General features: G+C 41.2%; 1 protein-coding gene across 3 annotated transcripts; it reads left to right on the forward strand.

The window, feature by feature from the left end:
- Window positions 1–1,046: 1,046 nt before the first annotated feature.
- RHBDD1 (rhomboid domain containing 1) lies at window positions 1,047–120,421 on the forward strand. 3 transcript variants are annotated; one of them, XM_089672582.1, is made up of 9 exons: window positions 1,047–1,248; window positions 38,372–38,436; window positions 40,314–40,855; window positions 41,258–41,748; window positions 45,778–45,910; window positions 86,635–86,720; window positions 90,391–90,444; window positions 92,125–92,253; window positions 116,409–120,421. In XM_089672582.1, the coding sequence occupies exons 4-9, from the start codon at window positions 41,316–41,318 to the stop codon at window positions 116,486–116,488; spliced, it is 915 nt and encodes a 304-aa protein (XP_089528708.1). In that variant the 5' UTR covers window positions 1,047–1,248; window positions 38,372–38,436; window positions 40,314–40,855; window positions 41,258–41,315; the 3' UTR covers window positions 116,489–120,421. The 3 variants fall into 3 exon arrangements, with proteins under 3 accessions (XP_089528708.1, XP_089528709.1, XP_089528710.1); XM_089672583.1 differs by having other exon boundaries at window positions 40,314–40,443; XM_089672584.1 differs by lacking the exon at window positions 40,314–40,855.
- Window positions 120,422–136,471: the final 16,050 nt, after the last annotated feature.

Raw genomic sequence — 136,471 nt, forward strand, 5'->3', positions numbered from 1 at the left:
AAGCAACCCAGGAGCTTTTGAAGGAAATGAAGTCTAATATTCTGCAATGGCCAAGTCAATCACCTAATCTCAACCTAATTGAGCATGCATTTCACTTGCTGAAGGCAAAACTAAAGGCAGAAAGACCCACAAATAAAGAACAACTGAAGACAGCTGCAGTTAGAGCCTGGCAAAGCATCAGAAAAGAGGAAACCCAGTCTTTGGTAATGTCCATGGGTTCCAGACTTCAGGCAGTCATTGCCAGTAAAGGATTCTCAACAAAATATCAAAAATGAACATTTTATTTATGATTAGATTCATTTGTCCAATTACATTTGAGCCCCTGAAAATGTAAGGACTGTGTATAAAAATGGTTGCAGTTTCTAAAATTTGTACTTGATATTTATGTTCAACCCCTTGAATTAATGCTGAAAGTCTCAACTTCAAATTCATTTGGATTGTTTCATTTTAATTTATTCTTGTAGCATACAGAGCCAAAGTATGAAAATTGTGCCTGTGTCCAAATATATATGGACCTAACTGTATATGAAGTTATATAGGATCTGAACACTCATATCTCCATTTCTACTGCATGATGCAGGTTAGGAACTAAAACGGGTAGGGATGCCTGAAGCTGTTATATTACTGGCTAGAAGTTCATGCTTACTGTGCTGTAGAATATTTTACATGTATATATAAACTCATTTATTCAGGGAAGCTTACCACACCTCCACTAAGAACTGTACTTGAGTCACCTCCATCACATCATGCCCTGCAGCTATTACCTTTTGCACCACCTCCCCCTTCCTTTAGATTGTAAGCTCTAGGAGCAAGGCCCTCCTATTCCTTCTGTACTGAAATTAATTGTACTCGTACTGTCTCCTTTTAGATTGTAGAGCACTGTGCAAACTGTTGGTGCTATATAAATCCTGTATAATAATAATAATATATTCTCCATGATAAACATGGCACAATAAACTGTAACCAAAAGCATGAGGACTCGTACACAGAAGACTTCCGGGTACTCTGACAGCCCTGTGTCATGTGACCTCTCCTCCTCCAATGCTGCAGCGCTGAATCAACAGAAAGAAAACACAGCACGTCTCCTCTCCACTATTTGTGTTGACATTTCTAAAAAAACTTTATTGAAAACGATCAGGAAGTGAGGAGAGGAGACCGAAAGATCACTAACACATGGGGAGAGGATGAAACACTAGTGCATTTCTGGATGTTAAAGAATGAGGAAAGCTGGGTAGCTGACGTATGAAGGTAGTGTGATCTGTTTCTTATGAACTATCATGTTGTTTTTCTGTACAGAGAATGAATAAAATAGAACTTGGGAATCAGCAGTGGTGTGAGATTGAAAAGTGAAAAGGTTTGAGCACATAAACTGCCAGGTAAATAATCCAAAAAGATAATGTTCTAACAGGAATAAAAAGAACACAAACCCATTGATGTACAAGGCTATCTCTCCTCTCTGTAAAGTGCATAGACTTGGCAGCTACCTAATATGCTATGTTACTGAACGCCAATCACATGCTCCCTAGTTTACATAGCATTGAATGTGACATCAAATGCTCATTGGTGGTGAATCAATCCACTGTCATGTAATACACACACACCAGGAAGATTCACCTGCAGTAAGGTCCACATTCGCACTGGAACACTTTTGCTGAGCTTTTCCAGGGTAATAAAAAAAAATGCATGAAAACTGCAAAAATTGTAATTGTTCACAACACTGCAGTGCAGGTGCACAGCGTTTTGTTGCAAAAGTTCTGCATCTTTTTTCAAAAGCACACAAAAAAGCACCTTTAATTGTAAGTCAATGCAAATGTATAAAAAGCGCACTGCCTTTGCGTTTTTGGTGCATTTTTTGAGTCACGTGTCCATGTTTTACAGGTGAATTTAGGGAGTTGGGAAATAAGAAAGCGCACCAAAAACACATTGAAGGCATGTTAAAACCATATGTGTTTTTTTAAAAATAAAAAAAACGCATACCAGCTTTTTAACCACTTGCATACTGGGCACTTATACCCCCTTCTTGCCAGGGCCAATTTTCAGCTTTCAGCACTGTCACACTTTGGCAATTGTGCGGTCATGCAACACTGCACCCATATGACATTTTTATAATTCTTTTTCACATAAATAGAGCTTTCTTTTGGTGGCATGTACTCACCGCTGGATGTTTTATTTTTTTTCACTATAAACAAAAAAATAGCAAAACGTTTTTAAAAAATGTTCTGTTTCTATTATAAAATTTTGCAAACAGGTAATTTTTCTCCTTCACTGATGTGTGTTGATAAGGCTGCACTGATCGGCAGCACTGATGAGGTGGCACGGATAGGCAGCACTCATGGGCACGAATTGGTGGCACTGATATGCAACAATGATGGACACTTGTGGGTGGCGCTGCTGGGCACTTGTGGGCAGCACAGGTGGGCGGTACTGCTGGGCACTGATCATCAGGGCACTGATCATCAGTTCCCTGATTGATGCCGATCCATTCTCTGAGAATTGCTGGTTATCGGCAGTACTTTCCTCACACCATGGCAGCGTGAGGAAAGTGCAGCCGATAACTGGCAACTGCATTTACTGGCGATCGGTTGTATCATTGTACACGGCTGATCACGTGGTAAAAGGCCACTGTGATTGGCGGTTTACCACATCACGTGATCGGCTGTGTCCGTAGGACACAGCGATCACGGAGATCACAGGGCGCGTTCTGGTAGGACGTCATATGGCGCAATCTCTGAACTGGCCGGGGACAGTGAAGCCGTCATTCAGCTATCTGCGGTCAGCAAGTGGTTAAGCACACAAGGGTGAAAGGGCCCTTAATGTCATAATTGCAATGCCGTGCTCATTAGACCTTACTGTCAGCGTGACAGCTCGAGAGGAGAGAAATGCCGATAACCGGCATTTCCGTGTTTACATGTGATCAGCTGTGATTGGACACAGCTGATCACATGACCGAGCCGACATCTTCGGCTCTTTCCATGATCCGCTGTGTCCGAGGGAAACAGCAGATCGGCGATCGCCGCGCGCTCCCTGAGCCGCACATGCGCAGTGAGAATGGTGGGACGTCATATGACGTCCTATCAGAACAAGAGAACCATCTTGCGCCCGTCGTACTATAGGGCGGGGGGAAGGTGGTTAAAGCATATACAGACTGATTTTACTGTTGTGGGTTTAGTAGCACTTTAAGTGAGCATATTCAGTGCAGCTCGAGAGGTTCAACTCCTCTCGAGTTCCAGGTGGATCTGGAGCTGGCGGCAGGTAGCTGAAGACCCAGGAGATCTGGATGCAGGCTAGGTGCAGCAGCAGGCAGGTATGGCGGCAATCAGGATGCAGACTGGGACTGGACACCGGAACATGGATGCGGCAGCAGGCAGGTATGGCAGTGACCAGGATACAGGCCAGGTAGGATCATGGGTGCAGCGGCAGGTAAGTATGGCAACCGTCAGGATGCAAGCCAGATGCAGGACCGTGGGTGCAGCGATAGGTAAGTATGACAGCCATCAGGATGCAAGCCAGGTGCAAGTACAGGTAAGTAGATGCAGCAGAGTCTGACAAGCCGGGTCAGTATTAAGCGAGCAGATCAAGTACAAGGGAGTAGGCAAGCGGATGGTCAGGGATAGCCGAGGTCGGTGCAGGCGGAGTTCTTTCTTAGTCAGGTCAGATCAGAATACAGGCAACAGGATCAGGTAATAAGTGCAGGGGCGTTGTAGACCAGAAGGCATTGATTGTACTGTATTGCAGGTTTAAATAGCCCACCTAGCGGTGACGCGGACTCTACTGCGCATGCACGCGCTTCTGTGCATGCGCACTCGCACCGCCACAACCCGGAGGGATCTGTCGCCATCACACGGCTGCACGGTGACAGGGTCTCTGACAGGGTCATTGTCATGTTGGAAGGTAAACTTTCTTCTCATTGACAACTTTCTGGCAGAGAACAGCAGATTTTTCTCAAGAATTTTACATTATTTTTCCACGTTCATTTTTCCTTCTATCCTGACAAGTGCTCCAGTTCCTCCACTGCAGAGAAACACCCCCATACAGGATATTACCACCGCCATGCTTTACTGTAGGAATGGTGTTATTAGGATGGTGAGCTGTATTGGATTTGCTCCAAATATATTGTTTGGTGTTGAGGCTAAATAATTGAAATTCAGTCTTATCTGACCATAACACATTTTTCCATATGGCCTCAGAATATTGTGGCCTTTCTTGAGGAGTGGCTTTTTCCTTGCAACCATGCAAGCCACATTTGTGGAGAATTTGTGATATTGTTGTCACATGTACACAATGACCACTCTTTGTCATAAATTCCTGCAACTGCTTCAGAGTTGCTGTAGGCCTCTTGGTAGTCCTGATCCAGGGAGGGTCTGTACAGTACCACATACCTTCCACTTCTCAACAACTTGCTTAAATATATATATATATATATATATATATATATATATATATATGTGTATGTATATGTGTAATATTTATGTTTTTTAAGCAGAGGCCCTAGAGAAGAAAATGGTGGCCATTGCAATTTTTTATGTCACACGGTATTTGCACAGCTATTTTTTTTTCTTTTTTATGCAGGTTTTTGGGAAAAATACACTTTAAAGGGTAAGTTCATCTTTTTGACAAAAAATAATAAATGCACATATATTTGTAGGTAAAAAAATGTGCATTTATTATTTTTGTCTGCAGGAGCCTGGAAAGGATTGCACCAGCGTTCAGTAGATTGCTGATGCCATGCAGGTCTCCTGCAAACCTGTCAGAATAACTGATAGCTGTACGGGATATACGAGCAAACAGATATTCTGACAGGAAGCTTGAATGAACTACCACAGCGCCTTGGTAGTTCATTGAAAACTACAAGACGACAGCTGCAAAGGCTGCTGGGATTTGTAGGCACTGTTTTCAAATCTGACAGATGGGAAGGGGGAGGTGGCAGGCGCAGCCTACAAATGGGTGGAACATGTAACTTATTCTTTTAATGATTTTTAAAAAACACAGTATATAACAGTTTTTTGTAAAAGATGATGTTACACCGAGTAAATAAATACCCACACCGAGTAAATAGATACCCTAACATGTCATGGTTTAAAATTGCGCACGCTTGCGGAATGGCGCTTCCATAGGCGACAATTAAAAAAAAATTCTACAAATTACCATTTTTGAGTTAGAGGAGATTTAGTGCTAGAATTATTGCTCTCGCTCTGATGTTCACGGCGATACCTCACATTTGTGATTTGAACACAGTTTACATATGTGGGTATTACCTACGTATGCGTTCACCACTGTGCATGGGGGGGCACATAATTATTTTTTATTTAATTATTTATTTTATTACGGTTTCATTTTTACAGTCACTTTAAAAGTACCCACTGTATCTTATATAAAAAATTAATTTTGAAGTGTGGAGAGCACTTTAAATGTATTGTAGCTATACCAGCACAGCAGATTGAATATATTTCTCGGTGACAAAACACCTCCTGTCATCTAGGGCATGTACACTTTATTGTCAAAAGTATTGGGATGCCTGCCTATATACACACATGAACTTTAATGGAATCCCAGTCTGTAGGGTTCAATATTGAGTTGGCCCACCCTTCACAGCGATAACAACTTCAACTCTTCTTTGAAGGATGTCCACAAGGTTTAGGAGTGTGTCTATGGGAATGTTTGACCATTCTTCCAGAAGCGCATCTGTGAGGTCAGGCCCTCATATTGGATGAGAAGGCCTGGCTTGCAGTCTCTGCTCTAGTTCATCCCAAAGGTGTTCTTTTGGGTTGAGATTAGGACTCTGTGCAGGCCAGTCAAGTTCCTTCACCCCAAACTCGCTCATCCATGTCTTTATGGACCTTGCTTTGTGTACTGGTGTGCAGTCGTGCTGGAATAGGAAGGGGCAATCCCCAATTTGTTCCCACAACAGCATAAAGCATAAAATTGTCTAAAATGTCTTGGTATGCTGACAACTTAAGAGTTCCCTTCCTTGGAACTATAGGGCCAAGCATATCCTCTGAAAAACAACCCCACACTATAATCCCTCCTCCACCAAACTTTACACTTGGCAGAATGCAGTCAGGCAAGTACCGTTCTACTGGCAAACGCCAAACCCAGACACGTCCATCGGATTGCCTGATAGAGCAGTGTAATTCGTCACTCCAGAGAACACGTCTCCACTGCTCTAGAGTCCTTTACACCACTGCCTCCAATGCTTTGCATTGCACTCGGTGATGTAAGGCTTGGATGCAGCTGCTCGGCCATGGAAACCCATTCCATGAAGCTCTCAACACACTGTTGTGCTAATCTGAAGGCCACACAAAGTTTGGAAGTCTTTAGCTATTGACTCTGCAGACAGTTGGTGACTTCTGCACACTATGCACTTCAGCATGCGCTGACTCCGCTCTGTCATTTTACATGGCCTACCACTTCGTGGCTGAGTTGCTGTCGTTCCCAGTTGCTTTTACTTTGTTATAATACCACTAACAGTTGACCATGGAATATTTAGTAGCAAGGAAATTTCATGGATGGACTTATTGCACAGGTGACAACCTATCACTTGAATTCACTGAGCTCCTGAGAGCAACCCATTCTTTCACAAATATTTGTAGAAGCAGTCTGCATGCCTAGGTGCTTGATTTTGTACACCTGTGGCCATGGAGGTGATTGGAACACCTGAATCCAATGATTTGGAGCGGCAATATAGCGTATTGGTCTACTCTACTTTATTCACAGAAGCTGTATTAATATTATTATTATTCAGAATGTATTATTACTATTATTCACCAATAGTTTGCTTTACAACATGAAGGCAGATATTACAGTTAACATACAATTCAATACGGAATGAAACGAGGGCCCTGCTCATTAGAGCTTAGAATCTACAGTCTTACTACATACATAGTACACCCTCTATGAATAGCGGATCTGGTCACAAAGGGCGGGCATTTTCAGGGTCTTGATGAGTCTGTGACAGCCTCTTAGTGGTATTAACCCCCTCTGCATCGGAAGATTATCGGGGTGTTGGGATAGGATGGTTGGAGATACACCAGAAGATTATTGCTTTAGGGGGACAAAACGGTTTAAGATGGAAGAGGAATCGGCACAAGGGACACATACTACTGCCTGTAAGTTATGTCTCATGTGCTGATTTTTCTGTTTGTGATTATGGCTGCATTTAGGCTTTAATGTAAGAACAAAAAATTGTGAAAGTCAATTGTTGCACCCTCCTAGTTTGCTGGTTATTAGGTAAATTTAGTTTGGTTCCACTGTAATCTGTGGAACAGGGGTTGATTGGTTAGGACTGTTCAGGGTTCCACATGCTTCTGCACTGCTACTTCCTTCTGTGTTCTGGAACCATCTGGGGTTATTCACCACTCCCTGGGGAGGCGGACCCAGAAAGTGGGGGAAGAGGCCTTAATGTGTCACTAAACCTACAACAGTAAAATCAGTCTGTATGTAAAGCATGCTTGTTATAGTCACTGTGGAACCTAAGGGGTTAATCATCTGCATTGTGTAAAGACTGTTTGATCCTGACTTCTCTGCCCGTCCTCTTGTTCAAATGTCCATGCTAATAAAGACAGACTGAACCCGTAGCCCTTCTGCACATGCTCAGTTTAATGTGTATTGCTAGAGAGGTTTTTTTTTTCTTTTCTTGGGAGAGTGAATGTGATTAGCACAGGGCCAATCAGCACTGTCCAGAGATCAGGGTTTTTGCTTCCTCCTAGAGCAGAAAGAAAACTCCTCCCAGATGCTTTAACCAGTGCTCAAGTGAAGTTACAAGACTGCTCTAACTGCTGATTAGATAAAGTATTTAGCAGTTTATATTGATTAAAATAATTGCATTTCCATGTTGTGTGTACTGTGGGAGACCAGATATAGTGAATGCAGGGTCCTGGGTTTAGTTACACTTTAAGTAGCCTGAGCAGCAAGGAGAATTGGCAGCATGCTGGTGTAAGGAAGCATTCCAGGGTACAGACTGGAGTGTGCCAGTACAGCTAAGCAGGGGTGCAATACCATGTGGGTGTTGTACAGGTACAGTTAAAGGAGTACAAGTTCTTTTTGTTGTTTTTTGTAAGAAGTGGAAAAGCACAGCCAGAAAGTTAGCAGTCCTCAACCTGTTCAAATTCACGTGGATATCCCATGCTCCCATCCTTATCCAAGTCCATCTTTCCCCAATAAAACACCAAAAACAAAACCCCTAGACTGATCATTAAGCCTGTGGAAGTGTGTGTAAAATACTGTGTGCCTGGCTGTGGCTGCTGTAAAGGGGGAAATAGGCCAATTTGCCAGCGGCTCCTGTGGGGGTAGCGCCACAAAATGTTAGGATAAAAACTGGAAATATTGCAAGCATTGTGTCTGCTCACTTAAAATATGCTATACTTTTCCCTTTATAGTACATATATCTTTTATAAAAAATAATTTTGGTGTTTAGAGAGCACTTTAAATGTACTGTAGCTATACCAGCACAGCAGATTGAATATCTTTCTCAGTGACAAATAAAACACCTCCTGTCATCTGGGGCATTTATTGGCCTCCTTTGCTTTTTAGACGAGAAATTTCAGGAATGTTGGAAAATGCGTCATTCATCTACACTCCTTTTTAAAAGCAGCAGTTGAGCCTTTTAGAATCGACTATTGCTCAGATATATTATGATAAAAGACAATAGAGCTTGGGTAAAAAAACAAATGCTTTGAGAAACACATTTCTTTCATATTTATAATATACTTTAAACTGCATTTAAGAAATGTATTTCTCATCTAACTCCCTATTGTATTGCTTTGTGCACAGCCAATTATTTCTGTAGTGACACATGTTGGGCACGTGCAGTGCTGTGAACAGGATGCTCCGTATTTAACAGCCAGCTATTCACCATTACATCCCCATTTGTAATGAAACTTGCATTAAAGTATATTGCTTGTACAAATGATACAATAATAATAACAAATTTATTAGGAATTGGATGTCTGACTATATGTGATTTATAGAAAAATCCTATCCAACACTAAATGCAGAGGAACATATGACCAAACACAAAGTGATATTGCAGTGTGCTGTCAATTGAAACAAATACTACTTGCATGCAGCCTCATTTGTAAAGTTTTGTGGTGTAATATATTCCCTAGACTAGTAATACGAAGTTACTTGCATGGACTGAAAAGATATAACAGGTATAATGGTACATTTGCTCCAGATACAGTATATGTATACAGGGCAGCACAGTGGCTAAATGGTTAGCACTTCCGCCTGGCAGTACTAGGGTTATTGGTTCGAATCCCAGCCACAGCACCACCTGCCTGGAGTTTGCATGTTCTCCCTGTGCCTGCATGGGTTTCCTCTGGGTACACCGGTTTCCTCCCACACTCCAAAAGACCTGCTGGTAGGTTAATTGGCTCCTGTCTAAATTGGCCCTAGTATGTGTATGTATGAATGTGAGTTAGGGACCTTAGATTGTACGCCCCTTGAGGGTTAGGGACTGATGTGAATGTACAATATATATATGTGTAAAGCGCTGCGTAAATTGACGGCGCTATATAAGTACCTGAAATAAATAATAAATAAAATGTAAAAATGTTGCTTACACCCATCCAGAAATTCAGATTGTGTAATTAAACAGGGATGCAAATCCCAAAGAAAACACTTGCAAAGCTGTTGATAAATAAGGTGCAGTTGGTTTTGCTCTCTTGTACTCTCCCTTGATAAATAAATCACAGTGTAAATTAGCACTGGATAGGAAACCTGTTGACTATGAGTAGTCTCTGTTATGTATTCAGCTAAAGCACACCTTTTTTTTTTTTCCAATAATCCTTTTGGTGACTCCTCTATGGATGATTCCATCATCAAAACCACTTATACACATGTAGCGCTACTCCTACTGGAGCCACGGAATTGTTTTGTGAATTCTCTGCACACCTGAAGATGACTCGCCCAGCAGTATTTGAAAGAATTTTTTAGGCTAGGCATACCATAAAAGAAGAGAGGATTAGTAAGTATACCTTTTACAAACAATCAACAAGACAACTAGAAAAGCTACAATTTCTGGGGAAATTGTGTAAAGTGTTCTTGCCTCCACCAGTAGTCTACAACTGGAGTGGGCAGAGTAACTGGGTGGAGTGGCTTGAGTAACTATAGTGTGGCTGGAGTAACTGTGAAAAGGTTGGACTGGGCAGAGTAACTTTATGGAGTGGGCAGAGTAACTGTGTGGAGTGTTTGGAGTGAGTAAAGATAGTAAACATTACACTAACCAATTGATCAAATTTAAAAAGTGCACACGGCAAGCTTGATAGAGTGAGAAATGCATTTCCACTTTTATTTTTCAGCTAACACTCTAACTTTTGTCACTCTGCTGCCTGCTCACACACCTGGGTTCCCATGGCAACTCACTCTACAGCAAGGGCGAGAAGAGCGGTTAAAAACAAACTGCTCCAACTTGCTCACTTTACTGGCGGTTGCCATCTTCAAACGGTTGTAGTTTAAGAATTATAAATCATACACCGAAGAGCTTTATATTGTGAGAATCACAAGACCCAGGCCTACATTGTGATGCATAGTATGTCTCTGAAATATTAAAAATGAAGGCACAGTCGCAGTTTAGAAATTGCCCTTCAAATTCGAGGTGGCTAGAGTGGAGTTTCAATGAATGTCAATGGGTGGCTTGAGTTGCAAACAAATGGTCATATTATGAAAACTATCAGGACTATGGCTTAGCCATGGACATTTTTAGTGGCAGCAGGGATAGCTGAATGTTTTGATATAAGATTTGTGTAGGTGGGCTTGAAAATGAAGGAGTGATGGCAGTTTAGAAATCATATCCTGATTTTTCAGCTCACACTCTAGCTTTTGTCAGCTCCCACTCTAGTTTTGAACATTCCGCCATTCATTCCTATGGGACCAAATTCACCACAAAAACGCAGATATTCCATGAACCATTCGGCGAAACGTTCCACAAAGTAATAGCACACCAATCGGGAACAATCTGCACGTTTCCGTATATTACTGTCTATGTAGTGTAAAAACTGTGGGAGGAGTTAGGGTGGTAAATTTGGCTATAATAATAAGAATATATATATGTGAGATAACAGTAAGTGGTCTTGCCATGCAGGAACACTTAATAATGTTACTCTGAGAGAGATGGTGAAACACCTGCAGTATTCTGAATAACTGTAAATAACCTAATTGATTTGTATTTACCTAGCTATAGTATATAAAGACAATCCTATCTTGCTATAACAGTTCCTATTTTGTCACACTGGGCAGTGAGCGATGGAAAAAAAAAAACACTGGCCGGCAAAGTTGGGACCCTTGAAAAAAGCCCAATAGTTCCGATCAGACAATATTAGTCTCTTACCAGACGCAAAGCGCCCTCTTCTGCGTCTCTGGACACGTTATCTGTTTCAGTTCAAGTCTTCAGACAGGAATAGGAATTGCTGTGATGTCTCCTGCTGACAGTCCCTCCTTTCCTTCCTCAAAAATAGTGGGAGTGATTTTTCGTACAATCTGATCTCACAGGCATCCAAATCACACCCCAAGCCCTCCCGGGGGGAAAGGTTCCCGGTCTCTTTGGTTCTTTGAGTTCTCATCTAATCATGGTCAAGCCGGAGGTGGAACTTCAGCGTGTGATGTCACCACGTTCTGGAGGGACGCCGGCCATTTTGTAGGTTTGAAACTTTTCTGTTTTCAATGCTGATTATCTTACACTTTGATATACGTGGATCTTTCATAAATCTGCCAAAGTTTAATTTAACTACTGCACTATGAGTTGCCTTTTCTTTTTACCTATTTTCTGACTGTCGGATGGGAGTTTCTTCAAAATTGGAGATCTTTAAAGCGGAGAAGTTATCCTTTATCTGGGAGAGGATTTCTACTGATGATCGTTTGCTGCATTGACGTTAACCTTCCAGATGGCGACCAGAGCAGCCGCACAGCCCTGAGCTTCGGTCGCCTACATTGCCACCCACCGGTACCAGCCACCGCCACCAGCCGCCAGGGATCCCCCCCGACCCTCCGTGCTCCTGGAGGGGGAGGGAGACCCCACCCGCTGCAGCCCGGTGCTCAGCCGCAGCATCCGACCAGGCGGGGCAGGGCCTCCCGCACGGCCTACAATACTGCAATCCGCCAGGCCAGCGGGCAGACGGCAGCCACCGGGATCCCCCTGACCCTCCGTGCTCCTGGAGGGGAAGCAGTGCCGCCGTAGCCCCCACCGCGCAGCCCGGAGCTCTGTCACTACAGTGCCCGGCCAGGCGGGGCCTCCCGCGCAGCCTAGGACACCTTAAGCCACCGGGGTCTGGTCACCTCTGGCCTAGCACAAAACCACCACCACCCACACAGCAGAAGGGAGGAGGCCACTATAAGGCCCCACAAGCCTCCCTGGGCCTCCAACAGCCCGCCGCAGCACCAGACCCATCAGGGCGTGCCGGCCTACACTGCTCAAGCACGCAGACTACAGCGCACAATCCTGCTGCCCCAATCAACAGAGGGGCCAGAAGCAAGCCTACTTCCACGCCGCCGAACCCAGCAGACGACCCCAGCCTGGCGAGGCCTACCATCACCCTCCACGTCGCAACCCTGCCCTTACCCCAAGCCCATCCGATGACCCCCGGAAACACCTCCACTGCTGATGTCCACCCCACATCTCCTCAAGCCCAAGGAATGATCTCGACCTGGTGAGGCCTACCATCGCCTACCCCGGCACAACCCAGCAATGACCCGCAGCCCATCCGACATCCACCCCGCATCTCCTCAAGCCCAACGGATGATCTCAACCTGGCGAGGCCTACCATCGCCTACCCCTGCGCAACCCTGCCTTGACCCGAAGCCCATCCGACGACCCCCCGGAAATACATCCACTGCTGACATCCACTCCGCATCTCCTCAAGCCAAACCTCACCCCTCCACCTGGGTCTGACACAAACTGGAACTTGCAACTTGACTACCCTTGACCACAACTGGCTGAACTGAACTCTACCCATCCTGATCCTAAGCACGAGAACTCTTGTCACAGAAAAAGGTACAACTATGAGATACGCCACTGCACGCCGACTATCTACAACCAAGCGCCCTGAGAGACTTTCCACCTCACTTGTTCGCCACTTCGTTTACCTCCCTAAAATGCCACCTGTACTCCTCCTCCTCATACTCTTCTCCCCCGTCCACAAAATCTCTTCTCTCTATCCCCCCGCTCCTCCCAAACAACTATACATCGCGCCCTCACTGCTTCCATCTCCCCTCTACGGCTCTCACCACCTCCTCCTGTTACTCCACTCTCCCACTGACCCAAACGCCACCAATGGTAGGATCACACGCTCTTGCACATCCCGCTCCCATGCCACCTTTCTTACCCTTCTTCTCCTCACCGCGGGGGGACATCTCCCCAAACCCTAGGCCTCCTCCACCTCACTCACCCACAAGGCACCTACCTACTTCCACGAACTGCCTCAACCCCCTCAACCTAATACCAGTCCCCCTGCTACCTAAAACCACCCCTCCATTTTCGTGTGCACTCCTGAACGCCCGTTCGGTTTGCAACAAACTTACTGCCATCCACGACCTCTTTGTCTCCCGCTCCCTCAACCTCCTGGCGATCACCGAAACGTGGATCCAAACCACCGACTCTACCTCCCCTGCAGAATTCTTCTATGGAGGTCTCACCTGGACCCACTCACCCAGACCCAGCGGTCGAAAAGGTGGTGGGGTTGGTATGCTCCTTCCAAGTCCTCCCAAACCCTCCCTCTCTATCCTTCTCCTCCTTTGAGGCCCACTGCATGCGACTATTCTCTCCAATCCCCCTGAGGATCGCAGTAATCTATCGGCCCCCTGGACCCGTATCCCACTTCCTTGACGACTTCTCCACCTGGTTACCCTTCTTTCTCTCCTCCGAGCTGCCCACCATCATCCTTGGAGATTTCAACATCCCTACCAACATCAATAGCCCAGCCACATCCCAACTCCTCCACCTAACCTCTTCTTTTGCACTCGCACAGTGCATACAGCCCTCCACCCACTCTAACGGGAACACCCTGGACTTTATTTTCTCTCATCTCTGCACCCCCCACAACCTCACACCCCTTTTCCCCTCTCTGATCACAACCTCTGTGTTCTGGAACAATCTGGGGTTATTCACCAATCCCTGGGAAGGCGGACCCAGAAAGTGGGGGAAGAGGCCTTAATGTGTCACTAAACCCCTCTACCACCCAAAACGCACTCTCCGCTCCTCACAAGACCTCCTACTCTCCAGTTCCCTGGTCTCCCCCTCCCATGCCTGTCTCCAGGATTTCTCTAGGGCTTCCCCCATCCTCTGGAACTCACTACCCCATACCATCAGACTGTCACCTACCCTCCTCACCTTTAGGTGCACCCTGAAAAAACCCACCTATTCAGAGAAGCCTACCCCGTCCTCACCTAATTGCTGATCTCCTCTGCTCTTCCCACCACTCCATCCCCCACAGCTATTTCCTCCTGTACCACTCTCCCCTCCCTCCTAGATTGTAAGCTCCAAGGAGCAGAGCCCTCGAACCCCTTGTGTATTGTATTGTTACTGTACTGTCTCCCATTATAATGTACAGCGCTGAGCAAACTGTTGGCGCTATATAAATACTGTATAATAATAATATCACACTGCGCTTGCTGACCGGTTTTGTACGGTCAAATTGTCTGGTAAGAGGCCATCTTTTTCAGGTGTATGATGACTGTTTTTGGATCGTAATCTACCCTTGCATCTGGCTTCACTTATCTGAGGGCTTATATGGAGATTATTTTGATGTTTAGAAGAATTCATAACTAGCGCTGCATTTTTTATTTTATTTTTGTAACATGACCTATTTATGTGCAAGCTGCTTTTATTTTGTTTTAGTATATTCTATTATATTTTCTGAGTGGTTCAATATCTGAGTGCAAGTGCTGTGTTATATATTTGTATGCATACCTGACAACATTGAGGCATGCTCCTTAACCACTTGCCTACTAGGCACTTATACCCCCTTCCTTACCAGGCCAATTTTCAGCTTTCAGCGGTGCCGCACTTTGATTGACAATTGCGCGGTCATGCAACATTGTACCCATATGAAATTTTGATCATTTTTTTCTCACAAATAGAGCTTTCTTTTGGTGGTATTTAATCGCCACTGGGCGCTTTACTTTTTGCGCTATAAATTAAAAAAAGTGCAAAAAATTAAAAAAAAAAAAAAAGTTTATTTGTTTTTTTTATAAAATTTTTCAAACAGGTATTTTTTCTCCTTCACTGATTTGCGTTGATGAGGCGGCACTGATGGGCACTGATAGGCGGCACTGATGGGCACTGATAGGCAGCACTAAAGGGCACTGATAGGCAGTACTAATGAGGTGGCACGGATAGGCGGCACTGATAGACAGCACTAATTAGGGGTCACGGATAGGCGGCACTGATATGCAGCACTGATAGGCGGCACTGATAGGTGACACTGATGATGGGTACTGATAGACGGCACTGACTGGCATCACTTCTGGGCACTGACTGGCGGCACTGACTGGCACAACCCCTGGGCACTGACTGGTGGCACTGACTGGCAGCACTGCTGGGCTGCACTGGTGGGTGGCACTGGTGGGCAGCACTGGTGGGTGGGCACAGGTGGGTGGCACTGGTGGGCACAGGTGGGTGGCACTGGTGGGTGGGCACAGGTGGGTGGCACTTCTGGGCACAGGTAGGTGGCACTGCAGAGTGGCACAGGTGGGGGCACTGCTGGGCACAGGTGGGGGCACTGCTGGGCACAGGTGGGGGCACTGCTGGGCACAGGTGGGGGCACTGCTGGGCACGGGTGGGCGGGGCTAGTGGGCGCACTGCTGGGCGGAACTTGCGGGTGTCACTGCTGGGCACCGATCATCAGGGCACTGATCATCAGTGCCCTGATGATCGGTGCCGATTCCCGCTCTGACAACTGCCGGTTCTCGGCAGTACTTTCCTCACGATCTGACAGCGTGAGGAAAGTGCAGCCGAGAACCGGCACTTGCATTTCCCTGTGATCAGCGTGTCATTGGACACCGCTGATCACGTGGTAAAAGGCCGGTGGGATCGGCCTTTCACCACATCACGTGATCAGCTGTGTCCGCAGGACACAGCGATCACGGAGATCGCCGGGTGCGCGCCCCCTGGGGCGCGCAGGAGAGCGCGTTCTGGGAGGACGTCATATGACGTCCACTCAGAACTGGCCGGCCGCGGTGAAGCCGTCATTCGGCTATGCGCGGTCGGCAAGAAGTTAAAGGACGACGGATGGATGGTATCCTGGGGTATTTCCTCCCAGATCTGAACTAGGGCATCACTGAGCTCCTGGACAGTCTGAAGTGCAACCTGGCGGCGTCAGATGGACTGAAACATTATATCCCAGAGGTGTTCTATTGGATTTAGGTCAGGCAAGCGTGGAGGCCATTCAGTGGTATCAATTCCTTCATCTTCCAGGAACTGCCTGCATACTGTCACCCACATGAGGCCTGGCATTGTTGTGCATCAGGAGGAACCCAGGACCCACTGCACCAGCGTAGGATCTGACAATGGGTCCAAGGATTTCATACCGATGCCTAATGGTAGTCAGGGTGCCATTGTCTGTCTGGCCTGTAGAGGCCTGTGGGCAGCACATTAGCTTAATGGTTAGCACTTCCACCTGGCAGTACTAGGGTCGTCGGTTCGAATCCCAGCCACGGCATCACCTGCCTGGAGTTTGCATGTTCTCCCTGTGCCTGTGTGGGTTTCCTCCGGGTACTCCAATTTCCTCCCACACTCCAAAAGACATGCTGGTAGGTTAATTGGCTCCTGTCTAAATTGGCCCTAGTATGTGTATGTATGAATGTGAATTAGGGACCTTAGAATGTACGCCCCTTGAGGGTTAGGGACTGATGTGAATTTAATATATATATATATATATATATATATATATATATATATATATATATATATATATAATGTGTAAAGCGCTGCGTAAATGGATGGCGTTATATAAGTACCTGAAATAAATGAAAATAAACAGAGGTCTGTATGTCCCTCCATGGATCTGCCTCCCCAGACCATCACTGACCCACCACCAAAATGGTCATGCTGAACTATGTTACAGGCAGCATAACGTTCTCCATGGCCTTTCCAGACCCTTTCACCTCTGTTCAATGGCAAATGCCAATCGAGCTCTATGGTGCTTAGCAGTGAGCACAGGGCCCACTAGAGGACCTCAGGCCACCCTCATAAAGTCTGTTTCTGATTGTTTGGTCAGAGACATTCACACCAGTGGCCTGCTGGAGGTCATTTTGTAGGGCTCTGGCAGTGCTCATCCTGTCACGAATTCTTCTGCGCTCTAGGACCCAGGCGAGTGGCACATAGATGGAACCAGAACTGGAAAAACAGCGACCAACACTACAGAGCGAAATAAAAACGAGAAGCGCACAAACCTTGTGCATTACCTCAGTAAACACAAATTTATTAATAAGAAAGGTACTCACAAACAGCGAATAAAATCAGGCATGTAAGTCCTCACAGGGACTTCAGAGATAGAGAGCCAGCGCGAGTCCCATCGTGGGGGTAAGCACTCAGTTCAGCTGACGCGTTTCGAAGGCCAAACGTTCTTCATCAGAGCTGACTGAACTGAGAGTGATCGCTCCCTTTTATGTCCCAGGACTGAAATATTGACCCTCCCCTCTGGGTTGGGCAGTCACAGGCAGGGGGGGGGGGCCCCAGGTGTCAACAACATGTAATGTCTAATTGTCAGACTATCGATACAACATGATAAAAATAAATATATGTATATATAAAGAACACACATAAAATTATATATATATATATATATATATACAGTCAGGTCCATAAATATTGGGACATCAACACAATTCTAACATTTTTGGCTCTTTACACCACCATAATGGATTTAAAATGAAAAGAACAAGATGTGCTTTAACTGCAGACTGCCAGCTTTAATTTGAGGGTATTTACATCCAAATCAGGTGAACGGTGTAGGAATTACAACAGTTTGCATATGTGCCTCCCACTTCTTAGGGGACCAAAAGTAATGGGACAGAATAATAATCATAAATCAAACTTTCACTTTTTAATACTTGGTTGCAAATCCTTTGCAGTCAATTACAGCCTGAAGTCTGGAACACATAGACATCACCAGACGCTGGGTTTCATCCCTGGTGATGCTCTGCCAGGCCTCTACTGCAACTATCTTCAGTTCCTGCTTGTTCTTGGGGCATTTTCCCTTCAGTTTTGTCTTCAGCAAGTGAAATGCATGCTCAATCGGATTCAGGTCAGGTGATTGACTTGGCCATTGCATAACATTCCACTTTTTTCCCTTAAAAAACTCTTTGGTTGCTTTTGCAGTATGCTTTGGGTCATTGTCCATCTGCACTGTGAAGCGGCGTCCAATGAGTTCTCAAGCATTTGGCTGAATATGAGCAGATAATATTGCCCGAAACACTTCAGAATTCATCCTGCTGCTTTTGTCAGCAGTCACATCATCAATAAATACAAGAGAACCAGTTCCATTGGCAGCCATACATGCCCACGCCATGACACTACCACCACCATGCTTCACTGATGAGGTGGTATGCTTAGGATCATGAGCAGTTCCTTTCCTTCTCCATACTCTTCTCTTCCCATCACTCTGGTACAAGTTGATCTCGGTCTCATCTGTCCATAAGATGCTGTTCCAGAACTGTGAAGGCTTTTTTACATGTCGTTTGGCAAACTCTAATCTGGCCTTCCTGTTTTTGAGGCTCACCAATTGTTTACATCTTGTGGTGAACCCTCTGTATTCACTCTGGTGGAGTCTTCTCTTGATTGTTGACTTTGACACACATACACCTACCTCCTGGAGAGTGTTCTTGATCTGGCCAACTGTTGTGAAGGGTGTTTTCTTCACCAGGGAAAGAATACTTCAGTCATCCACCACAGTTGTTTTCCGTCGTCTTCCGGGTCTTTTGGTGTTACTGAGCTCACCGGTGCATTCCTTCTTTTTAAGAATTTTCCAAACAGTTGTTTTGGCCACGCCTAATGTTTTTGCTATCTCTCTGATGGGTTTGTTTTGTTTTTTCAGCCTAATGATGGCTTGCTTCACTGATAGTGACAGCTCTTTGGATCTCATCTTGAGAGTTGACAGCAACAGATTCCAAATGCAAATAGCACACTTGAAATGAACTCTGGACCTTTTATCTGCTCATTGTAAATGGGATAATGAGGGAATAACACACACCTGGCCATGGAACAGCTGGGAAGACAATTGTCCCATTACTTTTGGTCCCTTAAGACGTAATTCCTACACCGTTCACCTGATTTGGATGTAAATACCCTCAAATTAAAGCTGACAGTCTGCAGTTAAAGCACATCTTGTTCGTTTCATTTCAAATCCATTGTGGTGGTGTATAGAGCCAAAAATTTTAGAATTGTGTCGATGTCCCAATATTTATGGACCTGACTGTATATATATATATATATATATATATATATATATATATATATATATATATATATATATACACTCACATATACACATATAAATAAATGGATAAATATAATTTAAAACAATGATAATAATTGTGATAAACCCACACTAATTTTTAGAAAACCTAGAGACCTTAGGAACTTAATAGCGCCAAGTAGGATACGTAAAACCGTGACACCCAACCCGGGTCAGTGGTTAGCGCCATTTGATCAAAAAGGAAGCTATAGGTGTGGTGTCTCTAAATGTGGTACCTGTGGAGTCATATGCCATCGGAAAACGAGACTTTACTAGCACCAACGGGAAATGTTATCCCATCAAACAGTTTATAAACTGCGGGACCTCCTTTGTCATTTATGGCATACTCTGTCCACGCGGATTACTATATGTAGGTCGCACTTCGCGTTGTCTAAGGACATGCATCAGTGAGCACAAAAGTAACATTAAACTAGGGAAAGACAAATATTCAGTCCCCCGCCATTTCAAAGAAAAACATCTAAGTAATCATTGCGGGATGAAAGTCTTTGGAATTGAGGCCATCTCCAAGGACTTGGACGGTGGGAGGAGATACCAGGAGCTATGCAGAAGGGAAAGCTTCTGGATCTTCACATTGGGCACTCTATGCCCTAGAGGCCTAAATGATGACCTTGAAATTCATACTCTCATTTAGCCACCAGTCACTGCTGATCAATCTTCAACTAGTTATTATACATCATTTTGTATTTTTTATTATTTTTCATCATTTTTCATTATTTATCATTTTTCATTTCTTATCATTTTTCAGGTTTATTCATTGTATATTATACCACGTACATACAGTTGCTCTCCCTTGGGGTCTAGTGAGAATTTAGTGGTCTCTTTACTTTATTAGTGTCAGTGAGTTCTTTGAGCTCATGCTTTATTGGTTACTATGGGCATATAGTAAGGAAAAAATAGGTGTACACCCAATGATCATTTATTTATTTTTCGGTTTCCAGTATAGTCCTATGTACATGCACTTGCATCATACATTCTTTTACACAAACCATACCATCTGTGCACACTCTGACAGTGTGCGTATATATGGGTTTGTGTGTGGATATGCACATTGGTCTTGATCTTATATTATATTTTATTGTATTGCACATTCATTATCCGTTAATATCATTCATAATTTAATAATTTTTTTTTATATATATACATCTCTGCTATCTTTCGTTTTCACAGGTGCACTTATTCGTGCATAAATTATGAATAGTGAATGAATAATTTCTAATATACGTTAACACCACTTCCACAATCCTCTATTTTGCCCCCTGTGATTGGGCACTGGAGATGCCTGTTAGTGGCTTGATCAGACTATGTTCCCAGTAGAGTGTTTCCTTCCTGAGTTTTGTCCGTGTGTAGACTGGCAGGGAGCACTGGAACCCTGTCAGATAGAGTGGCGCCGCTTCCACGCATGCGCATTGGCTGTCGGAAGTGCACTTCTGAGATCACGCCGACGGGCCAGCTCTTCACATACTGCGCAGGCGCGTGCTGGATGACGCATGCGCAGTCAGCACCACGCTGTTTTGGCGTGCGTTCCAGGGAGATTCAGTCCGCAGTGGGCAATCTGCAGTCATAGGAGGAGACATTAGATCTCCCTCTGCTGCTAAGTATGGAATATGACCGACCAATCTGACACATGGGATCTCCAACTCCCGACCTGCACAAGCCACATGTGAACACTCAGGTTTTATAAAATAATGATAGTATTAATTAACTAGTAATAATATATATTTTTAAATATATATATATTTTTTAATAATAAAATTTTTTAATTCATTTATACTATTATGATCATATATACATGTGTGAATGTGGGTACACCTAATAATTGATGAATTTATCTTTGGATATGACTTTATCACTATTTATTTATTATTATTTTTTATTTATTTTTTTAGTAAGTCTTTCTCTCTTGCATGTTTATCACAATTATTATCATTGTTTTAAATTATATTTATCCATTTATTTATATGTGTATATGTGAGTGTGTATGTATATGTGTATGTGTGTGTGTGTGTATATATATATATATGTATGTGTATACATATATATATATATACATAATTTTATGTGTGTTCTTAATATATACATATATTTATTTTTATCATGTTGTATCGATAGTCTGACAATTAGACATTACATGTTGTTGACACCTGGGGCCCCGCCCCCCCCTTCCTGCCTGTGACTGCCCAACCCAGAGGGGAGGGTCAATATTTCAGTCCTGGGACATAAAAGGGAGCGATCACTCTCAGTTCAGTCAGCTCGGATGAAGAATGTTTGGCCTTCGAAACGCGTCAGCTGAACTGAGTGCTTACCCCCACGATGGGACTCGCGCTGGCTCTCTATCTCTGAAGTCCCTGTGAGGACTTACATGCCTGATTTTATTCGCTGTTTGTGAGTACCTTTCTTATTAATAAATTTGTGTTTACTGAGGTAATGCGCAAGGTTTGTGCGCTTCTAGTTTTTATTTCGCTCTGTAGTGCTCATCCTGTTCCTTCTTGCACAAAGGAGCAGATACCGGTCCTGCTGATGGGTTAAGGACCTTCTACAGCCCTGTCCAGCTCTCCTAGAGTAACTGCCTGTCTCCTGGAATCTCCTCCATGCTCTTGAGACTGTGCTGGAAGACACAGCAAAACTTCTGGCAATGTCATGTATTGATGTGCCATCCTGGAGGAGTTAGACTGTCTGGGCAACCTCTGTAGGGTCCAGGTATCACCTCATGCTGCCAGTAGTGACACTGACCCTAGCCAAATGCAAAACTAGTGAAAACAATCAGAAAAGATGAGTAGGGAAAAAAATGTCTGTAGCCTCCACCTATAAAACCATTCCTGTTTTGGGGGTCCTCTCATTGTTGCCCATCAAGTGCACCTGTTGTTAATTTCATTAACACCAAAGTAGCTGAAACTGATTAACAACCCCCTTTGCTAATTAACTGACCAGATCAATATCCCAGGAGTTTAATTGACTTGATGCTATTTACTGATTAAAAAGTGTTCTTTTTTTCTTTTCCTCTATGTTTTCTCCCTCAATCTTTCTTCCTTTCTTATTTCTTTCTATGGTCTTTTATATTTTCTTTTTTTTTTTATCGGTTTGGGGTTTTTTTTCCATATCTTCTGAGCTGATACTTCTCGGTAGGGGTTTTTCCTCTTTGTTTTTTTTTTTTTTTGCGGTAATATGATGGATTGCTGCTGCTACTATTTGGTTCGGCTTTTTGCCGTCCCTCCTTGCTGTCATTTCCGTTGGTTAATCCACCCTGCTGATTTGTATCTGCTTATGTATGCTACAGTTCCGCTCTGCCCCTGCGTGGGCATATCATGAGCTTGTTGTATTATAAAAACAAAACCTTCTTTAATAAAAAAATATTGAAATAGAAAAAGTGTTCCTTTTAATTTTTGTTGAGCAGTGTAGTTTCTAGGTACCAGGCAACCACCAGTAAAATTAGTAGACCTACAGCTCATGGTACATTATGGTGATCAGTAGGTTGTCTAAACTTAAATAAAATAATAAAGGATGGGAAAATAATAGTTTATTAATAATAATGTCCAGAAAGAATTTCAAACAGTGGAAATTGTAGTAATACCTCAGCAACTTTAATTTACTCCCATGCTTGCATATAGTCCTGCATAAGTTGGCAAAGTTCAATCCTTCCATGTCAGAATCGTGCTTTAGGGGCTTTCAAACTCCTGGTACCCTTTTCCACATGGTGGAAGGTTCTCAATACCAGATGATCTACATCTCTCTGGGAAGAGTTATTCTGAAAACTCCTAAAGTGCCCTACTAAATCTGAAACCTGATCATTGTACAAATACTCAGTTTTCCTTCTTACTTTCCTGCTCATTACAGTGAAACCAATACTAGTCAAAGCTTTATGGTCTTCCAACCCATACGTGGCACAGGTGAATAGTAAACTGGCATAGAACTTCCTGAAAGAAGAGGTGTCGGCAATCTTTAAAGCGTTATTAAACCCAAAAGCAAACATTCATTATATTGCAGTCTACCAATTCTTTGTTGTGGTGGCTGCATTAGATTTCTTTTTTTAGGCTTTATTTTCTATTTGGTGATCTGGCTAGTGGATCTGTTGTTTTTCAGCAGAACAAGCTGCCCTGCAAATGTAGCAGATAGTGTTGAGACAAACCATTTACCACTGATATGGGTGCTTACAATGATCAGCTTTTATGTATGTAAAACCTTTATCCAAAAGGAAGAGAAACTGTTGCTGTAACTGCAGTGTAAGCTTGAGTTCAGCTTCATTTTGTTGGTGTTTCCAAATCTGCTAGTACATCTAACAATTCCCTCACCCCAGAGATTAACAATGCAATCCAAAGGCACCCCTGTGCTGTATCCAGAGTAGAGGCTCTCTAATACAGGAGTTGTGTTACGGGCCAGAGTAGCAGGTGAAAACAAAAGGGGGGGGCCTGAAAAGCCTGAAACAAGAAAACTAATGCAGCCACCACATCTAATGATTAATAAGCTGCACTATATAAAACGATCGCGGTGTCAGACCCCAGCCCTTCTCACCAAACCCGTGACCTAAGGACTAGCCAATCTAAAACTGCTCTGTCACGTTTGTAACAATGCCACGCCCAGCTGCACCCTGCACACAGATTTTCCAGCTAATGGACCACAATCTATGTACCGGCAGCCTGAGCACGATTGTTACTGGGTCAGGTTAATTGCGCAATTAACCTTTCACACTGCCACTATCTCCTTTTTGTACAGAGAATGAGGAAACTTGGCAATATCAGCAATAACACTATGATGTTTGAGTAATCATCGGTATACCACTGTCACCGCAGGCAGAGATATACCGAAGTTTAAAACACACACACAGTACCGCTTTTCAGAGGCAGGGATTCTTAGTTTGCATTAAAGAGCTTTAGAAACAGTTCAACACTTTCAGAAAGTAAGATTTATTACTACAAGATCAAAAGGGTGCAATAAAAATATTTACAGAAAAAGATGTAGCCAATATATATATCTAAATGTACAGAAAGCAATAGCACAGCAAAGAGATAACAGAAGTTTAGAGGGATAAAGTACTTGCCGTCAGCCTGGGTTAAGCAGATCAGGTTTCAAAGCAAAAGGGCCGTCTCCCAAGTTGGTTCCGATTGTTAAAAAGGGAGAATTCTTCAACTTCCACTCAGCTTAACTTAACTTCAAGCATCACAGCCTTTATCTAGGAACTCAGCAGGGTGTCTGCCTGAAGCAAAGAACCAATCGCCTCATTTGGGCGGGTGTGGCAGGCGGAGACCCAAGCTATGACCAAAAATCCCTCTTGGCTTATATTATGGTTCATAACTTACCCTGGATACATATAACATTCTATCCACGAGTAGATTAATACGCAGAATCTTCTGCTGAACGTCTACAATGAAATATGAGATACCTGCTTGGATGGTTAAGGAGATATAATTTCCTGCTCTCCTGTATATGCCAGCTAGGGAGTGTAATATACCAGGCGACTTGTCTTAAAGTGAGCCGTCCGAATATGTGCTCCATGTTTGTGTAAGTCTTTCATAATCCAAGATATGTAATCATAGGGGAAAATGGATGTTTAAATGTGAGTCTGTTTTATGGCTTTTCTGGAATGTCTTTGAACTCCGTGAAGGACTTGGTTTATGGTTTTACGATATCCCAGATTGCGAAGCTAACCGGCATCTAGGCACCAGCTCGGCTGGGGTTTTATAGCCATGGAGCTCTCCCACTGGGGCCTGTTGCCTTTTGAACTCTGCATCAAACAGACCACATGTCACTCAACAGAGAGGGAGGGGGGATGAGGAATCTGATTTGGGAGAGAGAGATACAAAATGGAGGGGTTTGGAGCAAAATGGATGATCGTGTCCATCTCTGTGTGCATGATTGCTACATCTGGGTCAATTTTTTTAACCAGGGACTTGCTACTGACCATCTGACCACCTTCTCTTGATAGCTAAGCCATCCCGCTTGGGTCATTGAGTGGCTCATACCTACCCACAGCGGACTTTCCCTCTCTATCCCCCATCTACTTTGTCTTCCTAGTGTGCCCTACTTCCCTGTTACATTTCTCCTTACACTTAGGCCGGGCCATGCATTGGTCAAAAGTCGACCGATTTTTCGTTCGAAAATCGGACCTAAAAATAATCAGCCGATTTGCGCTCTGTTAGTGGGTCAATGGCACCAGCCGATTTTTGTGGCTCCTCCCCTTTTTCGGTGATGTTAGAAATTTGTGAAAAAGGACCGATTTTTGGACTCGATGGTCAAATCGTACGATCATTTTTCCGAAAAGAATATGCGCATGAGCCATGACCATGAAGGAACAGAAGTTTTTGCCTGTTATATGGGGTGAACTTTATGACTTGGTCGGCCAATTTTCAAAATCATTGATGGCACCATTGGATTACCAAGCGAACAACCTTTTCAATTTTCGGACGAAAAATTGTTTGGAATTTGAACCATGTATGACCTGCATTAGTCTCTACATTACAGCTACAGCATTTCAGCTGACTCTTCACTGGAGGGTTCCAAATATCTGGATTACAGCAGAGGCTTTCCCAGCCCCAGGCTATCTTTGTGTTGTGCACTGATTTTTGTGTTTGCACTCCCTTTGACTGGAATTGTGCTTTTTGCCTGTCTATAAACCCTTTAATAAAAATGTATTGAGCAGAAAATGGGGAGGAGCTGTGACTCTTGTGTTCTGCATAAACATGCAGAATAAGGGCTGATAGGATGGTATGGTGTGTAATTGTGCACTGCATCTACTGAATTTGAGCTTGGTGCAGTTATTTTTGAATTTTCTAAAGCAGAAACATTACAGATGGCTTTATTCCTGTTACATGAACCTTCAAGCTTTGCACAGTGTTTACTATTCCATGTATTTCTGGCATGATGGAGATGTGGTTCAGCATAAGCACCGAATTCTGGAAAGCTCTGTTCAAAACAAGGATCATTTGACAGAGTGGTGTAGATTTTTGAACAGAAGCATCAACAAGTAAAGAAGCCGTAAAGTGAAAGGATTTGCTATGAACAACCAGTGGAACACTTGGGTGTTATAAAGAAGTGCTTTTCTTTTCCTTTTATTTTGAGTAGGCTTGAAAAATGCAGGCGCATGGAAGCTGAGGTTAACGACAAATAGCTACTTTAGGCATGACCTTACAATTTGTACATTTTGGAGGCAGCATAGTTTTGAAAATTATTGTACAATATTAGAAAAGAATGTTTTATGTGTATCAAAAGAACCTTGTAATGCATATGAAGTGCTTTTTTCATTAGCTCCAAATCGCTTGTATTGTCTGTAGTTCTGAGTTGGAATCAACATTCACCATTAGGGTCATAGAATTAAGCTCATGGGGAAGAGAACACACCTAATGGACATGGTTTCAGTGAGGGAAAAAAAGCTACACTAAAAGTACGCTCTTTTCAAGTGTCATTTCCAATAAGTAGTACAATCATATAGTTTTCTCTTTTTGAGAAAAAATAAAACTAAACCAGGGGTCTCCAAACTACGGCCTGCGGGCCACATCCCACCCCATGCAAGAGTCTTCCTGACCCCTGACAACTTGTCCTGTATTTGCATCATGTGGTGTAAGTAGGTTGGCCTCTAGTGCCGTAACAACCAATGAGGCTGAAAAGCCAGGACACGCAGCATCATTTGTTGCTATGGTGCTGGCGGCCAACCCAAATACACCACGGAAACACTGATCCATGGTGGCAGAATTAAGGCAATCCCAGCATTCAGAAGACCTGCTCTGCCTTCTATTCAGACCTTCTACACTTCCACCCTGTGCCATCCATGCTTTGGTGAAAATTTTAAGATGGGTCGCGGGACTGAGGATTCTGATGTAAGGGGGCTCTTATGTGCTGACATTTTTGTGTTTTTGGAGGGCATTTATTAATTCATTTCAGTTTTATTCATTTTTTAAACTTAATTTTTTTTCAGCTTATGAATTTTTGTAAAATATGATGTGGCCCTCATACCGAAAAGTTAGGCAATCTCTGGTCTAAACTGTGACACTGCATAGCAACATGCCATGTGGCACAAGAAGAACTGGATGTTCTCTGTCCTTACAACAATATTATTCAAAGCATCGTCCACACAATGTGTTCTGATAGCATTAGCATTACCAAGTTGACTGATGACACTATTTGATGTTCAAAGCAGCCATATAGCCACATGATCAACCCAAAGAGGGAATGACAGGACTTTAAAAAAGGAACATTCCTTGTACCAGTCAGAGATAACAAATACATAAAAGATAAAACCCAAATTTATTACAAAAGTTAAAAAAAAATGTATATCAATATACAGTGACCATTACAGAATAATATAATCAAGCAGTCCACAGACGTAATTTTCAGCTTGCTTACTGGAGGTGACGCGACGTTCCTATGTTGTAGGATTCTTCTTTTGGAAGTTTTAAACAACTTTTTTTGAGATAGTGTTTTTTATGTTTTTGGATGTGGCCTTTGTCTCTTTCTCTTGTGGTTTGTGAACGTGAGATGATTTTCTAAGATCCCAGAATTTGGCTGTTTATATATTTTGTTTGGTGACTTTTGGGATAGGTAAGCTGTTTATTATTGCTATCGCTGATATTTCATGGACCTTCCTCTGGCTGGGTGTGCTTGCTCTTAGTGCTCCCCCACAGACCTCTAGGGGGTTCCTTGGTGATATATGCACGGGAGGTGGAGGTAGAGGGTTTTTCTTCCCTTTTTTCTCTGCATGCTTTCCAAATTTAGGGTCAGTTCTTTGAATAGGCCTTTATTATGTTATCTTTGTTCATGATTTATTCATTGTGTTGGGTTTTTTTATGTATATAATTTCTCTTTTCAAGTATTTTTGATTGGTATAAGGAAAGTCTCCTTCCTTCCGGCATATGAGCTGAGAGGGTAATGACTAATGATAATACTAAAGTAAGACTAGGTTCACACTGATGCAGTACGGTACATTGCATGTGATTCGCATAGGAACCGCACCGTATTCCTGTGCAAATTGCATGTGATTTTGTGTTACGGTGTAATTGGAGCCATACATTATGTATTGCTCAAATCGCACTGCACCAAAAAGGTGCAGGAGTCTTTTTTGGGTCCAAACTGGAATTGGATCGCATGGGTATTCACACCTATGCGATCCGATTCTGCACATCGCACCACGTTTTGCGGACCGATTTCGGGGTGTTGTAAACATACACACCCGCATTGGTTCGCATGAACGGGGTGCGATTCTGATGCAGTGCAGAATTCGCACAGAAAACGTTGCAATTTCCACACCGCATCAGTGTGAACCCAATCTAAAAGAACTGGTACCGTAAAGCAGGAAGGGTTATACATACTAGTCAATCTGTAACAAACTTCACATGAAAGTTTCGGATAGAGCGGTGATGGGGTAAAATATCTGTTTGTTTTGTTGTCTGTATCTATATTGGAGCTGTTCCCCTCTCTATTTGTCCTGGTGACTATTGTCACTGAGACTGGAAGTGAGGGAAAAGATTATTGAGTTTTCATTGGAACTGGAATAGAGGTAAACTTGTCCAATGTGCACTATCAAAAGATTTCCATCACTTTGTAGAGAGAGCCTCTTGCTTCCTGTTGTGTTTACAAAACCACATAATAAAGCGTATGTCCGGTTAAAGATTTTCTTAGTTTTGGATATCACTGGGCAAGGATTGTCAGATTTTTGCTGTTATTTGGGGCTCTGTTAGAGTTTTACCCTCACTTCTGGTGCTGCTAACAACATTTTACCAGAGCCAAGCATTTACATTCTTGGTTAGCTGGTTTCTGACCTACTGCTGTACAATAGAGAATAGAGCCTGGTACCAAATGCCTTTCTGACTATTATGTCATGGACTGGTTTTTGCTTTTTTTAAGAGAAGAATGTATTTTTTTGGATGTGTTCTCTACCCATTCATTATTTTACAGATAATTTTACCCTTGGAGAAGCTGTGACTGATTGACCAGTCCTGGGAATATTGTGTATGTTTCCAAGTGTTTCCAAGTGTTTTTCTGCTTGAACATTATAGCTCTTTGTGGGTCACTGGAGTCGCAAAACCTTAGGTGGGGCTTTGTACTCCTTTGGAAACTGATAGAACAATTTTTATGACCTCTTTAGGAATTCCCTTTGAACATGGCATTATATTTCTGTTGGAGCTTCTGCTTTTAACTAGACACTGGTGGTTAGAGTCAAAATGATTAACCTGCGCCCAGGACAGATAAATAATGTCTGAGGACGCCCAGTGGTAGGGGCGAAACGCGTTAGAAATGGACTATGGTGACGTCACTACTGGTGTTTTGGAGTGCACAAGCATTGCACTCCTTTTTAATAAACGGAATCACACTATTTGGATGCCTTCCTCTATTCTTTGCATGCACATACTCCACATCATGCCACCATGCGAGGATGATCCGCATCATTCAAACCAGGAGGACTACAAGACTCAGCAGAACTCCACATGCCCCACCAAAGCGTGAATGACTCTTGTTTCATTATAAGAGTCCAATACAGCTGGTGAGTTAGTGGGCACACAGGTGGGGAGCACAAATCACTTATTGTTTGTGGAAGAAGCACATGCACTAATTAATATCACATCAAGGACTTTATTTATTGAATTTATGTATAATGGTTATCTAGTTTATGCCATTTTGTATCAAATGTATTTGGGCAGCGCTTCCATATGAATGTTGTTTATATCTGAGAGGGTTTGCTGTAATCAAACTTGGACATGTAGCGTTAGCCTAACCTAATCTGAAGTTTATAATCATTTTTATTGGAGACATGGTCGCTTTTTTTTTGTTTTGTTTTTAAATTGCATTAAAAGCAGAAATCAGTACAAATTCAAATATTACATCTTTTTCTCAGTTGCTATATTGTATAAAATCCATAAACCACTTTTTTGACAGCACCCACATTCCCTTCGCTTCCCCACCATTTTATTGGGCTGCAAATAGAACCATCTAATACTGGTTTTGAGAAAGCTTGTGGCTCACTTAGCTCTCCTCCACCTGACATTGATTGGACACCCATCCCTGTCACATGGAGTCGGGGAGAGAGGCTTTACCGGTTATGATTTTAAACTTTCACAAAGCTTAGGCCGGCCATACATGGGTTGATTTCCAAACGATTTTTCATTAGAAAATCAGACCTAAGAATAATCGTGCAGTCTTCGCTCTGTTAGTGGGGCAATGGCAATGACCGATTTTTGTGGTTCCTCCCCTTTTCGTTTATCGGACATGCTGGAAAATTTGTGAAAATCAAGGAAAGAGTTCAGAATTCAACCCATGTATGGCCTGCTTTACTCTCCCTTACTTTGTAAACAAATTAATATTTGTTTACTTTAGTAGGAACACAGATTTATTAACTACGATCTGTCATATTTGTTGTCCTGTCTGTATTTTTTTTCTGAATTTTGTAGATATGCTTAAGAGTCTGTCTACACATACTTGACTTACAAAATATGTAAGGCCTGCCAGAAAAAGTAATTTTTACAGTTAAAAGCTACAGTTTTGACATTGCATGCTGTCATCACTGTCAACAAGAAAATACAGTAGCTACATTTGTTCCATTTGTGGTGGGTAGATAAACAAATATCCCGTTCTCTGTTAGCATTTGTTTTATGAATGAAAGAATGTGACTGTCCTTCTCTATGCATTGAATATTTCAGAACAAAAAATGTTTTCTTTGACTTGTAGTACAGTAATGCTAAGTGGCACAGACTCCCTTGTCGCTCCCACCAGAGATACTAATAGAATTTTAATGAAGTAATGTCAGCAACTCTACTTTAGCACAAATACCAGATGTTCTGTTCTGTAGAATAACCCCAAAGTCACATCCTCAATCTCTATAGTGCTGCTTCTCTTAGCACTACTTGGCTGACCCATTAACCAAAGTTTGTCTGCTGTAAAAATTGCAACTGACGAAATATGCAATCAGTGTCCTTCAGATTTATCATGGTGTAAGCCGATGATCCAAGTATTTAAGATAGAATTGCAGTGAATGCTGTGGCATGCTGGGAAGTAAGGCTGTTCACACTTGGCAGTGTTTCCTGCCCAACCCTGAAGCTTGTCTGATGCTAAACATTTTGAACTGTCTGGTATGATCATACACATATACTACCATGCATTAAAGACTGGGCCTTTATACATCTCTTTATAGCTCACAACAGGGTGACTGTCCTGTATTTTCAGATTAGTCCCTCTATCTGATGTACAGAGGCTTTGTCCCTCAAATGCTCTGCCCCTGTACCTGGTAGCCACAGTGCATTCATATGCAAATCGTCACAGGGTTTGCATATGACTTCATTGCCATGTGATTCTCATATGGGTGATCAGATAGATCTAGAGAGAGAGAGATATGCGTGTGTATATATCTGTATGTATGTGTGTGTTTGTATATATGTGTGTGTGTGTGTGTATATGTATGTATATATATATTACTATTATAATACAGGATTTATATAGTGCCAAAAGTTTGCTCAGCGCTTTACAATATAACGGGAGACAATACAGCAACAGTACAGTTCAATACAAGAGGGATAGGAGGGCCCTGCTCCTTGGAGCTTAAAATATAGGAGTGTGTATGTGTGTGTATGTATATGTATGTATGTATATATATATATATATATATATATATATGAGTGTGTGTAAAATATATATATATATGAGTGTGTGTGTGTGTGTGTAGCGCAGTCATATGCAAATTTCACCTCCCGCTCATTCATATGCTAAAGCAAAGGGAGGCTTCTCCTGGGTTTAGCTCACATCCGCAGCTAAGAAAAAAAGGGTTCATGTACACTGCAGCTGACAAACTGACGTTCAGGAGCTTTTCTGCATTTTTTTCATCAGCCCCTGAACTCTCCCTAATGTTTTCCTATGTATCCATGTACACTGTGTCATTTACAGGCAGTTGAGTTTACAGTCGTTTTTTTTGAACGCACCAAACTTGTGTTCAGGAATAGATTTTATCAGCGTTTCAAACGCATGTAAATGCAGCTAACCGCAATTATAAGCGTTTGCGTTTAGAAGCGTTTTTTTAACTGTTCCATATCCAAAGGCTTTCCAGAGCATTTTTTCATCATCAGAAATGCATACAAAGCGGTTTCCATGTATTCAAATAGACCCAGTACACCAGTGTTCCAGGTTTTGCGTGAAGGAAAAAATGGTATAGAAAGTGCTATGCTCATGATGGGATCCATAGTGAATACAGCCAGAAAAGATAGGTAATCTCAACACATTTTTTACTGTTTTTCAGTGCATTCTGGGCAGTTTGGAAGATCTCCTGAAGTTATCTTAAAAAACCGCTTCAAAACACAAACGTTCATAAATGCGGTCTGCAAACGCGGCTAAACAGATGTTTTTTAACCTACGTTTTCCAGTAGTCAGTTTCCATAATTCAGAAGTGTTTTCCAAACGTCCCGTGTACATGGAGCCTAAGGTACCAGAAATGGGTCTGTACTGCGGAGTGGGCTGAGGTCTGTACTGAAGGAGTGGCCTGTACTGGGAATCTGTACTGAGAAGGGGCAGGGAGGGGGATATGAACTGAGGGGGATATGGGGGAAAATCTGTTCTGTGGGGTATATAGGTTTGGGGAGAGGATTTGTACCGGGGGGTGTAATGTTTGGTTGTAGTCTCTGCTTCAGCCTGTGCGCTGTATACTTCTGATCTCTGCACTTTTTGCATTACATATTCCTGTCCCCTTTACTCTCTGTCTTACACAGTCCTGACCCCCCTGCACATTGCATGATAAACACTCCTGACTCCATTCTAATACGCACTCTTGAGCCCTTAACTTGGTGTGTTATGTACTCCTGAGCCCTCCAATCTGTGCATTATTCACTCCAGACCCTTGAATTCTCAGTGTTGGGGCAGATACACAAACACGCAAGTAGAAGCACACTAATGCGCTTGCGTGCACAGTGCCAGGACAGATGTGCACACACACAAATGTGCGTGCACCTATTACCTCATCTAGGATCTCAGGAGCCGATGACGTCACCATGGAAGCCAGAGGAAAGGGGAATGTAATATAGTATCTTAACTTTCCCTCTACTGATGTCCTTTTTTTTTTTTTTACACCTGTAGTCAGTGTTTCTGGGGGGAAGGACACATTTAAAAAGTGGATCCCTTGCATTTGATATGAAGAAAAAGATGCTGCGCCGATACATAAAACTCATATATAATAAATATATAAATGTGTCCACTTGTGCAGAGAGCCCACATTAATTGTGAAAATTAAAAAAAAATAAAATGTTTCCCAAAACATTAGACTGGTGAGCCCTAACCAGACAGAAACCAACACCTGAACCAAAGGCCTAAATGCAGGATCATCAGAATGCCATAACTCTCTTATGACAGAGAAATCACAGACAGCATATGGTATCCATGGTCATAGAACAGTTGAATCTTCTACACACTGTCCAAGATATGATGACTGGTCCATAATGACAATATCACCACAACTCCTTCATCAGTATCCACATGTTCCAATGAACACAGGAGAAAACAGGACACAGAACACTCCACATAGTGTAAAATTCACACTTTCAAGGTTTAATTAAAGTGTTACTAAACCAACAACCATAACATCAGTCTGCATATACAGTAAAGCATGCTGTACTCACTGTGGAACCTAAGGGGTTAATCCTCTAAATTGTGTAGAAACACTGTTTGATCCTGACTTCTCTGATCCTTCCCTTTTTTCCATTGTCCCCCTCTTATCTCCCAATAATACATATTGTGGAGACACTCTGCATATGCTCAGTTTAGTGTGTATTGCTAGAGAGGATTTTTTTCATGGGAGAGTGCATGTGATCAGCACAGGGTCAATCAGCACTGTCCAGGCAGAGGTCAGGGGTCCTGCAGCCTTCTAGAGGAGAATGAAAACTCCTCCTACAAGTTTTACCATGCTTTGCTGAATACTGATAGAAGTCACAAGACTGCTGTAACTGCTGATGAGAAAATTGTTTAACAGTTTATATTTACTAAAATAATCACATTTCCATGTTGTGTGTACTGTGGGAGACCAGATATAGTGAATGCAGGGTCCTGAGTTTAGTAATACTTTAAATGATAAAATTCACTTACATTTAAAGAGCATGACAATGCTCATCAATAGATATTCCAGTCAGCAAAATAAACTCGCTTCCAGGTCACTTCCAGTAGCTCAATGACATCATCATGAGGCCCGTACCTGTTTCGTGAAAGGTAATGAGACATCCCTCCATTTTAAGAGGTCGTTTTTCACTTAAGGTAACTTCTGCTGATTTTTTTTTCTTTTACATTTTATGCTGAATTTGTGTAGCCTTTTTTGGGGGAATTTTGAGAAATTACCCTCCCCAAACAGGATATTGCTCTAAACCTCTAGGTAAATAAGAGAACCAGAAGCTTCACTAAGTTGAAGAGTAGCTGACAGTACTCCCCACTCAAGACAGGGCCTGTGTGAGCAGAGGGGATTCCCTTCCTGGGAAATTAATCTAGTAATCTAAACAAAGTAATTTGGAGCAGAAGAGCTACTGCAACCAGCATATAACCTTAACCATAAGCATAAAGATGCACACCAATATAGAAATAATACAACTGTTATATAAGAGATTAATAACAGTACACAGAGTATATCCAATGTACAAACAGGTATTATCAGCAAACAGCCCAATAGGAGTCCTGGTGGAAATATGCACATATACCTGGGTATATATAGTTCTTAATATGTAAAGCCAACATTTCATAATCTTGATATGTGGCGGCTGTACCATGTACTTGTATGAAAAGATATCCTGTTCTCTTTGTATTGGTTCCTTTATGTGAAATCTCTGGTGTTCCTTCCAGTCCTTCTGCTTTCCTATTAAAAACTGACCACACTAAAGTAAGTAAACACACCATGGTCAGTTCTTTAGCTATGCTGGGAACTCGCAAACCACACAGTCAGTCCCAACGCTCAGAGATCCACCACTGTTGAATAGGACTAAGGACGACCACCAATGGACAATATTTGTCCTGTGCACATGTACATGTACTTCCAGTCTGTGGCTGATTTGGGTGTGCACTCCAGCGGCCCTCAGCCATGACAGGACAGCACAGCGACCAGACTCAGTACATGTGTGTGGGACATCCTTTTTGAGATAAAATCATCATAATCATTATTATCTTGTACTGTATCATGTGAGTGCAGTGGGCATCCCATTGTAGCTTGCAGGTTGGTGATTTAGACATGCAGTGCGTGTTGTGGCTCCTGGTATGGGTGCATTTATGTATGTGCACAGGCATGCATCTGCCCTTCCTGTGGGGCAATTGGTGGGGCCAATATGGTTGTTATGCATATATATTTGGACATGTCATGTGCTGGTCAGCTTAGCTCTCTGTGCCCTGAAGCGCGTCAGGTCGCCAGCATAGCAGGGTTGCATGTTAGGACACGAGACTCCTATACATTGTGGCATCTCGTGGTTTTTAACGCTATTTTTATCTTCTACTTTTCTGAATACCCACCTGTCATGATACTTGTTTTTTGAAGAATAAATATCTCTGGTAATGCACTAGGTGCTTACGTCCACCTGTTTGTTCTTTTCATATACTGGGAACTCGGCCTGCTCTCCTCCAGTGATGAGACTTGTCCTGACACCCCCCCCCACCCGCACAGCCTTTCAGTGGGATGATCAGTGTACTGCTGTTTCTCCTATCCTAGATGAGAACAGGGGGAATTAGTTTATTAAAAAAAAGGTATTTAAAATAGAAATAGTAAAGTCAAAACATTTGTGTAGAGTTTAAAAATAAAATAACATTATAAACTGAATGGGTCGTTTTACAAGGCGAGGATTTACAATCACTTTAATAGAGATACCTCCAAATGAATGTTGCAGCAAAGTCCAGTTGCAGGGGCCCCTGAGGATGATGCGGCATCTGTCTTAGTGTTAGAGCCATGAAGACAAAATCAGTGGTCATGGGGGTATCCTCCAACTGTTGTCTGTCCAACCTGGAATGGAACTTCTCACCGTCAGGAACTGTGGTGTGGCACTGGAACTCAGTCAGCCTATCTACCCTGCAGTAGTAGTTTATAATAGTTTGTTCTGGTTTAGGATTTAGCAGCATGGACAGACTTTACATGAATGTTGTATAAGTCACTTCAATTATTACACTATGGCCCTGATTTCAATAGTCTATTTACTTATACAGTATAATAACCAAATAAAACATCTGTTACATGAATGCCCAAAAGAGAAAGTATGGCTCTGAAATTTCCTGATATGGAAAAGGATTTTCTGTGAACAAACTAAAACCTCCTGTAATACAGTGGGGCAAAAAAGTATTTAGTCAGCCACCAATTGTGCAAGTTCTCCCACTTAAAAAGATGAGAGAGGCCTGTAATTGGCATCATAGGTAGACCTCAACTATGAGAGACAAAATGAGAAAAAAAATCCAGACAATCACATTGGCTGATTTGGAAAGAATTTATTTGCAAATTATACTTTTTTGCCCCACTGTACCTAGGTAAGATTAACATAATTCAGAAAATTGATAAGGTTTTCCTTGAAAAATTTCTTTTATCCTTTCACAGTTGTGAGGCAGTTCTCCTCTGAGAGATAACTGGTTGGATTGTCCCTCTCTAAAAAAACTATTATAGAGAGAAAGAGAATAATACTTGACAAATAATCTCACCATGCTATATTACTTGATTTTTATTTTTATTTTTTTATTACATTTTCCACATTAAATAGTTCCCTCTACTCCTATGCGAATGTATATCACATATTTTCACCATTGCCTTGTTTGCTAGTGTGTCTGATTGACTAACCATAGATCTGCCCATTTCCCAGATAATTCATAATGGTCAAAAGACAGTTGCTCATATCGTACAAGACAAACTCAGTTTATTTTATCTAATATGGTAACCCTTTAATAAAGTACTGTATGTTTATCTTTTACTGGATATATGGTAATACTTTATTATCATGGTATTATGTTTATAATTATCTTACATCATCCTTGATGCCTGTAGAATGCTTGTGTTCTTTTCTTCCACTTTTAGTTTGTCTAAATATAATTGCAGCGGACTACCCTAGTTAGGCGGAATTTTGTTGTTGGGCTCTGCTATACTCGTGGATTAGTGATCTGTTTTCTAGGTCTAGTCAGGTCTCCCTAAGCTTAGTGGCTGATTACTCCTGCCTATCTCCAGAAGAAGCTTCCAGAGAATAGAGTAGGAGGGTCGTAGTAGGAAGTTATGAATATTTACCTATTCTCAGCCAGTCCCTGGGAGGGCCACCCAGCAGAAGGTGGCTGAGGAAAAAGATAAATGTTTAAGAGGCTTGCTCAGAGTGTTCTAGTGCTAGGGCAGCTGCCCCTGGGATGCAACCTGTGTACCAGAGAACTAATGTTGTGCCTTAACCTGTGCTTGACTGAGGGTCTGATGGAATCTGGATTGTATATTTGCCAAAGGGCCTGTGAAGGCCGATGTAAGAAGGAATCCTGTAGTCATGGAAGAATGTTGTAAGAAAGCTGATAGGCGACAGCTGTCCTTAGATATTGTGAGTAAGACCCTTGCTAAAGACTTCTGGTGTGCATGTGTTTGGGGAAGTAAGTGCCCGTGGTGACTGCAAGGACTCGGACTGTTTGTATAGAGCCCCAGATTAGCTGGCCATTCCCTCTTACCACCAGTAAAGGCTATTGCAAAAGGATTCTGCTTAGCTTTGTCCTCCTGTTGTTGTTCTCCAGTCACCATGCCTGCATAATTTATGTTGAAAAGGCCACATGCAGTCTCAACTGTAATCCCTTGTGACAGGGTGATGACGCAGGGCCACAACTGTGTCTGCCTATAAATAAATGGTCTGCCTTAATGCAATGCAGGTAAACGCATAACATAACACTTGTTATGCAAAACACCAGAAAGTACATGTGTGAAGCCAGCCTTTATCTTTAGATAACAGTGGGGCAAAACCATTAAAGTTTTCTTTCTTTCCCAACAGGTAGATGAGGACTGTCTCTTCCTGTTCTAGGCTGTGGTAGAGGAATCCAGAGAAGGGAATTACTGGTAAGAATCGAAATAGATTTTTGTATTTTATTTAAAGCTGTAAGATGAAAAACATTTACCCTTGCAGTGGGGCACCCTTTCTGCTGCCAGGGATAACTGCTCAATTTGCCTAGGAGATGATGTAATGGCCATGTGTACTTGGCACCCAAATAGCTATGTGTGTAGCAGCCATTTTGTTCACGTCACATGTCTCCCATGCCGTTTTGTCATAAGAAGGCATAGCCACATGGCCTTTCCCCATTCTTTCCATCAGTTTATACAATACACATCTGTTAGCTGATGCCAGACACCCCTTACCCATCTGTTAATAGGGCTGGCAGAATCTAATCCCAATACACATCTACGAGCCCATAAAAATGTCTGACTTAGCCTCTTCAGTGACTACATAGTGAACAGACATTGGGTCATAAATAACTTAGTTGGACGTTTTTAGTATACATGTATCTGTCTCTCGGTAGAAGCCATCATCATCCCACTATATTTTGTAACTTCTGAAAAATGACAGTATAGCAGAATAAAGTCATATTCGCCTTCATCAGTTCTTGGATAGCATTTTGAACCTAAACACCCTATGCTAGGAGGTACCAGAGTAGATTAGGCCTCCCCCGCCCCTCCCTATGAGAAATGGATATCTAAGACCTGTCATATCTATATACATTTCAAAGCTAATATCATGCTGGACAATAATATGCAGGGTAGCCGACTGTACCCTACAGATATTCAGAGATAATAATACTTCTAGAAAACTGTATCTGGGCACTTGGTCATAAAAGCGGTGACATCCCAGCAACCACCCCTTAGACTGGATGATTGGTCAGATGACCTCTGTCAACACCCCCCCTCGATGTGAAGAAAAGTGGAATGCCACCACACTTTGACAGCTATTTTAACAGGACTTGAGAGAGCCACTGTACCATTTTTGCTTAATCACTGGACTCTGCTGAAAAAGGACTTGCAAGTTTTCTTCACTTTTCAAGTCTTTTCTATTTTTCTGTTGCATTGTTGCCTCTTTGTTACTTCGTAATATGTTGGGGTTTTTTTTGTAAATATTTTATTTGCACCATTTTGACCTTTCCATTATTAAACCCTATTTTGAAAAGTGTATCTAAGGCTCTGATGCAAACTAAGTGATTTCCTGTCTCTTGAAGAGCGCTACTGTGTATTATAAATCTATGAATATACCTTTCTGTGGTGACAGTGTGTGTACAGACATTTATTTTAAAATCAAAATTGTATTGCTAATCTTGTGAAATTTTATGACTTTTCAGTAAAAGTTGGTGGTGGCAGTTTAAAGAGTTAATTGCTTAGCTAATTTAACCCAGTGACAATCGCTCTCAAGCAGCTGGCACCTACAGTAGATTGTGGTCCCACGAGCTGGAAAATCTTTGAACAGGGTGAGACTGAGAGTGGCATTGTTGTTTATACGTGACAGTGTGATGTGAGGTAGACCAGTCTTTTGTCACAAGTTGATGAAGAGGGCGGCGGTTGGATACCCGCATTTGTCAGAGATGAGTAAGCTGATATACTTACAAAATTCTTTGCTTCCCTGGCAGCCATTACTCTTCTTTGCTATCCAAAACTCCAGTGGGTTGGCCCTCATCATCCTCTTTACAGTACAGGACTACAGGTTCTGCATTGTATGGGATGACATTAGAGTGCTACAACTGGTGAAGGGACAAAGGAAAGTTTATCACTTTATTGATCATCTCCTATGCAAAATGAGCACTTGGAGCAGTATTATAATCAAAACCAAAATGCATTATATTGCAGCTTACCAATCATTAGATGTGGCTGCTACTTCAGTTTTCTTTTCTTAGGCTTTTTTCCCTCTGTTTTCACCTGGTGATCTGGTCAGTAACACACCTCCTGTATTACAGTGCCCCACTTTGGATGAAGGAGCACAGAGGCACCTTTGGACAACTGCATTGTCAGTTTGGTGGGGAGACTCTTCCTGAAGAAGAAGGCTTTTGACCTGTGAAACGTGTTGAACAAGCAAGATACAACACTGTATGGATATATTGACAATATGTGCAACAACCAGGGTTTTCACTTTTCTATGATGCAATAAAATGTGTTTTTTTTTTTTTTTTTACAAATGGTGTGGTACCTTAAAAGTTCTGGTTAGTTAATATCTTTACTTGTTGTGGTTTATATAAAGTGGAGGACATGGTACTTGTAGAACCTTCGATTACATAGGGGAGGCGATTGGCCCTCATCCCCCCCCATCTATTTATCTTTGTTTTATCTAAATAAATAAAAGTTGATCGCTGTAAGCACCCTATCGGTATTAAATGGTTTTTCTCATCTCTGGAGAGATTGTTCTTTTGAAAAATGACAGACTTACTGGCAGTATCACCAGAGAATAGAAGAAAGAAAGCCTAAAAAAGAAAATGAATGCAGCCATCACATATAAGAATTGGTAAGCTGCAATATGTTTTCCTTTGGGTTTAATACCACTTTAGGCTAGGTTCACATTTGTGCAGGAGACGCATCCACCCACACAGAAAAATGGCACGCTGCCCCACTGGAAATCACAACCATACTAGGAACCTCTGTTCCCGTGCGAGCTGCCAATTCAAAAATAGTGCAGGGACTTCTTTCCTGCATGTCCTAGGGCACGGCAGCCCATTCAAATGAATGGGCTCTTGTGTCTGTGCAAATCATGGCCCGCATGACCATACAGGTGTGAACCTAGTCTTAACCCTTGCAGTGGGGAGGGGGACCCCCTGCAAGGTTAAATGATTTTCATCCCCAAGTTCAGCTTTAAATATACTGTATTTGTAAGATTGTTCATACTAATGTATTGCATTTTGTCTTCTAGATGTAACATCACATGATTTTACCACATTCAGTATCTATAAATCAAGGGAAGTACCACAATGCAGAGAGGACAACGCAGAGCAAATGCTGGGCTTCTATTGTTGTTTGCCCAGTTGTATCAGTTTGGTTTTAATAACATCCCTCCTGTGACTTTAGTCCTGCTTGGACTTAATATTTATCTATTTTTAAACCCCATGAAACCACTGCTTTATGTTTGTATCAGTGTACATGAAGGCTATGATCACAGAGACTGGGAACGTTTACTTTTCTCACCTTTCCACCATGCTGATGACTGGCATCTATATTTTAATATGGTGTCACTCTTATGGAAGGGAACAAAACTGGAGCGGAGGCTGGGAAGTGTGTCATTTGCTGTCATAATTGCAACCTTCTCACAACTGATTGGCGTGGTTTATGTTCTGATTCAGTTACTCCTGGCTGAAAGTATGGATGACCCATCCTATAAGATGCAGTGTGCTGTGGGATTCTCTGGTATAAAATCTATTCATCTATCTATCTATAGTATCAAATATCAATACCCTCCATCTATAAACCAATTATATATATATATATATATATATATAGCTCAGCATAAATGAGTTCACCCATTTTAAAAAGTAAGATTTTAATCAATCTCTCAATGAACACAGGAACCATTTCCAAAATTTTAACAAAACTGAGTTTTATAGAACATTTTGTTTAGCTCATTACATGAAAGTAAAGTTAATAATATAATTTAGTTTACAAAATCTTCAGTTTTACTCAAATTAGTTGATACAAAAATGAATACACCCCACAACAAAAACTGCTATGTCTAGTATTTTGTATGACCTCCATGATTTGTAAGGACAGCACCAAGTCTTCTAGGTATGGAATGAACAAGTTGGTGACATATTGCAACATCTATCTTTTCCATTCTTCACGAACGACCTCTTTTTTATACCTGGATGCTGAATGGAGAGTGATGTTCAACTTGTCTCTTCAGAATTCCCCATAGGTGTTCGATTGGGTTCAGATCAGGAGACATACTTGGCCACTGAATCACTTTCACCCTGTTCTTCTTCAGAAATGCAACAGTGGCCTTAGATGTGCGTTTTGGATCATTGTCATTCTGGAAAACTGCACGACGACCAAGGGCATGGAGTGATGGTAGCATCTTCTCTTTCAATGTAGAGCACTACATCTTGTGATTTCATGATACCATCAATGAAATGCAGCTCCCTGATACCAGCAGTACTCATGCAGCCACACAGAAGGACACTGCTAGCACCATGCATTTTTCCTCGCCTTTGCGATACTATACAGTTTTAAAGCCATCAGTTCCAAAAACATTTATCTTGGTGTCCTCACTCCAGAGTACACAGTCCCAGTAGTATTCTTCTTTTTCAGCATGGACCTTGGCAAAATCTAGGTGGGCTTTTTTGTGCATGGGATTTAGCAGCGGCTTCCTTCGTGGACGACACCCATGCATGCCATCACACCAGTTTGGCTTTTTCTAGTTCTTTAGCTAACTGCAGCGTATTTGCATGGTGATTTTTTTCTTCAACCCTTCTCATCAAGATGCTCCTGTCGAGGTGTTAACTTCCATGGACAGCCTGGAAGTCTCTGTGAGATGGTTGCAGTTTCATCTTCAATGTTTGTATCACTTTTGCTACAATATTCTGACTGATTAGTAAAGGTTTGCTGATCTTGTAGCCTTAACCTTTCTTATGTAAAGAAATGATTTTTCTTTCTCAGGCCTTATGACATTTCTCTTCCATGTGGTGCCATTGCTTACAGCATGAAATGGGAAAGGTTTTCTTTAAGCAACACCCTTTTATAGTCAACTGTCTGCTGGACACCTGTTTAATGAATAATTAGACTCAGCTGTAGTTGAATTCTTGTTAATTAGGATTTTGTTGTTTAAAATTTAGCTTTGCTCCTAAGGCTGGCCATACATTATACAATTATCTGCAGATTTTTGGTTTAGATTTACCAAAAACCATATAATAGGAGGACAAACCTAAACAACACTTTCAGTTGTGTCCAATTAGGCAGGCCCTTGCACTACATAGTTGAAGGTAAATCTAAAGGAAATTGGGCAGAAAATCTGCAGATAATTGTATAATGTATGGCCAGCCTAAGACTTTCATTGGGATGTATTCATTTTTGCAACATGATCTTGAATACGTTTTGTTAGGAAAAATACATTTTTGTGTGTGCAAATTAACAAATCTTGTTTGCAATCAATGGCCCGCACTTGTTGGAAGTATTTTGTAGTATAGTGTCCCATAGAAAATATTGATTCTGAAAGGAAAGTAAAGCTTTTCTGACAAATTTGTTGGGGTGTACTCATTTATGCTGAGCATTGTGTATGTATGTGTGTGTATAAAAAATCTGATATAAAATATAGCATATGATTATAATGATTGTGTTTTTTTTATATGTTCCAGAAGAGCCCCTTTCAAATATTTCTGGCGCTGTCCTTAGCACAGTAGAAGACAGGTTGTGGTTTTTGCAGGAGCTCAAAAGCTCAAACTTAAATTTGTACATATGACTGAATTTGTCAAAATAGTGAATATAAATTTTTTTTTACTTTTGAGCCAATAAGGTGTATAAACGGCTTCTATCAATTTTCCACAGACTTTTATTTTTTATATTTAATTTTTTTTTTTTTTTTATTATCGCCAATTTGGATATATATTTTTTCAATTCATTTATTCAATATTATCAACACATGTTTGGGTATTGATTGGCTTTACAATCATGTATGGTTACACATAAGAGATCATGCAGCTATTAGAAATTTAATGCAAATACAGTTTTTATACTATATACAGGTAATAGGTCTTGATAGAGCGTGGCATCTATATTTTCTTCATTTGTCAAAATAGTGACTTCACCCCCTCCATATTTGTTGTGTTTTTATTTATTTATTTTTTTGGTTTTTGGTTTTTTACCATCATTGACTGACAGAATGACTAAAAGGAAATAAGAAAAATGTGTTTGAATGTGTTTTCAAAACCCATAGACATTAGCTTGTGGAAAAGATCACAGTTGCACATGGATGTATACAAATGCATACTTGTAATATTGTCATGCACCTTATCTAAACAACAAGAAGCAAAAGAGCTCTTCTAAAAGGTACACCTATACAGAGCTACAGGTGTCCACTCAGACTTCTGCAGCTGTGTCAGATGGATTCTGCTGTGGGTGCAGGCAAGTTAATATTGCTGGCAGACATGTCCGTGCACATTTTACACAGCATGTCACTTTTGACGGTGGTACTGCCCCCAAAAGCTCCTCCATGTCAAGGGGACCACACCACAACTGCATGCAGTACATTAAGGATTTCTCCCCCTCAAAACAAATGTCCAGAAGGCAGCATATCACCTCCGAGCTTTCTGTCAATCAGCTCTGAAAAGCTATCCTTTTCAGATTGTATTCAGAGCTGTCAAAAAATGTGAACAAGGCCTTAGGGGTTCGGTAGTCATATAAAAGTACATGAGCTTTTATATTTACTGGTTATAGATCTATCATTTCTTGTAATACATGTAGGTAGTGCTTGATATTGATAGACATTCATTAATGCAAGCACGAACAAGTGACTTATGCCAGGTGCACATGGGCCGAATATCGGCCAGTACAGCAGAAACCGGCTGGCTTTCAGCTCACATGTACAGTTTCCTGTCCGACACAAGCCTGTCTCACTCCTGGCTTCTGTTGAACGGGCATGCTGGAAAACCAGCAGCCAATCAGCACTGGCAGCCATTGGCTGCCAGCACTGACCTGTGTGTCCTGTTGGGGGGGGGGGGCACAGGGTGGGTAGTCCCCCTGTTAGAACACAACAGTACAGTGGGGGAGACCGATGTGCACCAGGCTTAAAGTGTTACTAAACCCACAACAGCAAAATCAGCCTGTATATGCAGTAAAGCATGCTTGTTATACTCGCTGTGCAACCTAAGGGGTTAATCCTCTGCATTGTGTAAAAAAGGATGTTTGATCCTATCTTCTCTGATTCTTCCCTTCTTCTACTCTCCCCAATCCATCTGCTGATAGAACAGAGCCTTGGGGGCAAACTGCACATGCTCAGTATGATGTGTGTATAGCTAGTGCATTTTTGTTTGTTTTTTTTTCCCTGGGAAGTGCATGTGATCAGCATAGGGCAAATTGGTGCTGTACAGAGGGTCAAGGGTTATGCTGCCTCATAGGACAAACAAGGGAGAATGAAGACTCTTCCTACAAGCTTTTAACCAGTGCTTTGCTGGACACTGATAGAAGTAACAAGACTGCTCTAATGGCTGATGCGAAAAGGTATTTAGCCATTTATATTGCATTTCTATGCTCTGTGTACTGTGGGAGACCAGATCTAGTGAATGCAGGGTCTTGGGTTTAGTGACACTTTAAGGGAGTATGACAGACACTGGTGACAATTGTTTCCTCTTTAATTGTAATGCTTCTGACTTATAACTCAGTAATTTTATTCCTGTTTACCTGTGTGCTGGAAGTAATTACCTCTTTTTTTTAATGGTTTATATCTAGGGGTACTTTTTGCTTTAAAAGTTCTGAATAATCATTATCACCCTGGAGGCTCAACCAGCGTATTTGGATTACAAGTTCCTAACAAGTATGCTTGCTGGGCCGAGCTAGTAGCAATTCATATACTTTCTCCAGGGTAAGTAACTTAATGTTATATCATCTTTATTTGTCTTGCTATATAATTTTCCTAAATGCGTGTTTTGCATCTTACCCATAGAGTAACATTTTCATCATTAAAGGCTAATCCATACCAAATTTGTTTAAAGAAAGTAGAAAGATAGAGACATTATTATTATTATTATTATTATTGGCTGGAAAATATAATAGCTTGTGTCAGCTTGGCCTAATATAAGCAGTTGCTGCTGACATAATGTCAAAAGCAGAAAATGTAACCCTTATGCTGCTAGGACTATTTATTTTTTTCACATGCATGCTAAAATGCAAACTTTTTTTTACATAAGAGGCCGCAAAAACCCTAAAATATTGTGTATTTTGTGAAAGCAGAGGACTCCTGTTTATAAAATCTGTATTTTCAGTAAAAAAATACAGTGACATTAATTATGGCTTATACAAACACTATAAAATCTGCAAATATTCTGTAAATTTAAAAAGATGAGACCAAGTTAAGTAAATAAATTCAAAATATGTCAAGTCTCAAAACCTGTGCGTCAGCAACAAACTACAACTTTAAAAAAACTACGACATTTAAAAGCCTTCACAATTTAGAGTGAAACATAAATAAAGGAGTATTTAGAAATATGGACAACGCCACTGGGGACAGTAATAATAAAAATATAGGAAGTGTGGAAGAGCAGCTAATCTTACCCTTGAAACAAGGTACATATAAACCAACTAGACATAGAAGACAGCGCTCCTCACAGAATATATGTCTCCGAATACACAAATAAAAAGTGCAATAAAGTATATAAATAACTTCGTAAACGTTCAAAAATTATTGTGAATACAATAAACGTATTGTGAATATTTATACAGTTATATATTCACAATAATTTTTGCACTTTTACAAAGTTATTTATATACTTTATTGCACTTTATTTGTGTATTCGGAGACATATATTCTGTGAGGAGTGCTGTGTTCTATGTCTAGTTGGTTTATAAATAAAGGTGTGCACGCTGATACTCAAAATGTGTTGCTCAATTGTAATTTATGTACAACTGTGCGCTATTTGTGCATGTTTATGTTCAATGGGAGAGTTTTATTTTATAATATATTTTTTATTTTGTGCTTATTTTTATTTTTTTTACATTTTACCATAAGAAAAGATATGACAACCTGCTTATGTGATAGCACTTTTTTGAGTGACAAGCACCTTTTTGGAGACTTTGGGGGTACTGATGGATCCGAACCCAGAAGTGCTCAACTCTAAGCACTTCCTGGCACACACAACGGAATGAGGAACAGATGTTCCGCCATTTCTTCCCGCTTGCCATCTTGATCTTTTTCCGGTCCTGGGCTCCCAGGAGAAGCAGGAGATGCATGAGGGGTGATGGGGGCCACATGAAAGAACACAGCAGACAAATCAATTTGACAATATAACCCTGCAGTATGCTCTTATAAAGTAAAAAACATACAACTGCTATTGTGGCCATGAGTTTTTTGTTTTGTTTTTGTTTTTTGTTTTTTTACATGCCACCGACATGGTAGTTTTGTTGTAGCAGTAAAGGCTTAAGAACTCCAGGCAAACATTTTGTGTTAAAAAAAAAAGCGCCTGAAAAGCTCAAGAAAAATGCTTCCCTATGTATGTGAATGTTTATCTATGTATGTTTTCACAGTGAAGCGTTGCGCTTATGGTGCAGTGTAAAAACTCCTGCTTGCAGCATCTTTGGGGCATATTTGGTGAGTTAAAAAAAATGCCCCAAAAATGCCTCTTCCCATTGAAATCAATGGAAAACGGCTTAAGAGCGCCTCAACAACGCCTCTGAAAAGTGTTTTTGGTGTAGTTTTTAAGTCACGTGTACTTTAAAAACCGCTCAGTGCAGTAAAAATGCCTATGCGTTTTTTCGGGGGATCAGTGTGAAAGTATCCTTAGTATTGATCTTCAGCTCCCAAGCAACTATATTGAAAATGTAATAGGTGCACTCACTTGACAGTAAAGTCCCATTAAGATACATCTCTGGTGTGGCTGTTTGGTCAGGATGTACAGAGATGGGCAGCAGTACATTTTAAAATAGAAAACAAGTATAGATCCCCAAAATAAAAAAAGGGGAGAAACCAGGGGGGAGGGCCCTCTGGAGCAGAAGTCCTAATGAGAACAAACAGGGGTTGTTTTTCTAGCCGCTGTTTATTCTCATTAGGACTTCTGCTCCAGAGGGTCCTCCCCCCCTCCCCCGGTTTCCCCCCTTTTTTATTGCGTACTTTCTTGTCCTTCGGACACCACCGTGGGATTTGGGAAGTCTGAGAATTACTCATAATATTTGAGGTTTTACTTTTCTGGGGGGAATATATCCTAGTGGGGCATCCCAATTTTCTTTTATGTTATTTTTCTGTAGATCCCCAAAATGATAGTAGATGTTCTACCCTAGACCAGATTTCATATAGATCTTTCTCTAAGCCTCTCTTGGTCACTTGCAAAATCACAAATTGTGCTGGCTGGACCCCTACAGAGCTCTCTGAGGCAGGACAACATTGAAAGGTTCCTGTGTATAACTTCTCAACCAGCTAATCTCCTCATGTCCATATGTGGGGGACAGCTGCAGCTTGCTTCCTCTAAGACAGAGGTCCGCAACCTTATGATCATGATCTACACATCAATCGTGGGCAGGTGACAGGTAGGTCTGGTCCTTGGTTGCCGACCCCAGAACCTGGAGAGGAGGGGTGACATTTAGTGGAACCAATGGGCTGTATTTTCCTCCCTGCAGCAACTGAATGCCGGCAATGCCCACTTCTCCTCCTCACCCTGCCACCGGCATTCAGCTGCACTAGAGAAGAAACTACAGCTTATCGGTTCCACTAAATCTCTCCAGGTTCCTCATCTTTGTGTTGCCTGATCTCCATGTGCTCTTTGTCCTCGGGCCTGTTTACACCCCTAATATTTCACCAAAGCCCCCCAATGGGATTCCTAAAAAAAAAAATGTATAAGTATTAAAAAAAAATTAATGAAAAATAAAATAAATAATTAAAATAAAACAAACGATTGACACCATCCACACTGCTGTACTGACACTATGTACTGCCCTACTGACATCATCCACTGCCCTTCTGAAACTTTCCACTGTCCTAATGACACAGCCCACTACTCTACTCTACTGACTGACACCGTCCACTGTCCGTACGCCATCTTCTGCCCTAATGACACTGTCCACTGACACCTTCCAATGCCCTGCTGACACTATTCACACACCATCCACTGCCCTACTGACAATGTCCACTTAGAAGGCAGGATAATTTTATATTTTTAAAGTGACATTTGTTTTATTATATTTTCCTAAAATATCCTTACTTTTTAGTTAAGCCTTCAAACCCCAGTGATCTTTGATCTTTCATGTTGTTCAGGTATTTCTCCAACTCTCAAAGGTTGCCTGCCCCTGCTCTAGGCCTTACATTTTCTTTCCAGCAGCCAGCACCTTCAGTGGTTCCTCCCAGGAACTCCTAGCAGAGACTGAACTCCTAAGGTGACATCCTCACAGGGAAGAGACCAAACAAGAAGGGTCACAGATATGTGATATATATGTTACATCCCTACAAATTTATTATCAGTCATTTTACACATCAAATGATTTGTATTTCTGTTCATCCAGTTCTGAGATTGACACAGCTCTAGCACTAAGGATAGTTCTGCTTGGCAGCGAAGGGGACCAGATTCTCTGCTGTATTTTCACTTTCAGGTCTACTTCCGACCCCCACCCTGTGACTGGACAGTGGAAGGAGAAGCAGCACACTGAAGAGCTCATATCCCTGTCACTTTGCTCTCTCCACCTATCAGCATGCTCTTTGACCTGTAGCATAACTGATTGGTTCCTTGTGCTGCTTCTCCCTATCAGAGTCTGAGCTCTGCTGTAGGGTAGGCTTCAAGGAGCTGGTACCACCAAGTCAAATTGAGTTTCCAACTGCTTGCATTCAAATAAATAAATTAAATTATGTATTCATGATTAAAGCTGCATAGATTTATGCCTTTTGTATCTGGTAATATGGAAATGATATAGTGTAGCTCTAAAATGTTGTTGTCCTATAGTGCTTGTTCTGGTTCTTGTAACAAAAGCATATAACCCTGTAAGGTAAAGCGGGTGTTGTTCTTTAGCGGTTCTTGCTTGTTTTTCACAAATGTCTCTTGTTTTGTTGAACAAAGCAAAGGGAATTCTTTCTGCAGCTTGTGTTACGATAGTAGTATCTGCTGTAAGGTTCTCTAAACCATGTTGTTTGTAATTGCACAGACTGTTAGGTGTGGGAAATGAGTTACTTTATCTTACCTAAGGCTATTCATTTGTGAGAGCCCGGCTGATGAAAGAAACTTGACATCTACACAGAAAAAAAATTGGAGATGGTAAGATAAATGTTTTGAACGTGCATAATAAACCGAACTCGAGGCAAACTGCTAAATATACAGTTGAATTACATATGTGTGAAGTGTTTTACCTGACATAACATTTGTAATTATGTTCAGCCAATGAGCACAGCCAGGAAGATCACACCACTTCAGCGTTGGAACTTCCTGTGCTAACAGCCCCCTCATTGGACAGTGTTTAAAACTGAACTCTTTCTAAAAAATGCCAAATTGCTATAAGTCCAGTGAGGTTCATTCCACCTTGTGGACTTATTTTAATTTACATTTTTAGTGTGCACCCAGAGTACAACTTTTGCTATACTTTTGGGTTCCAACGTTGTACCTTCTAGTCTTAGCTCCTGCAGCTGCAGAGTCGCAAAACCCTCTCTGAATGGACAGCAGATGAGGGGGGTGGGTAGAGCAGCTGCTGTGTGAGAAAGCAGAGTCTTTCCTATCAGAGCAGCATAGTGATAGCTGTACTCTTGACACTCGGGGAAACTGTCAATTGTATATTAAAGAGATAAGGCCATGAGGTGCCATGCACCTTGTTGGACATAACCTTAGTTGACTTCTATGTGTATGTGGGTGCACATGTAGGGCAGCTGATAGACATGTGTGATTCGATTAGTTGCTATTCATTTATTGGATGAAAATTTTCATTTTTGGAGATTTGGATGTATCCAAATCTCCAAATGGACATAGAAACGAATGGCAAGGAATCAAAAAAAATTAGAACAAAAATAATGTATGCATTTGTTTCATTTGGATGAATTCAAGCATGCTGCCGTGTCCTTAACAACCATGACTCATCTGCTGTCAACAGGATTCCCTGCTGAAAGCAGAATGTAAACAAACAAGTGTTGGCATTAAAAAAAAAAAAAAACGTGTGGCCCTTCGGGTCTGGTATGGATTTTATTTAATTGTGTAGGGTGGGGTCCCCCACAAAAACCATACCAGGCCTTTATCCAAGCAGCACCTGAACAATACCAGGCCACATGCTCTCAACATGGGGGAGAGGGCTGCCCCCCCCCCCAAAAAAAAACAAACAAAACAAAAAAAACACTGTGTCCCCACGTTGATGAGGACAACGGCCTCTTCCCCCCAACCCTGGCCTCTTTGACAAGGGGGCCCCCAGATCCTGCCCCTCCATGTGAATAAGTATGGGATAGTACCTCTACTCATTCATACAGTTTTTGACCAGTCCTTTATTTATTTAAAAAAAAAAAAAAAAAAAAGATTGACCACAGCAGGAGCCAATGGGGGAGGGAGGAGAGAGATCCTCTGCAGTCTGGCAATTAATACAGTACTCCGGTATTTGGGGGGGTTGGCGATAACAACTACTAGGAATTTTTTAACTTGATGCAGGGGATGCATTAAGCTAAAAAAAATGCTTTGCTACAAACACACAAACAAATGTGGACACACCGGCCTAGTGCATTATCTCAGGAGTCGTGGAGTACACTGAGTGGGAAGAACAACCATGATACTGATGCCTAGCTTGATATGTTTTTATCATATGGTTTGCTAATGCAGTAGGCTGGAGCCACCTCTTTTGGCATGTCCCTGCTCCACGTAGAGACAGACATATATGAAGAACGTTCGCCACACTATCACACTCATGCGTAGGAGATGTTGTGTTTTGTTCATGAAAAAATGCTTTGCCTTTAGAACCACTTTAACTCCTAGTACACGTGTATCTCGGTTTACGAATTTAATGTGTTCTCTGGGACGTTTTGTATTGCAAAAAGTTTGTGAACCGAAACGCGGTTTCCCATAGGAATGCGTGGAAAACCAATTAATCCTTTCCGGAGGTCAGAAAAAAGTAAAAAAAAAAAAAAAAAGTCGCTGTCACTATAGGTCAGTGCTGGTTTTTAAATGTAATTACCGGCTTTTTTTTTTTTCTTCACTATAGCTCAGAGAATCAGCTGTCACTTCCCCCCAGCTAAAAGAAAGAGAAAGTTTTCTTTTAGTTTATTTCCCAGAGTTAAAAGAAACAATGTTTCCTTTTAGTTTGTTTCTTGAGATAAAAGATACAAAGTATCCTTTTAGGTCCGAGGAAAGTGATAGCTAGTTCTGTGAGCTATAGTGAAGAAAAAAAAAAGCCAGCTATTTCATTTAAAGATCGGCACCAACACACACTTCGTATTGCGAAAAAAAATTCATAAAAAATGTGTAAACCGAGGCATTATTTTAATGGATTTTCATGCGTAAACCTGATTCCTGGAGTACAGCTTTTATAGATGCTCTTTCACAGTCCAGCAAGCAGGAAGAAGATGCAGGAAACTTTAGAACTGAAATAGGGACACTGGAAGACTGCTGGCTAAGAACAAATGCTATTGAGGATTCGTTAAGAGCAGGTGAATCATGCAAGGAGGAAATAGAAGATATGTATCTGTCAAGATTAGGTACTAGTACATTAACTTGACTTTAGGCTCTCTTTTCCCACCCCTTGCTAGAATGTCTACCTTGTTTTTCTAATGCCGCAGAGCAACCTGGTGATTCATGTTACATGTGTGAATAAACTATAACCATCAATCTCACTTAGTGTAAAAGGCTTAAGAACAAACATTGCCACAGGCGGCAGCATTGAAAATGTGCATTTTTCCACAGGAATGTCATCATTTGTCTGCACAAAAGATGAGAGGAAAATATCTGTCAGCTTGCCATAACTCATATTGTTACATAAAATATGAACATACCTCTACCTGGAATATTAAATATGATAGGTGTACACAGCCTCCCATTAAAGAGCTAGCATATGCTCTCTTTTGTCCAAACCATATGTGTATTGCTTATTCTTTTTTCTTTTTTTTTTTCTTTTTTTATAGCAAATTGGGTTGGAAAAGGAAATTGAGATGATGCAATTTTTCGTAACAGGACTTTACATAAGCTTTACAGATGTCCTGGCTATCATGTTCAGTTATTGTTCAGTCTATTTTAGGTGATTTGGTTTGGACTCTGAGATATATATTTAGAAATATTGGCTTCCAGAAGGCTGTAAAATTTATAGAAATATTCACATAATACAAGGTATTCTGTGAATAGACCAGGGGAGAGGAGGGGCAGATAAACAATATGATCACTTCCTAGTATGAGAGCCACAGTTCTCCTAGCCGCAGTGCCAGAAGTACATCACTGACATATCTGAACAAAAAGAATGTATGAATGGCAGTGGAAACAGAAGCTATCAGCCCTGTTAACACTTCTGCCCAGAGGCAACTCTTTTTACACTTCTAATAATTTATAAACGTGTCTTTGCCTGGAGTTCTGCTTTAGAATAAGAAGGCTGAATAAAGCACTTAGAAGAGCGGACATTGGTGTGCCACTTGTGTTGTAAACATAGATTGGATAAGCAACTGTATGGATAACAAAATATGATTTATGTCAGGGGTGCTAAACCTGTGGAAAAGTGAGGGTCACTTTAGTGATTTGATAACTGGTAGTGGGCCACAATGTAATGAAATGGTTCAGAATTTCAATGTTTATATTTTGAATAGCATAATGAAGATTTTCAGCAGTTGCAGGAGGAAAATGGAGTGGATAGGTTCCTGTATATGTGGCCCCCGCTACCACTCCTGTCCACTCGTAAAACAGAATGTTGCAGGGAGACTGCACGGGCCCCCTGGAGCATGGGGTGGTGACACCATTGTGAGGCTACACTAGATGTTGGGAAAGTGTGGTAAAAAAAAAAAAAGTTTCTGCTATGGGGTTTTACTGCCTCCCCATACTGCAATGTAAACAAGCCCTTAATATCCTGAGCCTCCTATAAGGTTGCTTTCACGCTTGATGCACTGTGATTTACCCGCACTGCAAGTGCAGCGCAGTGCAAAAAATGGCCACTGCCCCAGTCTATAACTGGCTTTTGCAGCAAGGACACATGAACGGGCAACGCATGTCAAAAAAACAGGAGAAAAGAAAGTTCCAGGTCAACTTGCCAGCCAGCTGGCCAACAACCGACTTAACCTGTCTAACAGTATGCGTTAAAAACGGGTTTAGTTAGCACACATTTGCAAATACATATGTAAGCCACAGAGCCACGTCACGGCACCCCGATATTCTGTGGTCCTAACGCTACAAATGTTGAGAGCCAGGGGTGCTCAACCTTTGGAGGAGTAAGGGTCACTTTAGTGATTTGGTAACTGGTAGTGGGCCACAATGAAATGAAATGGTTCAAAATGTAATTTTATTTATTTTTAATAGCATAATGAAGATTTCCAGCTGTTGCAGGAGGAAAATGGAGTAGATAGGTTCCTGTATATGTGGCCCCCGCTACCACTCCTGTCCACATGTAAAACAGAATGTTACAGGGAGGCTGCATGGGCCCCCTGGAGCATGGGGTGGTGTCACCATTGTGATGCTACACCAGAGGTTGGGAAAGCGTGGTAAAAGTCTCTACTATGGGTTTTACTGTCTACCCAAACTGCAATGTAAACAAGCCCTTAATATCCTGAGCCTCTTATAAGGTTGCTTTCACACTTGATGCCCTGTGGTTTACCCGCACTCTAAGTGCAGCACAGTGTACCTGCAGCTTTCCTGCGGGTTAGCTACGCTTTGCCATAGACATCTATTATATCTTGCGGGTGTGGTACACTTTTTAAATGTGCACCAAAAGTCCTGCAGGAGTTTTGGTGTGCTTTCAGAAAGCACACCAAACCTGTAGGATATAATATAAATCTATGGCTCACTGCAACTAACCCACAGGAAAGCTGCACCCTTGGATCAGTGTGAAAGTAGCCTAATACATGTTAACCCTTTTATAGGTGCTAATATGCGCATTGCAAAGGTGCAGTGTTTGTGTTGTTTAATACAGCAATCTTTTTTCCTCTTCCTGCTTCTGGACATAACTCTCCAGGCTGCAAGATAGATGGGTCCCAGGCAAAGTGCACTTGGTATTGCACCACCTGGGACAGCAGTCTGCGCTGAAGCAGAAGCATTGGCTTTTGGGGCTCCTGCTCCCTCCACGGCTGTCTGCTTCCTCTGAACCCAGCACCGACTCGATGAACTCTGCTTTAGGATGATGGGTCTGCAAGCCCAGATCATGATCAATGGGTTTCTGACCCAGGGCATACGCTTCCCTGGTTTAAGGTTGAGGGCCACCTCAGAGGGCCACAGGTTGAGCACTCCTGATTTATGTGTTCTGTGAACTGCTTACGTTATGTAGAATTTGCAAATGTACTAAAGTCAGAAAATCTGCTCCATTTACCTTTTAACTTATTCTTACAAAATCCAGTGTGATACTTTACAGTAAGCTTTTCCTAATGCTCCATGTTAGGACTGTGATGTACATCCATGTGATTCTATTCTGTACAACCTTATGTTCTGAGACCTGCAACGGGTTGTGTTCAGAACATGAAAACACATGGCCTGAATTTTCATAGGTTTAAATTCAGGTTCATTTAAAGTAAAATAATTGCATCCTGGTACAGAGGATGAGTACAAAGCTGTCCATAATACTGCCCCAAACTACCTCACTGACCTGATATCCAAATACCACCCAAAACGCACCCTCCGCTACTCACAAGACCTCCTTCTCTCTAGTTCCCTAGTCTCCTCCTCCCATGCCCGCCTCCAGGGCATCACCCATACTCTGGAACTCCCTACCCCAATCCATCAGACTATCACCTACTCTCCTCTCCTTTAGGCACACCCTGAAAACCCACCTCTTTAGGGAAGCCTACCCCACCCCATGCTAATTCCTGACCTCTTCCACTCTTCCTACCACTCCATCCCCCACAGCTATTTCCTCCTGTACCACTATCCCCTCCCTCCTAGATTGTAAGCTCCAAGGAGCAGGGCCCTCGAACCCCTCATGTATCACATTGTATTGTTATTGTACTGTCACATGTTCTGTCTCCCATTGTAATGTACAGTGCTGAGCGAACTGTTGGTGCTTTATAAATAAATATGTATAATAATAATGAGCATCAGAGCTAATATTAGATCCTCAGCAGCTATGTCTAGATCAGCCTTTTCAACCTTTTTAACACAGAGGAACTGCCTTTCTAGTCTCGGGAACCCCTGCTAAAAATTGCTATATTTACAACTCATGATACGCTAGTGTGTTAATCAGTGAGAAGAATGCTCCTTACACTTGTGGTCATTGGGAAGAATTACCCCCTTACAAATAGCTTGAGAGGCAGAAATTGCTAATTGCTCAAGAAACCCCAATTAACCTCTGGATAACTCTGCTTGAGAAACCCTGATCTAGATAAAGTACATTTTTCTTGTTCACCTGCTCAATGCATCATTTCTGACCAGCTGTAGTAAAGGCCTAATATCCATGAATACTAGCTTTCAGGGAACAGGATTGCAGTCTGATAAGGCCTTATGCACACTGGGCTTTTTGCAGCTACTTTTAGCCTTGGTTCACATATCTGCGTTCCTGCGGGCCACGTTTTTGCGTGGGCCATGTTTTGCACAGGCACAAGAGCCTATTCATTTGAACGGACTCCCATGCCCCGGGACACGTAGAAAAGAAGTCCCTACACTTCTTTGGAAAGCACAGCCTGCACGGGAACCTCGGTTCCCAGTGCGGTAGCGATCTCCAGTGCGGGCGGCACGCCATTAGAATTAATTGCACCCATCCGCCGGTCCACATTCTTCTGTGTGGGTGGTGTGGCTGCACGAATTTTTGTGCGGATCCACAGTGGCACCACTCGCACATATGTGAACCTAGTCTCGGACGTCAGGCGTGTTTTTTTTTTTTTTTGTTTGTTTTGTTTTGTTTTACTGCTTCCAAACGGCCCTCCATGTTATCCTGTGTGTTCATGCACACACAGACTTTTCGAAGCTTTTCGTAGCAATTAGCATCTTAGAACACATATACTGAAAAACAGCATTCAGAACATTTATGTATAGTTTTTTTCTTACCACACACTAGGATATATCCAACATTAGCAATTATCTTTGAGTATATTTATTTGAGGGTGCTCTTACCATGGAAGCAGATCAAGCACTTGCTGAGGCAGCGTACTGGTAAATGTAGAAATAATCATTCTCTGACGACTGAATACATGTGTACTCTGCATAAAGATACATTACACAGGAAACCTGCACTGAGAAAATATGTAGGCTGCCATTGCTGCCCTTATTTTAAAATGGGTTCCAGGCTGTCATGTTTATCCAATAATGTCAGAGATCCAGAACAAATGTGCAGGAGTTCTGACTTCAGTTTCTTTGCTGGCTGCATACTTGCTCTGGGTATCTAACTTGGAAAGTATAAAATACAGTGGTGACCAGGCAGCTAGCATATATAGAAGATGCCGTGTCCACCTGTCATGGCAGTCACTGTAAGGAATGTCACAGGAGACCATTCCTACTAGCACACTGGTTAACCAGGAGTTATCTGTAGCAGCTGAGGCTAGGCAGTGGTGTTGGCCATGGAGGAAACCGAGAGGGCTACAAGGAGTCTTTGATAGGCAGGATACTTGTTGGCACCAGTGAAAGAGCCCAGCATGCCTGCATGGGCAGCAAAGGTGAGAGCCCTAAGGCTGGCCATACACTATATTTTCTTACAAATTTCAGTCCAAATTCTGCCCAGTTTCCTTTAGATTTAACTTCAACTATGTAGTGGATGGGCCTGCCTAATTGGATACAATTGAAAGTGTTGTTTAGGTTTGACCTCATATTATATGGTTTTTGGTAAATCTAAAGCAAAATTCTCAAGAAAATTGTATAATGTATGTCTAGCATTAGAAGGGCCAAGGCACATAGCCTAAGGCTGGCCATCGATGGGTCATTTATCGGCCGAATTTTTAGCTGATATACAAAAAATTGGTCGTTGCTGGCAGCGATGCTGCCACCAATGTCCACAAAAAACGGCCATTTTTTTATGGATTTTCCAGCATGACTGATAAAAGTTAACGAGAAGATCCACGAAAAACAGCCGATGGGCTGACCCCACTAACGGCGTGAATATCGGACGATTTTTTGTGCGTATGAAAATTCGGCCGATATACGACCTGCCTATGGCGTGCATAAGGAGCCTCCTTTACTTCACCAGACCTCCTTATTCTGGAGATGGGTTTTGCTGCAAATGATTCCCAGGGTGTGGCTCTCTGACTACTGAGAACAATTAGGTGTCCCTTGCTTCGCTGAGATGCTGGGATCACACATCAGTAGGTAGTACAACTGAAATTGACAGGAGTTCATGGAAACACAGAGTTACGTGGAGCAGACTGGAGTGCATTGGGCTATATGGGATAACTGGAAGCAGGCTGAAGTGCACAGGGACCTAGAGCAAGAAGCAGACTAGGAATGCACAGAGAAACACTGAAGCAGGCTGAAGACCAGGAGTGCACAGGTGCTGGTAACGTGGCAGATAGGAACACGTGGAGAATAATGGCAGTGCAGGAAGGATGGCAGCTGGCTGTGGTTCACAAAGAAGTCAGAGGTACAGGTATGCAGGAGTGATCAAAGGATGTGACAGATGCTGGGATCCGAGTTGCAGAAAGATACAGAGAGTTACTGCAGATAGGCTGGGTGACAATGAGAACACTGAAGGTACAAGGATCACACTGGGAGACAACATTATAGGTATAAGGATCACACTAGAAACACAGGGAGTTTGTCTACTAGTGTGTTGCCTGAACACCAAGCAAGTTGTGCGCTGGACCTTTAAGACAAAGCCCGGTCACAGATTGACTAAGGCACTGCACAGAGAAAAAGATCTGGGGTTGGAGCATAGAACAGGTGGGTGTGACACCACTATATATTTATCAGTACAACTTTCCTTTTCAGTAGAAACAATTCTAAATAAGAATTGCATAATTTCCAAAACTGGCATGGGTACACTTTCCAAAAGAAAAATAAACTATTTTGTCAGTTTATTTCCTCATTTTTAGGCTTATAGCAGTCCATGCAGCTCCATTAAAATAAAGTGGACCAATAAGGCAGATTAAGCCCTTAAATCTGCTCTTCTTTCTAGAGATGCATCTTTAGCTCCTTTTTTTTTTTTTTTTTTTCCACCAAGAAAAGCCAGGTTGCTTTCAGACCTTAGCCAAGTATCAGAGGTTCCAAGACGTATGCTGGTCAACATGTAGGTGCAAGAGGAGAATTTTCTGTTTTCTTTTTAAAAATGGAAAACATTTTTTTATATGGCAATTCAAAAAGGAATAAGATTCTGTGATGTGCAGTCAAACATAAAGAATAAATAGATTTTTACCTAACTTAACCAGGTCCAGGCCAATTCTGACATTCCTCTGCTGCATGCAAAAAAGCATACTTTTTTTGCTATAAAACTATTATTTAGAGCCCACAAACATTATATACGGTATATATTTTAGCAAAGGCGCAAGAGAATAAAATGGTGGGTGTCAATATAATACCTAATGTTTTGATAAAATATGATGCTACGACGAGTAAATAGATACCAGACATGTCACATTTTAAATTGTGTACGCCCGTGGAACAGTGCCAAACTATAGTACCTGTATGGCCAGCTTAAGGCAGGACAAAGAGAGTTATATCATAACATTCTATTGCCTCACAACAATGGGATTTCACTTTTCACCAGTGTAGAGCAGTGAGAAAAACTGAAAGGTGATTGCTTGCATTGGGTTATAGTACTCCACACTTTGTGATTGGCCTATATGTGGTTACTTTTCAGAGAGCCAACAATTTCTATATAAAACATGTATATTTTACTTCATACATAAATTGATTTTAAAAACATGCCATTTATATTTAGAAAACAGACACTCGACTGCTCTGTTCTACAATTATAATCAAGATAAAATGAAATTAATGTTTGTTTTAGAAACCACAACTTAAAAATCAACCATTATCCTTGTCAGCTGGCTGCTTGCCACATAAAACATAGATAACTATAATTTTATTTCCTGACAAAACACAACAGATCTCCAGATATTCTTTGCATGATATTGCATGATATTGTCTAAATAAGTTAGTACATTTTTTATTAGATATATTAATTTTGAATTAGCAGTAGGTGTCCCAAGGCAAGTTCTTGGTGGGCCTATCAACACGAATACGAATATTGGTCCATTAGATGTGACATGCTATACGTTTAACCATAGCGTAAAGCAGATAGAATGCACTGAAATCCTTTGGCAATTTTTTATTCCTTAAAGAAAGCAGAACAGAGAGTATGTGGATTTAAAATGGCAGTAAAAGAAAATATATTATTTAAAATGTATAGTCTTTTTGTATTTAGTTATTTGATTTTTTTTAGTATCTCTGTAGCCGGATATAGTTTACATCTGTAGTACAAAATATGCATATATAGCATGTCTGACACTGGTCTCTCTATAATCCAAGCATTTAAAAATTCTGTGGATAGAAGTGCCATGAAGCTGGCAATACAGTATATGATGGATTCCTATTACTAGCCTCAAAGCCTAATATTCTTTCAATTCATGTTGGGCAAACTTTATAGTGGGTAAAGCAGGATGATCCCTTAACTCTACACATCAGCCAAGAACAATAGAAGTTCTCCTGTTCAGCTTCAGCCTACCATGTGATCCTCCATACACTGACTACCTGCTGCCTTTGAGAGCTGAATCAGACATGTGCAGTATGGATTGGAGCTCAGGTTTCACAGCTAATTGATACAGTAGTTGTTCACTGGTTCATGTCAGGTTTACATCAGGTCCAGGACAGGATTAGCTCTCAGGATTTTCCTGTTCACACATATTCAGTTTAGAAACTGTTCCCATAGAAGTCAATATTCTATAATCCGCAACTGAACCGGACCACACTGCTTAGAAATCGTACATGACTCTTTCAAACCGCACTGAATCCACACCGCCAGTGCACCGGACATATGTGAACCATAGGAAGCAATGTTTTTTCACATGTCACGCGGATTGGATGCAGTTCAGCATTAAGCTAAGCAGAGGCCGTGTATTTTATGTAACATTAACTTATTTCAATCAGGTGCTTTGAGTGCTTTTTTTTTTTTTTTTTAGACTTCATGTATTTCACCAACACCCATGTAGCACCCTGCCAGAGCTTGGATAATTTTAATTTTGGCTATGCTGTACCCAGCTGAGCAGTAATGTATTTCTACGTCTGTTCAGTTCTATCCCTAAACCTAGGAAAGATTGCCTCTGCCCGCCTCTAGAAGAAATTTCCAGAAATAGAAGGATCAGTCTTTGGGCTATTATTCTCTGACCTCAGCCAATCCCTGGTAAGGGGCGCTCAGATGTTATGGCTACGGAGAAGATAAATGTTTGGGATGGCCTGTTCAGAGCTTTCTCTACTAGAGCCTCTGCATATCTAAAAATGCTGACCTTCTATTATTTTCATACATTATATTTTTGAGGGATATTAGAGAAGAATATCAAGACTATTCAGAAGCTTTTTTTTTTTTTTTTTTTTTTAAAGAACCACTCCTTATAAGAGTGGTGGGCCGTAGGAGATCTCTGAATGCAGAAATTGTGGAACTGCTGGGGCCTCTGCCCCTGGGAAGCAGCCTGTGTTACTGGGGAGCTGTTCCTATTAGGCCTCAGAATGTGCTTGTTTGAGGGCCTGAAGCAGCCTGGATTTAGGAGAATTTGCTTGAGAACACTACCTTAGGAAGTTCGGCCCTTTCACTGAAGAGTGTTGCAGGGACGCTAAAAGGGGAGCTGTTTCTGGACATTGTGAGTAGGACCTTTTGCCTAGAGCTCTAGGTGCACCTGTTCTTAGAGGTTTAAATGCTAGAGGTTGCTATAAGGACTTTAACTGCTCTTACAGAGTCTGACTAGCTGGCTGTCCTCTCTTCCACCAGCAATACTTAAGACCATTACTGAAGGACTTTGAGAATTTGTCCTCTAACCCAATGTCTGCATGTGCTTTAGTATATCCTACGCCCTCATCCCTCTGCTCACAAATACTGGTGTCCCTGTGGCATACAATGGGTGCCTAGCGCTTGGTACTTTAAGGAGGCTGGAGCATCTATACCTAGTCTGCAGAAACTGCCAGAAGATTACTGCATTGATAAATGCCTGGAGCCACTGTGGGCATTGTGGAGAAGCCCTGCTGAACTTCTTTCCAAGCAATCTACCTCGAAGTGTCTTCAGGGTAGATTGGAGTTAAGGATTCTGCACAGATGTACAAGAGTATGCTTATTTCGCTGCAGCAAGGCATGAAGCTTCACATGTCTCCATATATTCCACACACATAAGTTTTGAGGGATATTCAAGAAGAATGTAAAATGTTGAAGAATTTCTCCTTACAAGAGTGGTGGGCAGTAGGAGATATCTGAATGCAGAACATGTAGAACCATGAATAGAATGTAGAACCATGAATTGAACAGACTACAGCAAAAGAAGATCATGCTAGGCCTTGTCTTGTCAGTTAAGAACCAGTAGATTAGGTTTCAGTGGGCATTGCATCTTGAAAACTGAACAGATGAGGACTAGAAACTACTTTGATTTTCTAAATCTTGATTTATGATCACAGTTTTTCACAATGAGCACGAAGCCATAGAGAGATCCTGTAATGTATTTATATTTCAGGCTGATCGTGGTATAAAGGTGCAGAAAAGGTTTTCTGGGATGATGAGTTTAGTTTGCAGGGAGAACACCGCTGCTACACAATCATTATGGAGTAAGTGTGTTTTCCAACCTGGAGTGGAAGTGACATTCCCTTAATGGTCCTGCCTCAATGCGTTTTGTCTTTCTGGATATCTTCAGTAATTGCTTGTGTGTGAATTGCAATGTGAAAGTAGATATCATTTCCTTAAACCTCATCCCTTGTAATCCACTACTTTGAGAGAAACCAGGGGGCTACGTAATTTGGAAAACCAAGCTAAGGGAGTGTAATAACTGGAGCACCCCAAAAAGGTTGATAGAGGTATATATGACACATATATATCATGTAGAAGTACAGTTTTGAGTTATAACTTGTATGTGTTTGTGGTTGTGAAGTACTGCCAGGTACTGTATTATGTAGAGTGGAAGAAAGCCATTCCATATAAAGAATAAATAACTTTCAATTCAGTATACCACAATTTAGAATGTGGGAAAGGTTTTCACAGTGAGGGTATATAGACTTTTGCTGCATTTAATATATGCATGGTAAAAGAGGCTTTGTACTTTGAATTAGGTGAGAGGAAGGAGGTACACTGCCAGTTTTTGGCATGTATCATGGAGGTCACATCCTCCCAAAATGGTTGGAGTTTGGGACAGGAGCAGAAGATGTCATAGTTCTCAGTGTTACAAAATCAGCATGTCTCCAGGATCTGAGAATATATTTTGTGGACCATGTATGTAATTTTATACCATCGTGATACAATCTTATATGCCAACTCTTGGAATCGATTAGTGATAGAAGATTTATAAGAAATGTACAGCATTTTCTCCCTGTGCTGATTTATGAAGTGGAGGCCCAACTCACATTGCCATTTTTGAAGAAAAGAGGGTGAAAGTCTTCATGCGACATAACCAGTTGGCTATATAGAAGCAAAATCAAATGTCGAGTCAGCTGTGTAGGTTGGCATAAGGGCTCAACAGCCATCAATGAGTGAAAAATACCATGTTCATTGGACAAGGAGAACAAAAAATGTCAAAGATGGAGCAAACTCCTGAAGTGTAGTGGAAGGTCAGTCCAGTTTGTGAGAGTGGTGATGTTGAAGATTGCATTTTGAGATGGGAAGTCTATAAAGTGAACTTTTGGCAATGCATGGAAGTCGTTGAAGGTTTTAATTGGTGAAACCAAGTGTAAACTCAGGGGGCCCAATAACTGGGATAGGTGTGGACAGATATGGTGAAATGTTAGAGGATCAAAGTGCTGTTCTCGCTATTTGAACCGCTGTGTCTATCGAGGAGTGTCCAAGCAGGTCAGTTGATAATGGGGTAGAGAGCCATGGTTGACCCAAGGCTGAGAAGGAGAGGTCTTCTATTTCCATGGTAACCCATTGTTTTGCTTAGCTGTGACAAAACGAGTTCATTATTGTGGTAAGGTTGGAAGCTTTATAATACAGAGCAAAATCCATTAAGCTAATACCTCCCCTGAGTTTTGGCAGTGACAGAACTTGCAGCTTAAGGCCTTATGCACACTGGATATTTTTTCAGCTGCTCCTAGGAGCATCTGGCATTTTTTTCTGCCTCTAAACATCTCTGCAAGTTGGCCTATGTGTCCATCCACACATAGGCTTTTAGAGGAGTTTACAGGCAGAAAAAAAACTACTGCAAGTGCATGCAGGAGCAGCATCCTTTTGACAGAAAAAATGCTTGACGCTTGTAAACACGCTGAAGTGCTAGGCGCATTTTAACACTTGAGTCTTAATTCATTTCAATGACCAGAATAAATTATTATTCTGGCCAATTAAATGAATTACCGCCCAAGCACTTGACACGCCTAAATGTAACTAAACACATTAGACGCGTTTACAAGCGTCAAGCATTTTTTCTGCCAAAATGCTGTTGCCTGGAGGAAAGGCTTCTAGGAGAGTTGGTAAAACGTCTTGTGTGCATGAGGCCTAATTGTGGGCATTCTGTGTGACCAGACAAACTCCCAACACAAGGAGTGGAAGCTTTTGAAAAAGGCTGTTGGAATCCTAACTGGCAGGCTTAAAACAAATGGAGAATACGAGGCAGAATAGTCATCTTGAGGGTATTACATCTTCCAGACCATGTCAATGTAAGTGAATGACAATGTTTGAGATCTTGTTTGTATTCAACAGGTAGACAAAGTTTGACATGTAGAATTTTGTGGGGTCCTAAATTGTTAGTTCCTAAATACTCTTAATGATTATTGGCCTAACCCAAAGATAATTGTGGTTGGAGGCAGTGGAGTTCTTTGGTAGGGCTGAGATATTTAGTATAGCAGATAATTAATATTATGGAATGTATGTTCCTTGCTAAACAACATTATTTTTTAACAAGTTGTTATGGGTAAAGTTCAGCTTTTTATGGATTTAGCCATTTCCTCCTCTTTTTTTGTGCTTTAGTTACACCACTGTCTGTTTTTATACACTTCTCTATTAGCTACACTTTGTTTCCTTATATCTCCTATATGTTTTCTTCTTCTCCTTTTACTATGCCTTTGTAGTAGCCCATCTGTTTCCAGTGGCTGTATCCTGCAGGATAAAGTAATATGTCACAAAGTTTGCATTCATTCAAACTGGTTGCCACAAACAAGACTGCTACAGTTGCTTATACATTTTCTGCATCTTAGTCAAAAGGAGCACCTTTGTGTTGAGGTGGAATAAATCTATTGATAGCCATTGCTGTGATGTTTTTGAAGGTGCAGGTGTACTATGCTTATGCTTGTTCACAGTCAAGAACTCTATAAGCAGTGACGCAAGGATAGTGATGACAGCCCTGGAACATGCACATTTAAAAATGTCAGCACTGGCAGATTTCACATTACTTTGCTGTCGGCGTCTCTTTAGAACAAGTAGATGTAAAATAAAAGAATTAGAAGCAAGATGATATTTCCACTTGTACATGTGTGCACATCTGCTTCAGAGGAATCATCCAAGGCAGACAAATGAATCACTGACAGATTGGTAATTGATGAATAATGTTCATTTCCTTACATTGTCTGCCTGCCTATGCTTGCTCTTTTATCTCTGGAATGTTTCCAGTCTATAGTGGACGTCACTAGGTCATTTATTTTTCCATTTAACATATTCGCTTAATAAGATGGAGTCATGTACAACTTGTGACACTGGAGGGATACAAATTTTAGCTTACACATTTTTTTAATCTATCTCCAAATCCAAGATATATACTGTATATATCTAGATGCACCGATCAACTATAACTTTACAACCATTGACAGGTAAAGAGAATAACATTGATTATTATATTACAATGGCATCTGGAAGTCGGTGGGATATATTAGGCTGCCAGTAAACAATGCTATCCCTGATGTGTTGAAAGAAAAAAAATGGGCATTGCAGTTTGTTGTGTATGGGGCAGACGCAGACCTCTCAGGGTGCCTATGCTGACCCATACCCACGTTTTCTTTTAAATCATGTGGATGGCCAAATGCGTGTGCATTGATCACCTGAGGAAGAGACTGCACCAAGATGCAGTATGGGAAAAAGGCAAGCCGGGGGAGGCAGTGTGATCCTTTTCTGCTAGGAAACCTTGGGCCCTGCCATTCGTGTGGATGTTACTTGACACATACCACCTACCTAATGAGTTCTGCTGATCAAGTACACACCTTCATGGTAATGGTATTCCCCAATGGCAGTGGCAGGAAAATGTGCCCTGCCACACTGCAACAATGGTTTGAGAATAGTTTGAGGAACACAATGAGTTAGAAGTGTTCACTTGGCCTCCAAATTCTCCAGATCTCAATCTCATCTAGCATCTATGAATTATGGTGGAAAAATAAGTCCGATCCATGGAGGCCGCACCTCCTAATTTACAGGAGGGCTGCAGATTAACAGATCCAACTTATGTAGGATGTTTTGTTTCATCTTTGTGTATTACATGAGGCTAGTCATTTCAGTTGGTATATGTAAGGGTGTTCAGCCACTTTATCCAAATTCCTTTAGTATTAGCTTTATGAAACCCACTGTAGCCAGATTTAGCAATCTACAGCGCTACTAGGAGAACAACCTTTTTGTCACTTAGTTCTGGGCTACATTCCTTCTCTCATGCTATTTTGTACTGTATGTGGGCAAGGATGCAGTGGACAGTGTTTTTCATATGGTTTATAGGGGGCAATGCTAAATCCAAAAGATACATTATCTGCTTAGCATCGCATGTAGTGCTCTACACTGTGCTAACTAAATTATGTGCTGTTTATAAACCGTTTATCCACTTGCCGACGGCAGATAGCCGAATGACGGCTTCATATGACATCCTCCCAGAACACGCCCTACCGCGCACCCTCGGGGGCGTGCACCCAGCGATTTCCGTGATCGCTGTGTCCTAAGGACACAGCTGATCACATGATGTGGTAAAAGGCCAATCACAACGGCCTTTTACCACATGATTAGCTGTGTCCAATGACACAGCAGATCGCCGGTAAATGCAGTTGCTGATTTATCTGCAGTACTTTCCTTACGCTGTCACAGCGTGAGGAAATTACTGCCATTAACCGTCAATTGTCAGGACGGATCAGCACCGATCATCAGGGTACTGATGATCAGTGCCCAGCAGTGCCGCCCATAAGTGCCACCCACTTGTGCCCATCAGTGCCTAGTAGTGCCACCCGCCTGTGTCCATCAGTGCTGCCCATCAGTGCCGCTTATCAGTGCCCATCATTGTTGCATATCAGTGCAGCATCATCAGTGCCAGCTCATCAGTGCTGCCTATCAGTGCAGCCTCATCAACGCACATCAGTGAAGGAGAAAAATTACCTGTTTGCAAAATTTAATAGAAACAAAGAAATAACTTTTTTTTTTAGAGCAAAAAATAAAACCCCCAGCGGCGAGTACATACCACCAAAACAAGGCTCTATTTGTGTGAAAACAATTATAAAACTTTCATATGGGTACAGTGTTACATGTCCGCGCAATTGTCATTCAAAGTGCGACAGCGCTGACACCTGAAAAATGGCCTGGGCACGAAAGGGGTATAAGTGCCCAGTAGGTAAGTGGTTATAAAAGTAGAAAGCCTGCAGTGTACAATTATGTTTAGCAGTGGAGGACCCAAGGAGATTCATAGCGGAGTACAGAAAATTTTAGTGTCATATGACAAGCCCTTCATCCGAACAGCCCACTAGCCTCCAACAGTGCTGCTATTACAGGTGATGACGTTGTCTTTGGTGCTTTAAAAGTAGAAGTAATGTCTTCATATATTTAAAATTCACATCTCAATACTAATCTTTTTAGATGAGCTGTAAAGTTAGGAAGAATACCTTTTGATAATTGCTGCAAAGGACAGCATTATTATAACAAAGGTTTGTCAAAGTATTACTAAGCCCATCAGCTCAAAATGAAAGCACTGTGTTTTAAATGTATTTTTTATTTGCTTTCAATGGGGTTTTGTTTCCAGTTTTGTGCACAATCTCTGCTATGCTGCGTACTATGTTGTACATGCACCCTGGAGTCCAGCTAATTTAGAAGTTATGTACATAGATACATTTGCAGTGTGTTTTGGATTATTGTCCATCTGTACTGTGAAGCGCCATCAATCAGCTCTGCTGCATTTGGCTACGTTCACACTAGCGTTGTGTGCAGGCGGCAGAGAGGCGTTTGGGAAGCATTTTTAATGCTCGGCAAACGCCTAGCAACCGTCACTAAACCGCGCATGCGGCGTTTGCAGAGCGTTAAAAACCGTTCCGCAAACACCGGACCAACGCTTGCCAAACGCTATAGGGGCGTTTGGCAAGCGTTGGTAAAACAGTCAAGTGTGAACGAGCCCTTTGGCTGACTCTGGGTTGACCATATATCTCTAAACACTGCAGAATTCATCTGGCTGCTTCTGTCTTCTGTCATCAATAAACACCAATGACCCAGTGCCACTGAAAGCCATGTATGCCTATGCCATCACATTGCCTCCACCATGTTTTACAGATGACGTTGTGTGCTTTGGATCATGAGCTGTTCCAAGCCTTTTCCACACTTTTTTCTTCCCGTCATTCTTTTACAGATTAATCTTAGTTTCATCTGTCAAAAGAATGCTTTTCCAGAACTGGTCTGGCTTTTTTAGATGTTTTTTGGTAATGATACGCCCATCTCCTGGAGAGTGTCCATCACTTGTCTGGATGTTGTGAATGAGTTTTTTCTTTACCATAGAGAGGATCCTGCGATCATCCACCACTGTTGTCTTCCATGGACGTCCATGCCTTTTAATGTTGCTGAGCCTACCAGTGCATTCTTCTTTCCTCAGAATGTACCAAACTGTTGATTTGGCCACTCCTAATGTTGCTGCTATCACTCTGATGGATTTGTTTTGTTTTATGAAGCCTTACAATGGCCTGTTTCGAACGAGCAGCGCATACCTGGCCATGAAACAACTTTTTGATTCAATTGTCCAATTACTTTTGGTCCCTTGAAAAAAGGGAGGATGGCTACTCTTAAGAGCTGTAATTCCTAAACCCTTCCTCCAATTTGGATGTACATACCCTCAAATTAAACCCGAATGTGCACTTTCAGTCCGTATCCATTCTAAAACTATAGCTTGAATATGTTTTGGTAAATACTTGAGAAAAACCTAAAATTGTGCCTGTGTCCAAATATATATGGACCTAATTGTATGTACATCACTGATAAGTGAGCTGGACTCCAGGAATGCATACACAACAAAGTACATAGCATAGGAGAGACCAGCAAAGTAAATAGCCTAACTATTATTATTAATATATAGAATTTATATAGCGCCAACAGTTTGAGCAGCACTTTACAATAGAAAGGGAGACAGTACAGTTACAATAAAATACAGGAGGGTTAAGCGGGCCTTGCTCATAGGAGCTTATAGTCTAATAGTTGTACAAAAGGTTATAACTATAGGGGATGAGCTGATGGAATTGATAAAAGTTTAGTAGGCGTGATCGGCTTCCCTGAAGAGATGAGCCAGAGTGGTGTATAGCCGGACAGATTGAGGTAGAGAGTTCGAGGATGGGAGAGGCTCTGGAGAAGTCTATATAACATTTTGTTTGTTTTTTTTTTCTGCCCCATTCACACAGAATGTACATGCACTTTTACAGAGTGAATTGCTATGCAAATTCTTTATAAGTACACCCCTTTGTGTGGTGTGGTGTGGTGTCTGGGACACCAGGTACCAACATAACATCAATATGTATTGGAAGCACCTAATAATTAAATTTTCTTCATTTTAAAGCATCTAAAGAACAGTTGCATTTTCTTTGCAAATATTTTTCATCCTCCGCTTTGCCATTTGTTATGTATTTTTCCATTATGATAATGTAATTACAATTATAATTGTGCAAGGGACTGTTTCCTTTTATAATATTTAGCTAATATGCATTAAATTGTCAGATTTTCCATTCTTGGTTGTCCTGATGATCTTGGCATACTCTTGACCATGTGTGCTTTTGTGATGGTATTGGGGAGTCCACATAATGAATTTGAGCTATTTTTGCATACTTTTTCCTTGCCTTTTTCTGCACATAAATTCTAATTTAGTTTTTTTTACTATACTGTGCATATTTATTTCTACAGACTCCTTACCATCTTCAATAATATCTTTACTCAAAACTGATTTAGCAAACAGACAAACTTTCTTGTTTGTGTTATCCATTCTAATGGAGCATACATCTAAGGAGCAAAGGAGACAAAGCTAGTTCCAGTGAGGGTTCTTGGCTGATCTTATTCAGCATAATTGCAGGCATATATCCTCCATCCAGGCAGCCCAAGTTTAGCGTACAGCCTGTCATTGATGTCAATGGCTGCTTTCTTAGCCCATAGGCTGTACTTGTGTTTCTGATAGTACACCCATATACAGTACATGAGTACAACATCGCACAGCCATTCATGCCAATGACAGGCTGTATGCTGCACTTGAGCTGCCTGGGTGAAAAAAATGCACTGCAAATTATGCTGAATGGGTGAATGTTAGTTTTTGGGTGGATTCACTGCTGAATTGTAGTGGAATGGGACAGATGTCTGTTTTTTTTTTTGTTTGTTGTTTTTTTTTTTACGTCCAAGCCCTTCAGTTTGTGCCCAACAGACATAGCCAGACCTATGACATCTTTATGGATGGCTGGATGTAAACAGACATGTGCCTTTTCACATCTGGCTACTTCTGATTCATATGTCTAGGTCCGGGAAAAACAAAAAGGGGGTGCAGATCCATTTTTTTTTTTTTTTTTTCAGGACCTGGATGGACTTGGGGATAGGCAGGTGTAAACAGACACAAGTCCATTTACATCCACCTGCCCGTGGAGCTGCATGGAGCTTTCAATCAGGTCCCAAACAATACAATAAGGTTAGTCACCCAAAAGTGTCTCTATGGGTATGACACTCAAGACACTTCTTATACCAACATCATTGCGCCAATATAATAAGATGAGTATGAAACATTTAGACCCGGACACGTGATCACACTATCGCCATCTTGAGTGCAGGCAGGCTGGTGAGACGCTGGTTACAGAACTTGTAGCTCTGATTAAACAACGCTGTATATGTTTTTGCTCATTGTGAGTGCGGTTTTAAGGGGGATTGTTTTATATGAATAAATTTGTTGGATGATATTGGACTATGGCGAGTATTCTTTCTGTTCACATGTGCTAATTGGATATGAGAGGATCTTAAGTTGGAGTCTGTTTGGTGGAATGCTGGATATATACTGATATGCTAGTTTATCACCAGAACATGGTGAGTGTGCAATTTGATGGGGTGTTCTGTGCACTGGATATCACATTTGATGAAGGAGGATCTCATTACTTCATTTATTGAGGATCATTGATATATGAACTTTTCTGAATGGACTATATGGAAACTTCCTACATTTGATTTAGCACTAATAATTTTGCACATATTTGGTGGTGGATATATTTATTATTTTTTATTGACTTAATTTAGGATTGCGCTATTATTTGTGGTTATTTGGTTTATCACATCTTATTATTATTTTCAATCAGGTCCGCCTGAAAAACTGACAAGCAGGCCTTATCGGAAGGCCTGTGTGACAGGGCCCCTATAATTTTTCAAGCAATACTCTTGTAAACAGGTGCTTAATAAGGCATTACTGTGTTGGTTGTGTTATTTATCTTTCTAGGTTAAGTGTATTTTCTGCTGTGTTAATTGCACTGTTTAGTTAATGTGCCAAGCAGAAGTGTTGCTGCCTAAGAGGTGAGGGTTAATTCTGCTGGACAGGTTTTCCTGGGCTTTTTGAGAATTACCGCCCTTTGCTGGACAAAACCTATAAAAGGGGGAATTGTATCTAGGAAAAAGTTTGTTTGGTGGTCATTCTGAGATCTTTGTTCTCTGCAAGGAGAGTGCTGCGAAGGATGTAATTGCCACTTTGCTACTTTACCACCCCTTGTGGGAGCTCAGTCACGTATGCACTTGTGTTACTGAAATGGACTAATAGACTAAAAGACTCTCACCCATTTAAGTTATGGGGCAAAAGTAAGCTCTAGGGGCACAACTAATGACACTTTGAGGACTCTGTACAGGAATGTGTATCAAAGATGTCTCTGAGAACTCTTCATTTGTTATATTTAACTACTTCAGTAAAAGAGCTTTGTTGTTGTTCAATTTGCCTGGTCTGAAGGGCTTAACAGGTGATAAGTGATAAGAGGAGTTAGTGAAGATGCTGTACAAATATTCAGTGAGCAAAGAAGCTATCTAGAGGGAGCTATATTGCTGTTAGTGACTACAGTGAGAGTGTCAGGTGTATAAGCAGGCAGTCAGACGGGAAGCAGGCAACCTGGCAAGGGTGACTAAGGCCCTGGTAGTGAAGGAGCTTGGTGCTTGGGCTTTTTCCATAGTGACAAGTTCCCCACATACTGGGACTGACCTCACAACACAGGGCACCCTAGGGACCTAGCCTGGGAGTCAGAGGAAGTAGTGAGGCCTTGGGAGAAGAATAAGCATGGGATATGTACAAGTGAGTTTCATAGTATCCAAGTGTAACATACAGATCGATGTTACTGGGATTGAGGTGAGAGGCTACTGGGTTGGCTGAGTCCGGTACATTCTAGTGGAAGTATGTCTGTCTATAGTGAACTGTGTGTAGTGTTATAGAAGTTTCCCATTGAGTACAAAGAGTTTATTATGTTGCTTTACGTCTGTATCAGTGTGAAAAGTGCTCTCCGCTTAACTCTGGAGGCACTAGCAAGAGCTCACTCCGGATCCCACATGGGCACCGAACGTCCGGCTCACACTCTGACAAGCAGTTACTTACTTTACTTATATGTTAATTCTGTTATTCCTTCATTTTGACTAAATAGACAAGACTGCTGTCTATTCAACACAACCGCCTAATGCCACAGCTCAAGCCACACTGGCAACTGGCAGAGTGATGACTCCTGACTTGTCACTAAGAGCCAGAAGTCACTCTTCGTTGCACCCCCTGGAATTCCATCTCACACCCCGGGTTGGGAACCCCTGCCTTAGGTTGCTATTTCAGTCATATGATAAAATGCACAAAAGTGAGCGCTATTGGTGAGCTGCTGTAAAAGGCACCAAAACAACCTTCTGATACCAAAGACAAAGTAGGGTGCAGCGCTAAATACTGTAAAATCTCTAAGTACAATAAAGTGCAATGAAATCAGCTATAATAAAACAATGTCAAGAATCAACAATAGGATTATCATTAATCATAAAGTGAAAATAGTGCCAATATTAGTGATGAACTAGTCAGCACAAATAAATGTATAAAGTGACATAGTGTGAGTATTCATCCATTAAAGTGATCGGAGGTGCTAATAAAGTGACAAAGTCCTTGTATTATCAATAAACGTGAAGTCTCAGATGAAGGTGATCCTCCATTTATCTTCTGGTGAGGGAGGAGCTGCAGCTTCCTGACGTCACGCTGCCGAGGTCCCTGCTGGTCCGGCGGCCATCTTTAACTCCATTACATGGTCAGTTCTGTGATTTTACTCTGTTTCTTACCTGTGTTTGGACTAATAATTCCCCTGAAGCAATATCACACTATTCCGGCATCCTTTCTTGGGGCTCTTGTTGAGCCTTACCACCCACAGAGCCTATCACAAGAAGAGGTATGAGGTGCTGCATTCCACTGATGACCCAGAGGGGAGTCCTTACCAGGGTATGGATGTCCATGGGATTATCCAGCTGGCCTATTGAGATATATACGTTCTCAAATGCGTGACATTATTGCGCATCTGGTGAGTGTGTAATTCTATTATTTATATATCACCAGAAGATCTAAACTGCCATCACTCCCTCATTTTCAAGCCCACCTACACAAATCTTATATCAAAACGTTCAGCTATCCCTGCTGTCACTAAAAATGTCCACAGCTAAGCCATAGTCCTGACAGTTTTCACAATATGACCATTTGTTTGCAACTCAAGTCGCCCATTGACATTCATTGAAACTCCACTCTAGACACCTCAAATTTGAAGGGCAATTTCTAAACTGCGACTGTGCCTTCATTTTTATTTCAGAGACATACTATGCATCAAAATGTAGGTCTGGGTCTTGTGATTCTCACAATATAAAGCTCTTCGCTGTAGGATTTATGTTTTTTAAAACTACGACCATTTGAAGACGCCAGTGAAGTGAGCAATTTGGAGCAGTTTGTTTTTAACCGCTCTTCTCTGCCCTATTTGAAATCTAATTTTGAATTTGTGACAGTTTGCCCGGCTTCTGGTTAAAGGTTTGGAAATAAGTTTTCTACAGTAGAGAGTATTTGAGGTGATAATGCTGCTAATGTTTTTATAAATGTATGTTTTAATGTAACTGTGAAGCACTTTGGGCAACAACATTGCAATTAAATGTGCTATATAAATAATTAAAAGTTGAAATGCATTTCTCACTCTATCAAGCTTGCCATGTGCACTTTTTAAATTTGATCAATCAATTGGTTAGTGTAATGTTTACTATCTTTACTCACTCCAAACACTCCACACAGTTACTCTGCCCACTCCATAAAGCTACTCTGCCCAGTCCAACCTTTTCACAGTTACTCCAGCCACTCCAACCACACAACAGTTACTCAAGCCACTCCACCCAGTTACTCCACCCACTCCAGTTGTAGACTACTGGTGGAGGCAAGAACACTTCACACAATTTCCTTAGAAATTGTAGCTTTTCTAGTTTTAACGGCTTCCCTGATGCCCTATAGCAAAACTACTACTGCAGGGCTGCGCAACATCGTGTGTGTGTGTGTGTGTGTGTGTGTATGTATGTATATGTATGTATATATATATGTGTGTGTGTGTGTGTGTGTGTATGTATATGTGTGTATATATATGTGTGTATATATATGTATGTATATATATATATATATATATATATATATGATTTTGCATTTCCCGAGCCCTATCCATACCGCCTACAGATGTCTATCACTGGGTCCTGGCTGGAGATTCCCCGCCGACACTCGGCGACCGTCGAAGAACAGTGACAGGGGAGAGACCTGTGTGTAAACAACACAGGTCTCTCTCCTGCCAGCAGTAACATGCTGCTGTGTACTTCTCTGCATATCAGAGAAATACACAGTAACATGTTTCCCTAGTAAAACACAGCACACAGTTAACCCTTTGATCGTACAGATGTTAACCCCTTCCTGCCCAGTGTCATTAGTACAGTGTCAGTGCTTTTTATTAGCACTGATCACTGTATTAGTGTCGTTGGCATGTCCGTGCCAGTTAGTCCTCCCCCAGTGTCAGAATGCCCACGCAGTCCCACTATAAGTTGCCGATCGCCGCCATTACTAGTATGAAAAAAAATACAGTGTATATATAACCCCATTTGTAAATGCTATAACTGTCACATAAACTGATTAATTTACATGTATTGGGATTTTTTTTTTCTAGCAAAGACATCAAGCAGAATACATTTTGGCCTAAATTTGACGAAATTTATTTATTTATTTTTTTTTATTTTAATGGATATGTTTTATCTCAAAAAGTAAAAAAAAAATTTTTTTTTTCAAAATTGCCGGTCTTTTTTTTTTTTTATAGCACAAAAAATAAAAAGGTGATCAAATACCACCGAAAGAAAGCTCTATTTATGGGGGAAAAAGGACATAAATTTAATTTTGGTGCAGTGTTTCCTGACTGCGCAATTGTCCGTTAAAGTAACACAAGTAACACAGTGCCATAATGCAAAAAATGGTCAGGAAGGGGAGGTAAATCCTCTGAAGGGCAAGTGGTTAATTTTGTAGAGGATGCTGTATGAACACAAGGCTGGCAATTAAAAGGGAGTATCACTTTGCTTTGGGCCTCATGACCTCATGGGCTCTGTCCCAGCTGCACACCATGCACTCCCTGCAGTCATCCCTTAATAGTACTGTAAGCATGTTACATTTCATTACAGTGTTCATGCATTTGTGACGCACAATTAATTTGATTATGGTACAAGTTGTCTCTGTTTATTGCTAGTTTCTTTAAGTGCTCAATTTCTTTAAGGTTAAAACCTGGAGCGCATTTATTTTAATTAATAGCAAAACATATTGCATAGCATATACTGAATTTCTCAGGAGAAGCAGCATATTATTAAACTTTTCAAAGGCTGATTAATGATTGAAAACAAATGGCTCCTGCAACTGGATAACAGAGGGTGAATTTGTAATTAAACATAGTTGATAGGCCTATGTACTAGGTTTTTAGCCCCCTATTAAATGAATTAACATCTGGAGTATAAGGAAATGGTAATGCCGTTTTAAAGCAACCATGGCTCTGGGGAACCCATTGAAAGACTGTTGAAAAAATGCTGCAGAGTAAGGGTGGTTTGAAAATAATGCAATTAGTAGTTATTTACCAAATCATAGTTTCGAAAATGCATGAACAGAAAAAAAATAAATCTATTCAATATTTGGCATGTCCCTTTGCTTTAAATACAGTATCAGTTCACCTACAGTAGGTGCATTTGCATACTGTTTCTAAGGGACTCAGCAGATACGTTGTTTCAAACATCTAGAAGAAATATCCAGTTTTTCTGTGAATAGGCTGTCATAGTTGCTTCTGTCTCTTCAGCCCCATTCACACTAAGGTGATTTCAAATCATGGCAAAATGTGGAATGCACATTTGCTTTCATTCATCCTGAATGGCACCTCAAACTCAGTACAATTTTGCCGCGACTGTCGCCCAACAAAATGCATCACGCCTGGCTTAGGGCCAAAATTTGGTCCCTGAGCTACTTTGCCATGACAAAATTGCATGGAGCAGTATATTCAAGTGAATGGGCTGCCCTGAGTATGACACATGGAATCTCATGAGAATTGTCCACACAAAATAGCATGCAGGAACACTAGTTCCCACTACATGCAATGTGAACGGAGCCTTCATGTAATCAAAGGCAGACTCCATGATGAGATCAGGGCTTTTGGGACCATACCATCTTTTCTAGGACTCCTTGTTTTTTTTGTTTTTTTTTCTAAAGGCAGTTCTTTATGATTTTGGCTGTATGTTGGGGATTATTGTCCTGCTGCAGAGTGAAATGGTACTGATCAGAAGCCTCGCTGACATCACCGAATGATGGATAAGGATCTGCCTGCACTTTTCAACATTGAAGAGCCCAAAAATGCTGACCATATCTCATCAATGTATTGCATTCAGGCTTTCAGAAAACTGCCTTCTGTTACAGCCAAACATGTCAGATTTGGACTTATCAGCCCAGAGTACCTGCTGCCATTTTTCTAGACATCAGTACTTTTGTTTTTGTGCATATATACATACATAGTTGCTTTGCCTTTTTTAATGTTGGAAGTATAGCTTTTTTAGCTACAAGTCTTCTACAAAGACTACCTCTGACCTAACTTCTCCAGACTGTAGACGGGTGTTCCTGGGTCCGCCTGGACATCTTAGTCTTAGCTGCTGGTGCCACTGGACACCTTCCACGTGCAAAGGGAAGTCAGCATGATGTGTCTTTCATATGTGATACTAAATGGCCTATCCCTGCCTTTTCAGTCCTCCATATTGTCTCTTTCTAGCACATCTGGAACCACCTCTCTCTTCTTCCTGTCAGAGTACTTGTTGATGCAGTAAGGCCACCCTGTGTCATTCTTGAAAGAAACACTCCTCTCGAGGTGATCAATGGAATAATTTTAACAAACTTCATTGCAGATTCCTAACTTTTTTTATTCTGAATGAATAGATGTTTGCTCCGCTGCTACAACCTGCAGGGCTATAATGAGGAAAATCGCTGGGTCTGCATCCCTTTGACTTGATTTCCCTTTGGGAAAATCTCACCAAAACTGACATTTTGTTGCAGGAGATGCCCAAATCTGACTTGTATCTTAGTGCAGACTTCTGTGAAAATCAGTAAGCCAATCACACAAGCAGGAAATAACATTTCTGGGGGGCATACTGTATACTGTCTGTGTACAGAATGCCTCCAGGGGAGCATATTGCATTTTACAGAATATGGCAGCCCTTCAAGTTGAAAACTAAAGCTAATTTTTTAATAACATTCAGTTACAATTTGGCTTGTGCCGCAATTTGTATATGCTATATATTTTTTTTTTTTTTTTTGCTATTTGCTATTTTTTTTACCGTTTTTAATTAAACTGTCAGCAGCAGCCTCAACTTGTTAGTAGAGCATGTGTTTTGGTTTTTTTTGTTAGTTTTTTTTTTTTCCCAAACATTTCATTCCTTCAACAAAGCTGGTTTTTCTTGATTATTAAATCTTTTTTTTTTTTGGCTATCGATTGATAAATAATTATTAATTTAATTGTTTACTCAACAATCTTTACTTTGCAACACAAGCTCACTGACACTTTTGCACAGTACTGTAGATTTTTATAATGGTCAGGGCTATTATTTCGACCAATGAATATCAAATATTGCATTAAACATTATGTAAGTATTGTGAGCTGGGGGTAGGTAGCAGGTACAAAGCTTTTTGGGGTGAGCACACTTTCACGTACAGATACCAGTTCAGTAATGTAGCAACAAACAGTGCAGTGTTTATTGGTGCTATTTTACAAGTCTATTTACAGGTGCTGTACAGTGTTCCAGAAAATAAAGAAGGCAAACACTCCAAAAAAATACCTTTACCGTGTCCAGGCACTATCTACAAACATCCACGTCCTTACTAGTAGGCTGAGTGAGCCTAATGCTTGTCAGTCTCCACATACAATTTTACAGCTTTTACCTACCTTGCAGCTCTCACAGACATAACTTGTCTGTTCCCCAGGCACAAGAGCAGTGACTCTGAGTTCCAGGTGAACCTAAATTGCCAGAAGGGAGAGGTGCAAAACCTGAAATGTATATAGAATCAGAGGTCTCTAAAAGTGTATGAGAGGAGCTTGGACGATGTGTTCACCCCGAACAGGACTTTTCCAGGCTCCCATTGAGACACTCTGTTATAGTATGTATTAGATTACAGTCAAAGCAAGCCAAAAGGCATGCAGCTTATCATGTGCTGTCTCTCAAGGTAACCTATAGTGCTTTAGGAATCGTTTGTCACAATTATTTGTAAATCAACATTGGTGTAAACTTTCCATGTACCACCAAAGGGCAGCTGTTCATCAATCTTCAGCACTTCATTTTAATTTACACAAGAGAGCCCAGTGCTGTAAGATTCCAGTTCTGAAATTGCAGGGCTTATACAAAGCTATTGTTAGGGGAGGCCCTGTCTCTGATATCTGTTAAGTTTTATGAACAGCATTGTAAAACTTCCACTACCAACCAGTTCATCTCTGCACTGCTAATTGCAAGGCAATTAAGGGACTTTGAGGTCAACTTCTAACATTCTTAGAATTTTAACTATAGTGTAAAGGATTTCATAATTTTACATACTATTTTGTAACGTTGGACCGTTTGTAGGAATAGTTTTTAATAGCGTAATGCTATTCAGGGGTTATTTTTAGACTTTTAATCTAAAATACCACATACATGAAAATTTCCTTTTGACAAAAGTTAATTCCAAAATGTTTTAACATCATTATGTATCCCTCATAAGATATTGTAGTCACCAGGATTGCTTTGGAATCTAACTAGGCTCTGTCAATTGATATGGGCACCACAAGATAAGCATTACCCAAATGAGGAATTCCCATCCCAAGTTAAATTTAAACATGTAACCTGGATGTGAAACAGAGTTTAATTCAACCTTTCAAGGTACAAGGACAGTTCTCTTTTATTCATTTTACCTCGATTGAATTGCTTATTGTTCACACTTTGTAAACACATTGGTAAAATACAAACTGTCATGTAGTCTGTGAGTTGTGACCACATCTAACGAGCTGCTAGACAGAAGCAGAGAAAGCATTTGAGAAAATATATCAATATAAGTGCTTACTAAAAAGTGTTTTTTTTCTTGTAAGGGGGGGGGGGGGGAGTCCATGTTTAAAATGTTAGCATCCCTAAGGCTTGTCTTTGGGTATTTGCAGACTATTGTAGTACTCAGTCAAAATATGATAGTGTTAAGTTGGTTTTCAAGACCACATATAATATATGGGGTCATCATTTAAAGGCCTCAACCTAAACAGTAAGTGTTAATACATTTGGCAAAATGTAATGCGTACAATGTTAATGAGGCATTTTGCTAACCCTGCTGCATGCTTCTTAAATGCCACTGCAAAGGCTGAGCAAAAACACAGCTCCCAGCAAAATAACCCCCAATGCAAGACCCCTGCCACTGAAATCACATATAATGGTGGCAGGGGTCTTGCATTGTGTGGGCATTAAAGGACTATTGCAAAGTAGGTATAGTCAATGCGTTAAAGGGAAATATATCTTCATTATTTCTGTAAAGCCAAGTGATGCAAACTGATCGAGTTAGTAAGAATAAACTGGTAAATGGCAAAATAGCATGGGAGGAATGTGTAATTTATTACAGGTACATATATAGTGCCGTCAGTTTACACAGCACGTTACGTACAGTTGTGTTCAAAATAATAGCAGTCAGACATCACTAAGCTGATCAATCACTGTTTTTGGTAGAAATGATATTTCTACATGGCAAATAATTTACTAGCAGGTGTAGTAGAGTAATAGAAATCCAACAGACCCAACAGTCATGACATACATGCTGCTGATTCTGTGTAATTGAATCACTAATTGAAAGGGGCATGTTCAAAATAATAGCAGTGTGGAGTTCTATTAGTGAGGTCATTCATTCTTTGAAAAACAGGTGGCAATTATTGCCCTTATTTAAGGAAGGCAGCAAATGTTGTATATGCTGGTTACAGTGCATTTCTCTCTGAAATTCTGAGGAAAATGGGTCTTTCCAGACATTGTTCAGAAGAACAGTGTACCTTGATTAAAAAGTTGATTGGAGAGGGGAAAACATATAAAGAAGTGCAGAAAATGATAGGCTGCTCAGCTAAAATGATCGCAAATGCTTTAAAATGGGAACCAAAACCTGAAAGACGTGGAAGAAAGTGAAAAACTACCAATCAAATGGATAGAAGAATAGCCAAAATGGCAAGGACTCAGCCAACAATCAGCTCCAGGAAGATCAAAGAAGGTCTAAAGTTACTTGTGAGTACTGTTACAATTAGAAGACGCCTATGTGAAGCCAAGCTATCTGCAAGAAGCCCCCGCAAAGTCCCACTGTTGAAAAAAAGACGTGCTGAAGAGGTTACACTTTGCCAAAGAGCACATTGACTGGCCTAAAGAGAAATGGTGCAACATTTTGTGGACTGATGAAAGTAAGATTGTTCTTTTTGGGTCTAGTGGCCAGAGACAGTTTGTCAGACGACCCCCAAACTCTGAATTCAAGCCACAGTACACAGTGAAGACAGTGAAGCATGGTTGCGCAAGCATCATGATATGGGGATGGTTCTCATACTACGGTGTTGGACCTATTTATCGCATACCAGGGATAATGGATCAGTTTGAATACATCAGAATACTTGAAGAGGTCATGCTGCCTTATGCTGAAGAGGAAATGCCCTTGAAATGGGTGTTCCAACAAGACAATGGCCCCAAACACACCAGTAAACGTGCAACATCTTGGTTCCAGACCAACAAGATTGACGTTATGGAGTGGCCAGCCCAATCCCCGGATCTTAATCCAATAGAAAACTTGTGGGGTGACATCAAAAATGCAGTTTCTGAGGCAAAACCAAGAAATAGAGAAGAACTGTGGAATGTAGTCCAATCATCCTGGGCTGGAATACCTGTTCACAGGTGCCAAACGTTGGTTGACTTCATGCAACACAGATGTACAGCAGTTCTCAGAAACAGTGGTCATACAACTAAATATTAAGTGATTCAAAGGAAAGCAAAATCTTCAAACATTTTTCAGTTTATATAGTGAATGTTTGAGTTTGTAAAGAAGAATACAAACACTGCTATTTTTTTGAACAGTCTAATATTCACTTTTCTTCAATTTTTTTAATTTTGATATATTTTTCTTCATGTTTTCATTTGGAATAGAATGTGTAGTGTTCCCAATGCATTTGTGTGTATGGAAATAAAAGCTATTAGAAGGATTTTGAGCTTTATTCACTTTTTTCAACACACTACTATTATTTTGAACACAACTGTATATATTGTACATTCACATCAGTCCCTAACCCTGAAGGAACTTACAATTTAAGGTCCCTAACTCATATTCATACGTTCTGTCACACAACAAGGAAATGTTAAACTGTAGCAGTGAGACACATCATGAAACGGATTTGCTATAAGAATACAGCTTCATTCATAAATGCCGCTCTAAAGTAGCTATTGTAGCAGAATTAAACCTTCTCCTAACTGCTTTTTAATTGTCTATTTGAAGTGAAAATCTGTTTGGAGTGCTAAATCTGTGTCGGGCCTTAAAAGGCAGAAGGTTTTTTTCAGCTTATTGCATTCTATGCAGTAAGGTAAAAAAAACTTCTGCATGCAGCTTCCCCCGCAGTGCCCCCTAAATACGTGCCTGAACCTGATCTTGATCTAGCGATGTGCACAAGAGCCAAGTCTCTCTTGGCTCTGTCTCTCCTCATTGGCTCAGATAACAGCAGAGGGATCCATTGAGTCCCACCACTGCTGTCAATCCGTGCCAGTTACGAGTGAGCAGGCATCAGGGCCATGCCGCGCTCTTTACATCTTATGGACACACAGAGGCGGCTTGGGAGCAAGCTTCCACAAGTGTCCCCAGAGCAAGCAGCTTGCTGTTGGGGGCACTCGGTAGGGGGGGAGGCCGTAGTGCCAGCAAGGGATCAGAGAAGAGGATCTGGGCTGCTTTGCACAAAATCACTGCAGAGAGTATAGACGTGTTTGTTATTTTAAAACAAAAAAAAAAAGCTGATCTAAAGAATTAACAAAAATTGCATGCAGACCACATTGTTTGTACTGTAGTAAAAGTTGTGACTGCCCTTTCAGCACTGCACTGTACTGTTGGGAGTCCCTGCAGGCTTTATGGATGATTTGATTGGAGACCCATGTATAAGATATTTATTACTAATCCATTGTTGTGTACCATACTGGAGGAGACGTCCAATTTATGGAGGATTGTGAAATTACTGGAGACTATAAGGCTATGTTAACACTTGCAGTTGAGGGTAAAAAATAAGATTGAGTGGCATTTACACTGCCCACCAAGCACTCCCTTTATACTGCAAGGCATTGGATGGGCATGTACACATGCTGCGACCATGATGCTTTGAATCACAGTGCAATAAAAATTATCCACCATCCTATTTGGCATACAGTACCACCCACTGAACACAAGCCATTCAAATCTTATGGGTTTTTATGGGTTACAACAGGTGAAGAGGAGGCAACATAACACCTCCTCACAGCCTGTCAAACTAAAAAGCAGTCCACCATAGATAACTCTTCAGGGGGCAAAGCTTGTACAGTGCTCAGCATAAATGAGTACACCCCAACCGATTTGACAGAAAACTTTTACTTTCCTTTCAGAATCAACATTTTCTATGGGACACTGTACTATAAGATACTCCAACAAATGCGGGCCATTGATTGCAAACAAGATTTGTTAATTTGCACACACAAAAAAGTATTTTCCCTAACACACTGATTCAAGACCATGTTTCATAAATTAATACACCCCAATGAAAGTCTTAGGAGCAATGCTAAATTTTAGACAACAAAATCCTAATTAACAAGAATTCAACTGCAGGTGAGTTATTCATTAAACATGTGTCCAGCAGACAGTTGATTATAAAAGGGCGTTGCTTAACAAGGAAAACCGCTTCCCATTTCATGCTGTCAGCAATGGCATCACGTGGAAGAGAAATATCACAAGACCTGGGAAAGAAAATGATTTCTTTACACAAGAAAGGTGAGGGCTACAAGAAGATCAGCAAAGCTCTACTTATCAGTCAGAATACTGGAGCAAAAGTGGTTAAAAAATTTAACAAAGATGGAACTACAACCATCTCAGAGAGCTGTCCAGGCCGTCCACGGAAGTTACCACCTCAGCAGGAGCGTCTTTGGATGAGAAGGGTTGAAGAAAATCACCATGCAAGTTCACAGCAGTTAGCTAAAGAAGAAGAAAGCCAAACTGGGGTGATTGTTTCCCATGACACAATACGGTGTACACTGCAGTGGAATGGCATGCATGGGTGTCGTCCACGAAGGAAGCCTCTCCTAAAACCCATGCACAAAAAAGCTAGCCTAGAATTTGCCAGGGCCCATGTTGTAAAAGAACAAAACTACTAGAACTCTGTACTCTGGAGTGATGAGACCAAGATAAATGTTTTTAGAACTGATGGCTTCAAAACTGTATGGCGTTGCAAAGGTGAGTACAAAAAAAATGCATGGTGCCTACAGTGAAACATGGTGGTGGCAGTGTCCTTCTGTGGGGCTGCATGAGTGCTGCTGGTGTCGGGGAGCTGCATTTCATTCAGCTGAATATTTTGTAATCTAAGTTATATTATTAACCTTACTTTAATGTAATGAGCTAAACAAATGTTCTCTAAAACTCACTTTTGTCAGTTTTGGAAATCGTTCTTGTGTTCGTTGAGATATTGATTAAAATCTTACTTTTCAAAATGGCTGTACTCATTTATGCTGACCACTGTATAAAAAAAGTCCTTACACGGGTGCTATATGATTTAACTGTAGTGGGTGGTGAGTTGTGGTCTATATGGTAGGGGTAATCTGCATGTCTAGAGAGATTACTCGGAATACCTGGTGATCTACACCCCTTTTCAAGAGGAAGATTTAGGAATTCTATTGGCACTTATATATTTATTCAATTTTGTCTATTATTTGTGTGATATATAACAAAAGGTAAATATTTTCACATTTTTTATATTATTATTTAGCAGTATACATTTTTTGAGACTTGTTTTGTATTATTAATTTTCTTAATGTTATACAGCGAGATAAATAAGATTTAGCTATACTTTCTGAGGTTGGAGTAGTATGGTGATCAATAAGATTACGGATTATTTTAAGCAACACATAGATTAATCTTTTTTTTTTTTTTTTTTCGTTAAACCAGTGGGCTGAATGAAAGAAGTCCCAATGCCCCCATCCGCACATTCGAGATGGATGGGGTAATCCTCTCTGCTGAGTCATTGAATGCTGACAGCTGGTAGATCTCTTCCCCATCAGAATACACTGATCAACGCTGCTGGCTATAGCCTGCTGCGCTGATCAAGTGGAAAAATACAGATAGGTTGGTTGATAGCCATTCATTGTGTACTATTGTTTACTCTGTAATTGGTCACAATGATTACATGGTACAGAGGCCAGTCACAGTAGACCTGTACCATGTGATAGTTGTGTCCAGTCACAGCTATCACAATAGTACACAATGTCACATAAATGGATGTCATTCATAAAAATTAAAAATGATTGCTTAAAACCGTGATCAGATCATTACTGTAATAAGCAATCAACGTAAAACAAAATCCTGATCACCCAGAGCAGTCAGTGTCACTATGGTGATATTGTACTGCTCTGGTCACAGTATGTAAAACAAATTGTAAAAAAGAAAAAATGTAATTTTTCATTTTTTTACCTTTTTTTACTTTCTGTCACCAGTCAGTGTCCCTAATCACCGCTACACCAGACATATGACAACGCTGTGCTGTTTTAGTGACTGTGTGTTAAAGAAAAGTGAAAAAAACTAATTTTATTTAATTTCTTAATTTTCCAAAATATGTTGCAACTTCAAAATACTCACTGTGCCTCTTACGGCACCTTGGGGTGTCTAATTTCCAAAAAGGGGTAATTTGGTGGGGGGGGTTGTACTGTCCTGGCATTTTAGGGCATCAGGGAATGAGCAAATCGGTTTTTAAATAAATATACCATAGTTTATAGACTGTATAGCTTTCACACAGACTAATATACACTGATTTGGGTTATTGTTACAAAAGAAGTGTAGCAGAATACATTTTGGCCTGAATTTATTAAGAAAGATTATTTGTTTGCAAAATTTTAGAACAGAAACTGAAGAAAAACACATTTTTTTTCCAACATTTTTCTGTATTTTTTGTTTATATAGCAAAAAAATAAAAACAAACTGACTAATAAATACCACCAAAAAAGCTCTATCTGGCTAAAAAAATAACAATTTATTTAGGTACAGTGTTGCATGGCTGAGTAATTGGCATTCAAAGTGTAACAGCGCTGAAATCTGAAAATTGGCCTGGGCAGGAAAGGGGTAAAAGTGTCTGTCTGGTATTGAAGTTGTCCCCTACTCCTGAAAAAAAATGTCCAGTATCCCAGCATATCATCTCAGACATTATTTAAAATGTGTTTGTAGGACTACTAGTATTGCACCATGTTCAGATACGTGATTCTGCCATTTAATTTTCCTCTACACATTAGAAAACGAGAAGGAGAACCTGACTTGTTGCCCTGGGCAAGACGGGTAGAAGTCAGGTAGAGAGGTCTTTGGTATCCAAGGCTATTCCCAATGCATTGAATATTGTTTATATCTAACCAAAGTTAGTAGCTTGTCTCCACACAGTAATCCATATTTTCTTTGTTTTCTAGCACGTCCTTTGTCGGCCACCTCTCTGGTATATTGGTTGGCCTGTTATACACGCATGGACCCCTGGGTTGGATTCTGAAAAGTGCAGGTAAAATTCCCATATGCTAACAATACAGAGATGCTCTGCTCTTCCTGCAAGATCCACAATTGAAAAGCAATAACCTGTTCTATTAAAAGCCATACCTGTGAGTTTAACAACATACTTAGAAGAGTTTAATGATGTATTTGCCATACATTACAAGCCCTCTCTAAGTAATATTAATGTTTTACTTCTCAAATAGTGAATATATAGCGTATTTTATGGCATAGGCAGTGATTGGCATGATACCGTAATAATAAAAAGGACAATAAAACTGAACAGGGCTTAGAGAGCATAATGATTTTAAGAGGAGATAAATCACTGTGTCTGCAGGCAAAGTGAGTAGCACTGAAAATTTCCTTCATTCAGAAGGTGATGAGAGACATATGGCTTACAATGCTTTATCATTCTCTGTCTGCAATATTAAACAAGCGGTACATGTAAAGAGAATTCAAGACAACTGTGATCACTGTACGGCGTAGTGCAGTAATATGGAGCTGATGAAGATGAAAGCATTCGGCTGTCCTTGATTCCCCTTTCCACATAATGCAAAGCTAAACTTCATCTTTAATATATACAGTATTCCTTGTGTCACTCTTTTCACTTGCAACCATGAGTTTGTACTGATTCTTTAGGCTTCAGGCACACTAGGCATTTAGCCCCAATGCAGGAGACTGCAACATTTAGGTTCAGTTGAATGGCAGCCTGTAAACTGATACAAAGAGGCTGTAAGCTGCTGCGTCTGAACAGGGCTGTGCGATGCACTACTAATGTTTAGGGCAGTATGAACCAAGGGATGAATGCTTGAAACACAGATTGCTTTTGTTTGCTTTCTGAGCAGTCTTCCCTAGACACATACTATTACCTAATCTTTAATAGCACTCTGTGCACTGTCCAGCCCATATCTGTGGCTACAACTTTCAGATTTATTAGAGTTTTACAGGCTGATGGATGCAGAACTGATGATACGCCTCTGCCTTCCACCTTCACCTAAACTCAGGGGTCTAATATATGCAAGCAAAATGCCCAGCATGCATGAGGCTCTAGGAGAACTAGTCGCATTTAGGTTTAAACTGGAACTTTAAATATGAATTTAAAATGAACAAACCGACAAGGATTTTGATTGCATACTCTGCCTTGGAAGTTGCACTTTGCATGGGAACTAGAAGCTTAGTGAATGCACCGAATCTCTGCTGACTTCCATCGTCCAGTCATGTGCAAGCAAAAATGCTCTTTATTTTCTCTGCACATGAATGGGTATTCTTTGTAAAGTGAATTGCACCACAATCGCTGAGCTCTAAGGAGAATCTCCTTGCAAAGTGCAACTTTCAAAGTGAACAGCCTATTTGCCTTCAGTAAATTAACCCATATGTCTTTTCAGCACTAAAGGGTTTTTACATTTTTATTCACAATCTTCTTTACAATGTACACTGAGCTGCTCATGCACAGCTCACAGTACATAGTTACATAGTTAGTCTGTTAGTCTGAAAATAGTCTGAAATAAAGACAAAAGTCCATCCAGTTCAACCATTAAAAAAAAAAAAAAGTTATAATCCCATACCCACATATGTGATTATAACTTTTTTGGGGGGGGATCAGGAAGGATTTTTTTTTTTACTGTAGGAGCAAAATGGATCATGCTTTGCTGGGGTTTTTTGCCTTCCTCTGAATCAACTGTTGATTTAGAGGAAGGCAAAAAAACCCAGCAAAGCATGATACCTTTCATTGCCATGCATTTTGAATGATATTCTGTCCACCTTCACTCTTCAGGAAAACAAAGTGGAGAAACATTTTTTTTCTGTCTACTTTGGTGCATTGCCAGCCTATTTAAAACGTATAGACTGCCTTAACGCAAAGCACGTTAGCATGTAACATAAGAAACAGGCATAATCAGCCTTCCTCCACTGAATTGCTGTTCCCCAGCAGGGCCAGGTAAATGGCAAATTGCAGACTTTCTGTCCTTGATGTGCTTGGCCTTGATGCAGGGATGGTATTATGGTCTCAATAAAAAGAACCAGTTATCTTCATAGTGCGATCACAGTGGAAGCTTGTCAGCTCCCTTGTGAAAACGATAGTAAAAATAAGTTTAAAATGTGTTTTAAAATATAATAATATAAATAAATAAAAAAATTACAAAAAAAAGTTTTAAAGTCCCCTGTACCCATGCACATGCGTACAATTGCAAAGGGCATGCACATGTAGATAAAGGATAACTGCAAAGTACCGTATTTTTCGCTCCATAAGACGCACCTGACCATAAGACACACCTAGGTTTTAGAGGGGAAAAACAAGAAAAAAAAATATTCTGAACCAATGGACTGCAGACACAGTACAGGGGATGACCAAAGACTGCGGACACAGTACAGAAGATGACCAGAGACTGCGGACACAGTGCAGGAGATGACCAGAGACTGCGGACACAGTGCAGGGGATGACCAGAGACTGCGGACACAGTGCAGGAGATGACCAGAGACTGCGGACACAGTGCAGGGGATGACCAGAGACTGCGGACACAGTGCAGGGGATGACCAGAGACTGCGGACACAGTGCAGGGGATGACCAGAGACTGCATACAGTGCAGAGGATGACCAGAGACTGCAGACAGTGCAGGGAATGACCAGAGACTGCTGACCTTTGGGGAGGGAGGGGGAGCGGGTACCTGTATTTGACAGGTGCCCACTCCCACTTCCGCGGAGTTGTCCTTCCTTCCTTCTTCCCGGGCCGGCTTCTGTGACAGCCGGGTGCCCACTGCGCATGCGCGAGAAGCGCTGTGCTTTGTGAATGGCCCGGCGCCTTCTGGGACCTGTCATGTGTCCCAGAAGACACCGGATCATTCACAAAGCGCAGCACATGCGCAGTGGGCACCCGGCTGTCACAGAAGCCAGCGCGGGAAGACTGTGCAGTGCATGAGCGAGGAACAGGTAAGGCCCTGCAGGAGAGAACAGCTGAGCGGCCGGCCCGGTATTCTGACATGGTGGCGGCAGAAATACCGGACCGGCCGCTTTATATTCGCTCCATAAGACGCACTGACATTTTCCCCCCTTTTTTTGGGGGAAAAAAGTGCGTCTTATGGAGCGAAAAGTACGGTACATGTTGAGTATCCTCATGTACACTACAACTGGAATAATTCCAGGGCTACAATTTCTGATTAACCCCAAACGGATGAACTTAAAAAAATAAATAAAAGAATAAAAAAAAACTCCTATTGACAATTATGGGTATCATAGTATTTCCTAATTTGTGGTAGCAAACAATGTTTTTAAATTCTTTGTAATTTTTCAGCCATACACCATTACCTAACTTTGCACATGTTCAAAGTACAAACAATATGAGTAGCTCACAATTTTGAGGCTTTATATATCTGGTATCCATTTACTTTAAACAGTCTAATTTTTAATTTTTTTACAGAATGATTAGAGATTACAGTATATCGTTTATGTGCACTAAACAATATTTAAAGTTAATTTTTCTCTGAGAGGTTTTTGATTTGAAAAATAATTATACAATTTCTATTATCATACGACGCAATAAAAACTGCAACTGTGATCATTTTTATTCTATAGGTCCTCTGCATTTAGAAAATATTGTTTTGAGGCTTTTAAGTAAGTTTCATGTCCAAAATGTGCATTTTTGCATGAGTGTAAAAAGGGTTAATGCATCTATATTTACCTTGTTTTAGGATCCCTTTTCATAGAAGGCAGGCAACCAAGACATCAAAGATTCAACAATTCTGGTAGGCTGTTTCTGTATACTATATACACACTCATAATAAAATACCCTTCAAGCCAAAGCCAAACACCTTAATACCTGAATACATGTATGGCAGTCATTTTACCTGCCAAAGAATTTGTTTACCCCATCTTGTGGTCTACATTCCTGCCAGACAGTGGCCAGAGCACTGCCACAAAAATGGTGGAGGGTGCTGATTCTTCAACCATTTGTATTTATATACTGAATTTAGTTAGAGGGCAATATACATGATTACTGGCACGTTATCATGCCTACACTATAATTTTTGTTAACATTAAAGTGGTTGTAAAGGCTGAAGGTTTTTTACCTTCATGCATTCTATGCATTAAAATGAAAACCTTCTGTGTGCAGTATCCCCACCAGCCCCCCAATACTCACCTAAGCCCCCTCTTGATCCAGCGATGTGCACCGGAGTCTCACTATCCTGGGACTCCCTCTCCCCATTGGCTGAGACAGCAGCAGGGCCCTAATAAAGGTGGGTTACCCCCCAGAATGTCAGTCATCAATTTTAGCAAGTTGTAAGGCAATACAAAGTTGATAATTTTATATGTCAGTGCACAGACCGTGGACAACAAAAAAAATCCTCTTATATCTGTTTCACCCTAGTGGAAAGTCTGTTTTTTCTGTTGTATTTTCTTCCTCGTGTAGTTAGAAACTTGTAGTAAGAAAATAATCATATGTACCAACACTTTCTCAGTGGAAACTAACAGCAATTGAGGTCATGCAAATCTAGCAGGGTTTCTTGGCTCCACCCAGATTTCAGGCAACAATAGACTACCTCTATGATGTCCAGAGTCCAGATATGGGATACTACAAAGTGACTCTAAAAGTAGAAAAAAAACTCAAAATGCCTTCCACTGCATTCAGCCTTTTCCAAACCTCCAATTACCTTTTTTTTTTAATTTTTTTTTTTTTATTTGTTTTCTTTTATTCAGCTGCTGTAATCAGACTTCCTGCTAGAGAGTGGCTACGTTCATTCTCTCATTCTATGGTCCTACTCTATGTAGGAATGTAGCCACCATCCTGTGCACTCGCTTCAAACACTGAAAATGAGTGGAAGCAGAAAAAAAAGGAAGAAAAAATGTAATGAAAAGTAGATTACAGTGACTGTGTGTGGATTATCTTTTTAAGGAATAAGTCTATTGTTTAGTGTTACTTTAAAGATATAAAGGAAAATGTAGTGTAAATTGGGTACAATACCAGTTTTGAGGTATTGTTACCTAAAGCAAATTTTTTCTTGACACTTTAAATTGTAACTTGATGTTCCATGTTTTGGTTGACTTGAATTTCCTCCATATGTTTGTAAATGCTCCTCGATCTCAAGTAATGTGAATCGCAATGCTGCTTAATGTACGTCGAAATCAGCTGTTAACACTGTAAAGTTCCTGTCTGTTATTTTTCACGGTTATACCTGACCATAGACATTTTAAACACACAGCACGCCAGAGTACTGAGACGTTTGAAGGCCAGCTAGTTTTGGGGAACAGGGACATTGACATAAGTTATATTCTGCATCTTTACATGCTAGCTGTGGATTGCTCATAAAGGTTCTTTGGTTTCCTGTTGCCTGGATCCTGGTTTGAGCCTAGTTACTCTAATGAATTTGTATTTACAAGAAAAGTAATTGACTATTAAAACTAAACTGTGTACATTGCTCAAATAGGGTATGCTAGATATCCACAGTATGAGTACCAAGAAAACCGCTCAGGGAGGCCCTATGATACGTACACAGGAGGGTTCAGTGAAGATGAACAGCTGCAACAAGCCTTGCGGGAAAGTCTTAATGAAACAGGTAAGAATGCTACAACTGCTAATTTAAATCAGTTGTGAAAATAATGTGTTAAACAGCAAATGTCTGAAAACTGCAAGGAAGGTACTTGCCACTGAAAGTAGATGTAAACTATGTAGTGCAATTGAGGGGTTTTACCTGCATAAAAACCCTTTCCTCCTTCACAATGTTTATGAATGAAAAATAGAGGAATTGCTAACAGCCAGTCATATGTCAATACTGGCAAAAAATGTTATTTAGCAATACTGTGCTCCAAATTTCTTTGTTATGACTAGAATTATAATACCTTGCTGTACATTTCCATGTTTAAGAAATGTATAGATCTAGTAGCCTTCGCCACAAAAAAAAATATAATTTTACCATGAAGACTCAAGAACTATTGTTATACAGAATTGATATAGTGACAACAGTATGCATGGTGCTTTACAATATAAAAGGAGACTGTATGATTACAATACAGTTCAGTACAAAAGGAATAGGAGGTCCCTTCTCATAGAGTTTACAATCTAAATGAAGAAAGAATACAGACCAGTGAAGGAATTGCAGGGGTTGCTGAAAGCACAACTGCTTCTTGAGGCTCAAAATGTGAATAGTATTCAGCCACTGTGGAAGGTCTGAAGGTGTATGTGTACATAGAGAGGTTTTCAGTTACTGCTGAGCTGGACTCATTGGAGAACCTCTAATACAAGTCGCTAATCCTAGGCCCAAACAAAAGCATTCTGGGTAGATTTAGACATGCATCTAAATCTCCCTTGCCTCTGAAGCCCGATCCCCTTCAGACTGCACTCCAGCTGCTGCTGACAGGTGGTGAAGAAGCAATGCGGTGCCTCCTGACCATCTGTTTTAATTCAATTCTTGCCTGCAATCAGGCCATTCAGTTGCAGGGTCTTTGCAGTGCTTCCCCGTTGTCTTCAAGGTGTTGTGCTCAGTGAGCTTGCCACCCATCGATCGCTACATGTTGGGTCAACTTCTCCTCGGTTGCCTATTGCAGCTTAATGGGGGGGTGGGCTGTTGGCGGTCAGCATAAACACGGCTCAACTGAGCATTTTTGCCACTCTCCAAGTTTAAATGAGGTCTTAAAAACTGCTGTGAGGTACATATTACTTTAAGGGGAGTCTATTTGTCAAAAACCATGTCCACTCTTCCCCCTCCCAATCTCCCAGTGAGCAGATAGAATGTTCTCTTGGACATGTTAATTGTGCAGTATGTTATTGCACCAAACAAGCAAGAAACTCAGTTAGAGAACAATCCGCGCAAAGTGCTACAACCAGCTTTTAAAAATAGGGAAAGAGTCCAAAAAAATCCAATGTAGGGCTACAAAAGTCCATATAGCAATAGGGCAAGCCTCATATAGTAGTAACAGAACTCTGTGTAGAATAGAAGAGAAGAAGCGCCTCTAAGTGCAGTATAGGTAACTTTAATGGATAAAAAAAATTTAGAACTCACATTGTAGAGAGTTGTGAGTTGTTCTACATTTTGTTATCCATTAAAGTTGCCTATACTGCACTTAGAGGCGCTTCTTCTGTTCTCTGTTATTGCACCAAAAATTTACTTTGAGAGTTAGGTGAAAACACCCATTAACCACCTCCCGTCCGGCCGTTGTATATAAATGGCCGGACGGTGGCAGTGCAGGGTCGGGTGGCCGTTTATAAATGGCCTCCCCGCACCCTGCTTGTGCGTGCTCCCTGGGAGCACGCAGCACCGCGATCCAGTGCCCGCTGTGTCCTCCGGACACAGTGAAACACCAATCTTCGGACGGGACCTCCGTGCGAGGTCCTGATCATGTGATAACTGATTAGCCAATCAGTGATCCCATGCAGAGTAGTAAGCAAGATGTCACTTGTGACATCATTGCCTACTACGTGTGAAATCTGTGAATGATCACAGAGGTCACATGGTACAAGGCTACTCACAACAGCCTTGTATTATGTGACAAGCTGTGACTAATCACAGCTCACTCAGTAGTTCTCAATGGCTGCAAGAATGCAGCCAGAGAGAAGGAGAAATGATTGCTTTTACATCCTTTATGGGTGTAAAAGCAATCCGTGTAAAGCAAAAAAGAAAAATCTTCACACCCCCCACAAGTAGTACAGTGTCACCATGGTGACACTGTACTGCTAGGGTAATGGTATCTAAAAAATAAATAAATATAAAAAAAATAAAAAAAAAGTAAAAAAAATGTTTATAAATTATAAATTTTGGTTATAAACTAATTTGGGTTATTTTTTTTTTTTTTTACTAAAAATATAACGGAATAAATTTTGGCCCAGATTTATGATGAAATCATATTGATTTGCAAAATTGTATAAGAAAAACACTTTTTTAAAAATTTTTTGGACTTTTTAATTTTAATAGCAAAAAAAAAAATCCCAGTGGTAAATAAATACCACCAAAATAAAGCTTTATCTGTCTCAAAAAAAAAGCTAAAAAATTCATATGGGTACAGTGTTGCACGACCGCGCAATTGTCATTCAAAGTGTGATAGCACTGAAAGCTGAAAATTGGCCTGGACAGGAAGGGGGTAAAAGTGTCCGGACAGGACGTGGTTAAAATTCACTTCTGATTGTGAGACTACTGTGTAGTATTAGGAACGTCTCCTTCCTATGCCTTACTTGTTTTTCCAGGACAAGAGGCTGGCATTTCTGATTTCTCTACTGTGCATCAAGAGGTGAAATCGGGTATTTAGGCCCACCTATTCGAACATAACGAGCACTATTTATCAGACTTAGTACATCACATTAGCAGTGGAACGAGGCAGTCTCTTAACCACAAGAGGGGTGCAGGAAGAAGCAGCACTCCCTCTTAGTACACACAGTGGTCTGAAACAAAGGTCTAATTTTTACAGAATTTGGCAAACTCCTTAAAGGTCATCTGCGATCAGAAACATTTGTAAGCTAGCTTCACAATCGTCCCTCTGAAAATGTTAGCTGCCTGGCTCTGACACTATTTTCACAGACCCAGAACTAGCATGCAGCAAATGAGGTCAGAGTGAAGTCAAACCTCTGGATTGACCTTCTTGTTTCAGGCCTTTTTATTCAAAGAGTATTTTCTGAAAGACATCAGCAATGAAAGCACCTTGTTTTTCTGAAGATGATTTTCCTTTAGGGCCAGTTCACCCTACATGCATTTCAGTGGGTTTTTTTTCTGCATCCAAAATGCACAGAAAGTAGGTTATATGGTTGTCAATGTCATAGTTCACATCAGTCATTGCAGTTCCAGTGTGTTGTGGATGCAGAAAGAAAAAGTAGCAGATGCTGCATTTTTCCTGCACACAACTGTACTGGAACACGGAACGCACATGTCCCTATTTAAATTGAAGAAAAGGAGAGGGGAAAAAATTAACTGGAACGCATCAAAAATGCACCGGAATGCACCAAAAAATGTGCATGCAGAAATGCATCCGGAACGCATCTGAACTGCATTTCTATAGTGTGAACCGACCCTTTTAAGTACATCTAAACCCAAAAACAAAAATGTAATATATTGAAGGTTACCAGTTCTTACACATGTTGGCAGCATTAGTCTTTATTCTTTGAGATAAACATTTCCAGCAACTACAGAAAATATTTGTCTTGCCAGAAATGCTGTGTCCTTGTCACTTCCTGAGAGCTAAAAAGAAAGCACCAAGAATCTGATCTTTCTTGAGTAAATTACTAGTCCCATCAATATACCATGTAATAGAAATAAACAGCAGACACTTTTGAAGTTCAGCCTATAAATACAGTGAAGAAATGAGTGAAGCCTCAAAGGGACAGAAAGTGTATTGATTGCATTATTATCAGGTTAAAGAAAACCAAAGCCTACAAAAATAAACAAATGCAGACACTACTGTACATTTAAGGACCAATAAGTTTCATTATATTGCATTTTTTATTTTGTGTTTTAGATATGCTTTAAAGACATCACATATTGTACACCCCTTGAGGGTTAGGGACTGATGTGAATGTACAATATATATGTAAAGCACTGTGTAAATTAACGGCGCTGTATAAGTACTTGTACTAATAATAATAATATACTTCACCTAAAATACACATGTTAAATACAATCAGTATAGTTATCGGAAAAGAATAATTTAGTGAAATGACATAGGTGTTTCGGAAATCCTCTTAAAGGGGGAATTTTATTTAGTTTCGGTAAATGCCTTGCAATTAACAATAGATTTATTTCTTCACATGGGGCCTAGACAAATATTGCCCTAAAGATGACCCATGTGTAGAATACTGTGAGGTCCGACTCTGGCTACACAAATAGCCCTCCAGCGGTATATGCATTGGTAATTATCACATAATTTTTTCACAGCAATTGAAATAACGTAAGCTCTTACTTAATCACATTAAGACAATATCAGAATCACACTGTGCGTGAGCAGTGCTTTTATTGGCTGCAGTTCCATCATGATTTAATGCTCTCCAATATGATAGAACGCATTTTCACAGCCTCTTACCATGCCACACTGGCTCATACTCGCATCGACTTCTGGCAACTCTCGGAACTTAAGAAAATAAAGCCTATTTCTATGAAAGCATGTTTTGTCTTAATTCCAATAACAACATTTTTCCACATCCAAGTCGTGAAATGTTTGGAGGCAATATTAAATGAATCTCTTTCTACCTTCATTAACACCCAGGAGAAATATTTTAATTCCTGGAAATATCAAACATGCCATTTATTTGCTTGGTGTTTACATAAGTATGTTGCTGTCCTTACCTTATTTTCATTGAGGTCCAGTCTGCCACTTAACGGATTTTGTTGTATTAAATATGAATCTGCTTTTTATTGGGAGCATAAGTGAAGCTGTTGCAGTGGTTGTTGAGGCCATTTCAGTGAATAGAGGGTTGATTCTTAACAAAATGTTTGATTTCACACTGATACAGACGTCTCTGAAATAAAACTGTGCATTATTGAATTCCTCCCTTAAAGAAGACCTCCAGTCTGCACAAAAAGTTTGTATAGTTTCTTGTAGCAAAAATGCGTAGTTCTCTTTAATAAAACCAAACTATTTTTTTGTCTTCTGAAGCAGTATAGCTGCTGGAATCCTAAACCAGACCTCATAGCCAGTTTCAGACAAGATGGGTTACTAGCAGAAATGTAAATGGGAACACATGTGATGGACTGCTATACTTGTACAGTTTTCACTGGTATTTTTGCAGTTTAAAGGGCAGGTCCAGCTTTTGTAAAGAAAAAAAAAATACACATATTTGCTACAGAAGCCCTTCTGTCATTTAGTGTTACAGAAAAACAACTGACTTCTTGTTTCTTATACATACATAAGGACCCTTTCCACACTGTTGCATTGAGGTTATGAACGCTTTACACGCATCAGCACTTTATGGTACCATTCATTTTTAATTGCACCCCATTGCACTGAGGGAAAGCACATGCAATGCAGTGCATCACACTATGGAGTTGATTTACTAAAGGCAAATAGACTGTGCACTTTGCAAAGTGCAGTTGAACTCTGCAAGAGCAGTTGCTCCAGAGCTTCGTAAATGAGCAGATGCTGTTCTGACTTCCACCAGCCAATCATGTGCAAGCAAAAATGCTGCTTTTTTATTTTTCTTACATGTGATTAGGTATTCTTTGCAAAGTGAAGCTTTACCTCATTTACTAAGCTCTGGAGTAGCTGCACTTGTAGAGTGCAACTGCACCCTGCAAAGTTCACGGTCTATTTGCCTTTAGTAAATCAACAACTGTGTGTTGTGGTGCACTGCATTGCAAAAAAATTTTACATGTCAGGTTTTTTTCACCGTTTGGTGCATTGGCATTGAAAGGGCTGCTTTAACACAACACGTTTCCTAGATTGCAAGCTCTAACGAGCAGGGTCCTCTGTTTTCTCTTGTACCAAATTGTATTGTAACTGTAATGTCTACTTTCATTTTGTAAAGCGCTGCAAAAACGGTTTGCGATATATAAATCCTGTATAATAATAATAATGTTAACATGCATGCATTAATGCAACACATCAATACACATAGGTGTGAATAAGCCCGTAGTGTCATGAAAATACAAAATTGTTACGCCTTTTTGTTTCAGTGTTAAAGCGCAGTAGCGAAGAGTTGGGTAGGGTCAGAGGTCATTAGATCATGTTGAGTGGGGAGCAATCGTGTATTTTGGTTTTGTGCTGCCCTAGGCAAGACTAAAATCGGGCGCCCCCATCTATATTTGTTCCACCCCTTTCTGTTTAAGATTCACCCCTTCAGGACGTCAGGGGCCAACATGATGGGGGGGGGGGGGGCAGCGTGACAGGTGAGGGCAGTATGACAGGAGTGGGGAAGCAGTCCTCCAAGCTCTTACCTGTCCAGCAGAAGTTCCTCCAGGTGGTGTCAGGATCTGGTGCTAGGAGCGGTAGATGAGCCTGAATCTTTTGCAGCAGCTGCAACAAAGACCGGGGGGACTCCTCCACCATAACCTTGTCCTCCTCTTCTTCCTCCTCTTCCAATGGCACCCCCGGCTTTGCACACTGCAGATCCTGACTGGAGCATGTCTGATAGTGGGCCCCGACCTATCCCTGCGCCCACTACTCTGCCCTCCTCTGCAGCCAGTCCCCCTACTTGTGTGTCGGCTTAAGGAAGCATTGTGTTTACAGTCATCTATTACAAGTACTCCAATGGAGTGTCGTGTAGCAAGATCAGGGGACCAGGCAATAGTTATTTCAGCCCTTGGGCTTAGTGTTGAATGTCAACTGTCAATAGAGGTTTCCAGCCCTTGGGATGCAAAATGACACTGGGATGAATAGCCGCCTTTCCTGTGCTATTTTAAAGCAGAACCTAGGACTCAAATGGATGTCTAAGGGCTAATAGTGATTGGCAACTCGTTCCTTGTCTGAATTGGGCTGGAGATAGCTGTTATGGTTGAGTGCTTTTCAACAGAGATCAAAACCATCTGATGGAATGTCACTCCCTAATGCTGAGCTTTATCAAATTTCAGCCCAACTTGCATTGGACTGGTGTAGATACGATGCCTTGGGGCAAGGGATAGGAGTGGAACAAGCAGTTTCTCCCTGCCAGTTGAGCACACTCTTATAGTGCCCAGAGTTTCCAACTCTTGACTGCTACAAATACTCTAGTATAGCAAAAACCTGGCACATTTGTAACCATGCTCTCACTGCCTATGAAATCTTCCTATCTCTCTCCCCTCTAATTTCTATTCTTGGAAACTCCAAATTCAATCCTGACCTGCATAACATGGCATTAAACCCTTTATGTCCAGGGAAAAAACTACAGGCCTTGCAATTCATTAGGAACTCCACCTGGCTGATAGCTCAACACATCTACCTAACCCTGACTCTGGGCTTCTGGGCCCTCTGAGGATACTTTTAGGTGTCGCACTTCCTCAGACCCCTACCCAATGCCTGTCTTTTTTAATGTCAAGCCACAGTATCAGGATGCCCTCCTTCACCTATAAAAGGCTTTTCCTGGAGGCTTTTCTCAAACTCTTACTGGTCCCCTATCAGTAATAGATATCAGGAATCCGCCTACAAAATTGATACTTGCTGGTACTACACACCTTCACTGCTAAACACAATGCATCCTACCATACCAAAATCTTGCTGGAATGCTGCTTGAAGCCATGTAATATTCTTCATGTCTTTTGGTCCACCTTACAGACTTTTTGGACACAGGTCTGCACAATTATTCAGATGTTCACTGACAGCCTTGTACTGGACCTTAGACCCCACCATACTTTCTTCTTCACCACAATACAGGCCCCTCTAATGCACAAAAAACAATTGGCTAAAATACACCTAGTCAATCAAGAACATTTCTGCATTCCAGCACTTTTTGGAAGCTTCCTTCATCATCAACTGTTCAGAAATGATATTTTGTCTTGTTGAAGAAAATAAATTGATGGAAGACTTGAGTAGTTCTCCTAAGGGTATGGACTCCAAGTTCCAGACCACTTAGTTTTCCTAGATATACTTCTTCCTCACAGATGCATACAAACAGCTTCTCGCTTGGTAAGCTCCACCTTGCCTATCCCCAACATCATCTACCTCTAGTACCTCCTGACTGGATCTCTCCCACACGCTTTCCCATTGCTAAACAACCTCTTTTTAGTTTCCCTCCACCCTGCCTTAATCTCGAGTTATCTCCTTCCTGCCATGATCTTACTTCCTTGCCTCCTCCCCATTTGTATGGTAGCGTTGGGCTACTCTCATCTGCCTTGTTCTTTTTTCCCCCCACAATCTCACCCCTTCCTGACCTGCTGCTATTCCCTGCTTCCTGTTATCCTCAATCATTACCTAATTCAACCACTAACTACCGGTACATCTGCAAAAAAATTAAGCATCAGGTAAAGCTAAAATACAACATTAATATATCATAGGGAACTATCCTGCCATTATTTTGCCACATCATATGTAGGTACTGTTCAGACTTGATTTTCTAGTTATCGCTCCCCAACATATTTGTAGAATATTCCCTTACCATTCTATTTTCTTTTAAAGTACATCTTATGTCTTGGTTACCCATATAACCCTTGGTTGGAATATATTGTACTATTTTCTGATGTTTTCTTAAAAAATAAAGAATGCATAAAAAAGCAATCTCAACAGGACATAATATTTCTGAGATGATATGGACTGTGCTCAGTCAAATAACCATATATGTGTGCACAGGATGTCTGCATTTAAGCTTCGTTCACACCAATGTGTTATTTGGTGCTTTTTTGCAGAAATGCACTACAGTCCATTTAACATGGTTTGCTATGGAACATGTTCACATCTATCCTTTTTTGAGCTGCTGCGTTCAATGGAGAAGTTGCTGAAATGCATGGTAGTGCCTTTTCGCCACGTTTTAGGTTTTGCATTTCTTATTCTGCCCAGCAACAAAAAAAAAATTCCTCTAACAAAAAAAAAAAAAGAAAGCTGAACAAAATGCAAATGTGGTAAAAACGTGTATAGAAAAATGCAAAACAAACTGCAAAAAGCACCATACACAAAATGCATATATGTGAACCAAGCCTTAGGGTTGACTGGGTGGGGGGGAGGTCTGTTTCAGGTCCATTGGTACAAGTGCACATTTTGGAAGAATTCCCCTTAGCTCATGTTCTGTTAACTGCTATTACATTTTGTATTCCCATCACAATTCGTCCCAGTGATATTGGTCACCAAGACAAAAAGTAAAATCTCTCCAGTGGGCACACAGACAGCATTGAAAGCCTGATGGGTTTTCACCATTCCCTACTCTATGGAAAAATAAAGATAGATAGATAGATAGATAGATAGATAGATAGATAGATAGATAGATAGATAGACAGGCGTACCTTGGTTTATGAATTTAATTCGCTCTGTGGAACTTTTCGTATTGCGAAAAATTCGTAAACTGAAACGCGGTTTCCCATAGGAATGCATTGAAAACCAATTAATCCATTCCAGAGGTCAGAAAAAAGTAAAAAAAAAAAAAAAAAGTCTTTTATCTGTTCAAAACTCTTTATAAAGTGCACTTTAAAGGTATAAAAACTGTACAGGGACATGATTGAAAATTTTCATTTGTAAACCAAAAATTACATTAACCAAGGAGTTCGTAAACCGAGGTATGTATGTGTGTGTGTGTGTGTGTATGTGTATGTATATATATATAATACTTTTTTTTTTTAATATATATATATATATATATATATATATATATATATACTGTATATGTATGTGTGTATGTATATATATATTATACTTTTTTAATATATATATATACTGTATATGTATGTGTGTGTGTGTATGTATACAGTCATGGCCGAAATTGTTGGCACCCTTGATATTTCTCCAGGAAATCATGTATTTCTCACGAAACGTATTGCATTAACACATGTTTTGCTATACACATGTTTATTCCCTTTGTGTGTATTGGGACAAAACAAAAAAAGGGAGGAAAGAAAGCAAATTCGACATAATGTCACACAAACCTCCAAAAATGGGCTGGACAAAAGTATTGGCACCCTTTCACAACTGCGGATAAATAAGAATGTTACAAGCATGTGATGCTCCTGTAAACTCACCTGGGGCAAGTAACAGGTGTGGGCAATATAGAAATCACACCTGAAAGCAGATAAAAAGGAGAGACGTTCACTTAACCTTTGCATTGTGTGTCTGTCTGTGCCACACTAAGCATGGACAACAGAAAGAGGAGACGAGAACTGTCTGAGGACCTGAGAACCAAAATTGTGGCAAAATATCAACAATCTCAAGGTTACAAGTCCATCTCCAGAGAACTAGATTTGCCTTTGTCCACAGTGCGCAACATTATCAAGAAGTTTGCAACCCATGGCACTGTAGCTAATCTCCCTGGTCGTGGACGGATGAGGAAAATTGATGAAAGATTGCAACGCAGAATAGTCCGGATGGTGGATAAGCAGCCCCAAACATGTTCCAAAGACATTCAAGCTGTCCTGCAGGCTCAGGGAGCATCAGTGTCAGCGCGAACTATCCGTCGACATTTAAATGAAATGAAACGCTATGGCAGGAGACCCAGGAGGACCCCACTGCTGACACAGAGACATAAAAAAGCAAGACTACAGTTTGCCAAAATGTACTTGAGTAAGCCAAAAGCCTTCTGGGAAAACGTCTTGTGGACAGATGAGACCAAGATAGAGCTTTTCGGTAAAGCACATCATTCTACTGTTTACCGAAAACGGAATGAGGCCTACAAAGAACAAAACACAGTACCTACGGTAAAATATGGTGGAGGTTCAATGATGTTTTGGGGTTGTTTTGCTGCCTCTGGCACTGGGTGCCTTGACTGTGTGCAAGGCATCATGAAATCTGAGGATTACCAAAGGATTTTGGGTCGCACTGTAGGGCCCAGTGTCAGAAAGCTGGGTTTGCGTCCAAGATCCTGGGTCTTCCAGCAGGACAATGACCCCAAACATACGTCAAAAAGCACTCAGAAATGGATGGCAAAGAAGCGCTGGAGAGTTCTGAAGTGGCCAGCAATGAGCCCAGATCTAAATCCCATTGAACACCTGTGGAGAGATCTTAAAATTGCTGTTGGGAAAAGGTGTCCTTCCAATAAGAGAGACCTGGAGCTGTTTGCAAAGGAAGAGTGGTCCAAAATTCCGGGTGAGAGGTGTCAGAAGCTTATTGATGGTTATAGGAAGCGACTGATTTCAGTTATGTTTTCCAAAGGGTGTGCAACCAAATATTAAGTTAAGGGTGCCAATACTTTTGTCCAGCCCATTTTTGGGGTTTTGTGTGACATTATGTCATATTTGCTTTTCTGCCTCTGTTTTATATTTGTTCCAATACATACAAAGGGAATAAACATGTGTATAGCAAAACATGTGTTAATGCAATACCTTTTTTGTGTGAAATACTTGATTTTCAGGAAAAATATCAAGGGTGCCAACAATTTCGGCCATGACTGTATGTATATATATATATATATATATATATATATATATATATATATAATACTTTTCCTGCACAATGATTGTGTTGTGTTTTTGTTTAGATTTTCTTTTCTTTGGTTTTTCTTTAGATTGTGTTGTGATTTTATTTAATTTTTAGACATTTTATGTGTATTATAACAACCTGTGGTTATGTTTGTAGTATATAATGTATAATCCAAACACTACATATTTTAGCAGTTAAAAGGAAACCTGTCATGTCAGGACTGCTCAGGTTGTTATTGCTGATCTCCTTTTGAAAATACAAGTTGCCTGGCTGTTTCTATTTTCGGTAAAACTTTCTGATCCACTGACCCAGGTCAAGTATGCAGCATGTGATGTGGATGTGAGACTGAAGCCAAAATTCCTAATCTGCATACTTATTCTAGGTCAGAGACTGTGAAAATATTGAAGGCATTGGATCAGCATGACAACCTGGCCTTTTTAAAGAGGTCAGAAGCAGTAGCCTGCATATTTCTTTCATGTCAAATTTATTTTACTGGTTACATTTTATTGTAGCATTGTGCTGAAATTAAGATGTGGAGCCCCATTGTAGATATACAGTTGTGTTCAAAATTATAGCAGTGTGTTGAAAAAAGTGAATAAAGCTCAAAATCCTAATCGCTTTTATTTCCATACACACAAATGCATTGGGAACACTACACATTCTATTCCAAATCAAAACATGAAGAAAAATATATCAAATTTGTGTTGTTCCTCTAAAAAACAAATGAAGAATAGTGAATATTAGACTGTTCAAAAAAATATGACAGTGTTTGTATTCTTCTTTTATAAACTCGAACATTCACTATATAAACTGAAAAATGTTTGAAGATTTTGCTTTCCTTTGAATCATTTAATTAATATTTAGTTGTATAAGCACTGTTTCTGAGAACTGCTGTACATCTGTGTTGCATGGAGTCAACCAACTTCTGGCACCTGTGAACAGGTATTCCAGCCCAGGATGATTGGACCACATTTCACAGTTCTTCTCTATTTCTTGGTTTTGCCTCAGAAACTGCATTTTTAATGTCAGCCCACAAGTTTTCTATTGAATTAAGATCCGGGGATTGGGCTGGCCACTCCATAACGTCAATCTTGTTGGTCTGGAACCAAGATGTTGCACGTTTACTGGTGTGTTTGGGGTCGTTGTCTTGTTGGAACACCCATTTCAAGGGCATTTCCTCTTCAGCATAAGGCAGCATGACCTCTTCAAGTATTCTGATGTATTCAAACTGATCCATGATCCCTGGTATGCGATAAATAGGCCCAACACCGTAGTATGAGAAACATCCCCATATCATGATGCTTGCGCAACCATGCTTCACTGTCTTCACAGTGTACTGTGGCTTGAATTCAGTGTTTGGGGGTCGTCTGACAAACTCTCCGGCCACTAGATACAAAAAGAACAATCTTACTTTCATCAGTCCACAAAATGTTGCGCCATTTCTCTTTAGGCCAGTCAATGTGCTCTTTGGCAAATTGTAACCTCTTCAGCACATCTTTTTTTCAACAGTGGGACTTTGCGGGGGCTTCTTGCAGATAGCTTGGCTTCACATAGGCGTCTTCTAATTGTAACAGTACTCACAGGTAACTTTAGACCTTCTTTGATCTTCCTGGAGCTGATTGTTGGCTGAGTCCTTGCCATTTTGGCTATTCTTCTATCCATTCGATTGGTAGTTTTTTGCATTCTTCCACGTCTTTCAGGTTTTGGTTGCCATTTTAAAGCATTTGCGATCATTTTAGCTGAGCAGCCTATAATTTTCTGCACTTCTTTATATGTTTTCCCTTCTCCAAATTTTAATCAAGGTACGCTGTTCTTCTAAACAATCGCTGGAACAACCCATTTTCCTCAGAATTTTGGAGAGAAATGCACTGTAACCAGCATGTACAACATTTGCTGCCTTCCTTCCTTAACCTCCCTAGCGATATGATTATTTCAGATTTTTGGTGCTCAAAGCGGTGCCATTTATTTGCATGGAAATATGTATTTTTTTTATTGTAGGCCTGTAATTTAGGAATAACTCACTGAAATCTGTCCGAACAAGAGTGTAGTAAACATTCCGGATATGATAAAACTTGAAACACAAAATCATAAATTATAATTTAATAAATAATCATAAAAAATAATATAAAAAATTTAATTAAATAATATAATCAAACCAAAAACACTGAAATTTGAAATATAGCGCCAAGTTCGCACATCGCTGAGCAAAGTCGCAGAAACGTTTTCAGTGTCTGATGACGAATTTTCCCACGAATCATCACTCAATTCTGCAAGTGGTTCTGATTTACTTTCGCTGTTCTCTAGCTGGTCTAAAAACGCTTTTGACATAAAGGGACACTTTTTGGACGCCATGGACTTTTCTAAGTTTCCAGGCAGAATGAACAGTCAAAATGCAGGGAGGGGACAGGACAAAGCAGTAGGGACAAAATGTATGTGAAATGTTTTGAAACGGCAATGTTTTACTATGTAATAATTTTTTAAAAAATGAAATTTTTTAAAAATTTTAAATTTGCCGCCAGTTCCGGCGCCCGTACGTCACAGGGACCGGAACACAGAAGCCGCATGCCGGCATCGGCCGGAGGAGATGGCCGGGGACACTGCAGGGGACACATCACGGGAGCAAAGGACAAGGTAAGCGCTGCAGGGACTCCCTTTGCAACGCTGCATGGTAAGCCGGAGTGTAGCTCGGGGTTACCGCTTTTGGTACTGAAACTCTACCCCGAGCTACACTAGGGAATACCGCTAGGGAGGTTAAATAAGGGCAATAATTGCCACCTGTTTTTCACAGACTGAATGACCTCACTAATAGAACTCCACACTGCTATTATTTTGAACATGCCCCTTTCAATTAGTGATTCAATTACACAGAATCAGCAGCATGCCTGTCATGACTGTTGGGTCTTTTGGATTTCTATTACTCTACTACACCTGCTAGTAAATTATTTGCTATGTAGAAATATCATTTCTACCAAAAACAGTGATTGATCAGGTTAGTGATGTCTGACTGCTATTATTTTGAACACAACTGTATTATCCTTGGTGAAAGTGGCTTGCCATCATTTCACTTTATAGAGACACTAAAATATTCATAATTTTAAAGAAATACTTTTTTTTCCCTTTCACACCCTTCTGCCTTGCAGCATTATCTCCTTCATAGTGACTGGTTCTCTTACATGGAAACCCATTGCTAATCCTGGCATGTTCAGTTCATGTTTTCCTATCAAGCCTAGCTAGGCTTTCACTTGGACATTTCTGGGTGATACATAATGTGCAGTAATCTGTCAGAAGAATTCTATTATGAACTTTTTTCATGTTTGTTTTTTTAATGCACCCTTTTTAATAATGTGCATTATTTTGTGCGCACCAATATAATGGAATATAACATGATGCTTTGCAATGGTCTCAGTTTAGAGAATTTAAAAAGAAAAAAGACTCGCTGTTTGTGATTTGCCAGGATCCCAGCTGGATAGCTTCATCAAGTGTGCTAAGAGGCACTGCCTGTAATCTATGGACATAATTTATGTATTATGTGCCAAGACACAAACAAGACATTCTCTTATAAGTAGAATAGCCATATTATGTAGCAAGAGCTAGAGACTGCATGGTGAAGGCAAACAGAGAAAAAACCTCCACGTGCCTGCAGAATATTGACCTCTAACATCCTATCTGTAGAATCAGTGCCGTTTTCTGTCACATCAGCAGTCAGAGCACCAAGCCCCCTCTGTTTGCCCTTTATAACAAACATGTATTATCTCATCATTTCAAAGGAAAGCACAGTACATTTTCTGTGGGCCCATATTCTGAGTTTTTATTGCAGTTTTACGTTAAAGTCATTTCTTTCATGTGGCTCTTCCAGTTTTACTAGCTTGATTCTTATTCTATTAAATGAGCCTTTCTCACCCTTTTTTTTCCCCAGAGGAACCCACAGGCATTGCTAGCGTATTTCATACCTGGGGTGGATGAATTTTTACCACCCCTCTCTTCCATATGATAAACTGATTTTCAGTAATTCAGAAGTGAAATAAATAATGATATCCAGAAAATAAGTGCAGACAGTGAAGTGCCTTCTTTACATTGGTGATCACTGTAATGCTCCCCTTTAAAGTGTTACTAAACCCACAACAGTAAAATCAGCCTGTATATGCAGTAAAGCAAGCTGGTTATATTCACTGTGGAACCTAAGGGGTTAATCCTCTGCATTGTATAAAAAAGCTCTGATCCTCCTCTTCTTCTAGTGCCCCGCTCTTATCGCCTGATAAGACATATCATGTGTAGACACTCTGCACATGCTCAATTTGGTGTGTATTGCTAGATAGATTTTTTGTCTTTCTTGGGAGAATGCATGTGATCAGTACAGGGCCAATCAGCACTGTTCATACAGAGGTCAGGGGTTCTGCATCCTCTTATAGCAGAAAGAAAACTCCTACAAGCTTTAACCAGTGCTTTTCTGGATACTGATAGAAGTCTGCTCTAACTGCTGATGAGAAAAGGTATTTAGCAGTTTATATTTACTAAAATAATTACATTTCCATGTTCTGTGTACTGTAGGAGACCAGATATAGAAATGCAGGGTCCTGGGTTTAGTAACACTTTAAATTGGTGGTCAGTGGTAAAGTGCCCAATTACATAGATGGCCAGTTGGTGTTCAGTGGGGAAGTGCCTCACTTCTGTTGGTGGTCAATGGAGAAGTTACTGCCTTAAATACATGGCCAGTGGGTGAAAGCCCCTTCTGTTGGTCTGTGAAGTACCCCCTTACATTGCTGACCAGTTTCTAAAGGCCTCTTGTCCCCCCCCCCATATATTGATGCACAGTGCTGGAGTGCTCTCTATAGGCCTCTTTCATATGGACAACTTGGGTGGGGGAGGGCAGGGGCGCTAAACACAGCTGGGGAGGCGCTGTTAATGGAACCATGATGCTTTTTATCATAATATATTTATTGCAACATACCAGGCAGGATCAGGGCCATCAATGGATCTGTGTTGTAACCATAAGCCAAACGCTAGGCTCCTGTTTGCAGCATAATAAACCCATTATTAAGTGACTTGTTATCAATTTCTGACAGCAGATAGCTTATGTAGAGGTAAGCCAATGAGGAAGGAGTTGCAGTAGTCCAGGCGAGAGATGACCAGAGAGTGAATTAGAAGCTTTGTGGTGCCTGGCAATGGTTAGGAAGGGCCATATATTGGAGATGTGGCGGAGGTTGAGGCAACAAGCTTTAGATATTGATTGGCTGAAAGGATAGTTCAAAGTCCAGGACTACACCTAGCACCTTGACATGTGGGGACGGGTTGATAGTTGAACTGATTATCTTGAAAGAGAAATTTGGGAAGGGGGCACAAGGGGGAGGAAATATTATGAACTTGGTTTTGGATAGATTGAGTTTGAGGACACGGTGTGACGTCCAGACTGATATGTCTGTTTGTAAATTAGTGATACGCGTGGGTGCTCTCTATATCAGGGCTCTCTTTTATTCCCAATCCAGGGATGGTCCTGCAGACTGAGTAAGACTTTCTCCAGTCAGTGCTGAACTTTCCTAATTAATATTTGCTACACAAGCTCTCTGGGTCCATTCTGAAAATTTAATATTTGTAGCACAACTAGTTCATGTAAAATAATAGAAGATAAAGCTTGGCACTGCTCTTATTTTTACCTTCTATGTACATTTCCAGACGTTCAGAGCAGACTCTAAACGTCTGGCCTGAAAAGAGTAAAGGTGCTATTTATTACAGATATTTATATTGAAATGACTGGGAGGGGGTACCTTTCCTGACAAGTACCCACTTCCGCTTTTCTTGCCTAGGCAAGAATAGCACAAGTCTGACCCCCCCCCAACTTCCTGGGACATGCCATAAGTCTGAGGAGACTTGAGGACCAGTCTGAAAGAGTAGTGCATCTTGCGCATGCGCAGTGGGGAGCTGTCTGTGAAACAGAAGTCACAGCCAGCTTCCCACAGTTAAGATGGCAGGCCTGGTTAAAGACAGCATAGAAAAATAGGTGATGGCAGGAAAAAAACCCAAGTGGTTCACTGAGTCTGCCCCATTTTTTTCAGTGTTTAAATGTTTTTGATTTTTTGTTTGTGTACTCATTTTTGAGCTGGATCTACGAGCAGTATTTGTAGCTGCTAACTTTAAATTTTTTTAAAAATGACTAGTTTCTCTTTTAAGAAGCTTACAATTGAAGATCCCTATCTCGCATACATACACATCATAGGACCAATTAATAGAGAAGTCTACTAACCTACCAGCATATCTTACGAGTGTGGTAGGAAACCTGAGTACATGGAGGAAACCTACATAATACAGGGAGAACATCAAACTCCGTGCATGTAGTGTCCTGATTAAAAGCCAAACTGAGGATGCTAGTTCTGCAAGGCAAAAGTGCTAGTCTCCAAGTCACTTTGCTGTGTTTGCAGCCACTTATGTAGCTGTTTTTGCTATAAAATGGTATGCGTCTCTATAAATGTACAAAACTTACAGGTAAGCATTTTTGTGTAACAGGTGGAAGCCACAAAGTTCCATTGGTACAAATTGCATGAAATGTCTCTTCCCTGGGGCTTGTTTATGCTCGTGGCAGCCCTTGCCATCCCTCTGAAAAGCTATCCACGGTGAACTGTATTTCAGAGGGCATTTGGCAGGCAGCAACCACTTGAATAATTCGCATTTAGTGGCTTTACTGCCTGCTGGATGTGACGGGGGTATATTTTTGCAAGTGTAAACTAGGCCTTACTTTTTAATTTTGCAGTGTTTCAGTGCCTAGAAATGTTTTATGTCAGAGAAGTTATATTTTATTGGGGGAGAGAGAGGTTTTATTGAAGATAGAACGTGTTCTAGCTTCCTTTCCAAGAAAAGCGACTGGCAGGCAGCTCTTAATTGAGCAGACACATTTAGACGAGCCTCAGTTGCTGTTAATTACATTAATCTGGCAGATGAGACTAGTATGAGGATATTACTGCTTTCCAAAGATAAGAATAGAAGCCTGCAGTAAGAAAATAAAATGGATAGCTGTAAATGAAGCAGTGAGGTTGATAAATCTGGGTGTGAAAACCAACGATTCCAGTATAAAATATATATACTGTATATATTCTCTGCCTTGGGCTACAAGTTTCATGTGATATCAGATTGTGAAATGATGTACGTTGTTATGCTGGGAACTATGTGCATGTCTGGCTTATAAAGGATGCCAATCCCAACAGAATGGTGTTAGTGTATGTTACACCATCCTCTCCCAGATTGACAATGCTACTGTCAAAAGGTGCCTCCATTGCTCTTCTGTCTGGAGTAAAAACTAGGGTTGCCGCCTCGTCCCTTTAAAACCAAACACATATTAATTGCACAGGTTCTGAGGCTATTTTCATGCACATAAGGCACTAATGCAGGCCATAGATGGGTCGAAAATCGGCCGATTTTTCGGCCGAAAATAAAATCGGCCGATTTTCGGATCGTTAGTGGGCGATTTGGTCGGCCGTTTTTCGGTATTTTGGCCGTTTTTTTTTTTTCGGCAAAGTTGGAAAAAAATCGGCCGATTTTGCCGATCGGCCGATTTTCGCGGCAATTAGTGGGCAAATCGGCCGATTTTTTTACCGATAAAAAATCTGCGCATGAGCAGTGACCTGCAAGAGGAAGGCAAAAAGAAGAAGAAGAGGATGAAGAAGAAGAAGAAGAGGATGAAGAAGAAGAGGATGAGGATGAAGAAGAGGATGAGGATGAAGAAGAGGATGAGGATGAAGAAGAGGATGAGGATGAAGAAGAGGATGAGGATGATGAATAAGAAGATGAGGATGAAGAAGAGGATGATGATGATGAAGATGAGGATGAAGAAGATGAGGATGATGATGATGAAGAAGATGAGGAAGAAGATGAGGATGAGGAAGAAGATGAGGATGAAGAAGAAGATGAAGAAGAAGAGGATGAAGAAGAAGAGGAGGAGGAGGAAGAAGAAGAAGAAGAGGAGGAGGATGAGGATGAAGAAGAAGAAGAGGAGGAGGATGAGGATGAAGAAGAAGAGGATGAGGGTGATGAAGAAGAGGATGATGAAGGAGAAGAAGAAGAAGAGGATGAAGAAGAAGAGGATGATGAAGAAGAAGAAGAGGATGATGAAGAAGAAGAAGAGGATGATGAAGAAGAAGAAGAGGATGATGAAGAAGAAGAAGAGGATGAGGATGAAGAAGAAGAGGAAGAGGAGGATGAAGAAGAAGAGGAAGAGGAGGATGAAGAAGAAGAGGAAGAGGAGGATGAAGAAGAAGAAGAAGAGGAGGATGAAGAAGAAGAAGAAGAGGAGGATGAAGAAGAAGAAGAAGAGGAGGATGAAGAAGAAGAAGAGGATGAGGATGAAGAAGAAGAAGAAGAAGTAGGATGAAAATAAGAAGAATTCCAGTCCAGCAAAAAGTGTCTCTGCAGAGAGCTCCGCTATTTCTGACAGTTCTCTGACAGTTCCTTGACATTTACAGCGGTTGAAACATTGTATCTATTTGTTTCCGAATAAAAACATCTGTATCCTAAATGGAAACAAATAGATACAATGTTTCAACCGCTGTAAATGTGAAGGAACTGTCAGAGAACTGTCAGAAATAGCAGAGCTCTCTGCAGGGACACTTTTTGCCGTCTGTAGAAGGGATGAAAATCGGCCGATTTTTTTTACCATTGATGGTAACGTCGGCCGCTTGAACGACCGAATTTTCGTTTTTTAAAAGAAAAATCTGCCGTTTTTCTCCCCATCTATGGCCTGCATAAGTGAGTTTATTTCCTACTTTAATCAGCCATAGAACCTGTGTAATTAATGTGTTTGGTTTTAAAGAGATGAGGGGGCAGCCCTAGTAGAAACACCCTACACCTGTGCAGGTTATGTATGAGACATTTCTGCATTGCGTTTTTTTTTTCTTGTTGCTAGGCAGATTTAAAACGCCGCAAAAACGCAATACATACTTTTCTGCAGTGTTTCCATTGAAGTCTCTAGAACCAAAAACGCAACTTTTTGCGTTCAAAAAAGTCCCTGACCCTTTCCAAAAAACGCACCGAGTGAAAATATGCAGATGTGAACATGTCCCATAGGAAATCATGTTAAATGGACTGTACTGCGTTTCTGCAAAACGCTGCAGAAAACACTTAGATGTGAACCTCGGGTAGGGCCAGGTTTACACCAGCAGTTGGGGGTAGTAGAACCACATGGTTGACCCACAGTTTCACTGCCCCCCCAATGGATCCACCTTTATGCTACAACAGTTCAGAGGGCCCCTACTGAATGCAACTAGGGTTGTCATATTAATTACACAGGTTCTGTGACTGATTAACCCCTTTGCACTTGCGCCTTCCAGCCCTTTAAGAGTTTCAGAAGTCGGGAGGTGACTGTCATGATTCACTTTCACGGTGGTCACACGAGGTCGCAAGGGAGATCGGAACCTTTCCGTGAGTCACGGACATATCTGCTGGGAGTGAGCAGGGCGCGCGCTCTCAGCACATATGTATTTTCAAATGGTACGCAAATATGCGGCTGTTCGGCATCAAGGCCCAGACACTGAGAGGCCACATATTTGCATGCGCTCAGCGTCTAGGGGTTAAGGTGGTAGTTAAGTTCACCTGGTGACTTATCTGCATTAAATTAGCCTCAGAACCTGTGTAATTAATTTGTGATTGGTTTTAAAGGAATGAGGTGGCAACCGTAAATGCGACCCATTCTACTGAATGGGAGTGCCTGGCAATCACCCCATTGTAAATCAAGCATTGCACACTATTGCTGCGGGCTAGTGCAGGGTTCAAGGGAATAAATTCTTAGATTGTAAGCTCCAAGGAGCAGGGCCCTCTTATCCCTCTTGTATTGAACTGTATTGTTGCTGTATTGTCTCCTGTTATATTGTAAAGCACTGAGCAAACCGATGGCACTATATGAATCCTGTATAATAATAATTAAAGCAGGCAAAGAGGAGGTGATTCAAGGCCTCCCCACCTCTTGTCAAACGCTTCCTAAAAGGCATTCTGAACATGGATCACTCTTCAGAGAGCACTGCTAGTGTAAACAAGGCCTTAGACGGGAAGTGTGTTATTGTCGGGATCACCAGGTGAAAATGGAGAAAAAGCCTAAAAAAAGAAAACTAATGCAACCGACACATTTAGAAATTGGTAAGCTGCAGCGTATTTTTTTTGTTTCTGGGTTTGATGTTGGTATTGCTCCCATGCAAAGTCATATTTAAACCACTGGAACTGATAGCTTGAAAAAAGAAAAAAAAAGAAAAACTTGAAAGTGCCATATCTGTAAACACATTTTCACTTTTATTCTGTTGTGGTTCTATTTCCATTGACAGTTTGGGGATAAAGGTGTTTTTTAATCTCTTTGTAATAGGATTGGGAAGTGTTGCCTGAAATAATAAAAGCATGAGTTGTCATAAGGCGTACACAGCGCAACGTGATTTGTTTTTCAGTCTGGATTACTAAAGAAAGGAAAAAAAAATCCTACATGGGGATCCCGAGGGCTTTCACTCACTGTGGTTGCAGCTTGATGTGACATAGAAACTGCTAGATGCTGCAGAGTAATCCCTGATTTTGAAACCAGCCAGACAATAAACAAGCCCATAACATTCAGTAGAGCAGCTTCTGTAGTGCCCATCTGTTTCAGAATAAGCCTGATTCTGCTTACTATGTGGAAAGCTTTGCTGACTGGCATTTGTCCGAATCTGCTGTGTACGACTCTGCTGCCACCTGCTGGATTGTGCGCTATACTGCAAACTAATTACACTTTACTTAAAGCTGTTATGCTGCTTTAGCTTAAGTGGCTCATTAATAAAGTGCTTCCTCTGGCTGACCTGCATTAGGCCAAATCCAAATACTTAACTCTTGTTTCTAGATAAACAGCCTGAAAAGTGCTGACTCAGAAACATTATCTTGCTGATGTCTGACCACCCATTGGTCATACAGCCAACAGCATACTTAGAGCAGAGGGTATTTGAGGTCCCCTTTATGAGCATCCAGACAACTGAAAATCCATGTTATAACAGAACACAAATAATAGCAACGTAAAAAAAAAAGTTTACTTGGGAAAGCATTTTAGGGTTCGCTATTATACTAAGCCTATGGAAGCCTAAATATTGAAGGCGGTCTACCAGATTTCAGCTGTCATTTTGCAAGTACAGTTTATAAAATGAAGGCATCTGATACATCACTGTGGACAATATCAATATGTATGTTGGCTAGGGAAAGATTCTGTAAAAACTACTCTTGATATCCTAAATAGCAGGACTTTTTTTTTCTCAGGGAATTGGTGCAGGTACTGAGTTGCCGCTTGCCTTTGCCTTACTCACCTCCACTTGCACGATCCTCTGCAGCAAAGAACAATAGGCCCCCTCCAGCAACGATAGATCCCCCTCAGCAACATTAGATCCCCCTCCCTCAGCAATAATAGACCACCAGCATCAAACCCCCCCTACAATAATAGACCCCCAATGTAACAATTCAATACGTCTACCAGCAGCCAGAACCAATAGACCCTCCAGCAGACAGCTACAGTAGACCCCTCCCTCAAGAGTAGGTCCCTCCCAGCAACATAAGATCCTTCCAACAAAAATAGATCCCCCACCAGCAACAATAGACCTCCCCAGCAACAAATGATCCCCCAGCAGCTGGCATAAGTAGACCTTCCAGCAAACCCCAACACCCCATTCAGTGCTGCGTTCCCCCACATTCCCACTGAAAAAAAGCCCTGATATATAGTTTCCACCTCAACACTTTAAAACCTTGCACATATAAATTACACAGGCATTGTTTATATCTGATCAGCCACATAAACTGGGAAATCCATATCTGGTCAGTTTTAAAGGTATTGCATGGCAACTCTAATCATAAAGAAGCTAGATTCCATTATCTGGCAGATAACTGAATATTCATTCGTTTGCAAGGAATTTAGATTGTTTTGTTTGCTCATCCACTAGCTTGCTATTTGCCATTCACTGTGCTGGTGACACAACTTGCTGAGCAGTAATGCAACTTTTACCCTCTTATGCATTATACAGTATATCTTTTCGTAAAGATGATTTTACAGAGGCAAGTGATACCAGAGCTTGCCATAAGGCCAAATAAAGTTGGTCATAGATGCAGTTGAAGGTCATGGCAAATCTGCCTGCATTGTTTGTGTGCATTTTAAATGGGTGTTAAAAAAAAATTTGTGTTTTTGTTCACGGGATATAAAAAGTAAGAGTTCAAGTTAAAATAGATTTTCCATGGTGCATATACATGAAAAACCCTTGAACATACAAATTTGCATGATACATACTGTATATAATGTGTATTTACAATTAATTTCAAAGGGCACATGTAGTGCACATAAATGCTCAAAAATGCAGAATGTTTTATATTATAAGACTGAGCAAGCAGCATTACATAGATGTGAACTGGCTGCATAGTGTAGGAATAAATTAAATTTCTAGTAGAAATACATTTACATGCGTTAAAACACATTAGACTTATACAAGTGTGAATGGGTGCTTACAGATATTGCTCAGAAATTGCTATTGATACCAGGGGCAGACTGACAACTCATGGGGCCCCCGGGCCTTTTAGTGATCATGGGGCCCCTGTGTCCTCACCAACACCCAAAAAAGCCTATGAAAAAGCCAATGAAAGGTACCAAGGGCATCTCATGGGGCCCCCTACTGACCCCGGGCCCTCGGCAGTGCCCAATTGTTCGAATGGTCAGTCCGCCCCTGATTGATACCAACTTTTACCCTATCTGATTGTTTAGACACATCATATACATGATGAAAATTGTATCTGTTTCCACTTTTAGGACGCTGGGGAACTTCTCATCACGATGCACATCAACCATCTTTGGACGAGCTCAGAAGACGAAGATTAAATAGGTTTTAAGAAATGCCCAAATTGTGCCTTGAAGACTATTTGAAGCCATCGTTTGTTACTGTGCCCAGTAATTGGGATCGTCCAGGGTATTTACTATGTTCTATTGACTTTCATACGGCACTAACTGAGATTGCTCCACAATTATTGCAATGTCCATCTATCAGGAAGCCGATCATGTTGTTTGTTTACCTACCCTAATACAAGATTTTTCTAAACTACACCAAGTGCCCCTGCAGTATGTTGTCCTGGTGGCTGGCATCAGGAAATGCAGTGGATTCCAGCACTGCTTGAGGGCCATGGAAATTGTACAGAATTTCTGACTGTCTTATGGTATGCATGAGATAGATTTGTTGAGAGGTGTCAGTGAAGGAGCTGTTTGGTTTTGGTCATCCTAACCTTTTCCAAAAAGTAAATGTAGAGAATAAAATGTCCATTCATTTCATTTAGGGTCTATTCAAACCGTTGCAGGACATTAACACAAGTGTGTTGATGCATGTTATGCCACTAGTTAACATGTGTTGTATTAGTGCAGCTCATTAACTCGAATAGGATGCTTAATTGCTCCAAAACGTATCATTTTTTCTACAACGTTGCACAAAACACAGTGTGTTGCTACGTGTTGTGCTGTGCTGCAACATCCGTCCATTGACATTGAATGTCATTGCATTACACCAACACATGTAATGTGCAATAATGGAAATTCGTCCTAAGAGGTTGCATCAACTAATTCTGACTCCTGCAGTGTTTTTGTATTGTTCCAGAAGTTATTCAAAACTTTTTCAGGAAATTTGTTATAGACTGTCCTCATCTTTTTATTGTTGCTGCAATGTGTATGGAATTTTAGCTTTTGTAAAGGCACTGTTTTTGTACTGGTACAGAAAAAATAAAAGACAGCTTAGTCACTATTGTTGTGCAGGATATCTACACGGTAAAAACAAAAAATGAATCTGGTCTGAGCTTTCTCTAAGTAGAAACGTCTCATCTATCCCAGTCACTTTAAAATGAAATACATAGCCCCAACATAGTTACATATGCTTGAGGATATCATACTTTTTTTTATATCAAGATATAATTTAAATAGCAATATCACTATCAAAATATAGGAATATAAGTTACATATGTTGCTGTAACATATGCATTATTTTACAGTAGCACATTACCAAACCGTAAAGTCATTTTATTTCTAACCTTTTGGTATTACTTTTGGGGTGAATTCTACCCCTTTACCCCAAGGTAAGCATTTAAGGCTAGGGACAAAAAAATGACGTGACATAACTTGGTATGTGAAATGAAAATCCATGTAAAACAAGGTATAGTAATGAAGCAGTCTTCTGCTAATATTAGGAGTAATAATAGTAAATAGCGTATATAAAACCTACTACTCATTTAAACTTTATTAAGATAAAGAAATTGTTCTGACAAAAATAAATCTGAGCAGAGTCAGTGTCTAAAAAGATGCTTTTTATGTGTCATTTTTGTGCACTTGTGAATTTGTAATGCATTTTTGACAGTCTAACATTTTGTAAGCACATTTATTTTGAGGGTTAAGGCCTCGTCCCCATCTGGGGACTTTGTCACCTAGAGGGTTTAATGAAGGGCTAGATATAAATTCTTTGATCCATTGATATTACACTGGTAAACGATTTTGCAGATTATGCCAGAGAGGGCATAATGTAGGGCTAAATGTAATGTTCTGATCCATTGATAATATATTGGTTCCTCCATAAATTGGTGGTTTCCACCCACTATCTTCCACCAGTTAATTTCCACCTTGATATGTGTTTTAGTGTTATGAATTTTATACACCCATTTTTTTCCATGTACAATAATTATTTTTAAATGTTTGTTTTTATAATATATTCATCACATTTCACAATCGCAAACAATGCTCCCATTCTTCCTCTCCCCTTTTTTTGTTTTTCTTCCCTTTCTTTTGGTCATTATTTTACGTATCGAATTATTCATTCATTTGTCATCCATTCATTCATTCATTGTTTCATTACCTCTGTATACGGACACTCTTCCTCTTTTATTTCCTTGTTTGCAATTATGTGCTGGATTCACACCAGGTGTGGCTCCGTAGCAGCACATCCCCTGTCTCTTTCAGGAGGTGCGCGGTCCCCCTGGTGCGTTCCAGCAGCTTGCCTTACCTAAAACCAAGATGTGGGTTACGTTTTGAGGTACTGTGATATTATATTGTTGTTCTCAACACTACTTATACCTCCCCATTTCACATCTATGTTTTTTGTTTTTTTTTTGTTTTTTATATGGTTGCCCAGTGTATGAATTTTCATCTTTTTACTATTATAATGTCTATAATGTTTTTAACGCTGTATTTTTATATTCCTTTGTACCATTTATGTAATCAGTCCTGTATATATGGTTTTAACAATATTCCCCTTTTTTGGGCTTGAGGGGAGGGGCTTTGCTATAGGTGGCATTAGCCACAGCCATATAAAGCAAGACCTGCATCTAAGCTGGCCATAGCTCTGAGGAAAGGGATTCGTGCCCAAAATGCATCAGCAGGCTGACCACACCATCAGTCGGACACTCTGCCATCCTCGTAGCCATCTATATGGCCTTACAGACTTTACACACATGCTTTGTTTGTGAGTATATTTTTTGTCCTTTTTAAACATTTAATAAACCTTGGATAATGCACAAGGTGTTTGCACCACCTGTAGGCTTTCTTCCTTAAGGCCTCATGTACACAGGACGTTAAAAAAAAAAAAAACCTCCTAGAAGCTGTCCTCCTGGCTGCAGCGTTTTTGCAGAAAAATCATCTTACGCTTATAAAAGCATCTAACGCTTTTACATGCGTGTAGGCGTGTGTACAGGCATCAAGTGCTTGTAAGTTAATTCATTTCATTGGCCAGAATGATCATTTATTCTGGCCATTGAAAAGAATTAACACTCAAGCGGTAATCGCACCTAGCAACGTCAAGTGTTTTTTCTTCCAAAACGTTGCTGCTCCTGGAAGCGCTGGCCCTGGGTTTTTTTTTTTGTCCTGCTTCTAAAAGTCTATGTGTGCATGGGACATAATGGTTTCATGCACTTAAAGGAAACCTGTGACTACAAAACTTCCTGATCCACTGACTTTGGTATCAGTGTGCAGTTCAGAGGCCCTCCTTAATTTCAGACTTCACTTGCTTCCAACCTTACCTAGGTCTTCCAGGCAAAGTGACAGTCAGATCCTAGGTCTGCAAGGCAAAGTGACCGTTTCTTAACAACAAACCCCAACCTTCTAACATTCACCTTTTGCTATGCTCCTCCTCCTTTTGGGTATGGGAAAGCATGTGACCTCCTCCAAGGATTCAGCGCTCAAGTCTTAGTGGTCAGTCATCTGGCTGGAATACTACCACATGAGAAAGGAGAGGAAAAAAATGAACCCTGTGTAATCTCGGACACAGAGCTTACACAGGCTTTGGACTCCCAAATCCAAGGGAGGAATGGAGCAACAAAGAAGCACAAGGAAGGTTAAGTATCAGTGCATGGGGAACCTGTCACTTTTCCTTGCATAGGCAAACTGACAGAGTCTCTTCAAATGAGTGGGTTAGGCGTTATTCTTTCAACAGGACCTGCTACTTTGCCCTCTTTAAAGTAATATAGCTGGAAAAATCCAGACAACTATAATTTTCAGCATAAAGTCATTAATGGCAGCTCCCTTACTTATCACAATAGTTCTCCTTTTTCAGCACATGTAAAATGTAAGATGACAGATGGGTTGCCAGGAGCAGAAGATTTTGTGATAGAATTGTCCCCTCAATAAGTTTTAAATGGAAACTATGACCAGAATATATATTTAATGAAAATGGTGTTTGACTACTTTCTTTCTACAGCTATACTGTTTTCAAGTGCAATGATCTGCCTGTCATTTCAATGCCACAAAATCTCAGTTTTAGCCTTCATATGTGAATAAAAAGCCAACCAGATATTCCCACATATTGTTTAATGGGCTTAATGTTCTATTTAGATTGGTCTGCTTAGATAAATGTATTTTATATAAGTTAAACATTGTCCTCAATGTCATCTGAGGTAACTGTTCTTTATGGTCGATGATGTAGGTTCCATAGCGCAGATGGTGGCTTTGTAAGCCAGTGAATGAATGCAGGATGAGATAATGCAGTGGACCTGCAGACCCCACTCTGTATGTTCTTACAGTGTGAAGAAAGAGGCATGCATTTAATTACGTGCTTGAGGCCACAGACTATAGAAAATGGATACTGAAAGGACTGCCCTCACTTTGTTAATTGGTTCATGCTCCCCAGTATTTAGAGTCAATGCCAGTCATTTAAGGACACTTTCTTTCTCTCCCTGTCAAAATGTGTCCTTAAATCATTTGTGGTACCACCCCGGCACCTTTGGCAGCACTTGAAAAAGAAAACTTTTCATATGGTGCAGCAGTGTATTGACAGGTCCTATTGAGGCTTTCAGCACCTCCTCTGTATGCACCATGGATTAGACTCTCGTTCACAGCTGGACTGCTGAAAAAAAAAAATAATGTATGGGTTGGAGAGGTCCTATGTAGTTTTTCAATAGAAGCCACCAAAATCCTGCTTTTGAACATTGTGCTTGCCAAGATACTTTCACTTACCAAAAGGATGAAAAAAATTAAATAGTTGATATGCCAGCAGTGCCCAGACATGCTCGGCAGGAGAAGAATGATTTGGAGTGGCGTAAATTATACTGAATACTTCAAAGACATGTTGGCCTGTAGATCAAACAGTAACTAGCCAAAGGGTTAAGAAAGGTGTTTTTTTTTTTTTTTTCTTCTTTAAATCTGCAGTTTTCTATAAACTGTAATAAAATATACAGAGTGTGTGTGTATATGTGTAAACATTATATATATATAAAATGTAATGTAAAATAAACTGAGAGCTGTGTATAGCAATTCCTCCTCAGCATGCCACAGTTGTGAATAGTAGGGGTGACTGAGGCACAATGCACCTCCTGACATCCAGTGATTACAAGGGCCCATTTCCTCTGGAGAGTTTTGGGAAGGAACCAGCCCAGACAAAAAGAGCCAGGAAAAGTTTGTACCATAATATTCAATGGCACTGTTTCAATCTGTGCATCACTCTAGGATGTGGAAGCAACATGAAGCTTATGGCTTTTACTCCCTGGCTATTAGAAATTTCATATGTCATTATTTTCAATGTCTCACCATGCAAACATATGCTGCATTTATTTAGCATTTTTTACAGGTAATTTTGGGGTCCAAATGGCTATATTTGATAGTTTGGAGTAATACAAACACTATGAGGTTGGTTTACTAAAACTGGAGAGTTCAAAATCTAGTGCAGCTCTACATAGAAACCAATCTGCTTCCAGATTTTTTTTTGTCAAAGCTTAATTGAACAAGCTAAAGTTAGAAGCTAATTCGCTACCATGCACAGCTGCACGAGATTTTGCACTCTCCAGTTTTAGTAAATCAACCAATCAATGGTTATAGTTTTCATTTTGGTACAAACCAGACATTTTATAGAGAGAGTAAGAGATAGATAGATAGATAGATAGATATAATGTTTTTTTTAATTATAGTACTTCTAATAATCGATTGGCCTGCTAAAGTTCATAAGACATAATTGTTCGAGTTACATATGTATATGAATGGAGGACTCCAAATTGAGGGGTTCAAGAAGCCAGTAGGTGGTGTTTTAAAATTTTAAGCTTTATGAAAAAAATTTTATTTTTACCAGAATGTTTCATGAACAACTAAAGACTTCTGTATGATAGTGTGAACATGTACCAAATCCGGTTACTAGGTGCTGCACAAACCATATGAGGTAAACAAAATCTCTTCCTTTAAATTCCCTGACTTAGCCAATCCTCCTTCTTTTGTGTCTCACACACTCTGCCTCCTGGACACTGTAGCTCACAGTAGGAGGGTTTCAGCAACAGGCGCAATGCTGTCATTACAGAAAGCAGTGGGAAGGTCCAGGCATGGCCAGGTTTTGATTAACAAAATACAATATTGTGTTGATATTTACACCCCACAACATTTTTTCATCCTGCTGTAAAGTAAGCAAGCACAGTCTACATGAGAGTGGCATCTCTACTTTGAATTCAAAAGCAGTGCAGTAACGTTGCCACACCATCACAGGAAGCTGCATTGGGTGGACTTCACTGGCAGCTTTTAAATGGAAGGCCATGTTTCTTCTTTAAAGTATACCTAAAGGCAAATTTTTTTTCTTTTAGAGTGGAGAGGGATTAGAACCCCCATCAGGTTTTCATATCTGGCTATCAAGTATGGTAAGGCATGATCAGTTCTGTTATTAGAACTCAAGTACAATTGTCAATCCTCTACCTCTTAGAGGTCTAAAGTGATCAAAGAGTTAGTATAGACTGTATCACCTCTGATCAGTGCTTACCTCAACTGACATACTGAGTTCAAGGTTTATTAAAAGTTGCTTATATGAGGTCTATGGACTAGGTAAATACTGGAGGAGCTTATTCTGTACTTTAAAATTCTGCAAGAGGTCATTTAGTATGTGTGTACTACAAGAGGTCATTTAGTATGAGTGTACTACTGAGGACATTGTGTCTTATGTGTATATAAAGAATGAGTCTTTTTGAGTGGACAAATGTAAACGTTCTGTAGGGACACTGGGACAAAGTGATCTAGCACCCAGGGCGAAGATGCCAAATCGCCCCGCTCCAAAATGTATGAGCATTATGTTTCAACAAAAATCTCCTCCTTTCCCCTCAAAGAAATTCAAGCACTATATAGGGCTATAGGGTCGCAACGTTGGGACCCCACACTAGAGATGCCACTGGCTGTCAGATTGCCATTGTGCGGTGTCTGCTTACTCACCCCCTACCCACATTCTTTGCTGGGAGGAGATGGGGGAGGGTAAACAAACACTGCACAGTAGTGATCTGACAATCCCAATCCAGGAGACCTGCAGTGGCAGGAGGAGGAGCTGGAAGGGAGAGCGAGCAAAACCTCCTCCCAGCTCTCTCTTTTTCTCCAGATCTGGTTTGTCTCCTCCAGAGCTAAGCTGACAGAGTTGTGAAGCTGCCATCACTACTCCTGTCAGCTTGTAGGTAGGAACTGTCCATGCATGCACGAGCAGCCACCCATCCCGCCAACCCTTTGTCCTGGCCGTGCCCTAACTATATTTAGTGTGTGTTGTTGCTAGGCTGTAACTAGTCTGGACTGTTGTTTATCTTTTTCGAAGTTCTATAGGTATTCTCTGAGCTCAGTGGGTTGATTGATTTTGTCTGTTACTGTGAATGAGGCTCCAGTAAGCAGTATGGGAAGGTCAATCTCTTGAGTTATGAATATGTATCCTACCCAGCCAATACCTGAGGTTCTTGTTTAGAGGTATGGTTTGGAAAATTATATATATATATATATATATATATATATATATATATATATATATATATATACAGTGGGGATCAAAAGTTTGGGCATCCCAGCTAAAAATTTGTATTAATGTGCATAAAGAAGCCAAGGAAAGATGGAAAAATCTCCAAAAGGCATCAAATTACAGATTAGACATTCTTATAATATGTCAACAAAAGTTAGATTTTATTTCCATCATTTACACTTTCAAAATAACAGAAAACAAAAAAATGGCATCTACAAACGTTTGGCCACCCTGCAGAGTTAATATCTTGTACTGCCCCCTTTGGCAAGTATCACAGCTTGTAAACACTTTTTGTAGCCAGCCAAGAGTCTTTCAATTCTTGTTTGAGGTATCTTTGCCCATTCTTCATTACAAAAGTCTTCCAGTTCTTTGAAATTTCTGGGCTGTCTGTCACGCACTGCTCTTTTAAGGTCTATCCATAGAGTTTACGCCTCTTGATGTAATCCCCCGTGGATTTCAAGGTGTGTTTAGGATCATTATTCATTTGTAAAAGCCATCCTCTCTTTAACTTCAGCTTTTTCACAGATGGCATCAAGTTACCATCCGAAATTTTATTGAATCCATTTTTCCTTCTACTCGTGAGATGTTCCCTGTGCCACTGGCTGCAACACAACCCCAAAGCATGAATGTTCCAACCCCATGCTTAACAGTTGGACAGAGGTTCTTTTCATTAAATTCTGTGCCCCTTCTTCTCCAAACGTACCTTTGCTCATTCCGGCCAAAAAGTTCAATTTTAACCTCATCGGTCCACAGAACTTGTTTCCAAAATGCATCAGACTTGTCTATATGTTCATTTGCAAAGTTCAAACGATGATTTTTGTGGTGAGGATGTAGAAGAGGTTTTCTTCTGATGACTCTTCCATGAAGACCATATTTGTACAAGTATCTCTTTATAGTGGAATAGTGTACCACAACTCCAGTGTCTGCCAAATCTTTCTGGAGGGATCGTGCAGTCAAACGTGGGTTTTGAATTGTTTTTCTCACAATCCTGCGAGCTGTTCTGCCTGATTTTTTTCTTGGTCTTCCAGATCTTGCTTTAACTTCCACTGTTCCTGATGACTGCCATTTCTTAATTACATTCCGAACAGAGGATATTGACATCTGAAAACGCTTTGCTATCTTCTTATAGCCTTCTCCAGCTTTGCGAGCGTCAACTATTTTCAGTTTCAGTTTTCTAGACAACTGCTTAGAAGAACCCATGGTGCTGATTGTTGGGGCAAGGTCAGATGTGTCTGGGCATTTAAAACCTTTGAGATTGACATCACCTGGTCTTCCCAGACAATGATTGAGAACAATCCATGACACTGGCAGGTCTCAGCTTTGCAAAGGGGGCAGTGCATGCTATAAATTCTGCAGGGTGCCCAAACTTTTGCAGACGCCATTTTTTTGTTTTCTGTTATTTTGAAAGTGTAAATGATGGAAATAAAATCTACATTTTGTTGACATATTATAAGAATGTCTAATCTGTAACTTGATGCCTTTTGGAGATTTTTCCATCTTTCCTTGGCTTCTTTATGCACATTAATACAAATTTTTAGCTGGGGTGCCCAAACTTTCGATCCCCACTGTGTATATGTGTATGTATGTATATATATATATATATATATATATATATATATATATATATATATATATATATATAAAATCTCAATAAATTAGAATATCCTCAAAAAATTTAATTCAAAAAGTGAAACTCCTATAATATATAGATTCATTACACACAGAGTGATATATTTCAAGCATTTCTTTCTTTTAATTTTGATGATTATGGCTTACAGCTAGTGAAAACCCAAAATTCAGTATCTCAGAAAATGTGAATATTGGTAAAAAGTTAAATATTGTAGACTCGTAGTGACGCGCTCTAATCTGCTATTTAACTCAAAACACTGGTAAAGGTTTCCTGAGCGTTTAAATTGTCTCTCAGTCTAGTTCAGTAGGTTACACAATCATGGGGAAGACTGCTGACTTGATAGTTGTCTGGAAGACAGTCATTGACACCCTCCATAAGAAGGGTAAGTTACAGGAGGTCATTGCTAAAGAAGCTGTTCACAGAGTGCTGTATCTAAGCATATTAATGGAGAGTTGAGTGGAAGGAGGAAAAAGTGTGGTAGAAAAAAGGTGCACAAGCAACAGGGATAACCGCAGCCTTGAGAGGATTGTGAAGCAAAAGCCATTCAAGAATTTAGGGGAGATTCACAAGGAGTGGACTACGACTGGTGTCAGTGCTTCAAGAGCCACCACACACAGAAACTTTCCTTGTGTCATACTGTTCCTGTACCAGAGACAACTTCAAAAGCTTCTTACCTGGGATAAGGAGAAAAAGGACTGGACTGTTGTTCAGTGACCCAAAGTCCTCTTTTCGAATGAAAGTAAATTTTGCATTTCATTTGGAAATCGAGGTCCCAGAGTCTGGAGGAAGAGTAGAGAGGCACAGAATCCAAGTTTCATGAGATCCAGTGTGAACTTTCTACAGTCAACGATGATTTTTGGAGCCATGTCCTCTGCTGGTGTTGGTTCACTGTGTTTTTATCAAGTCCAAAGTCAGCACAACCCTCTACCAGAAAATTCTAGAGCAGTTTATGCTTCCCTCTGCTGACCAGCTTTATAGAGATGCTGATTTAATTTTACCAGCAGGTCTTGGCTCTTGCCCACACTGCTAAAAGTACCAATACCTGGTTTAATGATCATGGTATCACTGTACTTGATTGGCCAGCAAACTCGCTTGACCTAAACCCCATAGAGAATCTGTGGGGTATTGTCTAGAGGAAGAGACACCAGACCAAACAAAAAAGATAGGATGAAGGCCACTAAGTATATAGAGAACTGGATATGTGGATGTTAAATAATTAACTTATCTATAAAACAATTAATATCCACCTCGATATTATGGCCTAGGGGGAATAGAGATTTTAATTCATATATCTACTTTGTTTCTAGCATAGAAACAGCTCTCCTTTTGTGATTACCACTCCAACAATGGCAGATGAAATCTATGCCTACAAACTTAAGGCCAAAGATAGCACCTAATACTGATGTACACGGGATTATAATTTCTATTTCTCTTTTGGAACCTCTTTAAGTATTCAGTTGTTTTTTCCATTTTTGGTTGCTCTTCCTTTAAAGTACAAGGATGTTCTTTCCTGTATCTTACTATATGGTTTAGAGCTTTTATGTACAATTGACACTCCTTGTATTTTGTAAACTCCTAAGAAAAATTGAATGGGGAAAAATGGTGAATATGCATACTCAACCTGTAAGCTGATCTCCACCTTTTGATATACTTTACATAGTTTGTTTGGGCCAGTTTGGCTCAAATGAACAATGTCCCTCACTAACCTGTGAGGCTGCTGGATGTGCTGTATAAACTGTATGTAGCTGTGGCTACATAAAGCATACCACACTGTTTTCCAGGAACAAGCCGAGACTTCCAGCCTCATACCCAGAACACAGTTGAGTCTATCAAAGCGACGCACAGCCATTCAGAGAAAGTGATGTCTTGTGAAATCATCAGCTTGCCTCTGTGACTAAGCCAAACAGGCAAATGAGAATATCTGGAATATTGTCAAAGACAAAAATGACCCATTTTACCAAAGCACTTTAAAGAGTGTTACAATAAGGACACCACTTTCCACAAGCCTAAGTTTACCTAAAATGAAAAACCAGCACAAGGGACATTACTTACCGATAGTGAGATGTGTCCCTTGTGCTGCTGTGTCCTCCTTTCTCCAAAATCTTCTTCCTTTGACACCACTTCTACCCCTTCCATCAAATCTTCTGGTGCGGTTGAGATTAATAGAACTAAGGTAATGTCACAGGCTCTCAAGCGTGACACCCCATCCGTCTATCTGATCCATTCCAGAAGCCATTACTACAGCTTCTATGAATTAAATGTGATCTATGAATGCAGGGGGCTGGCCTCTCAATCGTCTGCCCATCCTCAATTCATATAGTAGTTCCTATTTAGTTCATCGATAAAAAGAAGTAAGAGCTATCAGCCCTTTTCCCTGTTGTAGACAGTCAACTCTCAAAATGTGTTGGTTTGCAATATGTGACATATTGTTATTTAATTTGCTTACTCCTCTGGACTTGCCCTTGGCTAGTGAAAAACTTTGTATAGGTTTGTGATCGCTAGTTGTAATGTTTCAGCTCCAAATGATGTACCCTCCCTTTTCTAAGATTTTTTTTATTGCACTTCTCTGTGTATTGCCTTTTGTACCTTTTTTTTGTTATTCAACTTTGAAAACCTTAATAAAAATCTTTGTAAAACAAAATGTGTTGGGTTTAGGCAAGCTTCTGAGTCCATAACCCATAACAAACGTGTAGAAAGGGCTGGCCTCTTGATGGTGTTTCAGGGACATTGGTCTTGACAAGCACATATTCTTGGATGTTTGTGCGTAAGTTTACCTTTTTCTAATAAAACTGGTTTTACTATTCGAGGAGAAGCGTTTACCTTTTCAAAGTTTTTTTGTCTCAAAAATGTACTCTAGATGACAGAGTGTAAATTGAGAATAAGTCAGCAGCTACAGTACAGAGCTTCCCATAGCAGTGGATGTGTTGTCTGATGAAGAGGAAAAGTGTGAAAAAAGTTTGGAGAGCGGAAGAACCATCAGTTGTTGGAACTGTACAGCATGTGACAGCAGTGGAACTTTGGACAGTGCTGCCTGGATCCATCTGGTAGGTACACCCAGCAGCTTTTAGGGCCAGTTCACACTACATGCATTTCAGTTGCATTTTTTTCTGCATCCAAAGTGCACAGAAAGTAGGATATATGGTTGTCAATGTCATGGTTCACATCAGTGCTTGTAGTTCCAGTGTGTTCTGGTTGCAGAAAAAGAAAAGTAGAACAGGCTGCATTTTTCCTGCACAGAACTGCATTTAAACGCGGTAAAACACATCAAAAATGCACTGGAGCACACATGTCCGTATTTAAATTGAAGAAAAAGAGGGGAAAAAATGATCTGGAATGCATTAAAAAAAAATGCAATGGAACGCGTCAAATACGTGCATGCAGAAATGCATCCGGAATGCATCTAGACTGTTTTTCTATAGTGTGAACCGGCCCTTAGGTAGAAGGAACAGTGTTACACTGTCTCCATGTGTACATTAGAAGAGTATCATCAAAAGCATATATAGGAATGTTTGATGAGAATATTTGACAGTTTTGGGGTCCAGAAGAGTGAATGTTCTTATTAGGTTTTGAAATGTTGGCCTGTCTCACTTCTTAGGGATCATGCCACACCATCCTAAAAGGAGGGATGCTACATTTTGCACTCAATGTGGGGCTTGGTGGAATTTTTGGCCTGAGGTTTCCCACATCAACTGACAGTGGTTACATTTATTTATTCTGTTTTCTATAGAATTGTTACATCATATCTCTTGTTACAAAGACAATGTACATGTGAGTTTGTTGGACAAATGGCTATGCAATTTTTTTTATAAACACAGTTGATCCATATTTATTTAGATTTCCATTGCCATAAAATTTGTTGCAAGATCAATGCATTGAAGTGTCGTTCCTGAGGGGATGCGGCTTCAGAATTAATGCAACAATGGATATTTGTTGTTATATTATTTTACAAAAGAACACCTAAGAGATTCTGTACTTCTTGATATTATTATTATACAGGATTTATATAGAGCCAACAGTTTGTGCAGCGCTTTACAAAATGAAGGTAGACATTACAATTAAAATATAATTTGGTACAAGAGGAAACAGAGGGCCCTGCTCATTGGAGCTTACAATCTAGGAGGAAGGGTTGAGTGATACAAAAGGTAATAGCTGTGGGGAGATGAGCTGACGGAGGAAATAAATGGTGATTTACTAGGTAGAAGCTGGATAGGCTTCTTTAAAGAGAGAGGTTTTCAGGGATTGTCTAAAGGTGGATAGATTAGGAGACAGCCGAACAGATTGGGGTCGGGAGTTCCATAGGATGGCAGAAGCTTGGGAGAAGTCCTGGAGACGAGCATGGGAGGAGGTGACATGGAAACTAGAGAGCAGAAGGTCTTGGGAGGATCAAAGAGCGGTTTGGTTGATATTTTGAGACCAGGTTGGTGATGTAGCTGGGAGCAGAGTTGTGAATGGCTTTGTAAGTTGTTAGTATTTCGAATTTTATTCATTGGCCAAGTGGAAACCAGTGGAGGAATTGGCAGAGGGGGGTAGCAGACACTGAACGGTTGGTAAGGTGGAGGAGCCTGGCAGCATTATTCATGATGGACTGAAGGGGGGATAGCTTATGTAAAGGTAAGCCAATGAGGAGGGAGTTGCAGTAGTTGAGGCGAGAGATAACAAGGGAGTGAATTAGGAGCTTTGTAGTATAGTTGGTTAAAAAGGGGCATATTCTCGATGTTAGAGGTTGAGGCGGCATGATTTGTACAGGGATTGGATGTGGGCCTGAAAGGATAGTTCAGAATCCAGGGTTACACCTAGTACCCTGGAATGCAGGGATGGGTTGATAGTGGTGCTATTGATCCTGACCGAGAAATCAGGGGAAGAGGCATGTGGGGGAGGAAATATTATGAGCTTAGTTTTGGATAGATTGAGTTTTAGGAAGTGGTGAGATCCAGTCTGATATGTCTGTTAGTAAATTGGTAATACGTGAGGAAACTGATGGGGTGAGCTGAAGAGTAGAGAGATTTGTGTCATCAGCATAGAAATGGTATTGGAAACCATGGGAAACTATCAGCTGACCCAAGGAAAAAGTGTAGATCGAGAATAGGAGAGGTCCAATGTCAGAACCTTTGGGGACCCCAACAGTAAGAGGAGTAGAAGAGGAGGAAGTAGAGTTGTAAGTGACACTGAAGCTGCAGTGAGATAGGTAAGATTCGAACCAACAAACAGTACAGTTATGGAGACCAAGTAAATAGTTTTTTGAGGAGGAGTGGTCGGTCAACGGTGTCAAAGGCAGCGGAGAGGTCCAAGAGCAAGAGTACGGAATAGTGACCATTGGTTTTAGCGGTTAGTAAGTCGTTTGTGAGTTTTAGGAGAGCAGTTTCTGTGGAGTGTTTTGGGCCAAATCCAGACTGAAAGGGATCAAGAAGGTTATTCTCAATAAGGTGGCAGCTCAGCTGGTTGTAGACTAGACGTTCAAGGAATTTGGAGGCAAAAGACTCTCCCACGGTAATACAGATTCCCCACACCACCTTGCCCTGACCTGTATCCCTTCACCTCCCCTGACCCAACTGTCACCCCACCCACCCCAACATGCCTCCTGCACTCCTCCTCCTCATTTTCCTCTCCACCATCCCAAAAATCGCCTCCCTCTACCCGCCTACCCCCCCAAAACAGCTCTACATTGCCCCTTCACTACTCCCCTCTCCCCACTACGGCACTCACCACCTCCTCCTGCTACTCCACTCCCCCGTCGACCCACGTGCCACCACTATCAGACCCACACGCTCCTACACTTCCCATCCCCATGCCACCTTCCTCACCCTTCTCCTTCTCCTATCTGCTGGGGACATCTCCCCGAACCCTGGCCCCTCGCCACCTCACCCCTCCTCTAGGGACCCCCCCGCTCCCGCCAGCTGCCGTAACCCCCTCAACCTCATATCTGTGCCCCTTCTCCCCGCATCCATCCCCCCTCTCTCGGTTGCACTCCTGAACGCCCGCTCGGTCTGCAACAAACTTACTGCCATCCATGACCTCTTTATCTCCAGCTCCCTTAACCTCCTAGCCATCACCGAAACCTGGGTACAGGCCACTGACTCCACCTCCCCTGCGGCACTCTCCTATGGAGGTCTCGTCTGGTCCCATTCTCCAAGACTGAGCGGTCACAAAGGTGGTGGGGTCGGCCTGCTCCTATCACCGCTGAGCACCTTCCAGGTCCTCCCTAATCCTCCCTCCCTAACTTTCTCCTCCTTCGAGGCTCACTGCATCCGGCTCTTCTCACCCACCCCCCTAAGGATCGCAGTGATCTACAGGCCTCCTGGATCCATACCCCGCTTCCTGGATGACTTCGCTGCCTGGCTTCCCTTCTTCCTCTCCTCTGAGCTACCAACCATCATCCTCGGGGACTTCAATATCCCCATCAATGACAACAGCCCGGCTACTTCCCAATTCCTCCACCTAACCTCCTCCTTCGCGCTCACACAGCACACTCAATCCTCCACCCACATCATTGGGAACACCCTGGACCTCGTCTTCTCCCACCTCTGTACCCTCAACCAGTTCTCTAACACCCCCTTCCCTCTCTCCGACCACCACCTCCTCACGTTCTCCATCTCCCCTTCCCCTAACTCCCCCCCCCCAGAGCGCCAAACCATCACCAGCCGCAACCTCCGCAACCTGAACCCGGCCCCCCTCCACTCAGCTGCCGACCGCCTACACGACAGCATCCTTCCACTGTCTTGTCCTGACCTAGCCACCACCGCGTACAACGACTCACTATCAGCCACCCTAGACTCTCTGGCACCCCTAACCACACGCTACATCAAACCCAGACCGCTCCAACCATGGCAGAATGACCACACTAAATGCCTCAAACGTCGCAGTCGTACGCTGGAGAGACTATGGCGCAAAACCAGGTCCCCCCGTTCATTCTCCCTCTACAAATCTGCCTTCCTCACTTACACCTCCTCCCTCCACGCCGCCAAGCAGGCTTACTTCGTAAACCTGATTAACACCCTCTCCTCCTGCCCTCGCCGACTCTTCTCCACCTTCAACTCCCTGCTCTCTCCCCCCCCTCCTCCACTCAGTACCTCACTCACCGCCCACGAGATTGCCACTCATTTCCACAACAAAATTGATGCAATCCGTCAGGACATAGTCAACTCGCAATCTACCTCCCCACCTAGCCTCCCCCCCCCTATCTCCCCCTCATCTCTTCCCTCCTCTGACCTCGCAACCGCACTGCCCCCCTCCACACCCAAGACCCCGCTTACCGTAACCCCACCAGCTCTGCACTCCTTCTGCCCCGCTACCACTGAGGAAGTCACCAGGGTCTTCTCTGAAGCCCGCCTCACTACCTGCCCCCTAGACCCTATCCCCTCTCGACTCCTCCAGTCACCCCCCTCTTCCCTCATCTGCTCCCTCACCCACATCTTCAATCTCTCCCTCTCTACCGGCGTATTCCCCTCCCCCCTAAAGCATGCGCACATCACCCCCATACTCAAAAAGCCCTCCCTGGACCCCTCTGACCCAAACAACCTCAGACCCATCTCCCTGCTGCCACTCACTTCCAAACTCCTGGAGCGCTTAGTCTACAACCGCCTAAGCGCCCACCTAACTGACAACAACCTCCTTGATCCACTACAGTCCGGCTTCCGTCCCCTACACTCCACCGAAACCGCCCTCCTCAAAATCACCAACGACCTACTAACCGCCAAAGCCAAAGGCGACTACTCTGTCCTCCTCCTCCTGGACCTCTCCGCGGCCTTCGACACAGTTGACCACCCTCTCCTCCTTAATAAACTATTCTCCCTTGGCATCAGAGACACCGCTCTCTCCTGGTTCTCCTCTTACCTATCCCGACGCTCCTTCAGCGTTTCCTACAATGGTGCCACCTCCCCTTCCCTCCCCCTCTCTGTTGGGGTCCCCCAGGGCTCTGTCCTTGGACCCCTTCTCTTCTCCATCTACACCTCCTCCCTTGGCAAACTCATACACTCCCACGGCTTCAACTACCATCTCTATGCTGATGACACTCAAATTTACCTCTCCACCCCTCACCTCACCCCCACATTCTCCGCCCGCATCACTCACCTCCTAAACGACATCTCTGACTGGATGTCGCTCCATTTCCTCAAACTCAACCTCTCCAAAACCGAGCTTCTCGTCTTCCCTCCTGCCTGCGCCCCCCCCCATCCTATCCATCACTACTAACATCACCACCATCAATCCCGCCCCGCAAGCCAAAGTCCTTGGAGTCATTCTGGACTCTAACCTCTCCTTCCAACCTCATGTCAAATCACTGACAAACACATGCAGGCTCCACCTCCGCAATATCGCCAAAATACGCTCCTTCCTTACCCCAGACACCGCTAAACTACTTGTGCACTCCCTGATTATCTCACGCCTTGACTACTGCAACTCCCTCCTCACCGGCCTACCCCAGTGCAGGCTCTCCCCGCTTCAGACCATCCTCAACTCAGCGGCTAGACTCATCCACCTCACCACCCGCTCCACCTCTGCCACCCCCCTCTGCCTCTCCCTCCACTGGCTCCCTATCGCCCAACGCATCAAATTCAAACTACTCACTCTGACCTACAAAGCCATTCACAACACTGCCCCTAACTACCTCACCGACCTGATTCCCAAGTACCACCCTACCCGTACCCTTCGCTCTTCACAGGACCTCCTTCTATCTTGCTCCCTGGTCTCCTCCTCCCACGCACGACTGCAAGACTTCTCCAGGTCCTCCCCCATCCTCTGGAACTCACTACCCCAATCCATCAGACTGTCACCTTCCCTCCTCACCTTCAGGCGCTCCCTGAAAACCCATCTCTTCAGGGAAGCCTACCCCACCCTCACCTAACTGCTGCTCTCCTTCATTCCTCCTACCACTCCATCCCCCACAGCCACTTCCTCCTGTACCACTACCCCCTCCCTCCTAGATTGTAAGCTCGAAAGAGTAGGGCCCTCTTACCCCTCGTGTGCTGTTCGTAGTTGCTGTAATGTTTCATGTATTGTCCCCCCCTCTATTGTACAGCGCTGAGCAAACCCTTTGGCGCTATATAAACTCAATGTAATGTAATGTAATGTAAAAAGGGAATAAGGAGATGGGTCTTAGGTTTCTAAGATTGGTGGAGTCCAGTGAGGGCTTTTTAAGTATGGGGGTGACTAGCGCACGTTATAGAGGATTGGGGAAGATGCCAGTAGAAAGAGAGAGATTGAAGATATGAGTTAAAGAATGAAGGATAGAGTCAGAAGGTGACCGTTATGTTTGCGAGAGAACAGGGTCTAGGGGGCAAGTGGCTAGGTGGGCTTTAGAAAAAAGTTTACCAACCTCCTTTTTATAGTAGCTGAGTTAAACAAGGGAAGTATAGATTGTGCTGGTGGACAAGGAGTGTAGGGTGAGGGATATGGCTGTACAGTGGAGAGCTCGTCACGAAATGTATCAATATAATTTTTTTTAAGTGATTAGCAATCTACTGGGCAGTGAGTGAGTTAGTGGGTGGAGGTAAAGAAGGACGAAGTAGAGAGTTAAAGGTAGAAAAGAGTTGATGGGGATTGCATGAGAGGGTGTTAATGAGAGTGATAAAATAGGTCTCTTTGGCAGTGTGGAGACAAGAATTGTATGTTTGAAGGGCAGATTTATATTGGTCGAAGGCTTGCTGGGTCTTTGTCTTATGCCATAAACGTTCAAGAGCACGTCTAAGTTTTTTGAAGCATCTGTTATTGTCTGTTTGCCAGGGCTGTAGCGGTAGGGGCCTAATTCTGTGTGTAGTGATAGAGACAATCTGTTGCCGAAAAAAGAAAAGAAGGGTTAAGATAATGAAGGTTTCTACGGATAACGGTTTGGTAGCTGGAAGACAAGGAGGAGGAAGCCAAGGAGAGAGTGAAGCTAATAAGGGAGTGATCAGAGAGACGAAAAGCAAAGTTGATGAGGTTGCAAGGAATGCATAGGTAGGAGAATACAAGGTCGAGACAGTTACCATTCGAGTGAGTAGAAGCATGTGTCCATTGTTTTAGGCCAAAAGAAGTGGTTAGGCTCAGAAGTTTAGAGGTAGCAAGAGTGTTAAGATTAACAGGGATGTTGAAGTCACCAAGAATGATGGTGAGAATTTCAGAAGAGAGAAAGTAAGGCAGCCAGGCAGAGAAGTCCTCAAGGAAGCTTGATACTGGTCCAGGAGGCCGATAGATAACAGCAATTCTTAAAGAAACTGGAGAGAACAGACAAATACAGTGAACTTCAAATGAGGAGAGGGACAGAGAGGGAGGTGAATGAAGGACCTGAAAAGTGCTTTGAGGGGACAGGAGGATTCCAACTCCACCTCCTTTCCGTCCACTAGGCCTGGGAGAGTGAGTCCAAAGGAGATCACCATGGGAGAGGGCAGCAGAAGAGGGAAAGTCCGATTCATGAAGCCAGATTTCCATAATTGCAAGCAAGTTAAAGGAGTTTGTGATAAAAAGATCACGGACAGAGGTGAGTTTGTTACAGACACAATGGCATTCCAGAGGGCACAGGAAAAGGGGAGGCTGGTTCTAGGAAGAAGAGGAATAGTAACTAGATTGTGTGGATTGCGGCTGCTGTTGGAGGATAGGGGGTGCCGGGTGTGTTGTTCAAAGGAAATAGACGGCAGCCCAGGATTTGGGGAAATGTCTCCAGATGTTAGGAGAAGGGTGAGAGAGGGAATATGACTTATATAGAGGGACAGGTTACAGTGTCCTGGAGGTTTTATTAGTGTGTGGGTTCAGAATTAGCAGAGTTGATGAGTACAGTAGTAAGATGAAGACAGGAGTGAGGGTGATATATATATATAAGCTGTGGGGTGGAGAAGAGGGGTGAAGGAGAGAGAGTTTGAAGAGAGAGGACACAACTGTGAGAAGGAGGAGTTGGGAGTGCTTGTTACAGACTGGTGAGATGAAGCAGACTGGATAAGCGCTAGATGGGGAAATGGGTCACCTGTAGCTTGATTAGTATTTGAAGTTGTCTGCTTCTTGCTTTGTGCATTCGCTGAT

Source organism: Staurois parvus, unplaced genomic scaffold, assembly GCF_062004578.1.
Source record: "Staurois parvus isolate SC_StPar_1 unplaced genomic scaffold, SC_StPar_1.0 ptg000131l, whole genome shotgun sequence".
Classification (NCBI taxonomy): Eukaryota; Metazoa; Chordata; class Amphibia; order Anura; family Ranidae; genus Staurois; species Staurois parvus.

Excerpts from the sequence above, each read along its gene's own strand:
- RHBDD1 (XM_089672582.1), top strand. The coding sequence starts at position 41,316 with ATGCAGAGAGGACAACGCAGAGCAAATGCTGGGCTTCTATTGTTGTTT. Across the intron at positions 41,749-45,777 it reads GTGTGCTGTGGGATTCTCTG|GGGTACTTTTTGCTTTAAAA; the intron begins GTATAAAATCTA and ends GTTTATATCTAG. Across the intron at positions 45,911-86,634 it reads ATTCATATACTTTCTCCAGG|CACGTCCTTTGTCGGCCACC; the intron begins GTAAGTAACTTA and ends TTTGTTTTCTAG.